Source organism: Clytia hemisphaerica, unplaced genomic scaffold, assembly GCF_902728285.1.
Source record: "Clytia hemisphaerica strain Z4C2 unplaced genomic scaffold, Clytia hemisphaerica genome assembly, whole genome shotgun sequence".
Lineage (NCBI taxonomy): Eukaryota > Metazoa > Cnidaria > Hydrozoa > Leptothecata > Clytiidae > Clytia > Clytia hemisphaerica.
The window spans coordinates 1,395,168-1,513,250 of NW_027103286.1; the positions used below are offsets into that span (position 1 = coordinate 1,395,168).

The window sequence follows — 118,083 nt, forward strand, 5'->3', positions numbered from 1 at the left end:
TATATTAATCCTGTACTGTTTGGTAAATTTTGGTCCAGTTTGAAACAATCATTTTTCTATCTAGAATTTTCATGTATTTTTATTTGTAACAAACTAATTTAAACATTTTCAAGGCATATGTTAGGGTTTTTTAAAAACATCTTAAAAAGAAAAAGTCATTTTCTCTGCTATGCAATGATCTAGCTTATCTTTACTTCCTTCAAAAGATTCATTAAAAATTATTGATGTCATCAAAATGAGACAGTTTTAAGCCAATCATGAGGGACAAATTTTCATGTACATAAAATGATGATCAGGAATTTAAGAATTTCAAATGTATTTCGTTCTGTGTTCATCATGGTTGTGTGATGATATCATTTTTAATGTGATAAGAATTATTGATGAGCATGTAATTGCTATGCTGTTTATGTTTTTATGTTTTAATTGGTATCCCTATATATGAGTTTTTTAGTTTTTATGCGTCTCCTGAGCAGTCCTGAGTCCCCTTCTTTTTAGTGTCTTTTTTATTCCCAAATTGTGTTTAAATGTGTCACTTTTAATTCCTCTAGGGAAATTAGGATATGTTTATCAATTACTGTAAATTTTTACATAGAAATCAGTTCAACACTGAGAGACACGTGAGAGGGTATCTTGTGTGTGAGAGGTGTGTTTTGCGAATGTTTAATTAACTGTCATTGTCGTCTTATTTCGGTTCTTTTTGGTTTTGTAACATTTTAGGTTTGTCTAAGTTCAAGAATTGGTGTTTCCTTTTTACATTTTCTGTTCTCCTTTTTCTGTTTGGTTTCCTCAAGTCAGGTTCTTTTTCTGTCTTTTTTGTCCCCATCAATAAAGCTGAAGATGTTTCATCCAGTCAAATTATTCAAAACATTTTCGTCCTCCACTCACAGGAATAAAATATAAACAAAATAATGACACGAGAAGCTGGGGCACAGTCTCCTGTTGACCCCTCTGTGGATGAACTGAAGACCAAGCGAGGTCGGAAACCTTCGCAAGCAAAACTTGCCATGTTGGAATCTAAGCGTTTATTTGCCGACAAAAGGAGATTTCCAGATGATAATGGTGATGGGGGTAACAAGAAATCCAAAAAGAAGAAAAGCTCAACAAATGATAAAAACAAGAAGAATTCTACCCCTGCAGCATCCACATCGACAACAGCATCAGATTTTAAGAACATCAATTTGAAAAAGAAAAAGAATGGGAAGGTATAAAATGTGCTCTAGTTGGCAATTTTATTGTTTTTGCCCAAATAAGGCCTAGTTTTCTTATAATGCGGATAAGATTTAACCTTAGAAGGACCATTTGACCCCTTCATACAGCCAACAACAAGGACCATATAATTGGAGTATTCCGTATCTGATGTTGGTAGGGAAATTTTTCTTTTTCTATCCCTAGATAGATTATCCCTTTTATCTTTTATGCCTAAACTTTGACTGACCTCTGTTATTCTGTTTTTATTCTCAATTTCAAAATTATTTAGGTTCCCAAACGCACGCCTGTCTGTTGAGCTAGGACGACCTTGAATGAAAATGTCCTTGTGTCATAAATAAGCCCAAGATCGTTGATTTTGAAGCACTTTCGTTTTAGGCTAATTTGTACACTTTAAGACCAAAAATTAATGCCCAAAAGGAACGACTTGAAAGTATCCCTTTAGGGGTAGGGATGAATAATACATCTGAACATCGAATTGGTTTTGAACGTGAACTGGGAATCGAAATTCTTTATTTTAGGGAAAAAATGGAGAGAGCAGTTTGAAAGGTAAATCAGCCAAAAATGACCATGAGGTAATGATTTATTCATCAATTCGTTTATTCATCGATTTGTTTATTCCTTTAAAATGTCCTTCAACTCAATACAGACATATTTACTAAATTCACATGTAGAAAGTTTATTTGCAATTATACTTGTTACAGTATATAAATCTTGTTATATTATTATGGGTTCAACTGTTCAATAAGGAAAAAAAAAGACAATAGATTTTGGTTGGAACAAATTGTTATCGTAAGTTGATCTAATGTTGACATCCCTCTACTTCCGTCACAAAACTTCTTTTTTTTCAATCAGTGATTTCAACCTTCCTTTTAATCCTATCTCTATAAAAAAGTGTCAGAACTACATGAGAGATGTCGACATTAGACAAACTTTCGGTAAAGTCTAATTATAATACAATGAGATTGGACCAGCAATTTTATTTTATTTTAAACAATATATTTCGAATACTTGTGATTCATCTTCAGGTTCTAAAATATAAAATAGTAAAACAGTTAAAACCATTTACAGTATGTGGCCCCCAAAACGGCGATCAAATTTAAAATTTCTCTCAAAGCTAGAGGAAAAGAGGTTTTACAAAAATTTTTCTTGCATGCCAAACTTTAACATCTCTACTTTATTTCCCGACAGCTATTTTTCAAAATTTTCAATTTCAACAATATTTTTCAATCGCTTAAAGATAGGTAGCTTTTTTCTAATGGCCCCCAAAACGGAGGTTTGCAATTTTAACGATTTCTCAAGATATCTTTAAGATATTGATACAAAATCTTGACCATCGTTTTAGAATGTGATTTAGAGGGTTTTGGGCATAAATTTGTTTGATAAAATTTTTACAGTACACCCCTGGTTGTCAAAATGCAGGTTTGGGGCCCCCAAAACGGAGGTGTAGTTAAAATCAAAATATTAAGCCCAGTGGTAATAGGAGGAAAAACTATGAACATATTTGTGTTTACCCTTAAATTTACGACCCGATAGATGTAAAATTTATGATTTTTATGAAATATTTCAAGATTTTCGATATTGCAAAGTCCAAACTGAAAATTTAGAAATTTTCAAAATGACAATTTAGATTTAACAACGTCTTAATCAAGTTTCTGAAAATCAATGTCTTTTGAAAATAGTTCCATTCATGTATGGAAAAAGCTGTGAAAATTTGAGAAGAAAAGCTTAACTGAAACTGAAAATATTAAGCTTTAAAGGTATTTTTCTCCTATATTTTTGCAAAAAAAATGACAGAATTTGCCATTTTTGCTGATTCAGCGAAAATTTTTATATATAATGTTAATTTTTTGTTATAAGCTATTAACTCAACCTGATAGGAATGGAATTCCAAGATCTTTTGATGTTTCTCATATTTAGAATTTTCGGTTTTATCAATGCTGATTCTAGGGTCCCAAAATACTGGTTGGCCTTTAAGATGCTATATCTTTTACCCATCCTCTAAAGTCACAGATGTATCTGCATTTTCTGAACGGCATTAGGTGTAGAAAGTTTCCTATACCCCATTTTCATAACTTATTTTCAATATCCAAGGAGCTAGAGTGAGTTATATGCAATTTTTATCTAATTTGGGTGTTAAAATATCTCCTTCATACGTAAATATGTTATTTTGAATCTGTCTCAAACCATCAAAAACATGCTCATTTTTTAGTATAACCATCATTCTTTCTAAATAAACAAAAATCGTTTAATTCTGATAAATCTACAAGTCAGAATCCTCATTTTAATGAAAACCTCCGTTTTGGGGGCCGTCTCCGTTTTGGGGGCCATATACTGTAGTAAAAATATATATTTTCCATAACACGCATACATACAACCTACTCTGATCAAAGAACTAATGTAACTAAAAAATCAAAATCAAAATTCACTAAATCAAAAGTGAATTCCACTACAAATTCCCCTAAGGCAATAAAATCTATTAAATCTTTATTGTAAGAGTTCTACTTTTGTATTCATCTTTGGTATTCAGTTTTGGTTTTACTTTATTAGTCCACAGTGCCTCAAGGGACATTAGGCATTGTTCAGATTTAATTGTGCGATCTAGAATCATTACATTTTCCATCAAAATTTCGCAATTACAATTTTGAAAATGGCTTCCCACTGGAGTGTTTACGTTGCGGTGCTCTTTGATCCTGGTAATTAAGTGCCTGGCAGTCTGCCCGACATAGCTCGATTCACATCGAGAACATTGAATTTGATACACTACCATGCTCTTGAGCTCCGTTTCAAGTTTTGCTTTTAAAGAAGGAAGAACGTGTTTAGTCATTTTCAGTTTTTTGACTATTTTGCACGGGGCATTAATCTTTTTCAAAGATTTTTCGAACTTGTCAGTAACGTTTTAATTATAATAGCCGCTTCATATCAACCAAAAAACTTTTTTTTTGAGATTTTGTGTTGAAACCTTTTTGTTTTTCTTTGCTAATTCTATACTTAATACTTTTCTACATGCTCTCAGAATGACCGTCGCAAGAAGAGAAAAGCTCCATCCCGATATCGTACTGAATCCACTGATGATGATGCTAATAGCTCAGATGATGAATTCTGGGACGCAAAGAAATCAAGTATTTATTATATATACATACCATTTAATTTTTTTTTCGACCGCGACAATTATTTCCCTTCAGGTAATTTACCTTTTTGATTAGAAAAATATTATTCACAAAAAATGTTTCAATGCACCATAAACCAAAACTATCTGTAAAGACAAACCTTCTTAAAATACAATGTATCCCAAAAAAAGCGGACGAATTTTAATTATATGAAGTAAAATCCTCATAATTTATACCAAATTTTATGACTCGTGTACTTATAATATTTCATCTCAAAAACCTAATCAACTATCTTTTGGGGAACATTCTGTGAATTTTTATGGTCATAGTGGTGTTTTCTAGTTTGATTGTCATTTAACAGGAATCGATTGTTTTGAAATTGAAACGTTCGTAAAACAAAAAACAACACGGTTTACAAGAGTACGGGATGTCCTGGAGTTTTTACAAGATACTTCACTAATTGGTCACTTTAAAAAGTGATAGTGATGACGCGTTCTTTAGAAAAAGTAATAAGATTCTTTTATTACAGGCTAACGACCAACCAAATCAAATAAGAGCTTGTAAAAACTCCAGCTTGTCCCAAGAGTACAGGTCGGTTCTACAACTGGAGACATTTTCATGGAAGATTTAGGTTATTTGTTGACCTACAATGGGTCAAGAATGTCATATCTATGTATTACACCAATTATTAAAGTTTAATTTGCTTTTATTATTATTTTAGGTGGTCGACATAATGATTATTACGACGATCGGGAAGATTTCTTCTTCGATTCTGATTCCGACGATGACCTCGATAACGAACTCCTTCAAAATTCGGATGAAGGTAATGACATTTTATGCAGATAAGAAAAAAGCTCTTCTAGAAAATGTACGTACATGGGGGGGGATGGAGAATATATCGTCCGGAGGGTAGTGAAAAATCTACAAAAGTTGCCTTGTCCGGGGGGTAAGTTTGCTCTGTTTGGGAATGATTTTGAATGTTCGGGTGGTTAACTGATGCTTGTCCGGGGGGTTAGACCTGTTGTCAGGGTGTCAAATGTCACAATGATTGGAAGGGTAAATATTTCAAAAATGTTGTATCCTCCACCCCCAAAATTCAATTTTTTTCTGGAAGACCCCTGTCCCCAATAGTGTAAAAAAATCTCAAGCTAAGTGGTAAATATTGACTAAAAAAGTTTATTAGTTTCAGCACTCCTCAGTTCATTTAACTCACCTTAGTCGATCGCCTCATGTTCTCATAGATTAATTTCCCTCTTGATACAGAGAATGACATTGACTTCAAAGTCCTGAAGGGGCTAGACCCGAAACTATTGGATGGGAAACAAAGCCACTTATTTCCCATCCAAAGCGCATGTGTCGCACCCGTGTCGTTTTTCACACAAATGCCAAATTGAAAATAAGACCAAACGCCAAATTTCGAAAAATATGCCACTTAAAAACTAAGAAAGGGCTAGATTCAATCCTTCGTTCAAAAAGCGGCACAAATATCAAGGCTTCACATCTTTTTTCTTGAAAAAGATTGCAGGTTCGTCTCTAGCCCCTTCGTGGCTTTAATCCAATGAAGTATAAGCCCGAAGGGCTAGAAGTCGATCTCCTTGGTAGGATTTGAAGCCAACAAATCCTACCAAAGTTGCGCGGCCTTGAGCGACTCGTCTGGTTTTTACACAAATGAAGATTGAAACTAAAATTTACCGCTAAATTTCGAAAAAAAAATATCAATCGTAAACAAAGGAATTGCTAGACTCAATCTGTCGTCAAAAATGCAGCGCATTTTTTAAGGCTTCACTTTTTCTTGCCTGAGAAAGGTTAGAGATTGAACTCTAGCCCTTCGGGCTTTAAACTCAATGCTTTAATATCAATGATTATATGATTTAAGAGAAACTGGGGTGGAGTAGGGCGTAATTAGAAAGGAGTATGTATTAATTATTATTCTCTTAGATACAGAAGACGCAAGCGAAACTGATATGGCCACACTGGAAGAAGAAATCTCCGAGATGAAAGAACAGTAAGTGGAATTTCTCTAACCCACTGATCTCTGACTACCTGACTGGATAGAGCTTCCCATATAAAAGAGGAAGCGTGTCCAGTTTAAGAGCTGACCAGTCCGCCATCTTGTTTTCAATTCTGGTCGTCAAAAGCACGATTCAAATGTTTTGAAATTCGAACGTTTGTCGTTCGAAATTTAAGGTAAATTGGAAAACAACATGACGGCTGAACACACTTCCACAAAAAATCCATGGGCAGTTAGCCTATCTAGTGTGTAAAAGATTTTTACTTATAATCCCTAAATTCAATTCTTATACGTGAGAGCCAAAATTAATGGAGAGATTTTGGATAGTCTTTCGACGATTTGTACTGTCAACTTTTGATTCTTTGCGGGGTTCTTACCATGTGGCGTTGTGACTTAAATGAGACAGGGGACCCCTTTCATTACGGCCCTGCCTATCAACTAGCTTGGTTATTTCGAAAATTAACTTAAATGGAATAAGGTAATACTGTATAAGACCCAAATAAAAACCTTCCAGTTGGACTGTTTTCCTATTCTACATCTGAAAGAAATTATTTTATATATTTTTGAATTTACCGTAAAAATATCTTGGATTGCAGCAGAAAACTATTTCCGTAATAATTAGCATGAACACGGTAATATCAGTGAAATTCGTCTTCAGGGGTCTTACTTAGATCCGGTGAACGACGAAGGCTCAAGGCACGAAAAACCTTAAAATTCACCGGTCTAAAAATTAGGTTTCCCGTCTTATGTAAGTACATATTCACGTTAATCAATACACCGGGGGTTTGCTAAGAATTCGCTGGCCTAGAAAAAAGGTAGATAGTTTACTGGTCTAAAATGCTAATTTTAGACTAGATGTAGATGTTACCGGGTTTTCGGACTCTAAACATTCGATTTTTTGACGTCAATTTTAGTTTTCGAAGCTCCTGCAGTAGCGAAAAAATCGAACTTGCGTCAAAGCACTTGAAAGGCTTCTATTTTTCAAAAATCGTCAAAGTGGAACTCACTGGAATGAAAAATCCCTTTTTTTGTTGAGGTGCCCGCTAGTATAAAATAAGGACTAGAATCTAGAATTTCTTGGAGTTAACTTTCATTTGCAAGCCTGTTAAAAACAAAGCAAAACCCCTGTTTTCTTATATTTTGTCTTTATTGAAACTTGACGCTTTTTCGATCTTAGGATGTATCAACAAAAGATAAAGGAATTGAAAGGCAAACTGGAAGAGCTTGAAAAAAGTAAGGTTTGATTATGTATTCATTCGAAGATATCACGATTTCAGTTCCAGCTGACAATTCTAAGTAATATAGTATAAAAGAAAGTCCGAAATGAGTTTTTTTTTCAACAAAATGAGTTGTTTTTTTTTGTTTTTGTTGTTTTTCATATATTGAGAAGTCAAAATGAACCTTTGACTTTTCTTTTACTATAATGTACCATGGTTTTATAAGATTCTATAGGATCTGCATTGGGTGGCATTTATTGCGTACAATAATTGTCCGATGAGAAAACGTCAGTGCTCGCGTAGCCTTTCCTCGACCCTAGGCCACGGGCTATTTCACATTTTGAAAAATCTTACTGCCTGTCATTCTTTTTCGGTTGAAGGATTTTCTCCCAATAAATGCTTGTAAGGAAATTACACTTTGTAAGGAATTACACTTGGTAGTTATGGGTAATCAGAAGGTCTTAATACAAATAGTGGGAAAACATCCTCCACATTGCCCGATGATGAAAGAAGAATCTCTCGAAATGTGTCCAAACGTAAATCTCGTGACCCAAGCCACGATAAACTTACAATACCAATAAATGATGTTAATAATTCCAACACATTTTCCATCGATTTTTTCCACTAGGGACACTTCCGGAATTCAAATCCAAATTTGAAGAACTGAAACGCGAGAAAGAAGACTGGATCCGAACGGCGTACGCGTACAAGTCGTATGAGGTAGCTTTCAAAATATGTTAAGAACTCTATCACAGAGATTAAGACCATGTTCAGACGTTACTGCTCCGTATCGTTCCGAAACGAAACGGTTCTGAAACAAGTGTCAAAAAAGAAGACGTTGCAAAGCAAAACAAATCGAAACGGTTTCACTCCACTAGCGAGATTATGTATCTGGAATTCTCTACGGCTACGGTTAAAGCGGCGAGGGAAATGGCGAGTAAGGCAAGTAATGGCGGGTGACAGCAAGTTCGATATTTGACGTACGGCATTATTTCGACTTTGCTTATACGGTGTTTTGTTGTTTTTCCCGTACAGAGCAAAGTAGACAACGACATGTCGCCTTTGGTGACGACCCGCATGGGCAGCCCCGCAACCGTAGCCGTAGAATATCTCCGATACATAATGTCGCTACTATTTTCATCGTTTTCTTGCTCCAAAACGTTCCGAAACCGATATGAACACTCTCGATCCGTAACTAACACCATACCGGATCGATACGAAACCGCAACGTCTGAATATGGTCTAAAGGTCATTGGTCTTGGCTAGCTACGAACGAGGATATACAATGATTCTACAGTCTCGCTATTTCGAACTTGAGCAGGGAATCCAATTCGTTCGAATAGCAGAGAGATTCGAATTATTGAAAGTATTTTAAAAGGGTTTCTCCTTGGTTGGGCTGGATAATAGATAATAGAAAGAACGGTTTTCAAATGAACTCATTCTCAGAAAGTTTTAGATTTTCACGAGTTTTAGGGGCAGTCTCTCTTGATAACCCTCCAGTTAAAACCCGTTTACCGTACAATGGGATAAAATTTCGTGGGGATTATTTTTCGCGCATGACATCATAGAAATTTGGAAAGGGCTCAAGCGCCAAACGTTTTAAACAAAACTCAAGAAATGTTAAATAAACTACTTTTTTAATGTTTACTGACATCAAAGAAGCGCTAATAATGTGTATTTCAACAACCATCATGCATGATTTGGCGGTAAAAGGCGTGAAAATATTGTCTACTAATAGTGTATTTCGCGAAATTGAGCTCAACCGCGAAATTTAATCTATCTTTATTTTTACAGGAGCGTGAAATAGACCGCGAGTATGAACGAGAAAAGAAACAAGCCAAGGAAGATTTTGAGGTATAATTGAAATTTATCTACTTCGTGAATTCACCCTTGAGGGAGTTAATCTAAAGAATCCTATATTTACTAAAAGTGTATTTCTGAATTTTCAGCAAAAGAAACAAGAACTGAAGGAACACTTAATCGCCGAACTCAACGAAAAGAAGAGATTGATAGAAAACGAAAAGACCACCCTGGAATTGAGCGGTGGTATCGGCCCCATACTTCCTCTTGAAGTCAAGCCGACTGTCACACGGAAATTACGACGCCGGGGGCCAGAACCACTTCCGGTGGCCGAGAAGAAACGCAAGACGAATTCGACGCCGTTGAACCTTTTGTTAAACGAAGAACAGATACTGGCAGACTTGAAGAAGATTGGAAAACACCACAAACCTCATAGTAGTAGTACGAGTGAAGAGAAAACACTGAAACCAAGCAAAAATGCAGGTTAAATAGCTTTTTCACCGTTATTTGAAACACAATTGGCCTTGAAATGGGCCATTCCATACCAGGGGGCGGATGAATATTTCCTGGGGGTCTCAGGAAAGTTTTTTCGCGTTGAAAAAAAAGTTTTTAGAATTTCCAGAGACTAATTTAATTCTCTAAGGGGTCTAAAGTTATTCTGAAACTTCCAGAGGTTAAATCCATCGTCCCTTAAAAGAATGAACAAGAATTTTCCGTAGGGTATTTTTTGCAAATTTTGCGATTTTTCCAGGCATTTTTCCATTTTCATCCACATATTATTAAGGATTTTTTGTTTTGCAAAAATTCATCCACCCCTCTGTATAGATATTAAATAAAAAATAAACCAGCAGACTTTGTGTTTTTTCGAAATCATAATAGTGGGATTGATTTTTGCTTGAGATTTACAGTATCATAGACCGACGTCACTTTCACCCACGATCAGTCATTTTTTCTAAGAAATGCAGAAAGAATATGTACAGGATGATTTAGTAACACCTTGCAGAGCTCCTGCAAGGCTTTGAGTGTTCCTATTTCGACCTGCGCATAGTTTTGTGTTTGATTTTATTTCCTTGGTGAAAATTATGCTAGTTAGGAAGAGGCAGCTTGCTTGAGATTTGGTTGAAGATAGTACCTAACTGTTGGATTTTGTCGAATCAGCCGAAAGATGTCTTTTAGATGCAACTTACATATTTAACATTGTTCTTCTGTTCTTCTTCAGAGGGATTTCCGGGATTTCCGTCTCTAATTTCAACAAAATTCTACGAAATTAATGAATTTTACTTAATTTGTTGTTTAAGTTCATTTCTGTCTGTGAGAAAGGTTTTGTTTTGACCTGACCATTGAACTTGAAATATTCTTAGCACAAAATATGACAGTTACCCAGTGAATACCATATCATGAAGCACACAACACCGTAAACCGTTAAAATTGTCTATAAAAGGATATCATATACTTCAACTTTTGTTTATATCCACGTATCATCACAATTCTTTTTTATCTCTCATTTTCAGACAAATGTGACCCTACAACTTTCCCTGACGGAACGGACGCCAAAATCAAAGATGAAAAACTTTTCTATAATAAAGAATGGTAAGGGTCATGGCGTTCTAAATTTAAGGCCATTCCATTAAATTTTATGTTACTTCTAACCAATAGAATGGTTTCTTTTCTTTTCGTTTCGGAGCGAAACAGAACCGTTACGTTTGAACATGGTCTAAAGCCAAGCAAACCTGAATTGACGCCAGCATCCGAGGGGCCTATTTTTGAAGTTGCTGCATTGTCGGGTAAAGTAAAGAGAAGAGAGGGAAAAAGTAGAATTCTGCTTTTTATTTTGGTATGCTGTGCGACAAACAGGAGCTATCAGAGAGGGAAACTTGTAGATATATAACGCCATTGTAAGGGGACAAGTAATTTATATGGACAAATCATTGTGCTTCGATTTATAGAAAAATTCTTTTGAATTCCTTTCACGTGGAGATTTCTAAGAATGAACTTCTCTCGTTTTTCGATGAGGCGTTATTTTTTAAGATTAATGAAATTTTTAATAAACGGTTGGACCTGATTGTTTTAGGTGTTGAAAACAGTACCTCCGAATAATGTAAATATGGGATAAAATCATAGCGAAATTCAAGAGACTTCTCTTTTGACAGCTGAATAAAATTCGAAGATTGACAAATGCAAATTCGGGTGCTTTTACACCAAGGATTATGTCTTGCGTATCATGTTCAAAGTTTCCTTATCAGTCCATTGATAGATGAACAAAGCAAAGCCCATTGACAACACTGTATTGCGATAAGAGAGGCGCTAGCCACTGTACTACGATACCAGAGGCTTTAGCCACTGCACGAGAATTGCTAGCTGCTTTACTTAGAATCAATTTAAAATTAGAGCTCTTAAAACATAAGCGTTTAAAGGTTTCTCCTTATATTTTTTCATCTTTTATCCACTAGGTACCAAAGTGGTGATCCAGTTTATTTGAATAGTCGAGATGGGGAACGATTTCAGTAAGCATTACTATTTTAAAAACCTAAAATATATTTATATACCCGAGTACACGCTCGATCTAGAAATAGATAGCGGATGCTTTGCTGCAGGACGTAGCAACCTCTATTCTTGATATTCATGACGTAATCTATTATACGGAAACACCCGAAAACACCGGGCGTTTGCCACCAGTTTTGATTTCAAACAATGAAACTGTTGGCAAACGCCCAATCTTTTTTGGGTGTTTCCGTATAAAAGATTACGTCATAGATATCAAGAATTAAAACAAAACGATTTTTAGCAGATTTCTCAACATTTTTGTCAAAATTTCGTTTTCCTCTCCCTCACTTATACTCTATCAGTATACCTTATAGGGAAAAGGATGGGCTTTGAGTTTTTCATGTTCAAGGGACAACAAACGTCTTGATATTATTGGGTTGAAATTCTCACAGATTGATACCATGTAACTCTTCTGAACTTGAACAAAAAGCCACTTTTGTGCAGCTCTCATAAACTGATATTTATTCAATACTTAATATTCCATTAGGACTGCATACTCTTAAAAGCGCATATTACATTTGAGTAGTTGTTAAACCTCTTAAACCTCCTTATAATTTGCTTTTTTAGCGCGCAGATTCATTCAATTACGAGTACTCGAGAGGTAAGTAACATTTTTCAATCTTTCCAGACTGTATCAAACTTTTGTTAGTAATTTCTATAGGAGACTGGTTCGCAGTGTACATGTATGGGACCAATTTCCATTACCTCCATAACCGTCGATACTTTTACCGGATTTAATTCCGCGAAATTTTCTGTACTTATTTTTGCGAATCAGTCGAAAATCAGTTGAAAATGGCCCTGACGGGCCAATTTTTCTCATAAAGAGCAAATTTACAGGGTCTTTTTTAAGCCGAAAGTGTGAGCTTGAAAATTTTGCGTTGGGATTTTTTAATTCATCGGATATTTCGAAGGAGGATTGGCGGCCGCCCACGCTAAAGCTCTAAAGGAGTGGACCAATTTTCTATCGAAGAGAAATCTAAACCTTTCAGATGTTGAAAATTTCCCCGACCTTTAGAGTTAGCGTGTCAGATGAAGATTTCTACATCTGGGTGTCAGATAAGAATTTTATTTTTGCAATCAACATAAAAGGGGTTGCGGAACGACCGTTCCGTTTTCGCAAAGCGAAGAAATTTCGACACTAACAAATTATTATTGATAATGTTTTCCAACTCAACTCTTTCTTTTTTATAAGAATTTTATAAGAACAATACGAGGCTCAAAAATTAAATACACCGGGTTTTGAGCAATTCAAAAACAATTTCAGGCTCAAAGTGCAAAAAAGGACAGCCAAACCTTTAAAAAAATTTACTGGTTCTTAAAAAAAAGAATGCAAGTGACAAAAAAGAACACACATGTTTCTTGTGCAATGGCTGAATGACCAACAACAAAGATATTACATTAGGCTTTAGGCTGGTAGTTTATCTGAATAAATTGAAAGACTTTTATCCCATCTTTTTGTGACTTTTTAAAACAATTACTTAGCTCTCTATAAAACTTTTACAAAGACAAATTTATCAACAATTCAAAAATTATATTATACATTTCCCTTCAAAATTAAAAAAAAAATAGTGCGTAGTTTGAAAGATGATCTTGAGCTTTTCAGTCATTAGAACCTAGTATACAATCTCTCAAAATGTGCTACCTCTTTATGATATCATTCACTTCAAATGTAGTATCAATTTTCCGAAAAGGAATCAGCAGCCTAGCAATAGACCTTTTTTCAAAGAGGGTGGCCCTGTTGAATAATTATGCAGTCCAGCAGAAAAACAATGATAAAACCATGCATAATTATTACAATATGCATGATACAGTAATTATGCATGGCTCTATCATTGTTTTTATGGCTGAACTACACAATTATTCAACAGGACGTCCTCTTTGAAAAAAGGTCTATAATTTCCAGTAACTAATGAGATTTTTTGCGTGATGAAATTTTGTCTTTTTGTGAGTCTATTTTTGCGATATTGGGTGTTCGGCAAAAAGATGTTCCCAATGTTTCATTTATAAAATCAATCCAAACCAGTCCAAACTAATTTTTTCAAGAACCTTGCCTTGCAAAATAAAATTCAAAAACTTCTATAATTCATATATACAGTATAAGTTTAATTTAAAGTAATGCCATTACTATTTATTAGGTGGTAATAATAACAAGCGTTATCTACAATCTCACGCTAGCATCAAAAGTAACATATAGGTACTTTCATCATTTAAGTTGTCTTTTGGGCTAAAGGCATTATTCTATTTGATGATGATCAAGCTCCAATGTTGAACAAAAATCTCTCGAGAGTCAGCAAGCGATAATGGAATCAACAATCAATCCAATCCGCCAAATCAAAATGATTCCATTATCAAATAAATATTGAAGAAATCTTCAATGACGAAAATAGCAACTAGTAATTATCATTTTGATTCTACTTTCCAGTACAGTCTTCTCTTTTGTCTCGTAAACATTGCACGGAATAACATGGAACTCGCACAATTTATATTCAGCAGAAGAGGACCATTTTATTATTCTCCATCAATCACAATCTGTTCATACAGTCATAATATATATATATATTTTGGTTTTATGCTGCTTCTTTGTTGTGCACGTTCACCCACCAAAACTCTGAAACACTGCTGATTCAGCCAGTCGGCCGATCGGTAGTTAAAAGTCACCCATCACATCAATCAAGCTCCTTCACCTGAACCCTGAAGACAGAAGAGATGAAAATAATTATAGTTAGAGTAAAATGAAATAAACACACGACCCATATGAATAAAAATAAGCCTGTGGAAAGAAAACAGGGCCATATGATATCCATGAAGCACATGGCAGAGAAAAAAACATTTTGTTTTGTGCTAGATGAAATCCAATCCAATTTAATACAAAAAAGTCAACACAAAGAAAAAGTACTAATGTAACATTCCAAAGGTAGTTGAAACTATAAAGGGAAAAAAATTAAGATTTACCTTTCAATGGGCCATATAATCAGGTATAATCAGTCCAAAAGTTAATGCATGCACCTCAAAAACCGAAGAGATTCGTTGGTTTTCAGGGCCATCTTTGTTGTTTTGAAAATGAAACGCAGAAAAAAAGACTGGGCCCATGTCTGGAAGAAGCGGGAAAAAAGCAAAGGAGATAAAGTTTTGGTACTATTACTATTATTTGTACAAAAGTTGCAATTTTCATAAAATATCTTACATTATAATACTCAAAACATAGATTATATTCTATTAAAATAAGTAATTTATGAAACAAATACTTCAAATAGTGCTAAACTAATTCAAACCCCATCCAACACGTAGCAAGGTCGATATTTCGCCATCCCACCGGCTCATTTTCAGAAATTTTCGTACATATACAGATTTTTTTACGCCACGCGCAGATCTAGAGAAAGGATGCTACACTCCCTATTCGGGCGCTTCGCGCCCTCAAAACGGTCGTTCCGCAAAAAAGCTAAAAATTCTCACAAAAAATTAATCCGATCAAGTTATCACTTGAATAGAATCGTTTAGATTTCTGAAATCTGTTTTCAATAACTTCATGTTGTGTCTCTTTTTCAAAACAATTATACTTGGGGTCGCTGGGATGAAGTTAGACAATGTCTTTCGTTTCGTTACAGATCTGGATCAAGAAACTAACGGAAGGAACACGATTGAAAATTTACGTCGGTCATTTACAACGCGGTAAATACGCTATCGAACGACGAGAAAAGAAATAAAAACATTTTCTCGATTTTTGTTATTCGCTCCCTTTTTTATGTATATAGCATTTTCTTGAATATAATTTATTTTTTATTTTGTCCCTCTAGGTAATTAACACACTTAAATAAATTAGATATTTAAAAACAGTATTACTGCTTAGTGTCATTTGTCATTTCAATCTCCAAAGATCTCTTAAGAAGTACTTTTCCTATACTGCTTAGCTCTGTCATGTTTTCTTGTATCAAAGGCCTTATCCGTACGTGCTTTGGCTTGGTTTCTTAAAGCTACGCGTTTTTTTTATAAGAACAGACTATATAAGAACATAAGGCTTCGCTGGCCAAAATGTTAAGAACATTTTAAGGCTTTGTGGACTCAAAAACATCGTATTTCTTATGAAAATGATCAAACATATTCACAAATTGACCAAAATAAGAACATGTTGAGAAAATTTTTAGGCTTAAAACTCAAAAAATTAAGAACGTCCGAAGGCTTCATAATAATGTTCTTATTAAAAAAACGTGTATGATCTCCTCTCAAAAGTTAAAGCTCTTTAAACTAGGCTTAAAATGGACAAAAATGGACCTTGTTTGGAGGCCTGTAACTTTTGATGCAAAAAAGATATATAAAAGATCTGAAAACATATTCAAAATCAGCCAAGTTCAAAGTTTCAGAAAAGTATAAATTCAAAATTTCATTTTCTTTATCTTCATTTTGGAAATTTTTCCTTACAATCTCGGTCAAAATATATTGAGAATTTTGATTAATTCCTCGTCTTTAGCAATTTAAAGTTCGGGCGAGAAAGTCGCTTTCGGGCTATTTGTTAAAATCGGATATTTCAATTATCGGGAGAGGTTTATATAGAGTCCTATTGGACAATTCTTAAGAACTTTTGGAACTGCACCTCAGATCCTAAGTCTTAAGTTCAATGATAAAACTCTACCCTTCCAACCTAAGTTAGAGCGCTTCCAAATCTTTTATGGCAAGATTTCGTGGGAATTTCCCTTTTTTTCTCAAATATTATTTATTACCTTCATTGTAAGATTATCTTTTCAACTCTCCTTCGAGTGCAATGTATCAAAACGTGCGGACTGCCAATTTTTTTGAAGAAGACTTTAGCTGGGGCTTTTTCAGGCCCGTCTTCGTGTAGTGCGTCTTTGAAAAATCGGAATAAATTTTACTGTCGGCGGCATGGGGCGTGGCGGGGGACTGGAGGCTACGGTTTTGTTGGCTACTTTTGTCGGTCATAGGTTATGCTAACTACATACTCTGGCCACCTGAAAGGTAAACATATTAATTTAGTTCATTTGTATTCCCTGAATCGTCTTTGAAAAAATATATGAGATTGTCATGGGGGATTTTGTTAATTTGTTAGGCATCTACATCAACGGGATGGACATCAACATAGGGCGGGCTGGTATGGTATGGCGGGAATATTAAAGTACGCCCGACATATCTGCCATTTTTGCGATCGCTGTGCAAAATTTTGGCTGCTGCGCGAAAGAAAAGAAAGCTTGAATCAAACAACGCCAACACAAATCTGACAGCAACTTTTCTGTCAAAACTGTTGTAAAATTGAAAATTTATCATTCCACATTGGAAGCATTTTCGAACTTTTCCTAGATAGAAATGGCTGATAAAGAAGAGAAGGTTTATCTCGCACGTTTGGCTGAGCAAGCTGAGAGATATGAAGGTAAATACATATTATTTTATTTTCACATATTTTTTGACATCTCATCTCTTTGCCTTTTCTTTTTACAGATTTGGTAGGTCTTTCATTTTGCCTTTCAGTTGAGAAAGTTACCTACTCTCAGGTGCCTAATAAACTTGCCCCCACGCTTATTAATTTTTCGAAAAATTTCTTATCAAGTATTTTTTTTAGATAGACTGCTAATAGATAGACTATTCTATTATATTCTATTATGGTTGAGTTACAGGAGGCTCTGGGAGCCCATTCTCGCAACTATAGATGCTTTGAGTAAGCATCCCGTCAGCACCTTGAACTGACTACCCAATTCTCCCACATGGCATGGGTTGACCCGGGCGAAGGCAAGGTTTGTTCACTTGCCAAAGTGAACCGTTGTGAGTGGGAATCGAACCTTGGTCGCCTGTACAGGAATCAAGGTTGATGTCCACTATACCACAAAGACCTTTTCGCCACATTTCGCTAAATGCTCAGAGCGCGACGGCCCATTTCCCTTTCCTATCTTTCACCTTACCTGTTTAATCTTCTTTCTGAGACTTAGTTTCTCATTTCTGACTGAGTTTTTATACCTGTCAATCATTTGTCCATCAATTTCGACCAGACTAATTTTCGCACCGAGTGGGATTCAAACTACCACCAAAGAAAGACCTTCAGTTTCGGAAGCCATTGCGCTATCCGTTGAGCCATTGCCGCACAGCCTAATCACGCAATTCATAACATATTATACCAAACTGGCAAAAGACGGGGGTGATGTTATTATAATATGGGTAAGAGTACCCCTTGTTTAAACCTGACTGAAATTGGAGCCGTTACTAACAACCCTGCGGGGCCCAAGGCGCCGAGTATGCACCCGGCACAGTGACAAGCCGTTACTAGCAACCCTGACCCTACCTCCCAATACCCCCTGAATCACAGAATGACGGATAGGAAAAATTATCGGGGAAAAAAATTGCTCGTCGCGCTCTGAGGAATCAGCGAAATCTTTTTCGCCTTTCCATCCGCCATCTTGAATTGTATGCAAAAATACAGGAACGAAAAAGCCGTGGTTGGATTTAGTTGGAAAATATGCACAACATATGCAAGTTTACACAAAGATTAAAAAGTCAACAAAGCATCTTATAAAGAAATATTATAATCATTAGAACAATAAAAGATGGAATTTCTTAATCCAAAAAGAAATATTTACAGAACAACAAAAGCCTTTTAGAAATTTGTTCTTATAAAGACATAGCATATTCTGTTTTCATGCCATTAAAAAAATCCACGAAGACGGAGTACACACATCAACTTTCAAAACACGCAAACTGAAAGTAGTAATTATGACGTCACACATTCAGCAGGCTCAGATCAATGTTTTGATTTGTTCGTTTGGTGGCTCTATTCCCAGGAAAATAATTTACCGTCAGCCGTATAAGGATTATTTTTGTACCTTCGGTGATTTTTCAGCTTGAGTTTATGTCTAATGTTATGGTTTTTTGAAGTGCTTGTTCTAAGACATATGAGCGAATTTTATTATTTCTAGTTTTCAAAAGAAGCAAATTTAATCTTTCTTCTACAAGTTTACATTTTAATATAATGCCAATTATGCATGTAAGTTTTATATTAATACTTTCTTTTTGCATATGTTTTACATACTTTCTAAGGGAATTTCACCACGGCAATTCGGCCACCATAATTTTTGCATACAATTCAATATGGCGGATGGAAAGGCGAAAAGGTCTATTCATGTAATAGTACAGTACTGTACTTATTTTACAAGAGCTTGTTACAGTTATTTTTGTTCTTTCGTTGCATTTTCATCTTTTACTTGTATTAAAACATTTAGTCTTATTGTTGTGTTAGACGGCAATCACAAATATCTTCATTTTGCGTCCTCGTTGGGTCTAAAAAGTGAGTTAGTCAGTCGGTTGGTTGGTCGTAAAAATTCTGAAGAAGCAGGAAAAAATCTGGAAAAAACAAATTGTTATTTTAGGAGTGGATAACAATCCTTGATATTCAAAAAACTCAACATCCTTACTGTATATACAAAAGTTATCTTTTTGATTGAATCCCAAACATTTGTCTTAAGTGTTCACTTTCTCCACAATATTAATAATTTACATGTAGTACACTTTCGGTCAGTCGGGTTCATATACGCATGGTTTTTTAAACAACAATCAAAACTATCTGGGGGTAAGTGTAACACAGATTATTCTTAAAAGTAAAGAAGTATCTTTTGGCATTGACAATCAAATATAATATATTATATACATTATATATATTTTCTTAATTAAAAAATACAAAAAAACAATTTTGCATTTGTGAAAAATAAAAATAAAGAAATGATGAATTAATACCATCAACGGGTCTTACTTGGGATGATTGGTTGAAACATAGTACCATAGGGTGAAAACACGACTTAGTAAAGCGATGACTTACTACAGCACCGGAAAATTTTTAACCCACATAGAAACAAATGGCTGTTGCTAATGAGCTGGTTCATCCTTTCAATCATGGTTTTTTTTAGTAAACCCATGTTAAGATTAGGCTACAATCTATCACATGCTGCTTTATTTGAAAATCTATAGGCTGTCTGGAATTTCGAATAATAGAAGAAATTGCGATTTTTTGACAAGGTTACAAATTTTTTCCTTGAAATCAGCATACACCATCTGAGGTTTTTAGCTTTCTAGTGCTAAAATTTGTTTTTAGCTACCATTTCCAGCTCATTAGTGATACAGTAAGCCAAAGTTTAACAGTCATTGGGCCGATTTTCAGACCGCGCCAGTGAAACTCTGTTCCGCATTTCATCTGCCATTTTCAGTGCTTTCGAAAAATTATTTCTTGCTGGCACGGGGTAAGCAGACAATTCTTTGCAAAGGGGATTTTTTGTGTTTTGAATATAAAATAACTTTGGAAATACTTAACCAATTTTAAGGACACATAAAAGTACTGACAAAATTTGTAAACAAACCGCATGCCAGCGGGATACAAAATCAAAACAAATGTCACATATCAAAACAAAAAGTAAAAACAAATATGGCTGATTTTGATTGTTCAATTGTTTTTACAAGTTTCTTTTGGACACGTGATTTTAATTGTTCTCTTTAATGACACGTGGTGGTTCAAGCAATGTTTACATTTTACTACTTTTATGTCTCTTTAATAAATGACCCCTCATTTTTCTCACAAAGGTAAGGACTTTCAATTAAAATTAGTTTGGTTTTCAAAAATTAAGTGGAAAATTTTGGCCTGTCCACTCTAAACGTGGGATTGTTGATATCTGGCCTTTATTTTCGCATATTTTTATATCTCTTTGACAACAAATTTGTTTTGATAATTCCACCAAGTTTATCAATCATGCTTTCTGTTATAACATTTCACAATAATTTTCACTGATAGCGCGCCCTTTTTGATTTTTTGTTTTCATTCAAAATGACTGGCTGCCAATTGGAAAATCAGGGAGCGCCTGCCACCTAACTGCCTCCCGCCCGATATGATGAACAAATAACGAGTGTGTAACTTGCTGCGTGAATAACAAGCCTTTAATAAAAGCAGAATTTTCGTGAAATTGGAGTCAGATTTAGATTTTCTGTCCAGATTAACAAAAGCTGGTTGTAACACTGCATATAGCAATATTTTTGATTTTTCTTTTGTTTTCATTTAGAAATGGTTGAATACATGACATCCATAGCAAAGATGGATGTTGGTCTAACCCAAGAAGAACGCAATTTGCTGTCTGTTGCTTTCAAAAATGTGATTGGGGCTCGTCGTGCATCTTGGAGGATAGTTTCGAGTATTGAGGAAAGCCGCAAGGATACTGAGGAGAGTGCATTGGCAACTGATTACCGTAAAAAGATTGAGACTGAATTGCAGCGGATTTGTAATGAGATTCTCGATTTGTTAGAGAAACATTTGATTCCAAGTTCGACAGTGGAAGGAGATAGTACCTCAGCAGCATCAAATACAGAGCAAAAAGAAGCTCATGTCTTCTATTATAAAATGTAAGAAAACCTCCTTCTCCTTCAAAGACCAAACTTTGTTACTTCACTTCTCAGTCTTCTATACTTCAATTTGAATGAAAAACAAAAAAATTTCTAAAGAGGTAAAAGGTAAAAACATTTTAAAATTACGGCCCTCACTAATCAGTAATAATTATGGTTAAAAATTACAATTATTCTCATTCCTTTCAAAATCAGATATAACCATTGACCTTTATATAGACCCCATAGCCAGTTTCCCAATCCCGTCCAAGCAAAATATTTTGATCGGAGTTTTTTTTAAGTGGTACCTGCATCGAGAGCGCTAGGTCTACTTCTCTTGCACAGTTGTGGTATAGCGCCGTTTGTCATTAGGTAAGATTTTAACATACAATGCCTTTTTTGCGAGTACCCCTTAAAAAATCTCCGATCAAAGATGGCGGATATAGCGAATTATATAATGAATAATAGAATTATTTAACCAAGTTTAATTTATTCTCAGGCAAGGTGATTACTTACGATACAAAGCCGAATTCACAGCAGGGAATGACAAGAAAGAAGCGGCCGAAGCATCTCTACTTGCTTACAAAACAGCTTCAGATGCTGCTGCTACCAACCTTCAACCCACGCATCCAATTCGTCTTGGTCTAGCACTCAATTTCTCTGTCTTCTACTATGAGATTTTAAACGCTCCTGATCGCGCGTGCAAACTAGCTAAGAAATCATTTGATGAAGCTGTTGCAGAGTTAGACGGTTTACCAGAAGAGAGTTATAAAGATTCAACACTTATCATGCAGCTGTTGAGGGACAACTTAACTTTGTGGACTTCTGAAATATCAGGTGGTGAAGGTAAGGAAAAATATGACTTTTTGTCCACAATTTAATTCAGCAACCAGCACGTGTATTTTGGCTGGTGATCTGCAATCAGGGACAAAATACTTGGCACAAAAGGGAAATTCACCGTGTTTTGAATGATCTAAAGTAGGTTTGAAGGGTAGATTTTTAACTCTGAGTTTTAACGCTAGACTTAAGACCTTAGGATCTGAGGATCCAAAAGTTCAAAAATGGTCCAGTAGGGCTTGAAATATAGCCTAGAAACCAATAAATCCCTCCCAGATCGAAATATTCGATGAAATCAAGTTGAAGGCCTGAAAATTGACATTCTCGCTCGAACTTCAATTTTCGAAAAATTGTAAATTAGCCAAAAGTGCCAATATATTATGACACTGATTGTGGCATCTAAATATTTAGTTTAACGTGTTAACTTAAAGGATGGAGCTCAGCCACAAAATTTAGTTTCTACTAAGTTTTATGTCATTGAAATAGAATAGATCAGGGCCTTTTATTTTGGAACTTATTTTAAAGAGAACTTAATTACGCTAATCATTACAAAATACTGATTCAAATAGATAAGGACTCAACGTTCACTCAAATTCTTCTTTAGAATTAACTTTCTAAAATTATTTTTCATTTAGATGACAAAGAAGATTCGAATACAAAACTTCAAGATGTCGATGATGACGAATGAGCGGTCGCGCGGACAGAAACATATGATGTAAAAGTAATTGGTAGTAGGAGAGATCTGTTGTTAGGTAATCAAAATGATTATCACTAATGTTTTTTAATCTAGTATATTGTGAGAAAATGATGAAAAGTTTTTATTGTTATTGTTTGCTTATTATTTTATTTATTTAAATTCGAATTATTATTTGTTTGTCCGCCTTTTATTTTCTTTATATATTAGATTTTTGTTTCCTTAGATAATTATGCTTAGATTGATATTGCAACCTTTAGGTGTTCTCATTGACCTTTATATACCCTGGACAAAGTTTCTCAATCCCGGCAAAGCAAAGTCTTTTTGAAAGTAGTACCCTAAAGGTATGATGATGTAGCGCCGTTAGACGTTAATTTTTAACATTGTAATGGCTCCTTTGCGGTTACCACTTTCAAAAAAACTTCCATCAAAGATGGCGGATATAGCTTTGTCCAGGGATATATAAAGGTCAGTAGGTGTTCTGAAGAACATTTGTTTAGTACAATTTCTTCAAATTATTTCAGTTTAAAAATTTGCACTATTTGATTTGAATACTACGGTTGACTCTCTCTAATTCGATCTTCCAGAAAAAATCCGTTCATGGGGGTGGAGGATGAATTGTCCAGGGGTATTGAAAAAAATTACAATGTCCAGGGGGTAAATTCCAATGTCCACGGAGTTGATTTGATGTTTGTCCAGGGGTATAACCCGTATCCAGGGGGTTAAAAATCAAAATGTCCAGGGGTAATTCATGAAAAAAATAATATATCCTCCACCCCCCATGAACGGATTTTTTCTGGAAGAGCCCAATTCGATCTTCAAGCCGGACCAAGAATTTTCTTCGAATTACAGAGACTTATTATATACTACTTTCTAGCTAAGGGGACGGATATTTTAGTTCGAATTACGAAATTAGAGAGAGTTGACTGCGGTTACTTGGCAAAGATCTTTTTGCAAATGCACCAGTAATTTTTCATTAATTTGTTACTAGATGAATTCTACTTCTACTTACTCACTTTAGGAAATAGCACCACGCGTCATCATTACACTTGCCTCCAAAATTAGCATTTTATGAACCAAATTTTACTTAATATCAATATAGATGATAATTAAAAGATAATATATTCATAATAAATATGTTTAGAATTTTTTGAAAGCTAGTTGAGAATATGTTATAGATAGAGATCTCCCATCTCCAGGGAAGGAGTTGATTTCGTAGGTAGACAATTTACGTTTTTCTTAAATATGAAGCTAAGTTTTTCTGAGACTAGGCATGCCATTGAAACAAAGGCAATAGATCTATTCATGATATGCACCACTGCAATGACTTCACGGAATTATGCAACCTTTCTGTTTTTGTTCCACCCAAAAAGTGACGTATTGGGTGGAAAATTCTAAAATTTCTCATAAGACTCTCCAGTGGTGCATATCATGAATTGTTGCGAAGCCTGAACACAGCTTTCTTAAATAAATATAAGAGTTGCGTTTTTTTGCACTTTCTGTGATATTAAAACCTCTCCCGATAACCAGAGATATTAGAATTTTATGCCATAATATTTGACCCTTAGAGTTGAGACAACCAATTTTTTAAACCTAGTCCACGACAGCATTTAGATTTAAATTTTTCTTGATCTCAAAATAAGAGACTCTAATTAAACGTTTGGGATCTATTTATGAACAAAATTTAAAATGCTTGTGATCACTATATGCACGCTGCCTAACTAACAAAAATGTAAATTTTATTTGAAAAACAATTTGAAATAATATAATCAACTAAAAATATTTATTGATTAGTATTCGTTCAACTTTATCTTTGGCCTTCTGCTATTTCTCATCAGATACATTTTCTTAGTTGCATAGACTACAATATTAGACTCGACCAAAAAAGTTTGATGCTTTTGATTATTTTGTGATTAAAGGTTTTATTTTTACATAAGTGTTCCCGTTTCATATCAGACACATATTTCATATCAGGACAGTGTCTGTCTATTGTTATATGCTGATATAAACAAAAATATTTTCTTTTCCGCTTTTTGACCAATCTTGCTCCACATCCGTGTCAATCCAATGCGAAAAAGCTTGTGAATTAAAATTGATGAGTAAGCAAACGATATCACTCTTATTTAAAAACAAAACCTTTAATTATCAAATTTTTCACAAACATGTTTTTCGTTATTTCGAATACAGTGAAAGGGAAGATTAAACTTCAGTTTTTTGTTGGATTTACGTAAAAAATTCTTAGGATTTCTATGTTTCGGTAAATTTTACTGAAAAAAACTGAAAATTATGACATTCCGTACCAACCTGGTTTCAGCATAGTCCGGTCTGGACTGGTCTGGTTTCTTTCCATGTTTCTTACTTGAACTTCCGTTGAGAAGTTTTTTTGCTCACTTTTTGATCATGTGATTAAATCTTAAACCGAACCCAAGAGGAGTACTTACTATTTTCATCTTTTTATACATATTAATTAACAAAGGAAAAAGCTAACAAAAAGTTCAAACAATAGGCTTCCAGAACAGTGTTTTTATAAGGACTATGGTTTTAGAGTTGGTGTTAAAAGAACCCTGAGATCCTCATGCTAGGTTTTGAGCAACCTCGTGCCCGTGTATCCCAGGCTTTATTTACACTACTGATGGACGCCAGAGATAATACCCAGGGCATTATTTAGCGCATATAGTTAAAGCATAACAAAGCTGATAATGCGCAGGGAACGAGGCTGGGTTTTGGGTTGCCACGGCAACCACTTCGGGCTTTTTCATAGACTTAAATGACGCTGATAAGTCGCCTGGGGTGAAATGGCAGTTGATGGTACTATAATTGGTCAGGGGACTTTGGAATATATAGTTATATCGACGTATCCTTTCAATATCGGACAAAAATGGGATTGCTAGGTATTTGGTCGTTTTTCAAAATTTCAAGTTCGCTCGCGAGAATGGTCATGGTCAATGATCATCAGCCCCACCCTTTAATGTTTTATTTGGTGTTTTGATTTGGGAGGGGTTTATTGGCCTGCTTTTCTGCCATCAAAAAATATCGCTTCTGTGTTGCCAGTGTTCACTGAGAGCTTGTAATAGAACCAAGCACTAAGGTAAATCCGGGGGGGGTACTAGGGTTGGCGAATGAGCGGTATTCGGACGGGACCTCCGAATAAACCGACCCTTAGTATAAAGGGACTGATTTTTGCTGAAAAGTTGCTTTTTTTTGGTAAATTTTCTTCAATTTTTCGAGCTGTGTTTCGAGGCCTTCTTTCATCAATGATCGAGGGTTTTTTGCACTTTAAACAATAACAGTAGAAGGCGCTGTGGTATAGTGGTCATTGACCTTGGTTGCTGCACAGGCGACTGAGGTTCGTTTCCCACTTGCAGAGGTTCACTTGGTAAGTGAAAGAATCTTTTCCCGGGCCAAGCAATGCATGTGAGGGGAATTTGGTAGTCAGTTCAAGGTACTGACGGGGCTAATCGAAAGCGCCTATAGTTGCGAAAATGGACCTCTAAGCCTCCTGCGACTCAACCAAATAGAAAAATAGAAACAGTGTCATCTGTGTTATATATATATGACAAAAGTTTTTGATCGACCAAAACTCCACCAAAAACCGCTTGGCAAATTTACTTCTTTATAGCAACCTCTTCTAAAATAAAATCCGAAAAAAAAGAGACACAGTTTCCGTACAAGAAACTTCATATTGCGATTTGAAAAATAGATATGATCTTAGTCCCGAGGGGGGGGGGCTAGGCAACTAGGGTGACCCTTACCTTAGCAAGAGAAACTTTTTAAAAAAAATTTCTGTGATTTTTGAAAAATTCCCTATCCTTTAGAGAGACTTTTTTACAATTTTTTCACCCTTAGAGAGATTAATTAATTTTTTTCTGATTTTTGCAACCCTGCCTTAAAGAGACTTTGCAAGGTGAAAAAACAGACCCCACCCTCGAAAACCAGGGTCACATAGCCCACTGATGCTATTGTGCTGATGGGCGCATTGACGTGGGACATACGTATTTTTCCTCTGTACAGTCCTCGGCTCTCTTGCGTCGTAAATACGTGGCCCCTGGGTCGAGGGTGAATAGACCCTTGTCTGCACATACCAGCACCCATTTTTGCCCTAAGTACTCCCGGGTTTTAAATATGGTCTATCTATTAATCCATTTTCAAGTCATATTTTGTCATATGGCATGGGGCCCCCAGCAGAACCCTTTCCTTTTCTAGAGCTGATTATGCGTGATATGCTTGAAGAAGCAATCAAGACCTGCTTGAAGGATAGAAACCTATCTTCTTTACCGCGGCTAATCAAAAATATTGGGTGTGTTTTTCAAATACCCGCCCGTTGAAGATGGGCGTTTGAAATAGCTTAGAAACTGCTCTCTCTAAATAGCTCCGGTTTGCTGCTCATTTCCAAAAGCTTCAGATTTTAAAAGTGATTTCACAGGCAACAAAATACGAAATAACAAACTGTAGGCATCATCATGGACTTTTTCTTTGATGAAGCTAAACTAGGTCACAGTGTGGATGTAAACCACACTGAAACGACCGCCTTCCATCACGCATCACGTTCGCGAAAGAGCGCGCACACATTATTAACGCCTACATGTCATCTGCAGTACATTTTAGATTATTCATTGAAATCAGATTACAATATAGTCCTTTTTCATGTCTTGATTATTCAATTCCGAATAAAAGACATTCAGGGGAAAAAAAGAGAAACACCTGGGTAATCTAGTTAAAAAAACCGAAAGTAAATGGTAGACAAAGTAATGAGCCAAGGCAAAACGAGATTAGCGTACCACTATGAAAGAAACCGCCTCCGGCGGTCGATGAAATCTTTACTCCTGAAAAACAAGCACCAATCTCATTATTTCTACAAATAATAAAAGAAGAAGAGGGTTGAGAAGGTATACTGCCATTCTTATAATATTATTATTAATAAACATTATATTAAATCATCATGATTCACGTTTTAAAATAGATAGATACCATCCGTGAAGTCCGGTAACACCTGGTAACTTGCAATGTTACATCAGTGGAGGGATACTTGCATAGCCATCAAATGACTGACCAGTCAAAGCAGCAAAATTTCAAAACAAATGAACTGCGCAGTTCTGCTTTATATACCATTTTTGCATCGTTTTGATTTAACTTTGTATTTTAATGACCAGTCAGGTAAGGTCATTAATTTGAAGGCTATGCATGCTAGCCTAAGACCCTGCCAGTACACGGAGATTCTGACATTCTGGTATATTTATTGTCCGGTGCCAAAATAACTGGAAAAATCAGTGTTTGGTGTACTTTACTTGCGAGTGAAAAAATTGCAATGTAGTGTGTATATCATATACTGTCAAGTGCTCTAACTTGGAACGATTGGTCGAAACATGGGACTGTTGATATCTGGCCTGTATTTTCACTTACTGTTAAATCTCTTTGACAACAAATTTGTTTTGATAACTCCACCAAGTTTATCAATCATACTTTCTGTCATAACATGTCACAATAACTTTCACTGATAACGTGCCCTTTTTAACTTACTTTTTTGTTTTCACCAGTGCATCACAAACCGCCATATAAACAAAATTCAACATTCTCACGAAAGTTGTCTTTTTTATTTCCCAAACATTCGTCTTAAGCGTTCACTTCCACAATAATTTATGTAAATTGCAATTTCGGTCAGTCCACAGTCGGCTTCAACATATACACGTGTTTTTATTTACGTGGCCGAAGTGTCTACTAAAACAATCCAGGGTAAGTGGCTTTTCTAGGGCTTCGTTTATCGTGCAATTTTTGCGTCACACAAACTTTTTTGGGCACTCGTAATAATGCTGGTGTTTTGATGCGCTTCTGTGCGATCAAAATATCGCTGTTTGTGACACACTGTTCATTCAAAATAACCGGACGCTGATTGGAGAATTAGAGAACGCCTGCTGCCTAGCCGCCTATCGCCCGATGGGATTAATAAATAACAAGTGTGTATATTGCTGCCGCACAAGTGACGCCAAACGCTCCATCGTTTTGCCACTAATTTGGTCTTCTTCGTTCCAGACATTCGCATGTGGACAGTCCAGTGTAGTCCGGTGCGCTTTTGAAAATAACTTAAAAAATCATCGAACACGGGGAAAATTACACCGGAATGGTTTTGATAAGTATTTTGTAAATTTGTTGCAGAAATTCCAGACTTTCTTGAAAGCAATTTGCTACAGAAATTCCATGTCGTCCATTGGGGGGTATCAGATAAAAACTGGAATGGTCCAAATAACCTTTTTTAACCTACTCATTATTATGATATAAACACTGGTATTCTGGTATAGGACAATTGTGTAGTGATCACAGCATAAGGATTGGGTCTAACAGAACAAACTTTGAAATCAATAGCCGTGGTGGCAGTCAATTTTAGACCGATTTTTGAAAACACAAGTCAAAATAGTCATTTGGGAGAATTTGATGGCCTATAGAATAACAAATTACTCCAGCCCAGACTGTACTAATCAATAAATTCGATTATCAAGTGATCGATAATGATCTGATCAAAGTAATCGAACTCGACTACATATCGATTAACAATTGAATTTCGAGTGAGTATTCAATCACTTTCTTAACAACCCTTCGAAGACTCGATAATCATTCGAGTACTTTGATTGTTATTGATGACTTGCGATAACTTTGATAACCAATTGATTACTTCCATAACCAATTAATTACTTTGATAACCAATTGATTACTTCGATAACCAATTACTATCATATATATTTAAGAAAAACGCCATTTTGTGTGCCTTCGCCCTGGGTTTCCTCAAGTAATTCATATCGTGCATTCTGGTTGGTCGGAGAAAACGAAAGTGGTTTTAGCACGTGAATTGCGTGTTTTATTAATTGGTGAGATAAACTCCATTTCAAATTATTTTGACGCGCTGCTACAGGAATCATATTTTACAAAATCGAAGGTATTTGATACAATCGAGTATTGCTATAATCAAAACAGTTGATTGAATAATAATAGTCAGGTCTGCTTCCTTGGTCTTTTTTTCCTGATCAACACAAACAAACTTTCTGTCTTGCGTTTACTCTTTCTTTCCCAACAAATTTCGCTTTTGGTTGCAAGTAATGAACCTCTTGTACAGGGTGTCTACGAGACCTTGAAAACCTTGAAAACCTTGAAAATCCCCCAAAAAAATCCATAGACACCCTGTTGTAGCTTTATCTAAATAAATCTTGTTGAAACCTTCTGTCAGATTTCATTCTTGTGGCGTTACAGGAAATGACGCTGTTCGTAACTATCTTTGATTGATATTTTTGTTGTTGATGTGTGTGTTCAAACTGTAGAAATAAATAACAAAGGTCTATGAGTATTGTGTTTATAAAAAATAAGTCTAAGTTCAAAAATGAAAATGTCTGAATTCAATGAAAAAGTATAAGTCTGATTGAAAAATGAAAAAGTATAAGTCTGATTGAAAAAGTTCTTAAATGAAAATAAAGGCTTGAATGAAATACTGAACCTATGAATCATGTCAAGGCAAGGCCCTAATGTATCAGTGTGAACTGAAAGAACAAAACAAAATGGCTGCCTGAAAGCAAAAACAAGATGGCTGCCAAAGAACAAGAACAAAAAATGAAACCTACCAGGTAGCCAATATAAAAATGCTGTGAATGAATTGACTATTGATTGACTTGAGTTGAAGTTGAACATTGACACATTGAATTGTAAATTACTTTAAGGTTAGAGCCTTATGAATTATGATGCCATTATGGTCAGTCAGCATGACATGACACAAAATGGTAGCTCTGAGGTGTGACTGAAGTGAGGCCTTAAATAGACTGAGTTCATTCTGTGACATGATACTGAAAATGAGGCCATGGAAACCAGGTGTGCCTAACATACTAAAATATAGCCTAGTCTAGCTAGCCTAGCCTAATGGCACACAAATGAGATAAGTTACAGTAAGTATATGATAAATAAACACTATTTCCAAGGTGCAACAAATTTTTGTTTCATGATTTATAAATTAAATTTTGTACTTTTTATTTTTGTTTTTGAAATATATTTTGATAAAAGTCACTTAACAATTCTGTACGTTTTTTATCCACATGGTGAACTGGTTTCCCCGATTTCCTGATAATTAAAAATTTGAACTTTCCTGTGGATGCGACAAAATATTTACCGTATTTTAACACTATATAATCTAGATATCAAATATCAAATTTGATTCTCTTTTGCTCGTATTTCTAAATTTCAAGATAAAGGGAACTATTTACAAATTATTTGAGTAAAAAATGAACGACGGTAAAACCTTCGTCATTCATCTCAATCCAGACTCAAAATAATGCATTTTTCCGATACTGTAGACCTTTTCACCTTTAACCCACTATATATATTGAATTACATTCAACAACAGTCATGCTTATTCTAAACTGCCCATAGGACTGAAATGATTATAAATTGCCCTAACTAAAACCTTGTGGGACTATCCAATACAAATGATTTGACTGGTTTCAGTCCTGCTGATGGGAGCAGAGCTGTCAAATGTTCAATAAAATAGGCTTAATTTTTTCTAAAATGCTTTTTTCATAATCATAATAGCTGTTGATATACTTCAAAAGGCCCTAATTGGTATATTACATTACAGTACGATTCATTAAAATCTCTATACTGGAGATTTTTATTACAAAAAAGTACACCAAGGGTTTAATATACCGAACTTGTGTTTTCAAGGAAAAGCCTACCTTGTAAGTTTTTATAACTTTATGTACGTTGAGTTTAAGACCCTAGTTGTAACCTTTTTGGAATGTTATAGAAAACTGCTGACCTACCTGTTTTTTATTTCTTATTTTAGGTTCCAATAACCCAGAATTAATTCCAATACATAATGGGTATGTATGCTGTGCTTTTCATTGTTAAATATTTACTTCACATTTACTACTATACTAATTTTAAGAGAACCTTTGGTTTGTTTTTGAGCCCAGTGTTATTAGCAAATTGTGTTACATTGGATCTTTTCAAATTCCAGAGAACGAATTTTGAAGCCTCTTCCCCTTTTTATGGTAGATAAATTAGTTTAATAGTCTTTATTGTTCAACAGGTACATAGAACAACAAACAAACCTAGTTTTTACCTCATTCTCTATTTATTACAGGTGACAGTGAAGCTGCCAAACTACAGAAACATCTCAATTTATTACGCCAAGAATATGTTAAATTACAAAATAAAACGCTTGATCTGGAACAAAAATTAGCAGCGGTGTCAGCTACTTCTGGAAATGTCTCTGAGGACACCTATGCATCACAGCTGTTGAAAACATCAAACGATTTACACGATAAAGAAACCTTCACGTAAATATTCAATTTAGTAGGGTTCCCCCTTAGCTTCTCGCTACATCTTAGGACTAGACCAAACTGATTTGATTCAAAAGTACAATGTATTTAAAACAAGGAGGACCCAAATAAGGCTGGTGAAAATTTTCTTGACAATTTGAGCTAACTGTACGATAAGACAAGGACTAGAAAACAGCTTGAAAATCTGCCCTTATTTTCCCTTACAGTCACTATTAGGTAAAATACATTGTTCAATATTCTTTACTGATTATTAGCATATGTTTTGACTGTCCTTTGCCAATTATGTGTTTGATCCAGTTGTGAGCTTTGCCTATAATGACTCTCCCTTTACAATTTTAAGTCTGTGCAATTTAATCTCTTGAGGGTTATAAAAGAAATCATTTCTAACCTTTCAGAATCAACTCAAACCAATGTAATGAAAAAATATAATAAAATGATGAATGTTCCATCTGGCTCCATGGCTGCCCAAATTTCGGTGCCATGCAAGTTGTACAAACTGGAAAAAATTGTTTGCTCATTCTGCTTTGTTTCTACGTCTGCTTTTATAAGATCAAATAAAATCTTTAAATTTTATTTTTTTATCAATATTTGTAGGGACATTACAGTTTCTTTCTCTGGAAAGAAAGTCAGGGCACATAGAGTGATTCTGGCAGCAAGAAGTAAAAAATGGTGCACTGGAGATTTAGCTGACCAAAATGAAATTGAGCTGGAAGGTATCACTGACCTTTATATAACCCTGGACCAAGCAATATCTGCCATCTTTGATTGGAGTTTTTTTAGAATTGGTACCCAAGGAGAAGCCATTGCAATGCTAAAAATTAACGTCTAACGCCGCTACATCATCAAAATAATTTGAGGATGCAGTTACACCGCTATCGAGTAGTGCCACCATTAGGTTACCAATTTTCAAAAAACTTCGATCAAAGATTTTGCTTGGCTGGGATTGAGAAGCTTTGTCCAGGGATATATAAAGGTCACTCGAAGGTATCCATCATATATCGTTCATATTTGAAATTCATTTGTTTATAGCATACTATCACAAATTTTGCTATGAGGCAGTTATTTAATCTTGCAGTGTTGCCATTTGACATAGATAAAAGCTCTAAATTTATACGTCGCAAACCCTAGTTAATAAAGTGTAATGAGGTGGTAGGGTAAAATTCACATGCAAGGGAAATATCCATACGCAGACACGTGTTTCATCCTTCCAAGGACTCATCAGTGAAGCTCCAGTAAACCAGCATAGAATGCTGTGGTCACCAGAGTGCTCAAAATGCTTGTTGATGGGTGTTGAGCTTTGCATAATCGTTTGGGGATGAGAGATATAAGCATGAGCATGAGCCAGAATTATTATCTTAGTGTATCTTGGGCCAATTCCTAAGCTGAAGTTACATGTATGTCCATTTTTGCTGTTGACATAACTTCCTTTTATTACATAGTCCATTCAATTATGGACATAAGATGAATTTATCTCAAGAGCAAAAATTTATGGACTGGGGAGCCAAAAAATAAAAAAATAAAAAATTTCAAAAATTGGACATAACTCCTTTTTATTCTACAGCGACGAAATGAGACCTCTAATTTATCATTATTGAATTTTATTTTTAACGAGAAAAGTGACGAATCTCAAATAACTTTGAATATTTCAGTAGTACAGTTGCTTTTGAATTTCGAAAAGTAATCTCACTTATTCTGTCTCACTCCTAGAAGCCAGTGTAGAAGTGGGTACAGCGCTCATGAAATGGGTGTACACTGACAAAGCAGATATAAGGACGGATGAGTCTTTCATCATGGATCTGGTGCGCGTGGCAAATAGATACTCTCTCGGTGGACTAAGGAACAGGTATTTATTATTTAAATTGTTCTGGAGTGATCATAAATACATTCTTTACTACAATTTCCATAAATATTATCTCTTTTACAACTTTTATTATATATCTGTTCTATCTAGACGTGAGGGGATCCAAAAATAATTAAAGTCTCTTGTTACACTGTGTACACTTTCTCAGGGTGATCATACTGAAATTTTTACAACCATGAATACCATTTCTTTTAAAACCGTCATGCCTCTGTTGTTTTCAGGTGTAAGAAGATCATAATTTTAGCCTAAGCACCTTTGCCAAACTGACGTAGTCTTTTAGCCTCAGAACTCTTGCTAAATGGATATATTCCTAACAACAGGCTCCATGCAAAACATTTTTCATACCCCTATTGTTTCCAGGTGTGAGATAATCATAATTTTATCCTCAGAACTGGCGTATTCTTAACAACAGGCTCCATGCAAAGCATTGTTATTCTTCATATTGTTTCCAGGTGTGAGAGAATCTTAATGTCATCAGTATCTGTCTCAAATTGTATACGTTTCTATCAAACGGCTGAAGATATTGGAGCTACAGAATTGAAAAAATATTGTGCAGAGATCATCACAAATCATTGGGATGACTTGGAGACTAAAGACTTCGTCGGGATGAGTGCACCACTTTTATACGATATGTTTAAATCGAAATCAAATTTTCCACTTCACTTTGCTGTACGACATCATAGAGAAGATATTGTGTTTCTATACCTTATTGAATTTAATCTACAGGTAATAATTTTGTGTCTTTCTTTCTATTCATGATATGCACCATTGCAATGTCTTCCGTTCCACCCAATAGCTGATTGGTTGAAAGTGACGTATTGACTGATTTTACGTCATTTCCAACCAATGAGCTATTGGTTCTGTGACGTAATGTCAGAAGACATTGCAGTGGTGCATATCATGAATTTACAATCTTCTACAAAATATCACCCTTGCAAATCAACTAAGATTCTCCCCTCCCCTTTAAACAAAATTGTCTTTGAAAACCTCCTAGGGCTGCCTAGGGTTGCCCGCTAACCATCGATCTTTCTATAATTGCTTAACGTTAAACAGAGGCATTACCAGTCAACCCACGATCTTGTATGCACACTACAGTCGAATTGTCTACCTTTACACTACAGTGCGCTTATCTATCTACTGGGTGTACCAGAAAAAAATCCTCCTCTTTGAAGTGAAATTTCTTGAGTTCTATGATTGTTTTAGTAAAAATTCAAAACTTTATTTTTGTAGAACTCTGAGTTTCATGCGTACAATCATCAGCTACAGTACATACAAAATGATCTAATGTGTTGAAAAATTACATCTTGAGGAAAAATCGTAAAGTCGTAAAAGGTCGTAAAAATCGGTGAAATAAATTGAAGTAATAAATAGAACAAAAGGAAATTCTTAAGGGTCCGTCTGTCTTTTGACTTGCAATTAGCCAGCATGAATTTATTCATATGTCGGCATTTAGAAACAATTTCTGAGCGTTTATTGAGAAGTTCGGGCTTATTTTCGTAGCGAAGAATTTCTAACTTTTCTTGCAAGCACAAACGGCAAACTTTCGAAGTGTTAGAATATGATTTTACCCGTTTCATGATAGACCATTTAAGATTTGGCAAGGCATTTTTATCTTTTAAACTCCAGACGTACGTCGAAAGGGTAGTTTTGTTTTTGTATTTGACATTGGTGATGGATAGTTTTATGATTGTTTTATGATGATTTGACACCCTAATTTTCGCTTTTTTTCAACTTTTTTGAAAAGTAATATTTTAGCATTTATGCCATAACTTTTGATGTAGTTAATGAGGCCCCCCAGCGGACCCAAATTTCACGCATTCACGCAAAAAATTTTCACAATTCACGCATTCACGCAAGTTTTTCTCGAAATTCACGCAAACCCAATTTTTTGGGAATTCAGGGAAATTTTCGGAAAAAATCGGGGAAAATGTCAAAAGTAGAGGTCTTGCACATTTCGCTAAGTTACGTAATTTACGTAATTTAACGTATCGCAATAGTAAGTGAAAAGAAATGCGCCGCAGGCGCGCGAATTTTTGTACAAATAAAAGCTTAAACATTATCAAAAGTAGGTCACACAAACTCGAGTATGACACCATGATGCTTAGCTCAGGGATAAGGAGGCGCAACCATGGTTTACGCAGAGAGGAAATTTTTGCATTTCTGTCCACTCGCGTTTGGCTAAAAATGCTCTCTTTAACACCATTGAAAAATAATGTAGTCTAAATTCGTTAGAGGCAAGGTACGATCGCTTGATAGCTTGTAAAATGAGGTAAAAGAATGAACATTTGTTGCGAGCGAAGCGATCAAAAAAAATTAAAAAGAAATGTTTTAATCAGGGCTCACGAATTAATTTCTTAACGTGGAGGGGCTGAAAACATAGTGACTAAGGAGGCGCAACCATGTTTTGCGCCGACAGGAGAAAATTTCTATTTTAACCCTCTGATGTGCTTAAATACGACTCCATTTCAGACTAATTTTGCCAAGAAATCAGGTTATCGAAAGTCTACATCATGGGTACAAATTTATTTTAAGTTTCTTTTTATTTGCAAAAGTGGTGAAGTCATGGCCGCCTCCTGCCCCAGTGGCTCTGGCCCTGGCCCTGGATCACTCATCATGCATAACCATGGTTTTATCTTAAACAAACACTTTCAAGGGGGCAAATTAGAGTTATTTAAGATTCGAGTGCCAATACATGTTTTGCCCGAGCGAAAAAATCTGGAAATTTAAGGTGTCTAGATTGCTAGAAAGCGCATCTAAATCATGAATCGTTTTATAAAATAGAGAATTTGAAAGTTGCTGATTCTTTTGTGCACCTTCACCTGGCATCCCTTGAATTTGGGATAGGTGCGCACCTTAGGGTTTTCTACAAACTGTGAAAAGGAAAAATTCACGCGTTCACGTAAAAAACAGGGCAGATTCACGCATTCACGCAATAGAAATATGGATTTTCACGTTCACGCAAGTTTTTTCAATTCACGCATTCACGCAATTTTTTTTCGATTTTCACGCATTCACGCAACCAAAAATGCCCATTCACGCATTCACGCAAACCGCTGGGGGGCCCCGTTAATCAAATTTGACAAACAACCCCTCAAAATTTAAGTTTATTCTTCCTCTTTCCTCAAAAGGATCGATTCTTCAACAGTTCATAGAATTCAAGAAATATTACTTCAAAGAGGGGGGCTTTTTTCTGGGACACCCGATACAAGTTAAATACTTTTAACCTTGTGAGTGAAGATAGAGAGTTCATCACCATATTTCCCTAACACCCTGCCTGGAAGAGCTTGGGATTCGAACACAGTCCATTGCGGTGAAAGTCTGTGATCGAAACCTTCACACTACCAATCGGCAACCAACTTTTAACCTTGTCTTCATCTTTATTCGACAGCTGCCAGGAAAACTGAACGAAGTAGAACCTGAAACTGGTCTTACTCCTTTACAAATCGCACTGAACGAACGTCAAGAGAGCATAGCAAACACACTGGTACAACATAACTGTGATATCAATTCGCCAAACTCTGAGGGGAAGACACTATTGCACAGGTATGACACTCGTTTGCCTGGATACCAGTAGCGTGGTGGCAGGGGGGAGGCAGAATTTTCGGAAATTGCCTCCCCAGTTTGCCCGACTTTTTTTCGACCCACCACGCTACTACTGAAAACCTCTATTTATTTCCCTTATACCTTCTCTTTGTTTGCTGAACAGAGAGGTAAGGTGGTAAAAAGTTATTTGTAAAAGGATCTTAAGTGAATTGACACTGAGAAAGCCTTCGGCTCAAAAAATCTCTTTCTATCATAAATCCATATCAAAACGCTTAAATCATAGAGCTTCATAAATCATAGTTTCCTATTTCCAAAATACCGTTTTTATCACATACAAATTTCCCTAAGGACATAAAAAAGCCTCGTAATGAAGATAATAAACAATGCTTCCAAGTTGATCATAATGATGATGTAATTAAGAATCTTTTACAGTATTTTTCAATCTTCAGTATGAGTCGGCTAAGGTTTAAACCAAAAATTTACAGCCTTAAGAAAAGGGTCGCCCTAAACTGCGGTAGCAAATTTACTAACTTTATTTATTTCAAACTTCACAGGTCGATAGAGGATGGAGATAGCTATGCTGCCAACTTCTTGATCAAACAAGGAGCAGACGTGAAGGCAATCACTAGCGACAAGAACGAAACAACATTACACTTAGCTGCTTCCTTTCAGTACGGTTCGATTTTTTTACTTGATTAGATGACTGAAGAGAGTATTGAAGGCCTAATATACACTGGCTCATTGAGACAGGGGTGTATTTAGTATTACCTAGTATTACTACTTAGAAAAGGGAAATTGGGATAGGTAACCTTTTACCTAATATACACTCAACCTGCTTATCCTTAGTTAGGGATCGCTTATGATATTGTGTAACCAGCACTCTTCATTGATACACCCCTATATCAGTTCACATCTTCATAAATACACCTATTTTTTGCGATCTCAAATCGAACCCGAGGAAATTTTACATTTTTCATAGTCAACCAGGTGGATTTTAAGACTTCACTGGCTCATTGAGACAGGGGTGTTTTAGTATTACATACCTATTTCTATTCTAAAGTGAGGCGTATACGAAAGAACTATTAGTATTACATACCTTAAAATGAGGCATTAGCAAAAAAGAAAGGAAAAGGTTTTTAAAAGGGAGGGGTAAGGAATTATAATTATAAGAGTTTTTTTTGTTTAAAAGTCTAATTGACCAGTAAACTTTCTGCAAGACTTGTTTGAGCTTCTCAAAGAAGATTATAAGAATTAGGTTTTCTATGAAACTGATGCGGTGAAAAGTGGGTTATAATGTAATCTTAATGGGTCATGAATCTTAATGATTCCTTTTGTTTCACCCAGACCAATTTCAGTGCGTGCAGGTTCAGGCAAGATTGCCAGTGGAGAAGATATGGCTGGCGTTTGTCGATTGTTACTTGATTACGGTGTCAATATCAACAGCGTGGATGTCAGTGGAAAGTAAGTGTGCTTTTATTTACAACAGAATTATATCATACTCCACTGGAACTATTTTATCTCTTTTTCAAAAAGCAACAAAATGAGCAATATTACTTCGGCAATATGACGCCCCAGGACGATTTACTGCTACTGGTCAGTTTTTTTGCGCTTGAATTTGTGGCGTTAGGCTGCAGTGAAATGTCTTTTAATAGCTTTACTTAATAGCCTCATTTACAAAGGCTGGATTAAATTTCATTGGTAAAATGAAGCTAAACACTTCACTTTCTATGTCAAACTTTCCCTTCTCAGTCAGCCCTGCAAAACATTTTGATCCATGTCAATAATCGCCAGTGAAATCACTACTAACTTACTGCCGCCCCTGTATACTATACTCAGCGATTCCATGTATTTGCAGTTGATTGAGGACGGTAGATTAACTGAAGCGATTTGGAATTACCTGAGACGCAAAACTGAGAACGGTAAAAGTGCTAATTTACCGTCGTCCTCAATTGGTCAGGATCTAGTCAATTAGAACCTTGCCGAGTCCGTCTCAGAAAGACACACATACATATTAACTCGGTCTTATCTTTTGTAGAACGGCCATACATAGATCGATCGAATCAAAAACGGAAGACGTATTTTCAGTTCTTTTAGCTGACAACAAGTAAGTACTATATCTTTTCACCTCCGTTTACCTTTAGGTATGTATAGACTGGGAATCCAGTCGTTTATAACGTTTTTGTTGAAAGCGGGAAATTTTTATGTCGGGATATGGTTAAAATAACTATATTGATGCTCCTGTCAAGTTTTCTACTTCCTAATTTTACTGAGTTAAGTCGTCTAGCATGCTAGACTAAGGTATGTATTAATTCTTTTTTTTTTGAAATTCTTAGATAAAAAATGATGACGGGTGGATTAAAATCGTTTCTCTGCTTTGTCTTTTTCCCCGTTTTAAGGGGTAGATTAAAGTATATAAAGTCGGTGTAAAAGGATTTTAGACAATGACAATTGTTAAAAGCACTTTTTTTGGTTACTGCAATCGGGTTCAAATTTATCACTGATCAAATGCATAGATTTATAAAGTCGAACGGGCTAGATATCGTTCTTTTGCTGAAAAGTGTGCCGGGATTAGGTGGGAAATCCTACCTAAGTCACGTGACATTACGATTTAATTTCAGCGCTTTACCAATCAGAATCGAAAACAATAGCAGCAATATTTTTTGCGATATTCACTTTTTTTGCTTAGAAGAGCTTAAGCACGATATCTAGCCTTTCGGGTTTTATAAACCTATGGTCAAATGATGTTGAAATATCATTAATCTGTGTGTGTCAATTCAATGGCCTCACACAGCTGAACTTATATGACTAGAGGCTTATCCCCTTTCATCATATGATCTGGTACAGGCTAGCAGTAGATCCATGTTTCGTTGGTCGTCGAGAACTCACATGATTAGTACAGGCTAGCAGATTGTTCATTGGTTTTCAAGAACAAGCGTTAAAACGATAGAATAGATCGGTGCTGGACTAATTACCCCTTAAAATACGAAGAGAAACCGAAAATAGGTTAGAAAATAAGTTTATTGGGAATAATTTTAGATTTTTATAAATTTATTCAAAGAAAATAATAGTAGTGGATATGACAAGAAAAATTATATACAATATGCAAAGCAATCGTATCAATATGCAAAGAAACAAACAAAGAAACTTTGTTTCGACATTCTAAACTCACTGAGGTACCATCAAAAGACAAAGCCACTAGCAGGGATCAGGCAATATTCATACAATTTGAATCTCATGCTCTTCATATTGGAGGCCACTTAGATATGTCAACAGCAAGGAGGCCAAAACTTTTGAGTTTGGGCGGATAAGATGCTGTTAGTTTCAAAAGTCCTTTCCACCTTTGGCTGATGAGATATTTAATTAGTCATTGCAATGATATGAGCATAAGGTCCAAAGAACATGAATAGTTCTGTTTCCCTGCTAGTTTCTTTTATTTCATTGATGATCTTCAGAGAGAATAGAATATAGAAACAAATTTTTTTCGTTCCTTTCTTCACATTTCGATACAATTGCTTTTGAAAACTTTGATTTTAGTAGAATCTTTCAAAAAAGTCATTCAATAAGGTATACCACATGGTACGACGTGGTTTCTGATTTTGCCGTGCAGATTCGACCGTATCTTTGTTGGATGATGACCCAGACTCGGCATTATGGTCATTAGAGGGAGTATCATTCAAATGGTCAGGTTGGGCCTGGTTAACATCACAAGCTGATGCTACGTGCTCCATGTGGGCAGATTTTGTCTGCTGGACATCACAGACTGGTGATACGTCCTCCATGTGGGCAGATTTTTTCTGCTGGACATTGCTAACTGATGATACGTGCTCCATGTGGGCAGATTTGGTTTGCTCCACATCACAGACTGATGATACGTCCTCCATGTGGGCAGATTTTGTCTGCTGGACATTGCTAACTGATGATACGTCCTCCATGTGGGCAGATTTGGTCTGCTCCACATCACAGAATGGTGCTACGTGCTCCATGTGGGCAGATTTGGTCTGCTGGACATTGCTAACTGATGATACGTCCTCCATGTGGGCAGATTTGGTTTGCTCCACATCACAGACTGATGCTACGTCCTCCATGTGGGCAGATTTGGTCTGCTGGACATTGCTAACTGATGATACGTCCTCCATGTGGGCAGATTTGGTCTGCTGGACATCACTAACTGATGATACGTGCTCCATGTGGGCAGATTTGGTTTGCTCCACATCACAGACTGGTGCTACGTCCTCCATGTGGGCAGATTTGGTCTGCTGGACATTGCTAACTGATGATACGTGCTCCATGTGGGCAGATTTGGTTTCTTCCACATCGCAGACTGGTGCTACGTCCTCCATTTGGGCAGATTTGATCTGCTGAACATTGCTAACTGGTGATACGTCCTCCATGTGGGCAGATTTGGTCTGCTGGACATTGCCAACTGATGATACGTGCTCCATGTGGGCAGATTTGGTTTGCTCCACATCACAGACTGGTGATACGTCCTCCATGTGGGCAGATTTGATCTGCTGAACATTGCTAACTGATGGTACGTCCTCCATGTGGGCAGATTTGGTTTCTTCCACATCGCAGACTGGTGCTACGTGCTCCATGTGGGCAGATTTGGTCTGCTGGACATTGCTAACTGATGATACGTCCTCCATGTGGGCAGATTTGGTCTGCTCCACATCGCAGACTGTTGCTACGTCCTCCAGGTGGGCAGATTTGGTCTGCTGGACATTGCTAACTAATGATACGTCCTCCATGTGGGCAGATTTGGTCTGCTGGACATTGCTAACTGATGATACGTGCTCCATGTGGGCAGATTTGGTTTGCTCCACATCACAGACTGGTGCTACGTCCTCCATGTGGGCAGATTTGGTCTGCTGGACATTGCTAACTGATGATACGTGCTCCATGTGGGCAGATTTGGTTTCTTCCACATCGCAGACTGGTGCTACGTGCTCCATGTGGGCAGATTTGGTTTCCTCCACATCACAGACTGGTGCTACGTGCTCCATGTGGGCAGATTTTGGTCTTCCACATCGCAGACTGGTGCTACGTGCTCCATGTGGGTAGATTTGGTTTCCTCCACATCACAGACTGCACGTGCTCCATGTGGGCAGATTTGTCTGCTGGACATTGCTGCTCTCATGTGGGGCAGATTTGGTTTGCTCCACATCACAGACTGGCTACGTCCTCCATGTGGGCAGATTTGGTCTGCTGGACATTGCTAACTGATGATACGTGCTCCATGTGGGCAGATTTGGTTTCTTCCACATCGCAGACTGGTGCTACGTCCTCCATGTGGGCAGATTTGGTTTCCTCCACATCACAGACTGGTGCTACGTCCTCCATGTGGGCAGATTTGGTCTGCTGGACATTGCCAACTGATGATACGTGCTCCATGTGGGCAGATTTGGTTTGCTCCACATCACAGACTGATGATACGTCCTCCATGTGGGCAGATTTGATCTGCTGAACATTGCTAACTGATGGTACGTCCTCCATGTGGGCAGATTTGGTTTCTTCCACATCGCAGACTGGTGCTACGTGCTCCATGTGGGCAGATTTGGTCTGCTGGACATTGCTAACTGATGATACGTCCTCCATGTGGGCAGATTTGGTCTGCTCCACATCGCAGACTGTGCTACGTCCTCCAGGTGGGCAGATTTGGTCTGCTGGACATTGCTAACTAATGATACGTCCTCCATGTGGGCAGATTTGGTCTGCTGGACATTGCTAACTGATGATACGTGCTCCATGTGGGCAGATTTGGTTTGCTCCACATCACAGACTGGTGCTACGTCCTCCATGTGGGCAGATTTGGTCTGCTGGACATTGCTAACTGATGATACGTGCTCCATGTGGGCAGATTTGGTTTCTTCCACATCGCAGACTGGTGCTACGTGCTCCATGTGGGCAGATTTGGTTTCCTCCACATCACAGACTGGTGCTACGTGCTCCATGTGGGCAGATTTGGTTTCTTCCACATCGCAGACTGGTGCTACGTGCTCCATGTGGGTAGATTTGGTTTCCTCCACATCACAGACTTCTGCTACGTGCTCCATGTGGGCAGATTTGGTCTGCTGGACATTGCTAACTGATGATACGTGCTCCATGTGGGCAGATTTGGTTTGCTCCACATCACAGACTGGTGCTACGTCCTCCATGTGGGCAGATTTGGTCTGCTGGACATTGCTAACTGATGATACGTGCTCCATGTGGGCAGATTTGGTTTCTTCCACATCGCAGACTGGTGCTACGTCCTCCATGTGGGCAGATTTGGTTTCCTCCACATCACAGACTGGTGCTACGTGCTCCATGTGGGCAGATTTGGTCTGCTGGACATCACTAACTGATGATACGTCCTCCATGTGGGCAGATTTGGTCTGCTGGACATTGCTAACTGATGATACGTCCTCCATGTGGGCAGATTGGGTCTGCTGGACATCGCTAACTGATGATACTACGTCTCCATGTGGGCAGATTTGGTCTGCTGGACATTGCTAACTGATGATACGTCCTCCATGTGGGCAGATTTGGTCTGCTGGACATTGCTAACTGATGATACGTCCTCCATGTGGGCAGATTGGGTCTGCTGGACATCACTAACTGATGATACGTCCTCCATGTGGGCAGATTTGGTCTGCTGGACATTGCTAACTGATGATACGTCCTCCATGTGGGTAGATTGTGTTTGCTGGACATCACTAACTGATGATACGTGTTCAACGTGTTCAGGTTGTGTCTGTTGACTAGCGGAGGATGGAAAAGTTCCAAACATCTTGCTACAAAGGAAAAGATAACGAGTCTTGTCATTTAAAACAAAAGATAAACCCACTACTCTACCGGGGAAAAACGTTTGGGTTCTAATTAGTCAGGGAAAAAAATTGACGGGGAAAAATTCGTCCTTTAAAGGTTTTGTTTTGATTTAAAGGTCTGATGATGCTGACGTAGCAAAAACAAGTGCGACAAGATTTGAAATAAAGAAAATACATCGAGTAAAAAAACATTCCTCAAGAAAAGGGACTTTTACTGATACTCTTTCGACTGTTTTTATGTTTATAATAATAGAACGTTTTCTATCTTATAATCAAAACATTCGATTGTAAATTTGCTCGAAATCAACTTTGCTATTTTTTTGTTTACAATAGTACTAGAATGTGAGGTTTGCAGGATATCGTTGCATAAAAAAGTAGTTTTAAATTTATCTGACTTAGCATGAAGACACTCCCTAAAATATGGTCCTTTTATTCCCGTAGAAAACCTTTAATTCTAATTTTGTCGCTTTTCCCAGACCAAAATGTTAAACTCGTCACAATTCGAAAATTTACAATTCAGTCGCTCAATTGGACTAAACCCTACAACAAAAATATTTCACTATCCCGGAAAATAAATCTTCTAATTCGATTTTTAAAATCCCCATTCCGTTGAAGGCGTAAAGAATATAGATGTGAAATTTCAGCTACGGTTTAACAATTTAGTAATAATAAGAAATGGATAATAATCTAAAAAAAAGCTTTGTCGGCTGATGATATATCGGGGAATTTTTTCTACGGGGGAAATTTCGTCACCCTTTTAAAGTTTTCGTTAATTATTTTCCTCGACTTTTTTCCCCTGATGAGGTATTATTTTCTAGATTTTAGTTCGCAAATTTGCAATTTACAATCTAATTTTGAAACTCAACTGAATAGATGCATTTCACAGTCGAAATGAATTGGCAATCAGGACTGGTTACGCTCTAGTAACTACTTACGGTTAGCTAGACGCAATAGAAAATCGTCATTTAAACGCGCAGTGGTCCTGATTACCCATTACGGTTTGCAATTGTGAAATAACCTTGTTTATGTTCGACAAGAATTAATCGAGTCAAAAAAGAATCGCATACCTTTTGACAAGCGCTTTCTCTCTTAACTGGTGTTTAGCTTCCTCCAATAAGAAAATCAATTTCGAACATTCCGTGCTCAACTTATCAATGTGTTGTGATTGTGAGGCGATGGTTAGATTCCTCGCTTCTATCTCAGCCGTAAAGACATTAGACATTGTTGTCTTAAGGCTTATCACTTCGCCAGCCAATAATGCCTTTTCATCCTTGAGTTTCTCGATGTGACATCGATATTCGTCGAACTATAAAAGAATGTAACATAATGCTTGTAGATTCACCACCTATCAAACCTTAGCGGCGCGGTCGGCTTTTTAAGAGGACTGGTAATGAACTTACGAGGAACATTTATTCTCGGCGCGGTTTTCGTCTACAGGCTAGGCACAGTTAGGCTGCAATTAAAATCAAACCAAGCAAATTCCCGCCAAAACTCTAGAGGCATTTTCCCGAGTCTTTGCAGTAGAGTGCAAACTATTTTTAGCATTCGTATAACTTAATAATGTCGAGGTTACTTAATCGCTTCAATGCAAGGGTATCTTAAATTTTTCACAAGAGCACTCCTACACTTGTGATTTCGATACCATCTTTCCGCAGACACGTGTTTATCCTTCCTAGAACATATCAGGCCGCGGTAGGCGAGCATGTTGTCACTAGAGTGCCCTCAAAACCCAAAGAGTTAAAAAATATACCATTAAAACGATTCAACTTGAACTGGGGGCCACTTATAGTTTTTTGATAGACTGGATGGCGCTGATAAGTGGCTCTGTGTATAAATTTGACTGACTCGACTTTTTGGCTTTGCTTGAGGTGGTAACAAATCCATACCACTAGATCCAGTCCCTTTTGGTGAAAAACAAACAAAAAAGGGGAAAAGGGATATATTGTTTTCAAAGTTTGGAGGTGTTTTTGTGTTTTTGTAATCGTTTCATAAACTTTGATGAGATTTTAGAATATATTTTCCTGTTTTTTTTTGTTTTCATATAATTTTTGAAAACGAAAGTGAAAAAAGTTTAATTTCGCGAATTTTAGTATATTCGCAACATTGTCAACAGTGTCAATGTGGAATCGATACCTAGCGCAGTTACCAACAGTTTTCTTGGGTTTCTTTCTATCCAATTCCCCTCACAACACAGCAAGGGTTTATCCAGGGTAAAGTTATTTTCACTCGCCAATTGAGAACCCTGGACTAGACTTATTATCTAATACACATTTTTCTTACAAGCAACCAGGTTGCTAAGGCTCGAGCCCTGAAATTAGCCATTTTTTTTTACTATCTTGAAAAGTAAAAGCTTTTTAGACAATCTAACCTTAGCAAACGCTTTCCCTTGGTCCAATAAGCAAAAATATGGTATAATATCAGGGGCCCGTCCAAGCCCGTTGTTCAGAAAATCAGCTAGAGACGTAGAGTGCCAAGCCACCTTAGGGCTAACCCGCAAATCGGAGTTGCTTATAAACAAGATATGCGTACACTGCTGCGCCATTTACAGGGTATGAAGAAAGCAAGTCCAACAAAAGACTTCCTTGTTCTATCAATGTATTTTAATTTAAGTTGTGAGCTGAGTACAGAAATAACACAGAAACTGAAAATAAGCTTCAAAATCTTCACTAGGCAACGAAGGCTCAATCAAAACGCTGATATTTTTTGGGTCGGCAATAATTGTAATTCTTGATGTGATCTTGTTGAAAATTAAAGGAATCAAAAAATCTTACCATGGTCTCAGCATGTTGTTTAATACGCTGGATTTGTTCGTCTTTCTCCGACACCACTCTTGCGTGTTCTTCAAAGGGAACGCCATTGGGCGCCGAGGGCGGTTCAGCACCGGATGATTTGTTCCCCTCCATCACCACAACGCACAAATGTTTCAAGATGGTGTGCGTGCTATCGACTGAGCGTTTAAGAGAATCGATGTCTTTCCTCATTGCAGGAATGTCCGATCTCTCACCCTGAAGAACTGACAACGACTGTAGAAGTTGGGCAGTTGAAGAATTGTCATAGGTGGATTTAGTTAAATCTTGAGCTAAGCGCTCGATTGATGTCTGTCGGCTGCTGAGTGATCCACATGATGTGATGTGTGGATTTCGAATGTTCCCTTGGGAGCTCTTCTCGAGCTTCTCCAGGTGTCGTAATATGATTTCGTGTTGGTTTGGACTTATGCCGGAATCCATGTTGATGACACTGCGGGAAGCATCAATGATTTTTTGTTTGTTGTTCTTCAGCTCTTGCGCGTGTTGTTCAGTGTTCTCATACTTTCCCGTCGAGCTGGTTTTGTGAGTGGAGGGACCAGACATTTTGTTTGTATTGAAATGTTTAAAAGCGGTCTTATGGTCCGTGCCTCGTTGTTTAAAATGTGTTATATTGAACGCTGGAATTCTTCGATTGAGTTTGAGCGTTTACTGCGAATAAAAATGTTGCGTTAAGACTGACGTCTTGTTTCGTTGAGTTGTTTGTAGAAAAGGAAGTTTTCAAAGCTGTTTTAAAAGTTTTTTTGACGTCAAAGTAGATAAAACTAGTTCAAAGTAGTAAATTGACGTCAAATATACAATGTAACTAATAAGCCGTCAAAAGCTTGTCTTGTTGCTATGATACGTAAAATATATTTATCTAACAAAGATATCATGACTACTGGGCGGTTCAAGGGTGCGAATCACACCCTTCCGCCTACACTGCACAATCCTTTTCCACTGCTACATTCTCAACCTTATCCACATTTCCATTATTTTTTCTTTTTTCTTTTTCTTTTTCATTTTCTTTTTTTTTTTATTTGAGATAAACGGCTGCGATTTAACCAAAAAATACTATTACAAACAGAATGAGCCAAAAAGGGTTTCGTGTTTTAGAAAATTATTTTCCGATTAAAAGTTGTGACTTTTCGTTCGAGAGTTTGACCTCATGTTCCTTGGACATAATTATTTCTTAGTCGAACAAAAGAGGAAACGGATTTCACCATCTCTGGAGCATTTGTCTGTATCCATATATTTGTATCTATTTGTACAGACCCATATATACGGCTACTTTAGGCGTACAAACTTTCGCGAGCAGAAACTTTTGCGATTTTCGCGAATTTTGGCCCTTTTCGCGAAAGTAAATGTCTTTAAAAATTCTACGAAAGACCATTCGCGAAATTTTATGCTCGCGAAAAATTCTTGACAAATAGAAAATCTGTAAAACTTCAAATTTTGAATAAAATGTAACTTTTATGGCACTTTTTATTCTGCTAAAAGACTAATAAGTCAAAGGACAAATCTTTCAAGCCAATCCAAGAAGTATTTGTCCCTCTAAGCCATTTTTCTATGTGAAAATTCTCAATTTATATCTTGATTCGCGAAAGATTATGCTCGCGAAAAATATTTTTCCGTTAAATTCGCGAAAGTAAATGTCGTGAATTTCGCGATTTTTCTTCCTCGCGAAAGTTTGTACGCCTAAAGTAATTTCCAAATTTATTGCCGTAGAGGGTCTGCTGTTGTTATTGTCTTTTCGCATTTGAGTTTTTTTCAAAACGACCGCTGCGATGGAGAGTTGATGAGAGAGGGGAGACATTGAGAGAAGTGTTGCTATTTATAAATCATAGTTCATCGCAGAGGTCTCCGTGTGGGAATTTTTTTATTAAACAGACAATGCGTACAGAGTGTACTACGAAAGGAGAAAAGTGAGATGCACTCTGGTACAGAGTACTGGAGCATGTATTTGATAAAATTATTGTGTCTAATCTGCTTTGTCAGCATATGAAAGGATACGCCTCTTTTCTATATCATCAAAACACTCAATTATATGAATGTAAATGTACCATATTTATTCTTTCAGCATCGGTCTAGAGATACGCTCCCACTGACCTTTATATATCCCTGGACCAAGCTTTAACCGCCATCTTTAATCGGAGTTTTTTTTGGAATTGGTACCCGAGATGAAGCCATTGCAATGTTAGAAATTAACGTTTAACGGCGCTACATCATCAAAAGTATTTGAGGGAAAGTAGACCTAGCGCTCTCGATGCATTTACACCGCTATTGAGTCCCTATTGAGTAGTGCCGCCATTAGGCTACCACTTTTCAAAAAACTCCGATCAAAGATTTTTGGTTGGCCGGGATTGAGTAACTTGTTCCAGGGTTTATAAAGGTCACGCTCCACGTGAGCATAAATTTGATAAAATCTTTATGTCTCTTATGCTTTGTCAGCATAATATGCGTTCCTGCTTTCTTTATCATAAAAAACAATGAAAGTTAAAGTAAGTAAGTATAAACATCGGGAGACTGTCGGTGGAGCCGGGAGTGAGGGAGAGCGCCACACCTACTCCACAGCTCACAGTAGCTTGGATGCTTGAATCAGATTAGCCAATCCAAACTACTCATTCAATGAGTTGGTGGTAACCGGGGATCGAACCCACAATCTTTGTATTATAAGCTGAATGCTCTACCGACTGAGCCACCCGGCCACTAAAAACAAACCACTTGAGTGTAAATGTGCCAACTTTTCTTCTTTCAGTATTGACCTTGAAATACGCGACAACAATGGCCACGTCCCTTTATGGATGGCTATTCTTGCCAGCGGAAACAAAATCGAAGAAGAAGCCTCTGAGAAAACAGGATTCGCTTCAAGGCTAGTCGACCGTGGAAGTAGCGCTGATGCAATCAATCACTTAACAGGTGAAATCCCTTTTTATTAGCCCCTTTCTACACATCGGTTTTTATTGCTATCGAGAGGTGTTAAGTTGATTTAAATCCTGTTCCAAAAATATTGACAGTCCGCACATTGTGAAACATTACCGAGTTTATGTATCGAAGGATATCGAGGGCGACGGTAAGTGAAATCGATACAAAACAAAGTCGATAGTTTATGTACGGCTCTATATCGCCTCTATTCACCTAAACAGACGACGGTATTTTGGTGTTTTCACCGTCATCGAGCAAAGTGGACGGCGATTTCGGCCCCATGTCAGCTTTGCTTTATACCGCCCCCCCTCGATTTTTCTCGAATACATAAACTCGCTATTGCTCTTGAAGAAGAGAAGATATAATTAAGAGTAATGCTGCCTTGAGAAGTTAATCTTAAGCGGAAGATTTTGAACCTTCCAAATCTTTCAAACATTTTGAAAATGAAGATGAAAAATGAATATGAAAAAACGGAGATTTTTTCTCCACCAAAATTTTGAATTTACACTTTTCTGAAATCTTTAGCATCAAGAACCATTTTCACGTCTTTGGTAAGACTCGACCGAGGATTGAACCCAGGACGCTCACCGTAGCCTTTATGTTACGACTGTCACAAATAAACAAAAATGTTAACCACCAAATCATCTTTCATCTTTCATGTTTTAGGGGATTCCTTGCTCCATCAAGCAGCAAATCATCTTTCATCTTTCATGTTTCAGGGGATTCCTTGCTCCATCAAGCAGCAAATCATCTTTCATCTTTCATGTTTCAGGGGATTCCTTGCTCCATCAAGCAGCAAATCATCTTTCATCTTTCATGTTTTAGGGGATTCCTTGCTCCATCAAGCAGCAGCGTCAAACAACCAATCAGCTGGCTTGTTTTTGATCGAACACGGTGCTTCAGTCAATCACGTCAATAAAGCAGGGGAATCACCTCTTCATTCGGCCGCTAGAAATGGTCTTGTCAAACTGGTCGATAAACTCCTCAAAAGGTACATAGAATTTGAACTTGTGGCGGGAATGATTATGAAGAGATGTTTTTACTTCTGTTTCTAGATTTTATCTTCCAAATAGCTATCGATTGAAATCGGCACGGTTACGACCTTCTGGAAAGGCTATCCCAGAAAAAGAATGTCGAGTTTCGAGGGAGCCAATAAGGACTTAAAGAAAAGTAGAAAATCAAGGACGAAAGTCCAGGAGGTTTCTTAAACTAAGCAAAAATCCAGGGGAGTTACCTGAAATTTACACAAAAATTCAATGGGGTTTCTCAGAAATTCCCCAAAAATCCAGGGGAGTTACCTAAAATTTACACAAAAATTCAATGGGGTTCCTCAGAAATTCCCCCAAAAATCCAGGACGTTCTGAAATTTCGATAAAAAATCCAGTGAATCTAATTCTAATCTTCCCAAAATGATCACCTCAACGTTTGGGCAAGATGTTTTTTTTCTGAAATACTCCATTGCAATAAGAGACTTTATGCCAATCTTATTATGCCTTGCTTTTGTATCCTCTCTTCTTCACTGAGATCAACAAAATCTCTTTGAAATCATTCACTGTCTGAACAACTGAAAGAACTGCAACTTTGTGCAGACAGGATCCAAAGTTAGAAAGGACACACTATAAACCTTACCCATCTTATCTTGCAGCGGTTGTAATCCAAATATTCAAACCATCGAAAGTGAAGTCCTCAAAACACAATCGTCCGCTCGCAAAATGGAATTTCAAGAGAAATGCAAAGAGGCGCGTCACAGGATTATTATGCTCGAAAAATCAAAAGCTATGAAACGCGTAAAAGAATTACGAGAATTACGCGAGAAAGAAGAATCGGCTAACAACGATAAAAAGCAACAAAAAACTCAACAACAGACACAACCCGATACTTCCAATCCATTTGAAGATGAAGGTAACCCGTTTTTGGAAACCGGGGAATCGGGATTGAATCCGTTTGATGAGGATGATGATGGTGTTGATGGTGACGGGGATAACGGGATGAATCCGTTTCTACAGGAAGACGATAGTAAGTCTCTTAACACCTTTGTTTTATATTTTGTCCTTTTTAGTTTATATGATATTTCGATGACGAATTGTCGGCAAACTAATGCCCGATAGCGCTTTTTCGGCAAACTACGCCATTTTATAGAGGTTTCTCAAGTTACGTAACTTCCGCCATTATTGAAGCAAATATTCGAATATGTGGAGGAGATCCATTACGCAAGGGCCCCTCTTTTGAAAAATGAAAAACCTCTAAGCTTATTTCTCATTGCAGAGAAATGGTAGTCGCCGTTTGATGCACCGACATGAACGTAAACCCGTAAGCTCTTAAACGTTGAAATATTGACGATATGAACGATTTATTGCGATGGGTCAAAGGATTCTAAAAGATAACCTTGCCTTATTTTTTTAATTTCGCAGGTTCTTCTTCTTTCTACAATGACATGCAAGCAGCTTCTTCCGCTGCAATGGCGCTCACTTCAGGCGCTGTTTTCAACTCGACCACATTAACTACACCAGGTATGCGACCAATATTTCCTTTTTTTTATAGTTCATTTTATAATCTCATGGTTGATTCAAATTCGATTGACGTTTTTGCTTACGTTAATTTGTAATTACTGTAATTACTTGTTGCACTCGGGAAATTTCAAAATTGACCTCGGGAAATTTATCGCGAATTTCCCTCATAACTATGAGATTACTAGTACTAATTTGCAAAAGTTAATTTTGAGCTTATGCCTTTCTTATCAGTTCCTCAGAATTCACAGATGGTCATTTTCTCTAATAGATCATCTATTTTGCACATACCACGCTCTGCTCTAAAGGGAGGGATATGGTGAATGTTGGGATCTGACTTGGTTATTCAGCCAAAACAATCAAAACCGCGTTACCTTTTGTTTGAAAATGAATGCGAAGGTTCTAATGTTTATGATTGACGGTTGTTTTCGGTGCGATTGTTTTCCTTTAGCCAATTACCGCGCTCAAAAGCTAAATTTAAATTCATTCCAAGTCTGGATGGAAAAGATCAAAGCAGTGCGCCGACCTGGACAGATTTTCATACAGAGCCGTGACCCTTTAGAGTGAAGACGTGTCATGCGTTGAGTAATTAGAATCTGCTCGGAGGTTAAGATAAACGTCGACCGCGATCGAAGACCATGACCCTAAGGGTCGCTACTCTGCCATTCTATTGATCCATTGGAGCCGTTTAGTTGTACTCTGTCCAAAAAGAGCGTAACGTTAAAAAGTCTCTAGGCAGTTTTCGGTCACTATGCTTCGTCTTAATTCCTCAAAAGCACTTGTTCTATATATTTCTTTGTTCTCTTGATTTACAGACACTAGATCGAATTGTCTTGCCAGTAGTAAAAGCAACCAGAACGCACACATTACCACCTTCGACGGCCGCATTGACGTCAAAGCCATCCATTCGCCCTCACAAGTAGATGCTTTCGATTTCGACAACATGTATATCAGCTGTCTGGATATCGAGGATGGCTTACAACCAGGTACCTTTTCTCATTCCAAAATCAAAACAGAAACAAAGAAAAACAAAGGAAAAACAAATTCGAATCATGGCGTACGAAATCTAAATGATTCGTATGTTTTTATTTTGCTTTTCTTTGGTTATATACTTAAAAAGGATTAAAGGTTTTGTTTTTAGATAAGAATGATATCGTTTGGTTACTCATCAATTTTAATTTACAAGCTTTTTGGACCTACCCCGGTGGGGTTGAGGTCCTATAAATTAACCCATGTTCGTTCGTTAGTTAGTGTGTTAGTTACCGGCTTTTCTCGAGATTTGCTCATTAGTTTTTTCTGATTTTTGGCACAAAGGTGCATGACCATAAACCCTCGAATGTGACGGAGCCCGATTTTCGAAAAAAAAAATTTGGGGGCAAATTTGGGCCAAAAAACGGCTTAAAGACGGGTTTTTTGGACTTTGTGAAAAATTGGATCATTCATTTTTTCTGATTTTTAGCATGAAAGTAGGGTACAATCATAGTTAAAGCTCGAGCAGATTTTTGCAAAAAAAATTTTTTGGCTCAAAAATCTGTAAGAACCACTTTTAATAAGAATACATCAATGTTCTTAGCCATATTATTATTATTATTTTCATTGGTTTTTTTACGATGAAAACGTCACGGTGGAGGGTAATGATTTGAGTTTTCTGTAAACACTTATTATTTTTTTGGCTGAAAAACGAATCTTTATCTATAAGAATCACTATTTATGAGCATATATCAATGTTATTAGCCAAATTGTTTTTTATTATTATTTTTTCTAACCTTATTTATTAAGCTGTGCATTTTTCTGATAGTGGTTTTTATAAAGAAAAGCGCTTAATAGCTTTTTTATTTCTTTTTCAAAAATCTTTTTCAATAGTGTTGATAGTTTCTCTCAATAGATATGTATGGCGCGCCAAAAGGCTTTTTAATACCAAGTTTTTGGACCTACCGGGAGGTCCTTTAATTTGACCGTTGTCCGTTCGTCTGTTACAAGCTTTTCTCGGGATTGGCTCATTAGTTTTTTTTAATTTTTTGCACAATGATACAAAATGACAATGCCTGAAAAGTGACGGAGCCCGATTTTTGAAAAAAATTTTTGGGTGGCAAATTTGGGCCAAAAACTACCTAAAAATAAGGTTTTTTAGACTTTGTGCAAAATTGCTTCATTAGTTTTTCCTGATTTTTGGCAGAAAGATAGAATGCAAGGTCCCCTAAAATGTGGCTGAAGTATTTTTTCTGGGAAAATTTATTTTCGTCGTCAAATACGGATTTTCGCAGATTTGGGCCAAAAACTACCTAAAAATAAGGTTTTTTGGACTTGGTGCAAAGTTGCTTCATTAGTTTTTCCAGATTTTTGGCAGAAAGATAGAGTGCAAGGTACCTTAAAATATGACTGAAGTAATTTTTCCCAAAATACGACCAAGTTACACAATGATAAAAGAAAATAAATCAGACGTTTTTGCACTGTTCTAAAACTTATTGTGTTTGCCAATAGTAAAATGTAGAACACCTACTTTTATCTGATTTTGATCAACAGGTAGGTCTATTCAGCATGTTGCTTGTTTTTTTTTATACTAACTTTTTTTTTTATACCAACTCTTTTTTTTAATAACAACTCTTTTTTTTTATACCAACTTTTTTTTTTTATACCAACTTTATTTTTTTGATACCAACTTTTTTTATTTTTGATAGCAACTTTTTTTATTTTTGATAGCAACTTTTTTTACAATGCCAATTTATTTTTATAATACCGACATTATATCGACGTAATACCGACGTAGTACCGGCGTAATACCGACGTAATACTAACCTTGTTTTATAACATCAACATTATTGTCTCGTTTACTCCTATTTTCTTTTGTGTGATGTAGATGGGGCTTTAATAATGCGCGCTTGGGACTGGTGAATATTAACACCTTAAGGAAACTATGTGCAAAGTTTGAGCAACATTAGCGAGGTTAAGTATAAAAATCACGACGACGAACGGGTTCTGATCATTGAGTTTCAAGCCCGAAGGGCTAGAGGTCAATCTCTAACCTTTCTCAGGCAAGAAAAATTGAAGCCTTAAAATATGCACCGTATTTTTGATGACGGATTGAATCTAGCACTTCCTTTGTTTTCGAGTGATATATTTTTCAAAATGAAGCGGTAAATTTTAGTTTCAATCTGTCGTTTGTGTAAAAACCAGGCGGGTCGCACAAGACCGCGCAACTTTGGTAGGATTTGTTGGCTTCAAATCCTACCAAAGAGATTGACCTCTAGCCCTTCGGGCTTGAAACTCAATGGTTCTGATCCGCAACCTGCAGTAGATATCCCGTAAATATGTAAAGGACCCAGGCTAGACGGCTCTAGAACGGAAAATCGTGAAAACTTTCGTTCTGTAATTGTAACAAATGAGATGTCATATCTACCTTGCTTGCTACCCTGTAGAAAAAAGCCTGTTCGTCATCGTGATACTCGAATACTCAAACCTCCCTATTATATTCACTTCAGAATCCGGGCTTTTTTTTAGCTAATTCTAATTAAGATTGACAATATCATTAAGAAAATCCCTAATCACGGGTTCTGGACCTATTTTCGATTTTTTTCTGGTGTTGCTAAATCAAAATAAATAACAACACCTAAAGTATACTATTTAAGTGCAAATATTGTTCTTAATTCTGCGATAATATCTTCCTTATTCCAGTATTCCACTTATTCCAGTTATCAGGTTTCGCCCGACTTTATTTCCCCGGAAAAAATTTAAGGGCCCTTCTACACTTGAACAATTAAACATCGAGGCAAAATTTGGTATTGTACAAAACATTGATATCAAAAAAAAGTTGGTAAAAATAAAAAAGTTGGTAAAAATAAAAAAGTTGGTATAAAAAAAAAAAGTTGGTATCAAAAAAAAAAAGTTGGTATCAAAAAAAAAAAAGTTGGTATCAAAAAAAAAAAAGTTAGTACCAAACGAAAAAAAGTTGGTATCAAAAAAAAAAAGTTGGTGCCAAAAAAAAAAGTTGGTACCAAAAAAAAAAGTTGGTATTGAAAAGCCTTTTGGCGCGCCATAGATATGCTTTCATTTTCTTTATTTTTTTGTATTTTGACCAGTTATGTCTTATGTGTTTCATTGTTTCAATGTTCACTGATTAGTTTGATAACCAGGTAGGTCCATAAAAGTATCGCTTGTTCGCATTGGATTGGCCAGAAAGAGGAAAAGAAAAACATTTTTTGCTTATATCATATCAGCATAACATAACAAAAGACAGACACTGTCCCGATATGAAATATGTGTCTGATATGAAACGGGAACACTTATGTAAAAACAAAACCTTTAATGTATTAATTAATTTAATTTATGCAATAATTAAACCCTACGTGTTGGTCGGCGAGTGGATGGGAAGCGAAATTTAAAGTTACGGATAACTTTTTCTCTTTCCGATGATGGTGTCCGCTACTTTGAAGGAGTTAGGAAGTTAAGATTTCTTTCTCAGGGTTATGGGTGAAAGTTAGTTATCAGAAGCGAAAAGAACCTTCTATGTTGAAGAGGTTTGACGTCCAGGAGGGGGGTGTCTGGAGAAAAAAATCCAGGGGGTCTGGTTTTTCGAGTGTAAAAATCCAAGGTGGTCAGTAAAATGAGTTGGAATACCCAGGTTGGTCTAAAAGATGAGAAAATAATCCAAGGGGGTCCTGAAAAGTTTTTAAAAAATCTAGGAGACACCGTTCCCAAAAAATACTCCATCGACATACGGGGTACATGCTAATTTTCCTGATGTATATCTTATAATTATCATGATATTTTTCCTCAGGCGTCATCACGGATTGTTGGGGACGTACTGCACTTCACGTTGCGATCACGCACAAGCAGAGAGATACCATCCGGTGTTTCGTAGATCATGCAGGTATGCAATCAGTATTGCTTTATAAATAGATAGAATCGATATTTTACGTGGATAGCCCGGTAATCTAGAACTTTAAAGGCTTTATTCTTAAATAAGAGTGATATCGTTTGCTTACTCGTCAATTTTAATTCACAAGCTTTTTCACATTGGATTGACACAAATGTGGAGCAAAATTGGTCAGAAAGAGGAAAAATAAACATCTTTTGCTTATATCAGCACGATATAACAATAGGCAGACACTGTCCTGATATGAAACGGGAACACTTATGTAAAAATAAAACCTTTAAGGTAGTATTTTGATTGTTTTCACTAAACTGAACATCGAAAGGGGCGGGCCTTCGAACCGGGGATTCCTGGTTTCAGGCGTTGACGCCTTGACCATTGCGCCATCGCCTCAATTGCTTTATATTTTCTCTGTCTGACGCAGGTTGGACGAAGATAATTCTTAAGTCTATTCAAGAATCTTCCCAAAGTCTTTCAGCTACATGTTTTTTTATAAGAATATTCAGAATTGTTGAAGGCTTCGAATGTTCTTAATTAAAAATGTTCTTAACATGTTCTTGATTTCACCATTTTTTGGAATATTTTTTAGCGAGTTACTAAGATAGACCTTTCCCGAAACCTATCACGTGATCAATCTCAAAATTTAAACTTGTAATTTCAAAATAAAAGTTTAAAAATCATGTTTACATGAAAACGAGGCGGGGTATGGAAAATGATCGGAAGCTTACAAAATAAGAGGAATTTTGTAGAAAGCGAAAGTGAAATATCATTGGGTGTTTTAGAGTAAATATTGTCTTGAAATTGTTCTTAACTTGTTCTTAATATTTTGGCCCTCTTAGCCATTTGTTCCTATATAGTCTGTTCTTATAAAAAAACGTGTACCCTGTAAAAAGAGGCCAGGGGGCTAAGGTAATTTAATATTATATTATAATAACAACTATCAATCTCTTAGGACTGTGTGTATTACCCACCATTCTAGACAAATTTCTAATATGAAATAAAATAATAAAATATCAGGCTAAGATTAGAGTATCACAATAAATTCTTCGGTTTATTCTGTTTCAGAAAATGCATCAAGGGGCGGTTTGAGCGGGCGTTTACCAATCGCTACGGATCTCAATTTAAAAGACAGCGAAAGTCAATCGTTGTTATGGTTAGCCTTAGCAACACAACAAGAAGACGTTGCTAAGCAACTGGTCGACGCAGGCGCATACGTCGACCAGGAGGATGATAGAATGGAAACTTTACTTCATCGCTCAATCATGTACAAAGATTCGGACGCTACGCTATTTTTACTACAAAACGGTGCTAATATCAATAAAAGGTAATTCATTTCTACTTTGTATGATTTGACCCATAGATTTATAAAGCCCGAAGGGTTGGATATCTTGCCTTTTCTGAAAAGTGTGCCGATGTTAGGTAGGAAATCCTACCTAAGTCACGTGACATTACAATAGAATTTTAGTGCTACCAATCAGAAGCTTTGCGGGTTTTCGAAAACGATAGCACCAATATTTTTTGCGATGTTTACTTTTTTTTGCTTGAAAGAGCTTAAAGCACTCTATCTAGCCCTTCGGGCTTTATAAATCGATGGGGTGACCTAAAGCACAATATAGTTGAAATTGGCCCTAGCAAAAGCAGCAAATTTACAGTTTACTTTACGTTATTTTACACGAGTCAGTGATCCTAAACGGTTTTGCGTGATTTATTTTCACGAAAGTGGTAAAAATCATCGGAAACGTGAAATTTAATCTCACGAAAATAGGTCCGATTGAATTAGGTGTGCGGACATTAAAGGGGTTATAAAAAAAGCCCTCGAAGGGTAACATCCTGTGTAAATTCGAGCTAAATTCGATTTCAATTTTTCAAAAAAAAAAATTAAATTTAAAAATATTTAAAATTTTTCCAACGGTGAATAAATCGTTGATGACATAAATGGGTGCTAAGAAATAGGTTGTTTTGAAAAAAAATTAACTAAGACACCACAAAGTTAAATGTACACAAGTCTTATTTTACATGGTGCTAGCTGCAGAAATGGTTTGTCTTAAAAATGTATTTGACCTCCACATTGCCCGACGATGGGAGAAAAATCTCTCGAAACGTAAATCTCGTAATCCAAGCCACGATAAACTTTCAATATGAATATCACTGGGTCGATAAACTCAAACTTATTTAGATTATACTCTACTACAACATCTCTAAAATTTTGTCTTTTAATTTTAACTTCAAGGTCATATCTTCACCATCGCGTAAACCGCAATTGAAAATTTTCAGACGTCTTGTTCGCTTATCCTTATTTCGAATTTTGTCCACGTTAGTCTTTTTTAGGATTCGAATTTGATTTTTTTTCACTTCTCTAACACTCCATTTCCAATTTTATGGCAACCTTGTCATAATTAGTAACTTCTTTTACTAATTCGTGTGCGAAAGTCTCAGTTTTTCCCACTGATTTTCCTATATCAACACCAGTTGGTCGTGTGAAATGGTCTTTACATTTCCCTCCTAGATCCGTACTCATAAGTGTCCTTTTCGCAACTTCTTTATCGTTGATTAGAAGAGTGATTTTGAATGATTTCCAAGGCATTGGCCATCTCAACAAATCGTCATACGGTCCTTTTATATTTTGAAAGGAAACACCTATATGAGTGTTTTTTCAGGACCATTACCATTTAGATAAACAATCAAACGCCCTTCATATCCTTTCTCCGTGAAGAATCCCGGTGAAAGAATTCTGTCATTTGAAATCTTAGCTTTATCAAACTCTGTTTTGAAATTTTCCATCACAAAAGTGTATGGACCTCGCGGTACTGTCAAAGTTTCAGACGCTGATTGCTTTTTATCTGCCAAAATTCTTTTTATAGTTTCTTTCAAGTCCTGAATTTCTCGATCTTTTTCCTTCAATTTTACTTCGTAATTATTCTTTACTTTTTGGATTTCGTGTTCCATTTTCATTGTCAAATGTTTGTACTGTGATTTGGTGTTGTGTTCGTCCAATGACAATTTTGTTCCCTAAAAAGAAATGAAACAGCCTGTATTAGATTTCAACTCTTTGAAGTTTACAAACTTTGATAAATATGCCATAACAAATGGGAAGCGCATAAAGTCCTATAATATATTCGTGCATTAAAATGCACAACTTTAAATCGAAAATCGACAATGCTTCAGTTGTTGACAGGCTCACCACACCAATCATCTCAACTGAAGTTGAGAATTACCCTGTGGAACAATTTTATGATCGAGAAACTTACTAACCTTGAATGTGCAACCATAATCTTTAAATTCACAGCGTAGAACCATTCGACATTCCTCATCCAAATGTTTCTGCATCTAAATATCGAACAAATTTCTGTTATTAAAATGAGTGGAAAATAGTAGCTTGGTTTTTAAACGAAGCTAAGCTTGAAATAGTTTTTTAAGTTAAGGGTCGCCTAAAAAATGTAACAGGGATTTGGTAAAAATGGCAAATAGAGCAGATTATCAAGAATAAAATATCTCATTTTTTTACTTACATTTTTCTGCAAAATATCTTCGCCACATTTCAATTCGCAAGAAACTCTTTGATATCCACAATTCTGCAAATGGTTCTGGAAAGAAATGTTATTAAAAGATTGAATAGAAGTTTATCGTGGCATGAGGGGGGGGGGGGTTGAAAGGTCAAGAGGCTTTAATTTAATTTCCATTCAATTAAGGCGGGAATATGTATGTAACACGTTTTTTATAAGAACCAACTCTATAAGAAGATAAGGCTTCGATGGCCAAATTGTTAAGAACACGAACATTTTAAGGTTATGCGGATTCTAAAACACCTAGGAAAATGGACAAAAATACTCAAAAAATGGCGAAAATAAGAACAGCCTTGGGGATTAAAAAATTTTGTATGTTCTTATAAAAAAAACGTATACTTGTTTGAAAGGATACAGTATACTAAAGGTTTGTTAGATTTATTTTTTACCTCTTCTTCTCTGATCTCGTTCTGCCACTCACATCCTTCTTCGTGATTTTGACAACGAATTTGTAAACTCAAAATCTCTCGCTTCTTGCCAATATCTGGAAAAACCTAAAAATAATATTTTTTTTCAATGTCCGAGTTTTTCACTTGATTTCTACTCATAAATGGAACTTTTCAATGTTCTCGAAGCTAGATTCCCGCTAGGAATTTATTCTAAATTTATTCCTTTGAGACATTCCATTCAAAATCATTTTTTGTGATTTCTTTTGCCAACTAAACATCAAAACATGAGTTTAACTGGATGTTCTGCCTGTATTTTGTCTTGGATTACTTTAGGCCTACAAATCTTCGCGAGCAGAAACTTTTGTGATTTTCGCGAATTTTGGCCCTTTTCGTAAAGGTAAATGTATTTAAAAATTCTAGAATTAGGGCCATTCGCGAAAGTTTATGCTCGCGAAAAATTCTGGACAAAATAGAAAATCTGTAAAACTTCAAACTTTGAATAAAATGTAACTTTTATGGTACTTTTTTGCCTGCTAAAAAGTAAAGACTAATAAGTCAAAGGACAAATGTTTCAAACCAATACAAGAAGTATTTGTCCTTCTAAGCCATTTTTTATGTGAAAATTCTCAATTTTACGTCTTTACTTGATTCGCAAAAGTTTATGCTCGCGAAAAATATTTTCCCGTTAAATTCGCGAAAGTAAATGTCGTGAATTTCGCGATTTTTCGTCCTCGCGAAAGTTTCTGCTCGCGAAAGTTTGTACACCTAAAGTAGCCTTACCTGTCAAGTTTATTTAACAGGAAATCTTTGGACATTAAAGTATGTTCTATATGAACCAAGAAACAATCACAAAAATTATTTTTAAACTTGAAAAAGGCTTCTAAGGTATACCTGAATAGTTTTCCAGTCCATCGGGCATTTTGCTGGACTAGAAAAGAAAAGCTCCAATTAAAATTGACCTCCTCAATACAAAGTTTTATCTGTCACTCTCATGTTATTTATATCTTCATTGGAGATCTGGTTTGATACTTGGAGGCATAAGAGTTAACCCCTTGCTTCATAATGCTGTTTGACTTTCAACGATACATCCTTCGATGTTTTATTTATCAACAACAAGTTTCTTATCGTTAAGAAATTTCGTCACTTGTCGGAGATTTCATCAGTTATTGTTAACGGATATTTTGCCGACGATTTTTTAAACCTATATACTGAGTAACATTGGTTTTCATTATTCTGAAAGTAGCCTAAAAACATTATTTTTATAATTCTTCGGTAATAACGATCGTCGGCATTAATCATTCGTTTAAAAAAATTCGTCGGTATTAAAATTCGTCTCAAAGCGATTTTTGCGTCACTTTTTACCGACGAATCTTCTACCGTTTATTGTAAAGGCTTGGGTACACGAGAAGTTTTTTTTCGCGTTGGTGCAATGCAACATACTCCATCCCACCAACACAAGAAAAAAGTGCGGGTCTCTCATGGTTTTTTTTTTGTTTCATGGGACAAAAAGTGAGGGAAATACCCAAAAGGCTGATTTTATCCCTGGGACAATGGAGCAAAATTGATTCGAATCAATTTTGCTCCATTGTCCCAGGGACAAAAGTGAGACTTCACTTTTATTGATAGAAGGAAAAATGGGGTGGAGGCACGAGAAAGCGTTTCAGGTTGGTGGGTTGGAGCATGTTGCATTGCACCAACGCGAATAAAAATTCTCGTGTCTCCAAGCCTTAAGAACTCACTTGGTTTGATGAAATTGACTGATGCAGTTTTTGCAAAAACGATGACCACAGTCTACTGCTTGAACGGGATCCCTCAAAATCAAATGACAAATTGCGCATGTGATGTCATCCTTATTGATTCCTCCTGCAAACTCCTTTTGATCAGAATTAAGTACAGATGTTTTTTTTCTTCTCCCCAACGAAAGTAACATCGTAACCAAATTGTTTGGGGTTAAAACTTGCCATTTTGTTTTGATTTTGATATCTCTCTTCATACACGTTCCCCTCAATCGTTAAAACGTTTTCTCTCCCTCTCAATGTCCTTACTTTCTCTCATAAAACTCTTAGATCACTACTATCTAAACAAACATTACACACATCTCTAAAGTAAATATTGTGATAGGTGATGTGTATCAGACTCGAAAAAAAACTTCGCTAAGCAAATTTTTGTTTTTGTTTTAACCCTTTTTATTAAATGTTTAACTTTTGTCAACAGAATTTCTAGGCTCTTGTGTATCATTATACCTTCCTGACTTTAAGCTAGTGCGTTGCGACCACTTTTATATTTAGAACTCTGGTCGCAGTGCACTGCCTGCTAGGTAAATGGAAATTAGGCTTTACTTCGTAAAGAAAAAGCTAAACGGATGTGATTTATGAGGTTGATTCGCATTCCTTGTAACAAAGCAAATCAGAGAGGACGCTGGCAGCCTATACTACCCTTGTCTAATACGAACTAATGTAATAGCACCGATAACTTACATATTTTTTATAAGAAAACATTCTATAAAGAATATTCATGATGAAATTGGCCGAAAATTTAAGAATATTTTAAGAATATCAACATCATCCAATTCGGCAACGTAGATAATCTAAGTATGCCATTTTGGGCCGATTTTAACTATAGATTGCTAACTATGCCCAATAAGTCGGTCAAAAAAATGCCGTTTTATGCTTTAGGTATATATCACATGTTAAATTAGTATTGGGTTTGGATCATAACCTAAGAATACTGTAAGAATTTTAGCATGATTTTCCTAAAAAGTTAAAAGAATATCCATGATGAAATGGAAAACACCATTCTTATAAAAAAAGCGTTTAGTTGGGAGAGCGATTCTCCGGCAATGAGAGGTTGTGAGCTCGATGGGCTCTCCCAGAAAATGTCCATCCATGGGGGGTGGAGGATATATATTCCGGGGGGGGGGGGGTAGCGAAAAATCATCAAAATTTGCCATTTCCGGGGGGGGGTAAATTTGCTCTGTCCGGGGGGTAATTTGGGTTGTCCGGGGGGTCAACTGACTGATGCTTGTCCGGGGGGTAAAACCCTTTGTCCGGGGGGCCATAAGTCACTTTGTCCGGGGGGTAAATCACTGAAAATTGTTTTATCCTCCATCCCCATATTCAATCTTTTTCTGGAAAAGCTCAATGCTCACTTGGTTCATTGTTGACTCCACAGATATCGTATTCTTTTACACACTTACTAGATAGGTGAACTACTTATAGATTTCCTGTGGAAGTGTGTCAAGTTTTGATGTCGATTAGCCCGCCATGTTGTTTTCCTTTTTCTGAAAATTCTTGCTCCACATCCGGGTCAATTCAATGTGAAAAAGCTTGTGAATTAAAATTGATGAGTAACCAAACGATATCACTATTATTTCAAAACAAAATTGATTAATTTTGACAAATTGTGTCCCGTTGGAAAAATAACTCAGAGCTCTTTAATTTTTAGGAAAAGATGATTCTGAACTTTGTAAATTCTAAGAAACGATTTTCATTCTTTGATAGCAAGTAGTTGATCCCAGTGTGGACTTTGTAACCATATTTCCATAAAAACGGGTCAAGCTCTTGTGGTCCTCAACAATAGATCGAAAAGAGGGATTTAAATTATTTCATCTTGGGAATAGATGAGAGTTCTTTGACTACTGTTTTTTAAGTTTCTTCGTTTTACTTTCTCGTAGAATAATTGTATGAGGTGTGCATCAAATTTCACTGTTTTTCAATTTCAATCTTTTCTCCTTCAAATCTTTCGCACGAATTTCTTCTTAGGAACCGTGAAAATCTTTCACCATTACAAATGGCTATCCAACTACATTTAATTCCGATCGTTGACGCGCTATGCATGATGGGAGCTGACGTCAACAGTTCGGACGAGCATGGAAACACTGCTCTATTGATCGCCCTCAAAAGCCATCAAACAGATACGGCTTCTACACTGGTAGGTAATTTCCACTTCAGTGATTAAATAGCGTACCTCACTAAAAACCGGGATTTCTCATTCCGTTTCTTAGTGAGTTTCACTTTAAAGATTTTTGAAAAATAGAAGCCTTTCAAGTGTTCTGACGCAAATTCGATTTTTTCGCTACTGCAAGAGCTTCGAAAGTTTAAAGTGACGTCAAAAAATCGAATGTTTGCAGCCCGAAAACCCGGGCTGCAAACATTATTAAAAGTTGCAAAGTGGAATAGACGTTACTGCGTAGATAAAAGCCGTGACGTCTAGTGTAGGCTAGGGATTGAACAAACTTGTAACTTACTTCCACAGTCTTTGATACCGTGAGGTGAAACTTATTTTCATTTAGAGCTTAAGGCATATTTGGAAAACGTTTCCTTAATTAGGACTTCCTAAATAGGACGATTCTAGGGAGTTTCTTACCCTTATGGAGACACCTTTTACACGATACCGTGTTACTTCACCCTTCACTTCAAAGTGCTCAAGCCAAGCTGGTACATTACAAAGTGCTCAACAGTGGCATTCAGCGTTGTTTCAACGTTTATCTAACATTATTTGAACATTAGATATTGTTTGTCAGCTGGGAGGTTTTCGGTAGGCGGAAGCTGTTTTTCTCTATTTCTCCAAGACTTTGGGGCGAATTTTCTGTTTGATATCGATCTTCTGTATAAAACGAAAATTCCTCCCCATGTCGAACACGTTGGGATTTTGCACGGAGCGTAAGCTGTTTTTTTCTAAGTCTAAGTCATTCTGTTTTTTTTTCTATTTCTCGAAGACTTTTGGGCGAATTTTCTGTTTGTTATCAATTTTCTGTATAAAACGAATATTCTACCCTATGTCGAACACGTCGTGATTTACCAATACGCTTGATCGCAGGTCAAACACGGTGCAGACACTACAGCGTGGAATACAGGTGTGAATGGATGCTCTTGGACACTCTTACATCGCGCCATCTTTGAAAGTGACGAAGACACAGCCTGTTTCTTGATCAGAAACAAATGTGATGTTAACAGGTAAGTCTCACTGCTTTAGTTTTGAGTAGGGTTTTCTGCTTTTGAACTTCTGAAGGCTTTTTATACAATCAGCTCAAGTAGATCTTTCTCGACCGAGGACTGAGGACCTTTTGCTACCCTCTACTTGATGGGAAAATAAGAATTTCAATAATGCTTTGTTTTCAAAGGGATTGCTACGTTCGCTAGACATAGCCAGCTGACTGATTCTCTACCTTCGGGCTTTTGGTTTTATAGTGAGAAAAAGCCCTTAAAAACTGTTACTTAAATGTAATGTAGGTGGACACGAGTGTATAGGCGGTTTTAGACCATGCCGAACTTATCAAAAGGAAGAATAATTGTAATTTCTTTGTCTTTAACGAGTGTTCCACTCCTTCTCCGACGTACTTGTTTTATCTTAATTCCGCCAGTGGATTGCACTCGTCTTTCATTTTGTTTGTTTTCAGTGCTCGTAAACCAGGCGCTGATGGTCAGGGCGGTACAGAGGCCTGGGACGGGTTAACGCCCCTCCATTTGTCATGTGGCAGCGGCCAAGATCAAATTGTACAATGTCTTATCGAACACAATGCTGACATCAATGCCCAGGTAGGTCAAATTATTCTTGTTTTTGTCGTTTTAAATCTAAGGCCTATTGCAAACGTGAATTTTTTTGAAGTCGCTGCAGTGATCAAAATTTGGTTGGATCAAGTTTTGGTGGCTTCATGCCTTTTTCATTCTTAAGTAGAAGGGAGATATCGCTTTACAGAGCACTTTTCCAGTGGACTTAAAACTTTAAGGTATTTTTTTAGCCGGGACGATTGTTTGGCCGATTTTTCCGGTCGGCAGTCTGTGATACTTTGCTATTTTTTACAAATTTGCTTCCGCTTAAAAGTGTCATCCAGTCTTTCTAAGGACCCCAAAATTTGTACTCGCCCGGCGTGTTGGAGAGAAAAATTTTGTTTAAAAATTCCGTTTGAGAAAATTATATTAAATGCGTTAGATAATGTCTTAAGTAGCATCGAAATTACAATGGTGGTCAGAATATGTTTGCTAAAATTCGACCGAGAACGACATTTTCAGGCTTTTTGCTTTATCTATCGGATATTTCGATTTAGGAGAGTTATAATGGATTTCAGGCTATTTTCTCAGCATAGTCGGACAATTTACAGGCTTTTGGATCCTCAGATTCTAAGCTTCTAAGTCTCATGTTAAAACTCTACTTTCCAACCCTAAGTCACGTGCGGTTCCTAAAATCTTGCTGGAAAATTCTTTTTGTGTGAAATATTATGGCTAGCATTGTAGTACTCTGATCAATTTAATTTTGAAGGATTCAGAAGGACGAACACCCATTCACATTGCAATTACTACTAAGAATCCCATTATTACACGAATCTTGCTCAGCCACCCGGAGATTAACTTCAATCTCAAAGATCGGTTAGGACAAACACCTTTCGTGGTTGCAATGAGTTGCCGTGACAACGACGTAGCTGCTTCTATACTGACTAGAGAACCATCTGCTGCAGAACAGGTATGTATATTCTTATATATGAATGCGTCTTTCTTTCCTAATCTTCTATCTTTCCTCTTCTACAATCAGTGCCATAACATATTGGCAATTTTAGCTATTTTACCATTTCTCGAAAATTGAAGTTCGAGCGAGAATGTCAATTTCGGGCCTTCAACTTGATTTCATCGACTATTTCGATCTGGGAGGGATTTATTGGTTTCTAGGTTATATTTCAAGCCCTACCGGACTATTTTTGAACTTTTGGATCCTAAGTCTTAAGTCTAGCGTTAAAACTCAAACAATTGCAAATGTACGCCAAAAACAAGTTTACTTGGGAAATGATAATGTTGGTGTAAAATATTTTTCTTGTAAAATAGATTTCTTATAATTTTCACTGCTTCAACCATCATATCATGCTTCTGATTTCGGTTGGTTAAGCTCTCTATTGATGAATAAAAGTATCACATCAACAACAAAAAAAGTTTTGTTATACATATCTATTTTTTAAATGCTGAGATTTAAAAAGCAGTTGACGTAGATAAATAAATAAGATCAGATTTCTCTTAAAGTAATATATCTTCCTTCGAAGAGCTGCGAAATTTTGTTGAAACCTACTCAAAATACACGGGTGAATCTTTGAAAGTAAAGATGTCGAGAAGTGTTGTATAGGTGTTATCATGATACACGATATGAAAAGAATATCAATTTTGGAGAGAAACCCAACCAAAAAATTTGCGGTTTCAAAGCAATACTTTTATTTAAGACACTTCATCTGCTCTTTACTTTAGATATATTTAATTACGTCACTTGTTTTTTTTTAATCTGAACATTTAAAGGAGATAAACAAGCAATTGTGGCTTCAAAATATCACATTTTATTTGTATATCAGTATTCATCACACGAAAAGGAAATGATTTCAAAGTTTGAACCGATTTCTTTAAAAACGTCTTCTACCAAATCTTTCTCCATGCTTGCAATGCTGTCATTATGTTTTCATGGAACTTCTCACATAATGTTTTCTATCACGAAATTTCCGATAATTATAGCTTAAATGACAATTTGGTACGACAGGTTTTCACGCTGCAAAAAAAAAGGTATTCCGCCGTTAGCGTAGGTTTTCGGTCGCTGGAAAACCACAAATTAAAGTTTTGAAGGTCTTCGGTCGCTAGCGTCGATCTTCTGTCGCTGGAAAACCGCAAGTTAAAGTTTTGAAGGTCTTCGGTCGCTAGCGTAGATCTTCGTCCGTTGACGGGAAAAGAATCTGCAGTGTCAACCCCTTTTGGTGCTTTATCCAAAGAGATTTCTAAAAAGGTTGCTTATTCCTGAAAATGTACCACTTCATCGGGAATGGAACTACTATGCTTAGATCAGGAATGTCTATCACATAAACATTCTTCCTCTGCAACAAAAACTGCTGTTTATCTGATATTCCGATGGCGGCGGATTGGCGCCCACGCCCACGCCCACGCTAAAGCTCTAAAGCTCTAAACCAATTTCCCATCGGAGAATAATGATAGTTGGCCTTTGATGTGCCGCATCCCCTGTCGGTTTCAACGGCCCTTGCGCGTAAACCTGGAGATATTTGACTTGGTCCCGACAACCTGCCACAAACAGGGCTGGAAAAATTTCTGACTTTCACAGCTTTACCGTGCCCGAAGAAATATTTACATCAGATGCCGCAGATCAAAAGGTGCGGTCTAGTCTCGGCTAGTGGAACTAGCCTTTTGTAACGAGAAGGTGGGGTCGGACTGCATTTCGCCGCAGTTAAGGCGCTTTGAGACAAAGAATGATAACCAACCCATTGCGGACCACATTTTACATCTAGAGTCCTCAAACGATGTCGTTTGAACAGTTTTGTGTCTTTGTCTACTTGTGGAACTTGATAAGAGAACGTTGGTAAGATAGACTTTCCCATTTCTTGTTTTGATAAAAGAAGACTTTGTTGTTCGTGTCATGTTGGAATTTCGCAACTGCTTGTTTATTTTCTTTAAATGCTTTAAGACTTCAGATATCAGACAATTTTTCTTGCCTGAGAAAGGTTAAAGATTCGCTTCTAGCCCTTTGGGACGACGCAGCGTCAACCCCTGGTGGTGCTTTATCCAAAGGAATTTCTAAAAAGGTTTCTTATTCCTGAAAATATACAACTTCATCGGGAATGGAACTTCTATGCTTAGATCTTCTAACTAGTTGCGAAAGCAACCGACTTTTTTTGGGATATGGTCTGAGCGTATGGTAGAGCTAGAAATCTTGATTTAAACTGGTTACCTAGTTAACCCTAGAAACTTTCAAATACATCTTTCAAGGAGACAAGGGTATTATAATAGAAAAAACGATGTGTTCTTGTTACCTGGCTAACCCTGGAAACATTCAGAACACATCTTTCAAAGAGACAGGGTGTAATAAAAGAGAAAACGATGTGTTCTTGTTAACTAGCTAACCCTGAAAACATTCTAACACATCTTTCAAGGAGACAGGGGTATAATTTCGTGGCTTGGTAACCCAAGAAAAGTTTGGAACACATCTTTCGTTGAGATAATCAAATATTTCACCAGTCTCTGAAGGCAGGAAGTTATTCACACCCCTGTCTCACAATCCCGTTGGAACTTTTTTCCACAATGGGGATAAAAATTCCTATTGAAATCCAAATGGGGACAGAAATTTTATTGTTCAAAGGTTAAAAAAATGCAAGAAAAGGAATTGTTTTGGAATACAATTTTTAGACATTGAATTTCGAATAGAGATGAAATTAAATTAAATTTCCCAGTGGGGCTGGGGTTCCAGCGAGTCTGTGACACCGGGGGTGTTTATTCCTAGTCTTTTTATAAGAACAAACTATATGTGAACACAAGGCTTCGATGGTTAAAATATCAAAGACAAGTTAAAAACATTTTAAGGCTTTGCGGACTCTAAAACACCTAATTTCTTAGGAATGAAAATGGATAAAAATCCTCTAAAAATGTTAAAAATAAGAACATGTTAAGATTTTGGATGTTCTTATAAAAAACGTGTTAATGTAAAGAAACAAACAACACATCACATTTTCTTTTTAAATTTGGTTCTGTAGGTGTGTTATATACGCTTTTTTTATTAGAATGGTGTTTTTCCATTTTATGCTGAATGTTCTTAACTTTTTGGAAAAAATCATCCTAAAATATTTTTAAAGCATTCTTAGGTTAGGATCCTAATTTGACAGTCCAATATTTAGGTTCATGGGGTCCATGCATTACTCTGGCCACCATATAGCTTTAGTCCAGGGGGGGAGTTATTTGTGAAAGCTGAAAATATATCTTTAATGGTATGCATTCGACTGTGAATTTAAACGCACCAAAAAAAGTACCTTAACTTGAAAAATGATTAGATATTTTGATAAAAAGTATAAACCATAAGGGATTTGGTTAGATTTCACATGTGTCGAATGAAGTCAAAATGTAATCGGTCAATGCAACATTTATCCACTTTATGGTGCTTTTACTGCAAGCATTAATTTATCTCCTATCCCCAATAAACAGCTCCTCCGTGTGTCAAATTTCTATTTGAGAGCAATACATTAATTAACTTTTAAAGCGTGTGGAGACTGGACTCGAGTGGAATGTCTATCACGTCAACATTCTTCTTCTGCAACAAAACTAAGTCCTGTTATCTTATATTCCAATGGCGGTGGATTGGCGGATGCCCACGCTAATGCTCTAAAGGAGCGGGCAATCTCCCATCGGAGAGCGATAATGAGTCGGCTATCGGCTATTGATTAGCCCGGGGGCACTTATAGCTTTTTGATAGACCTGGTGTAATTTGGCAGGCTCCAATTTTTGGCTTTGCTTGAGGTGGTAGCAAATCACTAGATCCAGTGGCTTTTTGAAGAAAAACAAACAGAAAACCATGACTAATAGACCATTTTTTTCAAATTTTGGAGGTATTTTCTTGTTTTTATTATAGTTACATAAACTCAGATGGAATTTTATAAAAACATTTTATTGTTTTGAATTTTTCATATAATTTTTGAAAAACGAAAGTGAAAAAATTCAAGATGGTGAAATCCTCTAGTCTACGTCACTGGACTCAGCACCATCAAAATCAGAGAAAGCAAAGTTAAGTCAGAAATAAACTCTAGTCTAGCTATTGATGTGCTGCATCCTGGAATTATGTGACTTGGTCCCGACAATCCCCCAAAAACAGGGTTTGAAAAATTTTCCCGACCTTCACAGCTTTGCCGTGTCTTTTTAAAATATTTATACCGGATGCCAGATCAAAAGGTGCGGTCTAGTCTCGGCTAGTGGTACTAGTCTTTTGTAACGAGAAGGTGGGGTCGGACTGCATTTCGCCGCAGTTAAGGCGCTTTGAGACAAAGAATGATAACCAACCCATTGCGGACCACATTTTACATCTAGAGTCCTCAAACGATGTCGTTTGAACAGTTTTGTGTCTTTGTCTACTTGTGGAACTTGATAAGAGAACATAGGTAAGATAGACTTTCCCGTTTCTTGTTTTGATTTTAAGAAAGCTTTGCTGTGCGTGTCATGTTGGAATTTACAATTGATATCTTTTAAATGCTGAGATTTAAAAAACAGTTCACGTAGATAAAAAGAACTAAATTAAAGATCAGATTTGTCTTAAAGTAATGTTTTGAAGCCACAAATATCCATGCTCTGTTGTATTTTTGAGTCTTGTTAAAATACGGAAATTACCGATTTCCAGTATGCATACATTTATAGAGATGGCAGAGCCTTAGAGAGAACTGACGAACAAACAAACTGCGTGTGTCAGGTTGGAATTCCTTCCACACTTACTGCTTTTTTTATCTCCTTAATATTGAATGTGACGTAAATGAAAAAATCTGAAGTAGTGAGGATGAAATCAGTAAATTGCCTGAAGATAGCACTGCAATCTTTAAAAAAATATACTATGTAATCATACTATGTATCAACTACTATGTAACAAGCATAACTTGATTTACAAGCGGGAATATCTAACCAAACGACGTTTGATAGCTTCAACGGTCAACTTGATTTTCTTTATGATGAATCATATAGATGAACCCATAGTCTGTGGCCGGGTCAGAAAAATTTGTTTTTTTCACCCGGCCGGTTTCCGGAAACACTACATTTTTTTATTTTCGCCTAAGATAAAAAGTTTTATCTTAAACTTTGTCTTTGAAGAATTGTTTATCACCGAAAGTACCGATTTTCCTATATACCTTAAATATATATATATAGGGTCATTGAGGAAAATAAGGTTAAGGCTCGCCATTTTCATTCGACTAAAAGATTCATTGATGATTTGTGTGCTATCAATGACGGTAACTTGTTTCAGTCTGTGTATAGAGATATCTATCCAGATGAGCTTGAACTCAAAATTGAGCACTCGGGTAATCATGCTTCTTTTTTAAACCTGGATATTACCATCAAAGACGGGATATTTATTTATAAGTTGTTTGATAAACGGGATGCATTTCCTTTTTCCATAGTCCGAATGCCACATAAAGATAGCAACTTGCCAGAATCGATTTTTTATTCTTCTTTTGTTGGTGAACTTCTCAGGATTGCTCGTTCTACGTTACTTTTCGAGGACTTGAAAGTTAAAGCCAAAGTTTTTATACAAAGAATGCGATGTCAAGGTGCTGAAAACGCAAAGTTAGATTGCAGTCTTCGACGGGTTATAGTTCGTCATTTTTCAGAATTTTCAAGATTTAAACTCTCTCAAGATTCACTTGTTCGCCAGCTCTTGCGGTGAGCGGTCACGGTGTACGGGGCTTCGAACCGGGTTATAGTCCGATTTTTTAAATTCTCATTCTTTCCCCACTCTTTCCATCTTATTCTTTGAACTGTAAAATGTGTGTGAGAGCCACAGGGTTGGATAGTGGCAATCCAATCCCAGTTCCTTCTCTTCTAGTATGCTTTCTTCAACGTTGTGGCAGAAACGTGTCAAAGGTGTGGCAACTTTGTCTAGTAGAAAGTATACTTCTTTTCTCATTGTAATTTTAGTTTCTTCGGCTGGTTCCGTGTTACGTTTTAGTTTATTTTATATTATTGCGCGCGTTTTATACTTTCAATAAACACATCTTTTTACTATCTTTTATCTGTGGTGGTGTCTAATTAACACTGCTTGGCCTACCTACACAACCCTATTTCCATCATATAGGAGGATATTTTCGTAAAAGGCCGAAATCCTGTGTAGGTCGAAAACTGAGGAACAGATAATGTGTTTTCTTGAAATATTTTTTGACTCATATTGAGTTACTTCATTCCATCTTAACTCATATTGAGTTACTTTCTTCCTTAAAGTCATTTTAGATCACTAGTTTTACGGATTTCTATGTCATCATGTTTTCCTTTTCTACTCCAACCTGATTGATTTTCTGTGAATGTTCATTCTAGATTTTTGTTGTATTTGTATTGTCTTTTTGTTTTGTGGGTTTTTGTCTTTATTGTTTCCATTTTGAATAGTTGAAGGTTTTATACTTCTAGACTATATATATTTCCTTTTCAAAAAGTTCTTTGAAAACCGCTGTCAAACATCTGATTAAAAATTGTTTTTTCAAAGCTGGCAATGTTGTCATGTGTCAGGTCATAGGTATCCCAATGGGCATCGATCCAGCGCCATTTTGGGCTAACTTATTTTTATATCAATACGAACATAGATATATGACCCAGTTGATTGAACAAGATAAAGTGAAGGCTCGTCATTTTCATTCAACCAAACGATTCATTGATGATCTCTGTGCTGTAAACGATGGGAACATGTTCGAATCAGTATATAGAGAAATCTATCCAGATGAACTTGAGCTCAAAGTTGAACACTCAGGATCTCATGCTTCGTTCCTTAACCTTGACATTTCCATCAAAGACGGGGGGGTTTTTGTTTACAAGTTGTTTGACAAACGCGATGCCTTCCCTTTTTCTATTGTTCGTATGCCTCACATTGACAGTAATATGCCAGAATCCATTTTTTATTCTTCGTTTGTTGGTGAGTTTTTGAGAATAGCTCGATCCACTCTTTTATTTGAAGACTTGAGAGACAAATCTCACATATTTATTCAAAGAATGCGTGCCCAAGGCGCTACAGTTGGTAAACTCAATCTTAGTCTGCGTAGAGTCATTACACGTCACAGTTCTGAATTTTCAAGGTTCCAACTCAGTTTAAATGCAGTCGTTCACCAGCTTTTGCGGTGAGCGGCCACGGGGATACGAGGCATCGAACCGGGCTATCACCCAACTTTTCAAAAAATTCTCATGCTTTTTTCCATCCTTTCAATCTTCTTCTCCCTTGTCATAGATGGTGGCAGTCTATTTCAAGTGTTTTTTCTTTACCTTCGAATGTATTATCTGCAACGTTAGTGGCAGAACGGGTCAAAGATGTGGCAACTTTGTCCAGTGGGTAGTACTTCTCTAGCTAGTTTTTGGTATCTTCGGCGGGTCCGTAGGTTTTATGTTTGAGTTTGTTTTTATACTTTTGCGCGCGTTTTAATAATTCAAAGATACACATTTATTTTTACGACCTCATCTGTGGTGATGCCTGATCAACATTGCTAGGCCTACCTACATTACCCTGTTTATATCATTTGGGAGGATATTTTCGAAAATGGCCGAAATCCTATGTAGGTTGAAAACTGAAGAACAGAGTTTGTGTTTTCTTTGAATATATTTAATTGATTCATATTGAGTCACTTTTATTTGTGTTTAATTTTACCTTTTCTCACATTGAGTTGCTTCTTTCCTTTTGGTCGATTTAGATCATGATGTGCATTTTTGCTTTTGAGATACTTCCGAAGAATACACCATTGTCCCATTTCTGTTTTTCTGCTCCATCAGAATTATGTACAAATAGTTTAGATCTTTTGTCATCATTTGATATCACATACCTGGTTTCCATAGAGATACAATCAACATTTGGAAACCTAAAACTAAAGTTTTCAAAACTAGTTCTGTGCTTAAAGATCAAAATGTACAGCAATATCTTGAATCCTTCCATCGTAAATACGTCATAGTGACGATAGATAAAGCTTCCAAAAACTTTGCCTTTATTTGTAAGAAGTTCTATGTCGCCAAACTCATTGCTGAGGTTTCAGGCAATAATACATACTTGCCTAGTGACATAGACTTCAATACCATCATCAATACAAATGAGGAAATGTGTAAGCGCTTTGGTTTAGGATTGATAGAAAAAATGAAAACTCTTCCCATCATGTATTGGATGCCAAAAATGCATAAAAATCCTATTGGTTTCAGATTTATTGTAGCCTCTAAAACTTGTAGCACCAAACCGTTGACCGCAGTTGTTTCAAATGTTTTTAAAGTTCTCTACAAACATGTTGAAAGTTTTCACAGAAAATCAAGATTCTTTTCTGGGTTTAGCAAATTTTGGGTGGTTCAAAATTCTTCACCGGTTATTGAACATCTAAATCGGATAAATGCTAAGAAAAAAGCACAAAGAATTTCTACCTTCGATTTTGCTACACTTTATACCACTCTTCCTCATGAATTACTTGTAAAAACTTTGACAGATATCATTAATTTCGTTTTTGATGGGGCATGTCGCAATAAACTTGGATTTTCTGCAAATTCAGTCTATTGGACAGCAAAAGGAAAAGATAACAGATTTTTTTACCAACATTTCCTTATCAGAGTGTGTTGAATTTTTAATCAAGAATTGCTATTTCAAAGTTGGTAATCATATACTCAGACAAAACATCGGTATCCCGATGGGAATAGATCCAGCTCCATTTTGGGGCTAACCTTTTTCTTTATTATTACGAATCTAAATATGTACAAAATTTGATATCTACTAGTTCTCCTAGAGCATACAATTTTCATTCAGTTGGTAGATTTATTGATGACCTTTGCGCTATTAATGATAGAGATGATTTTTTCTCATGTTATAATGATATATATCCGGAAGAGCTACAGTTGAAAGTTGAACATCATGGAACACATGCAACGTTTTTGGATTTAGATATAAGCATTGAAAATAACATCTTTCGCTACAAATTGTTTGACAAGAGAGACGCCTTTCCCTTTTTCATTGTGAGAATGCCACATAAAGATAGTAATTTACCATCAATCATCTTTTACAGCTCTATATATTCTGAGGTCCTACGCATTGCTAGATGCACTCTTCTTTTTGAAGATGTTCTGCCCAGAATTTCAGAACTTTTCAAGCGCATGCTCAATCAGGGAGCTGAAAGATCTTTCTTGCGAAAACAAATAGTAAAGTGTTTTGATAGATTTCCAGAGACTTTTATGAAATTCGGAGAGAATCTTTAAATGGTTTTTTAGCGCAACTGCATTTTTGAAAAATTGAAACATTTTTTATTTTTTTTTTTTTTTTTATTATGTATTGTATGTTAGTTTTCTCAGTCATTTCTTTTTCGTTTTCTTTCCCGTACAGACGGCTGCACGGACTTTAGGTGTCGAACCGGGTTCTGGGCCTACTTTTTAAAAAATTTGTGTTTTTTGTCGTTTGTCTTGTTCTTGTTCTTGTCTGTTGTTTACCCTTATTTGTTTCTTTGTATTTGTGTGGGAGTTTTTGTTTATTTTTCTATGTTTGTTAGTTTGTTTGGACTGCGGGTCGGTTCAGGGTTATGCAATCTGGGGGAGGCTGAGTGTTGGACGTCCATAAAACATGTTTAAAGCCGCTGCACCTGTCGCAAGTCAGGGACTCCAGATTGCATTGGTTGGGTTTTTGAGTGGGTTTGGTGTTTGTGTTTTTCTGCTTGGCTTTTTAAAACTTTATGTCTATTGGTTTGTTGGTTCTTTTTCGCATAAAATTCTCATTTCTTGACAGGATGTTTTGATTGGTTTGATTTATATTTAGAAAAATTCAAAAAAAAAAATGGAAAAAAAAAAAAACGTATATAATTATAAAAATATTAGTGCATTTTTATGTTACATCTTTATTTTATTTAGTATTTTCAACACTTTCTCTCCTTGAGGTCAGATCTCTGATCTTCACCATATATATAGTCAAGAAGTATAAAACCTTCAACTACTTAAAATGGAAACAATAAAGACAAAACTCACAAAACAAAAAGACAATATAAATACAACAAAAATCTAGAATTAACATTCACAGAAAATCAATCAGGTTGGAATTGAAAAGGAAAAAATGATGACATAGACATCCATCAATGCAAAACTAGTGATCTATATATATATAAATTTTACCAAAATACTATGACTAGTACTATAGGGGTGAGAAGCATCGAGAAATCCGGATCAGCTGATCTGGAATGCAAGATACTTCCCACCGATCATCATATCAGCAAGAACAACTAGAAAAAATATATTAGAAAATCATTTTCTCAACATAGCACTGTTGCAGAGACCATCTGTTGTAAGCGAGTTTTGATCAGTTACTTGATCTAGTAGAGTTTTAAATAGTCTTCCACGTTTCGTATACTTATCATCGTTGAACATCAACAGTTTAATGGAACGTTCGTGGGTCATACGAATAACATGATTAGCATATTCCAGCTGCTGTTTTCCAATGAAATTGGACAAATCTGATGTACCACATATTTCATGGAGTCTTTTATTGGTTATATGATAACGGAAATCGTTGTTAGACTCATTTACTAAACGAAAACCACCTCTAATCATTCGACGTAGGAATCGACGATATGTGACGTTTAGTCGCTCAAGTTGGCTTGAATATAAATTACAATTTTGGCATGAGTAGATTAAGCGACTACGTACATAACTATTTAAGAAGATGATACGAGTTATCAAATGGACATTGAAATTCATTCATTCATCTTCATGAATTCAGAGCCTATGGGAGAGAAAATAATCGAGCATTAGCTTAACACTTAAAATCATATTATTTGGACACTGTTTTTCAGTGCTCAATCGTAGTATACATAGCGTCACCCCCTGGCATCGTTGGTGCTTTTTCCAAAGACATTTTTAAAAAAGGTCCTAGAAAACCCTAGAAATCACACATCGCATCTTTCGAGGAGACAGGGGTATAATAAAAGAGAAAACGATGTGTTCTTGTTACCTAGCTAACCCTAGAAACTTTCAAATACATCTTTCAATGAGACAGGGGTGTAATAAAAGAGAAAACGATGTGTTCTTGTTTACTAGCTAACCCTAAAAACACTCAAATACATCTTTCAAGGAGACAGGGGTATAATAAAAGAGAAAACGATGTGTTCTTGTTACCTAGCTAACCCTAGAAACATTCAGAACACATCTTTCAAGGAGACAGGGGTATAATAAAAGAAAAAACGATGTGTTCTTGTTACCTAGCTAACCCTAGAAACATTCAGAACACATCTTTCAAGGAGACAGGGGTATAATAAGAGAGAAAAACGATGTGTTCTTGTTAACTAGCTAACCCTAGAAACATTCAAAAAACAACTTTCAAGGAGACAGGGGTATAATAAAAGAGAAAACGATGTGTTCTTGTTAACTAGCTAACCCTAGAAACTTTCAAATACATCTTTCAAGGAGACAGGGGTGTAATAAAAGAGAAAACGATGTGTTCTTGTTAACTAGCTAACCCTAAAAACATTCAAATACATCTTTCAAGGAGACTGGGGTATTATAAAAGAGAAAACGATGTGTTCTTGTTACCTAGCTAACCCTAGAAACTTTCAAATACATCTTTCAAGGAGACAGGGGTATAATAAAAGCGAAAACGACGTGTTCTTGTTACCTAGCCAACCCTAGAAACTTTCAAATACATCTTTCAAAGAGACAGGGGTATAATAAAAGAGAAAACGATGTGTTCTTGTTGTCTAGCTAACCCTAGAAACTTTCAAATACATCTTTCAAGGAGACAGGAGTGTAATAAAAGAGAAAACGATGTGTTCTTGTTGTCTAGCTAACCCTAGAAACTTTTAGAACACATCTTTCAAGGAGACAGGGGTATTATAATAGAAAAAACGATGTGCTCTTGTTGTCTAGCTAACCCTAGAAACTTTCAGAACACATCTTTCAAGGAGACAGGGGTATAATAGAAGAGAACGATGTGTTCTTGTTACCTAGCCAACCCTAAAAACATTCAGAACACATTTTTCAAGGAGACAGGGGTATTATAAAAGAGAAAACGATGTGTTCTTGTTACCTAGCCAACCCTAAAAACATTCAGAACACATTTTTCAAGGAGACAGGGGTATTATAAAAGAGAAAACGATGTGTTCTTGTTACCTAGCTAACCCTAGAAACTTTCAAATACATCTTTCAAGGAGACAGGGGTATAATAAAAGCGAAAACGACGTGTTCTTGTTACCTAGCCAACCCTAAAAACATTCAGAACACATCTTTCAAGGAGACAGGGGTATAATAAAAGAGAAAACGATGTGTTCTTGTTACCTAGCTAACCCTAGAAACATTCAAAACACATCTTTCAAGGAGACAGGGGTATTATAATAGAAAAAACGATGTGCTCTTGTTGTCTAGCTAACCCTAGAAACTTTCAGAACACATCTTTCAAGGAGACAGGGGTATAATAGAAGAGAACGATGTGTTCTTGTTACCTAGCCAACCCTAGAAACATTCAGAACACATCTTTCAAGGAGACAGGGGTATAATAAAAGAGAAAGCGACGTGTTCTTGTTACCTAGCTAACCCTAGAAACTTTCAAATACATCTTTCAAGGAGACAGGGGTATAATAAAAGAGAAACCAATGTGTTTTTGATACCTGACTAACCCAAATCTTTCAAGGAGACAGGGGTATAATTTTGTTGTTTGCTAACCCTAGAAAATTATGGTACTCATCTTTCGTTGAAATATTCAAAGACTTCATAGACTTTAGAACATATCCTACCGTAAAGCAGTACACGTATTTTTATAAGAACAACCAACTTTTTGAAGCTATCGGATGTTCTTAACTTTTTGAGTTTTTAGCCTAAAAATGCTCTTATTTTCGCCATTTTGTGAGTATTATTTTCCTGAGAATCGGGTGTTCAAGGGTCCACCACAAAGCCTTAAAATGTTCTTAACTTGCTTTTAACATTTTGGCCATAGCCTTATGTTCTTATATAGTTTGTTCTTATAAAAAACGTGTAATAAGTGTAATGACAACAAACAACACTGATTAACTTGGCGGACAGAACATTAACATTACACCAAACTAAACCTCAGCTTGCCGATAGGTTTTTGATGACGTTTCTGCTGCCATTCTAAATGTTGTACAAATATTTAGAGTAGATTTGTTAGACTTGACATGCTGAAAGAAAGGGTTAGTAAGGTTAGTTAAGAGTCAATCTGTCTTTCTAAACGCGGCGCAAATCTTAAGGCTTTTTCTTTTTCTTGCTTGAGAAAAAGGTTGAGGTTGAAGATACATCTCTAGCTTTTTCGGAGCTCTCCAGCCTCTTCGGGGCTTTAAACTAAATGCTAAAATGCGGTCGAGCCTCAACCGAGAACCTGGGGTCGGACTGCATTTCGCCGCAGTTAAGGCGCTTTGAGACAAAGAATGTGATAACCAACCCCTGTGGACCACGATATACTCCACTAGTCTACAAAGATGTAGCTTGGACAGTTTTGTGTTACACTCCACTTGTGTTTTGTGTTACACTCCACTTGTGGTTTTTATAACTAGGTCTGTTTGATTTCCCCCTTTGTTTGCATTAATAATTTAGACAATGTCTTGTTATGTTGGAAATTCCCACTTTCTAACCTTAATCATAGTATGTATGTTCTGAATTTCAATATTGAATTGATTATATATTGCATGGAGGGAATTCTGAAAAAACTTTTTTTTATAACCATTTTATTATATCCCCTTCCTATATGTGTTATACAGTAATATCGGTATTATGAGATAATACGAGAGCTGTTACGGGATAATATAGTTTCGACATAATATGTATTTGTTATCTTTCAGGATATTTTCATCAGATCGCTTGACTTTAGTCGTGTCGTTGTTTAGAATTTTTTCCGCTAGAGTTTTCAAAGGTTTCAGTTTCTTTTATCGGTAGTAACCAACTCGGCAAGTAGCTTTCATTGAATTAATTTGGCCTATGTGAATCCAACATTTTTCACAACAATTGGTTTTTGACTCAATACAGGTTTTTTTACAAGAACAAAAAAAATTCAAAGTGGTCTTTATTTTATTAAACTTTGAAAGGACCCCAGTATCAAAACGTACGTGGTACGTCTCTCGGCCTGTATATATGACGTACGTGGTACGTCTCTCGGCTGCTAAAGGTTAATTTCGCCATTTATGTTAGTATTTTTGTTCATTTTTCTAAGAAACTGGGTGTTTCAGAGTCCACAAAGCCTGTTCTTAATATTTTTACTTTCGATTCCTTATTTTCTTATATATAGTTTGTTCTTAAGAAAAGAACGGGTACAGTATAGGTTAGCTGGACATTTTAAGCGCTACACGTTTTTTATAAGAACATCCAAATTTTCAAAATCTTCAGATGTTCTTAACTTTTTGATATTCAAGCCTTAAAATGTTAATTTTTCCATTTAATGAGTATTTTTATGCATTTTTTCTAAGAAATTGGGTGGTCTGAGCCCACAAAGCCTTAAAATGCTCTTAACTTTGTTTGTTTTAATAAAAAACGTGTATACGAATTGCGATGTTTGACTCGTTTACCCTTTTCTTACAGTTTGACAACAAAGGACGGAACTACCTTCACATCGCAGTGTCCAACAATGATGTTGATAGTGTCTTATTCTTGATCAGCATCGAAGTCAATGTCAACTCCGTCATCAAAGATGGTTCATCCAGGACGCCCCTTCACTTGGCCATCCCAACGGGAAACGAGATCATCGTTCGCCATTTGGTAAGTGTTTGTCTTTTTAGGTTTAGGAGTAATCAGGCTGCTGGCATCCACTAACGGATTCGTGCTCCTTATATACTACTTGTGGTTTTGTAGAGGTCTGTGATTCAGAATAAGCCAATAACGCAGAAGTGGAGCTGTTTAGAATTTGAACATTATTGCTGAACATAAGAAGAAAGTGCTTATTGAAAATGCAGTTTATAGTATATAGTTTATAGGTCCTACCTTGACTTGATTGACTTGAGTAATCAGATGGTTTGAAATATTTGGCCCGCAGAAACCTTATTACAGAGGTTTAGACCACGCTCACACGCTCACACGCTACGTTCTGTTTCTCTCCGAAACGAAACGGTTCTGGAACAAGCGTGAACAAAATTGGATACGTCAAAAAAGAAGACGCTACGAAGCAAAACAGATCCACTATTTTGATATCGGAACGGAACTGCTCCGTTTTCTTGCTCCGAAACGTTCTGAAATGAGTATGAACACTTCCTATCCGTAACAAATACTACACCAGAGCGATACGAAACCCGTAAACCCGGTCTTGGGTTCTAATTTCCGCCATTATGGAAACCAACGGAGAGATTCCTAACGTCAATCGAACGTTTGCTTCCATAATGGCGGAAGTTCTGCAAATGTTTATTCTTCTTTTTCTCTATTTCTTTTCTAACTTTCTACAGCTACTGGCCGGAGCACAAGTGAACTCTTTAGACAAGCAACGCCAAGCCCCTCTCCACATTGCAACGATCGAGGACAAACCTGCCATTTTGGAAGTGTTGTTACAGAATGGTGCTAATCCAGATCTGGTGGATACCAATCTCAATAATGGTATGAGTTTTTTCAGTATTTTAGAAGGCATCTAAGGTAGGCAGAATCGTATGCCGTTTGCTTCCTTATGAGATTTTCTGTTAAAGGTTTTATTTTTACATAAGTGTTCCCTTTTCATATCAGACACATATTTCATTTCAGGACAGTGCTTGCATATTGTTATATTGTGCTAAATAAACAAAAAAACTGTTTTTCTTTTCCTCTTCCTGGCCAATCTTGCTCCACGCCCGTGTCAATTCAATGTGAAAAAGTTTGTGAATTAAATTGACGAGTAAGCAAACGATATCACTTTTGTTAAAAACAAAACTTTTAACTGGCTTGCCTTTTGCAGTATTTCCCCTTATTTTGTAAAGTGACTTTTTTCTTACTTTATTTGTGACAGGTCTACACATGGCATGCCAGCACGGTAACATGTCCACAGTACGTGTCCTTCTCACTGAATCCAACATCAATGCCGAATCCTACAATGCTAAGTATGTTTGATTGTTCTTCATCTTGAAAGTCTTGTATGGATCCTTGGCTGACTGGTTTAGGGGGTTTGCACAACAAACCAGGGACTCATGTTTAAAATCCCCGCTTCTTCCCAAGTTCGGCTCATAGGTCTCGTATGGATCATGGGCTGACTGGTTTAGGGGGTTTGCACAACAAACCAGGGACTCATGTTTAAAATCCCCGCTTCTTCCCAAGTTCGGCTCATAGGTCTCGTATGGATCATGGGCTGACTGGTTTAAGGCGTTTGCACAACAAGCCAGGGATTCATGGTTCAAACCCCTGCCCCTTCTAACGTTTAGCTCAATTGATAGATAGCCGACCCGGCTTGCCGTAGAAACGATCAAAAGACTGTCTAGGAAAAGTCCTAAATCACTTCGGTTATCCACGTAAAAATATCAATTTTATCTATCTTGATCTTCTGTTGAGCCACATCATAAGAAAACATGATATTTTATATGGTACATGATATTTTCCTATAATTGAGAACCCCGTATCTTGTTTTCTCAAAATTTCACTGTCTCTTAGAAACTTTTTTCATATGTCCCTTGGAAATCAACGAGCGCCCATTCTACTTGTATTTCCTACCCAATGACTTTGTATGAGTTCAATGGTTTCGATTTTAGAGGCCACAACCCACTACACACGCTAGCAGTTTACAGTAAAGAAAACGCGGCTTCCATATTCGAATTATTCCGACAGACGATGCCGAATTATCCGTTCGATGCGCTAGATGCCTCTGAAAGCACAGGTAAGAAATTATTGTTATTATGCTGCACTTAATAATTTTCGGTGTTACTCGCAGCCGTGTAATAGTACGTCAGGTATTGAACGGCACAAGGTGTTGTTAACACAGATATCTTATATAAAACATTAGATAGAACTACAGTTGACGCTCTCTAATTCGATCTTCAAGGGGAATTGGATTTTCATCGAATAATGAAGCTTATCAAATAAGGAAACGTCGTTTATGAGAGTTTCCTAATAACGCTGACTTTAAATTTCATCGAATAAGGGAGCTTATTGAATAGTAGAACGTCGAATTAGAGAGCGTCAACTGTACTCTGTATTTCCAAACAACGGCAGGTGCAGCAAAATAATCCACCATCTTTGCCGAAAGTAGGTCACAGTAAAAACCTTGCGTTTTGACTTTTGAAGTTGTTTGACACTGCAATGACTTCGAAATTTCAAGGATCATGCAAGCTAAATGATGACGTCACTTCGTTCAAGATGGTGGATTATTTTCTCTCAGCTAGGGACGGAGTAGCTCTATCTAGTAGTGTTTTATATAAGATATCTGTTGTTGTTACACGCTGCAATAGAACGACTTTTTGTAATTTTTGACGTCAGTTCTTCGGAAAAGCAAGAGTTTTTTTCATTCATGAGCTTATGGAATAGTAAAATGTCGAATTAGAGAGAGTCAGCTGCATATTCAACTCGTTAGAATTTACCCTTTCTGGAAGGTCGTATAAAATGTTTTGGTCCCTTGAATATCGAATTAGAGAGAGAGTCAACTGTATATTCATCTTTTTTATCTGTTCCTTTCTTTTAGCATTATTCTTGGCATACAGCAATGGTGCTGTTGGTTTGTGTTGTGCTTTGTTGAGATCAGGTGCTCGTATTGGAACCATCAATAAACATGGAATGTCTATATTCAATGCACCAGTCGCTACTAAGAAATTATTATTCAAATTATTAGGTACTTAAATGGTTGAGATGCCTTAGAGTTTTACAAGATGCTTAACTGATTGGTTATTTTTAAACAATAGGGATGACGCGTTCTTTATAAAAAGTAATAAAATCGTTTGTCTCAACATTTAACGACCAACAGAGTCATCGAAGAACTTGTAAAAACTCCAGCTTGTCCCAAATGGTTTGGCCATCATATACTTAGCTCCAATACACAGTGTGTTAAAAGAGTTCATCCGTCTCAGCGAAGTATGCAAAGGGATTTTTCCGTCTCAAAATTCTGCACAATTCACTAAAGTTTCAGGAAAAGTGTGCTAATAGACGATATCGGCTTTCCGAATTCTCCCCGAATGATTACCCATGATGCATTGCGCAAAAAAATTCACGGACGATATTGACTTTCTGTGAATTTTTTGCGCAATGCATTATGGGTAATCATTCGGGGAGAATTCGGAAAGCCGATATCGTCTATTAGCTGTGTATAATCAACTTTCTGTTTCGGACGAAAAACCTTGGCTTTGACCACTGAATAAATGGATATCATAATAAGTCTTCTCGTCATTACCTGTACCACGCCCTAGAGAGTGTGACAAAGGTGATGATCTAACCTGATCTGATCTTGTTTGTTATTTTAAGTTTTCAGACAATCCTCCTAGCTCTCTTTCTCTTTTTGTGTTGTTAACCCTTGTTTTACATAATTTAATACCCCTGGTGACATGACACCAGTTTCTTGTGAGGAAGGGATCATTCGTAGTGTTTGTAGCGTCTTTTGGTTAGTGCGTTTCTGTATTTGTCCCTACTAAAACAAGAAATGATCCAAATGATCTGTCGACTCTTGTAAATAACGCTTTTCATTTTTCCTGGAAGTCAAAGCGACTGGGTTCTAAATAATAATGAAATTCTACGACCGTCTAAATCCTAAGCTTGGTCGGGATGGAACAGTCTCTCCAGCCACACAAGGCCTACTCTATTCCATACCAGACCTTCCTCATTTCTTGCTCATAGCAAGGACATGCATCCACAATCTGATGAGATGTAGAAGCAATGATACCAATATGGGGGGGGGCTAGTCGCATCTTATTGTATCTGTCGTAAACTGTATAGTTTTTATTTTTTGTTTTAGACATGTTAAACACGGAACCAGCGTGGTCAGACGGCCCATCATGCCATCAATGTGGTCAAAATTTCAACATCACCACTCGTAAGCATCATTGGTAAGTGGAATCAACTCATCAATTGAATTTGAATGATCAAATGAACCTAATGCACAATTTAGTCTGTGACCGCAGTCGGAGGCATCGCTATCTATCCGGGGGTGTAGGAGGGTGCCGCTTTCTCTCTAGTCTCGATTTCCAGACCACTATTCTTTTAACACAAAACGTAGGAGCAATCCTGCCTCAAAGTCTAAAACAAGAAAAAAAGCCGTACGGGAAGTTGGAATAGTAATTACTAATTCAAACATTCGAAAAGTAAACAAATTTCTAGGTACGTTTCTTCTACTACTGTAAAAGAAGCTTTTGAGTAAAACTGATGTTAATTAGTAGTCTACCTCTAGACTACTTTCTCCCTGGATTGCTCCACTGTACATAAAGGTTATGTTTTTTGCACATGTCGGTCATGCTACAAGGCTTTGCCGTAATTCAGAGTTGGTTTTTTCGGGTGTTTTAAACTAATGAAGACATAGTATTATGTACAGAGGCCTATCAATACAAACAGGGTATCTTATGTACGCATGTGCATAGCCATCATTACTCTTTGCACCAGCACTTTAGAGAAGAGAGAAGATGAATGATGAGTTAGAACTAAGTCGTGGTCTGCTGAATAATTAGTTGCGAGATTCGAAACCAAGTCTGAGCCGCCTTAACAAACCATAAGCTTAGGTGAATTCCTGTAATGCAGGAGATGAGTTTTAGTTATAAATTGTATGTAATACACCCTCGTCACCCTTACGCACGTAAACAGAGACTTGATGAATCAAAGCACGAGATTTTTTTTTTGGACCCGCGACCTACCCGTGAGATTTTTTTTCTGACCCACAAACTACTCACGAGGGCACAAGGAGCACGCAATTTGCCACACCCTTTTCCAACTTTACTTCAGATGAAGAGAAATAAAATCGGTTTTTCACGGTTCAGAGTCACTTTCATTTTTAGGGCCAAAAGTTTGGGAATTAATTCCGGATAAGTATAGAGATATAGTTGATCTTAGTATTTTTAAGGAAAAGATTAAGCAGTGGAGGCCTATACATCATGCCCGTGCAGAAACTGCCGGACCTATATTGACGGTGTCGGCTTTGTAATCATCTTACAAATTGTAAAGTAGCGTTGACTTTTATTAGCCTATGTTGCTACCTGTTCGTCAACTTGAAATAAACTATTACATACATTCATACATACATTCTCCAACGCACGTTCAAATCAGCTAATACATAAGTCCATCTCTGCATGCACACAGAAAAAGTCAGAAAGATTATTATAAAGAGATAGTATGAAGACAAAGTCACAAGTCAAAGAAATGCATGCCCAAGAACCTCCAAGAACAAGTTTTTGTAATTCGAGGTTTGAAAATTGATTTGTTTTCTCAATCAATTATTAACACTTTGTATCATCGCTACTTCAACGGGGAAAATAACAATAGGGGGCGATAGAATGGCGGCAAGTTTCTAAAATTTTCCAAACTAAAATATTATTTTTCACCGATACACGTTTTTTTATAAGTAACTTGGTTGTTAATGGGCTGTTCCATTAAAATCCATACAGGGGGTGTTCGAACCTTTTTTACGTCTAAGAAAATTCTTTGAAATTTGTTGATACCCCCTGGAAAGTGGTAAAATTTTCTAAAATACCCTTGGAAAAATTCTTTTCCTACCTTTTAAGTGAGGATGGACGAACTAAAATCATTCTGAAACCTCCTGAAAAATTTAAAACAAGTTTTTACCCCCTGGAAAAATGAAAAATCACTCTATTTCACCTTTTCAATTCTTTTCAGAAATGTTCCCCTATATTGATATAAAATAGAATGGCCAAATGCTCGGGGCCTAAAATTAGCTTTTAGGTAATAGTAGGGGGAATTTTGTTAGATTTTTTGGAATCGCTCGAATGTTTTGTTAGAAGCACTTGTTATACATTTTTGGAAAGCTAAGGGGTAGGGGAATCAAAATTACAATGTTTCCAATTTTTTTTCGGACACTTTGGTGTGATTTTCGGACAAATAGGACGGTCTCAGGCAAAAATCATAGTGTTAAAAATTAATGAAAATTTTAGCTCGAGAAAACGACGACCTGTTGTATATTTTTGGAAAGCTCTCAAAAAATTAAGATTAGAGATATATTGCAAGTATAGGTGATTTCTGTACCTAACTCGAGATATTAACCCTTGAAAACCGTGTTTTCAGCCAGAAACAGCTATTTTGTCCAGTCTTTGCGCTTTTTGAAGCTCAATATCTCGAGTTAGGTACTGAAATCACCTATACTTGCAATATATCTCTAATCTTAATTTTTTGAGAGCTTTTCAAAAATTTACAACAGGTCTCCGTTTTCTCGAGCTAAAATTTTCATTAATTTTTAACCCTATGATTTTTGCCTGAGACCGTCATATTTGTCCGAAAATCACACCAAAGTGTCCGAAAAAAAATTGGAAACATTGTAATTTCGATTCCCCTACCCCTTAGCTTTCCAAAAATGTATAACAAGTGCTTTGATCAAAACATTCGAGCGATTTTACAAAATGCCCTCTACTATAATTTAAGCATGGCAAATGATAGCCTTGACCCAATAAGCATAAATGTGGTTTGGTATCAGGGGTTGTCAAAGCAAATTTTTAAGAAAATGAGCTAAAATATTAAGAAACCCAAGGCCCGGCCCGAACATTGGAGTTGCTTATAAAAATATGTGTGTGGTAACTTCTTCTGTTCTGTTCTGTTTTACTTTGAATAAATATTTTCTCGATCTCTTAACCAATCATTCTAATCTTTATTTCTTCAGTCGCCACTGTGGTCGATTACTGTGCAACAAATGTTCCCAACAACAGATGCCAATATTGAAATATGAACTAAGCAAACCTGTTCGTGTTTGTGAGATTTGTTTCGATTTCTTAACCACTGGAAACCTTATTACTTGATGATCATTGGTTGATTGAGCAGTTACATTGCATTCTGATTGGTTCAGATCATTTGTCTAGCTTTGTGATTGGCTGGTCAAATTATGAGGAGTTATTCCATTGGCTGATGGGATTCAGCTAGCCTACTGATTGGAGGATGGTTCGTTAAAATGAGTTATATTGGCCATAACCACTGACCTTTATATATCCCTGGACCAAGCTATATCCGCCATCTTTGATTGGAGTTTTTTTTTGAATTGGTACCCGAGAAGAAGTCATTGCAATGTTAAAAATTAACGTCTAACGGCGCTACATCATCAAAATTATTCGAGAAAAAATAAAAATCTAGCGCTCTCGATACATTTTCACCGCTATTGAGTAGTGCCGCCTTTAGGGTACAAATTTCAAAAAAAACTCCGATCAAAAATTTTGCTTGGCCGGGATTGAGTAACTTGGTCCAGGGTATATAAAGGTCAGTGGCCACAACCGAACTTCCATTCTGATTCATTGTTGATTGCTTGATGATTTCATAGCTAAGTGCTTAATTTATTGCTACTTGATGAACGACTCAATGAAATGGACACAGATTCTCGCAAGATTTCTTCAAAATTGTATTTTAAAGTTGTGCTATTTATCTCCCCCGTATCCTTAAAGGCTTTGTTTTTAAATAAGAGTGATATCGTTTGCTTACTCGTCACTTTTATTGACACAGATGTGGAGCAAGATTGGTCAAAAAAAGGAAAAGAAAAGCACTTATATCAGCATAATATAACAATAGGCAGACACTGTCCTGATATGAAATATGTGTCTGATATGAAACGGGAACACTTATGCAAAAATAAAACCTTTAAATTTGTCACAATAGTCTGCTGGGTGGAAAAATCTGACTCCGTTCACTAAAAATGATTGGAGGAAATTCCTACCCTAGACTAGCAAACTAGTCTGTAAATTAATCATGTCAGAGGGCGGGAACATAAAGGCGGCGGGCGTTTGCTAGAATAGGAGCTGCGTAGGAGAGCGAGCAAAAGTTGGTGAGAGGCTGCTGATATACAGACTAGAACATTATGCCACGGCTTCATTTTGGAGGTTTTGAGAACGGAGGAGTGCTTTCCTAAATTTTGGAGGGAGAAAAGCCGACAGACCACTTTGTTTTGAATTTTGGGTGGTAAAAGGATGAGCCACTTTTGAAGTTTTGAAACTTTTACACATCTTAGTTGTTTTTGTTATTCATACATTCTTAGAAAGGTAAGTATTTGCAATTTAGCTTCAGTTTTCTACAATCATTAAAGTGTACAAGGATTATTCAGTTTTCCCTATGCAGGTTGGTGGCTTTTTGCTAGCCTCTTTCATTCAAGGTAAGAAATATTTTTTCTATTTTGGTTCCACCTAAATACTTTTTGCTTTTTTATTTTAGTACTTACAGACTACTTGTTAAGGAACTTGATTACTCTAGCAGTCTAGTCTCATTGTGGCTAAGTGAACCTCTCCAATACAATGAATACAACAGTAACACTAACCAGGCAGGAACTCTTCTCAAAAGTACCCAGCAATATAACCTTTTTGGAAAAATTTTGACACTATTTTTAGAATAATAACATATCATAATAATCAATAATTCTGACACTTTTAATATCTCACGATAACCTAAATCAGGTTTTCAAGCCGTACCAAAAATTTTAGTCAACATAATATGCAGTTGACTAAAGTTTTTGGTACGGTTTGAAAACAATTTTTAGGTTATCGTGAGAATAAACAGCGTTTCCTGGTTAGTTTAAAGAAACTCTCAATGTCATTACTCCCAGGCTGGCTGCTGTCTGACAGCCCAACCCTCTTCAACAGACTCACTGCTACAAAAAACAACCTGTCCTGACTGTCAGCATGTAACGTACCAGCCAAGCACAGGAAAATTACACGTATATGCGCATAGAAAATTAAATAGATAGACCTTTTGCTAGTTTAAGATGTCATGTTGAAATAATTAAGTATTTCAGTCTGTCAGGAAAAATGTAACATCGACATGCACAAATTTAATTTGTGAAAAATTGAAATTTGCAGAATTTAGTGCTGTGATAAGATAGCTCTGATGGAAAATCCAGAATTTATATATATATATCCATAATTTTAGAAAAATGCAGTATTTTTATCGTGAGAAGAGAATTATGTAAATTCTGACATTTTTCTATAGATTGTGGCTATGTGCTGAAGAATTTTCTTGTCACGTCAAAAATGCTGAAATGTTAACCTTACACTTTAAGATTTATGGCTAATTTTTTAAAGAGTTTTCTTGCCACACTAATGTTACAATTTAATATTATGATTATGTAAATTAAAGTTACCTATTCGAGAAATTTTTGTTATCAAACTGAGAATTTTCACCGTAATATAAATTTTGACAAATTTTCATCTACGTACAACTATAATTTTGGGGAAATCCCACTTGTTCGACAGTTATTAGTTCGAAATCCATTTGCTCAACAACCACTTGTTCGACACTCTTTTCTCAAACAACTGGTCTGTCGAACAACTATATAGGTTGTCAAACATTTTGGTACCCATTTGTTCAACAACCCACTTGTTCGACATCCAATTTGACAAGAATTTGTTGAACAAGTGAGCTGTGGAATTAACTTCACACTTGAAGATTTATGGCTAAATTTTTTTAGAGTCTAATCTGGCAATTTAATAATGTTTTAAGTGATAGTACAGTACATTTGAAAATTTTTGTTGCCAAACTGAGAATTCTTAATTTTCTCCATAAATTCTGCTAAATTTCCCACTACGTATAAGTTAAGTTTTGGAAAAATTACTAGAATTGAGTAAAACATAAGCATGGTGAAAAAATTTAATCATTTTCAAATCTTGTAAGAAGACTTTTAATATTTCATTATTTGAAAGAAAATGTTTTTTGGAGAAATTTGTTGTTTGTCAGTGCTGCTTTACCATAACTTTATTTTTGCTCAAAACTGTAATTTTATCATAAGGGATAACAAAGGGATAACCAGGTAGATATTCACAAAAGTTAGTTGCACGTTTTGTTGCACTTCCAATACGTGCGACATTGTGTCAGTGTCGTGTAGTAGTCTCTGGTAGTGCAACATCCATATATTTTTGATAAAGAACCTTTGACTTGTGAGTCCTGGAAAATTAAAAAGTCTTATGTTTGAATGTCAGTAAATAATTGTTAGGGTACTGTACCTGGGTTATCCCTTTGATTACCACATGTAAACCTAGGAAAAAGAAAGCTGAAATGCAAAAAAAAACACTCACAGTCCATAGTGTTTGCAATCTGAATACTCCATTCCTAAAATTGAATGAGTTATGAATAGGAAAAGATAACAAATCAACAAGTTCTGATAACTGGTTACAAGATTTTCCATCTTCTCTTGCCTCTCAAATCAAAACAAAAGACAACCAAAAATGAGCCAACGAATTTTGCATATGCAGAACCATGAAGAAAAGCCACATATATATACACAAAGAAAAGACTCATCAAATAAGAAACAAGAAACAAAACATCTATTCAAATAAAAATTTCCACTAGAAGTCAGCCATTTTTCTTCCTTCAATCACTCACTCCTCAAAAATCAAAACAACACGATCTGCGACTTTGACGGAAGTTTTCATTTCTGATTTTACGAATTTCTCAAAGTTCATTCATTTCTACAACGCCGAAATCTGGCGTTGTAAGATTGGGGCTTCAGCTTAGCCGTTTTTTCCTTCCTGGGGTTTCGCTCCAGTCGGGCTTTCAGCCCTTGCCGCCGACAAAATTTCTTCCTACGCTCACTTTTCCCGCGTGATACCGTTCCAGCCCGACTGGCGTGCCAGTCTATTCCTACCCATGTTTTTCACGATTTTTCGAGCGCCAGGATTCGATTTCAATTCTAACATTCAACCGATGGCATTTTAAGAGCTACTGTCGAGGATAATATTCCATTTCGGTAATACTGCTTTGAACTCGTAGATTATTTTAAAGTGGCTTTGAACTGTGGTTGACAATTCATGATATTAATGACGTAATGTTTTCTACGGAAAGACCCCCGGTTTTTGCCAGTACTGGCAAATTTCATACATTTTTTGTCCAGTTTAAATTTGCCACTACTGGCTAAAACCGGGGTATTTCCGTAGAAAACATTACGTCATGAATATCTTGAATAGAGGTATTTCATGTTTGGCTTAGTTACGTAATTTCCGCCATTATAGAAACATTCGATTTTGAAGTGGCGATTTCTTATGCAAATCAAACGTTCTCTTCGATACTAGCAGTCCAGCTGGCACACAACGTTGTTTCAATGTTCATCTAGCGTTCACAACGTCCATATAATGTTAGTTGGACGTTGAAACAACGTTGTGTGCCAGCTGGGAGAAATGATGTAATTTTACCAAACTTGAAAGACCTGCACAGTTTCTGGTACCTTTAGAAATATCAAAGGTATCTTTTTATCCTTTTATCCTTTGTATTATTTTATAGGGAATTTTCTTTTGGTTTAACACCCCTGTGTTACGGACTCGGTGGACCCCGCCCTACTCGAAAATTTGGCCAAAGTTTTGTGTGGGAAAAATACATTCAGCCCTACTAGAAAATTGACTTTGATTTCATCCAGAGGAATGTAAAGAGATGGAAAAACAGCTTCTTGAAAACAATGGAAAAACGGCTCGTCATATACCAGGTCTCTTGCCCTTAAGGGAGTTTATGTCGAGTAAATAGGTTTCTTTTGTTGTCGCTATAAAAAATCTGCATAATTAGCGTGTTGTGACAAAATTCTTTTGTTCCAAGCCTCATTATGCGCAAACTTTTAGGGCTTATATTTTGGGCACACCTCTCCTATACGAAAAGGTACCTATATCTTCTTGCTCAGAATTTCCTAGCGATTCTATTGATATAACCGCATTATGACCGCATCATTATATGGAAAGCTAGAGCGCGAGAAAATTATAACTTCATATTGACTTTACTCGACTTCTGACAGTTTTACAAGAACCAATTTAATATCATTGCGTTAACAATTTCTTTTGCTATACATTAGTAAAAATATTGCTCCTTATTCTTAAAAATTGAACTAGTAATCGGCAAAAAAGGAAAAACAAATTTTCATTTTTATCGTCAAATCATGTAGAAACCGTCTGATTTGTATGGCGAGCCGTCTTTTCTGGACTTTCATTTAATGACCTTATCAAAGTTTTTACAATAGAATTTTCAATAGAAGTGATCGTTGAACTTTGAGTAATCAGAAAAGCTGTTTTTCCATCTCTTTACATTCCTCTGTTTCATCCTAATTCAAAATTCAATAGAAAATATTACACTCCTAAACCACCCCAATGCATTTTTTGAGCTTGGATCAATAGAACTTCTAACTCCATTGGGACGTCGATAGAGATTTTCAAGCCATGGAAAGAAATTCAACCACCGCTGTGAGACAGGGGAGTAGTTTATAATGGTTTTTAAAAGAATAACTCCACCTTTAGACCAGGGTTCAAAAGGGCTACTTAGACTACACAATATATTGACGAACAATATTTGACAATATCGTTTTTGGACCGTAATGTACGATGTAAATAACAAGTGCTCTATAAAAAGGAATTTTCTTTTTGTAAACAATCCCCCTATATTGTTGGAAAATTGCAAATCAAGCTGACAATATATTGCGAACATCTTTTCAATATATTGCCGGTACTCAGCAATATATCATCAATATATTGTCTGACAATATATTGTGTAGTGTATGTAGCCCTAAAGTGACGTTCTTCTTAATTTGTTCTTAGGGTTAGGCCAATCTTCCATCTTCGTGAACTTAAGATATAGTGTGTGTATACTTCTTTAAAGGGACATAAAAGTCCTGACGAAATTTGTAAACAAACCGTATGCAGCGGGATACAAAATCAAAACAAATGTCACATGTCAAAATAAAAGATAAAAACAAATATGGCTGATTTTGATTGTTTCAATTGTTTTTACAAGTTTCTTTTTGACACGTGATTTTAATTGTTCTCTTTAATGACACGTGGTTCGCGCAATGTTTACATTTTACTGCTTTTATGTCCCTGTAATCATATAAAAACCGTTGAATAAAATATTGCGCTGGAAATAAATTGCGAGGAGCACGCCTTTCCAATATTAAGAAATTCTAAGTTGTTATATATTTTGTATTACAATATGCTTATATATTATATGCACAAACCTTTTTTTAAATGAAAATTAGAATAATTCTTAAGATTTCTAGGTAATTTCTAGGTCTAATGTTTTTTTGCCTCTTAATATTCTGTTAGGTTTTCCCTTTTTTATAAATATTATTATTGGTTGTTAAAAAATTATATTATTTTTTCAAAATGAGAGTAATTTTTTTAATCAGCCGCCTGATCGACCCTATAACTTAAGTTAATTTCAACATTTATTGTTGAAAAATAAGATTTGTGTCGAGAAGGGTATTTTTCACAAGAGCGCTCCTACACTTGTATTTTCAATACCGTCGTCGGGAAGAATTTCCCTTTTAGTTTTGTTATCTGTCTCCTCCGCGCTGCAAACAAAAAAGATTAACCTTAATTCAGATTGTGATTTTTTCTGCCCTGCCACGATGAGGCTTTATTAAAAGGATGGGACTTTTTTCAATAGACCAATAGAACAATATAGACCTTATCGAAGTTTTTTATTTTTCTGAAAAAGCGATGAATTGTGGGATTGTTTCGAGTGTATTACAATAGAAATCTCTTAGGAATTCCTCTATTGTAATACACCCGAAACAATCCCACAATGCATCGTTTTTTTAGAAAAATCCAAAACTCCGATAAGGTCTATTAGAGTCCAGTCGCTGGACAACCAGGTCAGATTGTAACATTTACCATTTATCCCTTTAAGAGCACGGTGAGGTTAAGAGCAGAATAGATTATCTGTTTTCTCGATGGAATCTCACTCCAATGAAATTGAAAGAGCAGGGTGAGGTTAAGAGCAGAATAGATTATCTGTTTTCTCGATGGAATCTCACTCCAATGAAATTGAAGGAGCTGATACATCAGTATCCCGATTTTGAGAAGATGTAAACTGAAATATTGAAAATTGGGCAGCTCCCATCTCAATGAGAACAGCAGTATAAACACCCATTAGGTTACTATTGAATTTTTGATAGCGCTCGTACCATACACGTTTTTTTATAAGAACATCCAAAAATTTTGAAGCCTTCGGATGTTCTTAAATTTTTGAGTTTTAAAGCCTCAAAATGTTCTTATTTTCACCATTTTTTAGTGTTTTTGCTCATTTCCCAAGAAATTAGGTGTTTTCTAGTCTGCAATACCATAAAATGTTCTTAACTTGTTCTTAACATTTTGGCCATCGAAACCTTATGTTCTTATATAGTTTGTTCTTATAAAAACGTGTACTACTGTATTTGCTATCAAGTAGACGATACCTTTTTAACTGAAAGTAAGAAAAAATAATACCCCTGAAGACGCGTTCTCTTTGTTCTCAACTCTCGTTACATGTTTTTTCTTTTTTAAGCATAACGTTTATAAGCATAATGCAGACTCAGTTTTTGGTACCTAAACAATGGCTCTATTGTTTGAGAACAATAGAATGCTAAGCATAATGTGAGCCTGATATAGGGACAAACAGTTGCTTATATAAAAAAACATGTACTACATTTTTATGCACCCTTTAATTAGGGGTGATTAACTCTAAAACTATTAAATTAATTTCCTTCTTGGCAAGTAATTATGAAGGAAGTAACAAAAACAAAATTTTTATGTAAATCATTTGTTTTGAGATGGTAGCAGTCAAATTAGTTAAATTCGAATTTTATACATTTTCATGAACGTGTCGTTTTCACAACAACAAAACTATTATGCTGAATGTGAAATTCTTTTTTGGGACTTCTTTAATATTCAGTTTTTTGGTCATCTGGAGAATGATGACAAATTTATCACTTAAAGACCAACTGGATGTTTACAGTAAAACTGAACTTTATTTTGTTTCGAATGATAAGTTTATAAGGCGTAAAATATATTCGAACGAAAGGTTGGAACTCAGTCCGAAAAATATTTCTGATTACGGCGACGGAACGTGTAAAGAGAATCCATACGCACCAATAGTACAAAAATTATTTCGGAGTTGGGATGCTTTTACCAAGGAACATGGTATCGTCTATGCTTTACATGATGGCTCATTGTTGGCTGCTTATCGGGATGGTCATTTGATCCCTTACGATTCTGATGCTGATGTTCTCATAAGTTTTGAGGATCTGGAAAAGTTAGAAAGGAAGCTCGGGGATCAACGACGATATTTTTCACGCAAAAATAAAAACATGACTTATTTCATAATACAGAAAGATTGGAGAATGCCTGAAAATGTTCGACGCCGAATAAACTGCGAGTCAGTTCAGGTTTCGAGAATGGAAGATTCTTGTTCTTTTATGGAGCCGATTGGACGTTTTGTGTCACCGGGAGTATTGAAAAATGACGGTCACATGGCCTATGTAGATGTTTTTGCGTACGTTAACCATTATGATACAATGTATTTGCAAGATGATTTTAACGTTCAGGTCCGTGTTAAAGATGTCTTTCCGTTGAAAAAATGTTCGTTCCTTGGAGTCGAGACATGGTGCCCAAGAAATCCTTCTAAGCTCTTGAAGTTAGGTTATAAAGGCAATTTAATACCTATTCAAAAATGTAAACAGGGAAAATGGGTCGATTCAAAAACAAAGAAAACGAAAGAGTAGATTTTTAAAATGTTTTTGTTTTCATTTGAAGAATATCTACATCTACCATCCACTAACCTGAAATTAGATGTGATTGTTTTCTGTCCACAACGCTGAAACTCTAAAAGCATGGGTAAAACCAAACGGTCTGACGAATTCGCTATTTTGACTTTGTAAGGACTGCATTGTTGGGTATGAAAGCTAATTTACGTGATGGTGTTGAAAATAATGCGCCAAGACAAAAATTCAATTTTCGACACCTCGGCGGCGTGAAACCAGATTTTTGTTATAACAAACATTATAAATAAAATTGAATTTGTTATAGAATTTTTTCAGAGGTTCAATTGCCTTCGGAGGTTTACTTTGTGCGTAATAAAATCAAAACCATCAGGTTATTATTCTCTATTTGTGCTCTTCATCCCAAAACACTCTTCCAACTGGCCGATGTTTTCCCCAATTACTACTCTTAGGTGCCAAATAAACGGGGGGTTCGAATAAACGGGGGGTTGGAAAAATGGACTTTTAAAAACCCTAAAAAGGGTCAAAATAGACTAAATTTAGGCTTTTTAGAGTAAAACAAGAAACTTTCCTTTTGGGATCTGGGAACTTTTTCAAAAATTAATAAACGGGGGGGTCCTAATAACGTCCGGGGGGTTGGAAAAAATTGGAAAAATTAACAAGCGGGGGGCCGTTTATTTGGCACCTAAGAGTACATAACAACAGAATGCAGAATTATAATAAGTTTAATGCCTGTCAAAAGATCTTCACTTGTAAATTTTAATGATAGTCACTTGTAAATTTTAATGACAAATTTCCATTTCGTAGGTTTTTTGAAACCTTCATTTTCTAAAGGTTGTTGCCCTATAATATTGATGAACTCATTCAACCATTTTAAGGATTTCCAACCCTTAAGAATTTTCAACCCTTTCCAACCCCAAATTTTCTTCTTTCATTACACCTACTCCTGCGATAAAAAAAAGACACAAAGATTACTTTGATATGTTTTTGTATTTTATGGAAAATAAGGCGTATTCTTTGTCTTTTCAAAGAAAACGAAGCGTATTCTTTGGATTGTTAAAAAAAATGAAAATATAGTATATTCTTTGTATTTTCAAAGATAATTGAAGGATAGTCTTTGTTTTTCAAGGGAAAACTGAATATATATTTTGCATTTTCAAAGATAAATTCAGGGTAATCTTTGTATTTTAAAAGGAAAATCAAGCGTACTTTTGTATTTTTCAAGGAAAAGAAGTATATTGTTTGTCTTTTCAAAGATAATTAAAAGATAGTCTTTGTGTATTTTCAAGGGAAAATTTTGTATTTTTCAAGGAAAAGAAGTATATTTTTTGTATTTTCAAAGATAATTGAAGGATAGTCTTTGTATTTTGCAAGGAAAACAAATTATATTCTTTGTACTTTCAAAGGGAATTGAAGGACAGTCTTTGTGTTTTTCAAGAAAAACGAAGTATATTCTTTGTATTTTCAAGATATATTAAGGATACTCTTTGTATTTTGCAAGGTAAATCAAGCGTACTTTTGTGTTTTTCAAGGAAAACTAAATTATATTCTTTGTATTTTCAAAGGGAATTGAAGGACAGTCTTTGTGTTTTTTCAAGAAAAACGAAGTATATTCTTTGTATTTTCAAGATATATTAAGGATACTCTTTGTATTTTGCAAGGTAAAAATCAGCGTACTTTTGTGTTTTTCAAGGAAAACGAATTGTATTCTTTGTATTTTCAAAGGGAATTGAAGGACAGTCTTTGTGTTTTTCAAGAAAAACGAAGTATATTCTTTGTATTTTCAAGATATATTAAGGATACTCTTTGTATTTTGCAAGGTAAATCAAGGTAAATCAAGCGTACTTTTGTGTTTTTCAAGGAAAACTAAATTATATTCTTTGTATTTTCAAAGGGAATTGAAGGACAGTCTTTGTGTTTTTCAAGAAAAACGAAGTATATTCTTTGTATTTTCAAGATATATTAAGGATACTCTTTGTATTTTGCAAGGTAAATCAAGCGTACTTTTGTGTTTTTCAAGGAAAACGAATTGTATTCTTTGTATTTTCAAAGGGAATTGAAGGACAGTCTTTGTGTTTTTCAAGAAAAACGAAGTATATTCTTTGTATTTTCAAGATATATTAAGGATACTCTTTGTATTTTGCAAGGTAAATCAAGCGTACTTTTGTGTTTTTCAAGGAAAACGAATTGTATTCTTTGTATTTTCAAAGGGAATTGAAGGACAGTCTTTGTGTTTTTCAAGAAAAACGAAGTATATTCTTTGTATTTTCAAGATATATTAAGGATACTCTTTGTATTTTGCAAGGTAAATCAAGGTAAATCAAGCGTACTTTTGTGTTTTTCAAGGAAAACTAAATTATATTCTTTGTATTTTCAAAGGGAATTGAAGGACAGTCTTTGTGTTTTTCAAGAAAAACGAAGTATATTCTTTGTATTTTCAAGATATATTAAGGATACTCTTTGTATTTTGCAAGGTAAATCAAGGTAAATCAAGCGTACTTTTGTGTTTTTCAAGGAAAACTAAATTATATTCTTTGTATTTTCAAAGGGAATTGAAGGACAGTCTTTGTGTTTTCAAAGGTAATTGAAGGATAGTCTTTGTATTTTTCAAGGAAAATGGCGTACTATTTCCAGGCTGACTCGAAACTCAATGGGTTTGACTGATACAGGCTTTTTAATTGTGTGATACAGGCTAGTCAGTTGTGTGTAGATAATTATGAGAAAACAATTAAAAAGCGGAAATTAGTCTAAAAACGTGAAACAAAAAAAAAAGCGAAACTTTTTTTTTCATTTCATTACATTTTGTATGATAGTATTTAATGGATTTGAGATATGTAATTGATCCAAAGAAACAGAGCTATTATCTGATGGTTTTTTTGAAAAAAATTGTTTTCGTTTTTGTTTGGTTGGTTAGTCTGGTGTAGTCGTATATTGGAAATCATTTGCCTTGATTTGGTAAAGAAGTGGTTTAAGATTTTAGTGTGAATTGGTATGGATTTACATTTTAAAATTACAATGTGATATTTCGTTGTGGAATGTCTGTGTTCTTCTTGTATTTTTTCAAAATAATTTTTGAAGCCTTTGGATGTTCTTAACTTTTTAGGTTTTAAGCCTAGAAATGTTCTTAAAATGTTCTTGTTTTCTCCATTTTGTGACTTCTTTTCTAAAAAATCGAGTGTTTAACATGCCTTAACATCTTATCTTGTTCTTAGCATTAACCTTATGTTCTTATATAGTTTGTTCTTATGAAAAAAAACGTTTAGTTCCAAATTAGCACCCTCAAATTGACTAAAATCAATTTCATAAGCTTGGCTACAGACCATTTTAGAAAAGGGAAACGTTATGAGGGGCTGATCATGGTCTAACAGTAAAGGCTGTATACATGGTGGGAGATGAACCTGGATTTCTAGGCAAGGAAAACCACACCTGCTCAAATTTTCTAGCGCTTAGAGTTGTTATCATAAATTTTATCGTTTTCTAACCCTCTTACTCGTTTAAATTAAATATAACCATGATAGACCAAAAGCGAAGAATTCAAATTCAATTGTTTTTTCTACAGGTTCTACACGTTTTTTTATAAGAACATCCCAAATTTCTGAAGCCTTTGGATGTTCTTAACTTTTTTCGTCTTGAGCCTAAAAATGTTCTCAACATGTTCTTATTTTCCCCATTTTATGAGCATTTTTGTCAATTTTCCTATGAAATAGGGTGTTTTAGAGTCCTCAAAACCTTGAATGTTTTTAACTTGTTCTTAACATTTTGGCCATCGAAGCCTTATGTTCTTATAAAAAACGTGTTTCGGAACACGTGACCATAAAAAACTGTAATCAACTAAGTTATGCCATGTTGTTCAGTAAATAAAAAAGCAATAATGCTGTCTTCTTCCTCTTCCTTGTGAAAATTGTACTAACTGTTATTCTGGTTCGCTGACGAGATTCAGTGAGATAGTTCTCCGATGAATGGAACATACCTTATCCAGGACAACATTAACTATCCTAGGATAGGGTAATCACTGCGCTTACCTGACCCTGCCAACTCGTGCTCGCGACACACAGAGCTGATGGTTGTAGTAGATATATCCCAAACAAAATTTCAGAAAAATTGCCAAAATCCGTAAAATCCAAGCAAGAAACAGCCCAAATCAGGAAATACATCGAGCTGCTGGCGTATAGTAACTATACTCGAACGACTCGAGAGGACAGTGTATCCTTGCATGGTCAAACCTGAAAAGTATTTAGCAACCACACCATAAAGCCAGGCATATCTTCCCACACTCATGTATCAGAGCATGGTAAATGAATCACAGCATCGAGTGGGAATCGAACCCTGACCTCCTGCACGGAAGTCAAGACGGTTGAGGTAATTGACCAAACAATCGGCCCGCAAACAAAGTCGTTCTACTACAGAACCATCCCTACGTGGAATAAATTGCCGTCTGAGGTGGTAGCTGCTGTTTCCATAAAAGGCTTCAAAGAAAAATTGAAAGAAGCATGGAAAAGCCATCCAAAGAAATTCGTTACACGAAATTTGTAAATTGAGATCGGTTTAGAGGCCCACTGAGTGCATACAACCTGTATTATTCATTTTAATAATAATAATGATAATAAACTTGTCAGTACTTAGAAAAGTAATTTGAAAAAAGAACGTAACGCGATACTTTTTCGCTCCTCGATGGCGCCCGGTAATTGGTTATTGGGCCACTCAGCCGTCTTGATTGACATTTGCTATTATGGCATGGGCGATTAATGCCGATAGGTTGACGCTTGTGTAGCAAGTGACATATAATACATAAAGCCATGAAGTTTTGAATATTTCCTTCTTTTTTCGATTACAAAATCATTTGATGAAAATAATCTTGACGGAATACAATGATGTCAACCGAATAAGGGCATAAAAGACTCGGTTATCGAGCTCATCGAATCAATACTATACTACGAATAGACCTGTGTTAAAACAGCATCATCCATCCGATAGATGTAACTTCTCCAAAAAAACCCACCATTTGACGTCAAAAAGGTTACATTATTCCTTCCTCTGTCTGTTTCTTCGTTTAAATCATAATTATACGTTTTCCGATCGTTCTGATTTGTCACTCTGTAAACTCTTATTTAGAAATGGAAATTTATGCATACAAAATTTTAATTCTTATTTAATGAGTTTTTCTAATGACCCACTTCCTAAATTCCCATGGTTTTGTTTGTTCCACGCTTCAGGCCGTATGTTTTGATTGATAGATTCCCCCTGGTCGGTTTCTGTTTGATCTCCCAGCATATTCTGATTACTATGCGCTGGTACGTCTTCATTCTAAAGGCCATTCTCCGTAAGAGAATCTGTCCAGGTTGGCGAACCGCTTTTATCTTTTTCATCCAGATTTGGGATAAACATTCAATGAGGTTTTGGTCACGATGATTGACCAAAGCAAAAAAATGGCAATAAAATCAACTGTCAATCATATATCACATTCGCTTTTGCTTTCGTTTTCAAGCAAAAGACAATACTGTTTTGATTGTTTTTGCTGAACAGCGAAGGTCAGATCGTCACATTCACAGTTGTCGGTAGTTGTTGATGTTGTAGATGTTCATTAACAGTTCTTGGGAATCTGTTTGTGGATCTGATGATTCTGGTGAATCTGATATTGGTGATGGTGATTCTGTGAATTTGATGGCAAACTTAGCTATTTTAGTGTAAAGCCCAAAATTAGGTTTTTAAAATCGGACCCTTACAGTGCAGAGAAAATTTAACAAAATTTGAATAAATTTGAACGAAAAATCGAACTTTACAGTGATTGGTCAGATTTTCGAAATTTTACACCCTTAGAGTGCACTTTTTCTCATCTTTGCTGATTTCGACCCTTACAGTACACTTTGGAAAGCTTGAAAATATAACCGCACGTATGGTAGGTCATTCACCTTGAGTACCCCCCGGGTGTAAAAGGCAAGGTAATCGTTGATGTATCTGACAATGGATTCATTAGGTCTGGTGAATTTGCTGGTGAATAACAGTACTGGTGTTTCTGATGATTCCTTATGGTTCTGGTGAATAAGGTACTGCTTCATCTACGATAAAGTATTTTATATACTATTAATGAAAAACAATGAATTCAATATGCTCTGGGAAACGGTCGTAGATTCGTTACTACCCAAATGGTATATCTGTCGTCGTATTTCGACATGGAAGAGATGCTTAACCTGGTGCTCTTTACTGCAATGACCCCGAATTGATCCCAATCGTTTAATCTTGTGCTCAATTACACTTTCTGCTATCGAATTAATAAAAGACTGTTTTTTCAGAAATAGTTTGATCCAGCCAGGCGCCATTGAGGCATTACCGTGATTTCCCATTGTGAGCGGAGAGAATTGTTTTTGATCACTGGTCGAAATCACATTGTAAAAAAGGAACAGAAAAAATAGGAACAAAAATGCAAACAGAAACTTGAGACGAAATGTAAAAATCAACAGAAAATTCTTGAACTTAAAAAGAAACTAAAATGCAAATTCGTATCGTAAATCAAAAGTTTGCTCACTCTCACAACACACAGACTTCTCACAGACTCTCAGTGCTGAACTAGTTTACAATTCAAAAACACAACTTGATAAAGCTTTCGCTAATTTCCCTAGAGGAATTACAAAGTGACGTAAAGTAATATAAAACACGACCCGGGAATACACTAAAGACACTGAACAAAGGAACTGAAAACAAAGAAAGCCTCGCGAAACACTCAAACAAAAGGACACTGAAAGGAAAGGACGCTATGCACAAGGGACTTCTAATTAAAAATATATACATAATTATTGACGTCATCAAATAATGGAAGCTCTCCATTAACATATGGCTCCCCTGAAGATTTCACATCTTCATGGTTCCTCGGTGGGGAATCTCATTTTTCGTATTCTTCCAACAATATAATGTTTGTTATGGGTCTTTCGACCTCACCATTGATTAACTTAACTGTTACTTTTCGACAATGTCCACGTTCGTCGACATTTGCTTTGGTGACACGCCCAATTGGCCATTGATTACGTTTGGCATCACTTTTGACCATTACAATGTCACCAATCCGAAAATTTCGTCGTTTGGATAGCCATCTTGTTCGTTCTTGGAGGTTGGTCAAGTACTCCTTTTTCCATCTTGACCAAAATTCATTGACCACATGTTGCACTCGTTTCCACTGACGTCTTGAATAAGCTGCTGCATCACCAAATGCACCAGGAGGAGGCAGGACGATTCTTGACTTACCAGTCAAAAGCATCATTGGTGTGATGGGTTTCAAACTTAAGGGATCTCCAATGTTCTCCACGCTCAATGGACGAGAATTGATGATGCACTCAGCTTCACAAAGCAATGTTCTCAATGACTCATCGTTGAATGAACTGCTATGAGTTTGCAAAATTCCATCCAACACAGCTCTAATACTTCTAATCTGGCGTTCCCAAACGCCCCCAAAATGACTAGAATAAGGAGGATTTCTTTCCCAAACAACATAGTCAGCATCAAATTCGTCTCTTAAAAAAGCTTTAATTTTGTCATGATCAAGACTTTTAAACAACTCCTTCAGCTCACTCTGAGCACCAACAAAATTTGATCCATTATCACTCCTAAGCATTCGAATAGATCCACGACGACATATAAACCTTCTTAGACACAAGATAAAAGAATCAGTATTCATAGAAACCACAGATTCAATATGTGCACTTCGACTTGACAAACAAGTATAAATAACTCCCCAACGCTTAACCAATGAGCGACGTTCCTTAACTAAAAACGGGCCAAACAAATCTACACCACAAAAACTAAATGGTGGGGCCTCTAAAGTTCTTTCAAAAGGCAGATCAGACATAATTTGAGCACCAAACTTTCCTCTTAACTTTCGACAAAGAAAACAATTCCAAATCACTGACTTAACAAGAGAACAAAGACTAGTTATCCAAATACCATTTTCACGAATCTCATTCATCGTTACATTTCTCCCTGCATGGTGAACCTTATCATGATAGAACCTAACAATGGCCTTTGCTATATCAGACTCTCTAGGAATAATAATAGGATACTTAACACATGGGTCAAGCAGAGATCTACCAAGACGTCCTCCAACACGTAATAAACCATTATCATCTGTAAAAGGATTCAAACTAGAGATCTTAGAATTTGAAGCAGAAGAAAAAAAGTACTTAGATTGAAGAAGCTTAAAGATTTTAACTGAAGCTTTAGTCATAATATCAACAGACAGAAGGTTACTCATTTTAAACTCAGGTTGTGATCTTGTCTTTCTAAAATAAATACGATTTTTCTTACGTAATTTCTCCATATAAAGAAGAACAAAGGAAATGATTTTCTTCATTTTCAAAAAGCTTGAAACACGACTCTCAAGATGAGAAATGATATCTACATAATTAGGCTTTATGACCATCACAGAAGTGGTCTTATCAACCACTACCTCAGGATCACTTTCAGAGACGTTAATGACTTGAGATTTATCATATTTTAGAGGATGTTCCCAAAGAAAGCTGGGACCATTGAACCATTCTGAAACCTTTTTCTCATTCCCTTCAATTTTCAAACCTCTTGATCCATGATCAGCAGGATTATTCTCAGATTCAACATAATTCCATTGAGAAGATTTCGTTGTTTTCGTAATAAGACACACCCTGTTAGCAACAAATTTTCTAAATTTCTTCGTAGTGTTACTAATATAGCCTAAAGCACACGTATTGTCACACCAGAAAAGTTCATAAGCTATTTCATAATCAAATTCCTTTGAGATAAACTTAGCTATTTGAGAAGAAAGAGTAGCAGCAATCAACTCCAAACGAGGCATAGTGTGATTACTTTTAGCTGGGACAACGCGAGATTTACCCATCACCAAAGAACAATGAACATAATTATCAGACGTTACGAATCTTAAGTAATGACAACCACTATAACCATAATCACAAGCATCAGAAAAGTGGTGTAAACTGATTTCAACAATTCGAGTAAAACTTCTTGGCTTAAAGCAACGACTGACACTGAGCACTTGTAAATTTACTAAAGATTCAACCCATTTATCCCATTGAATGAGATACTCGTTAGGAACTGGATCATCCCAACCGATTGAAAGCTGACACACTGTCTGAAAGATAAGTCTTCCCTTAAGAATGAAAGGAGAAATCAAACCCAAAGGATCATAGATTGAATTCAATGCTGATAACATCCCTCTACGAGATCTTGAGAAAACTTTAGAAGGAGCTTTGAACTGGAAAACATCATCTTCTAGGGACCACAAAACACCTAGCACACGTTCAGTGGATTTGCACTCTTTAATTTCTTTTGGAGGAACAGACTCTAACGCCTCTGAAAAATTCGAAGTAAATTTTGTTAAATGAAAACCTCCATAATCACACATACTAGAAACGTCTGAAATAAGAAACTTTGCAGACTCAACACTCTCAGTAGATTTCAGCAAATCATCAACGTAAAAATTTTTTCTTAGTGTGTTGGCAGCCTGAACTCCAAACTCATTTTCACCTGCAGAAGCTGTTTGTTTCAGAGCAAAATTGCTACAACTAGGCGAAGAGGTACTACCTTGGAGATGAGTGTTCATTTCATAGCAAACAGGATCTTTGGAGAAATCACCATCCCTCCACCACAAAAATTGATGAAACCGACGTTGAGACTCAGGGATGTAAATTTGAAAAAACATTGCTTCAATATCTGCAGTAAATGCAACAAACTCTTGACGAAATCTTATAAGCACACCAATCAGATGATTAGTCAGATCAGGACCCTGCATCAATTCTTTATTTCATGCAAACACCTTTATATGAAGAGCTACAATCAAACACTACTCTTATCTTATGTTTTTGTGGGGTGGTAAACTCCATGATGGGGGATGTACCAATTTTGACCATCAGGATAAGGTGATGAAACTTCCTGACACCAACCCTTGTCGATAATGTTGTTCATAAAGGCAACATAGTCAGAGTAAAATTTTGAAGAAGATTCAAACTTTTTCTTCAGCAAACTCAACCTTTTCAGAGCTAGAGGACGATTATCTGGAAAGCTAATATTTTCGTTACGAAAGGGCAGAGGTACATGGTAGTGTCCATCAATGAATTCAGAACGATTTTCAACAATCTCTAGAAAGTGTAAATCATCTTGAGAAAAAGATTCGTACTCAGTAGATAACTTAGTTTCAGGAACACTTTCAATATCAAAAAGATTTTTTAGCATAGATTCAATTCCAGAGTCTTTAACCTGTGTTTCCTCAACAACAAGATGGTTCGATCTACCATGATCATTAACCATGACTCTGCAACAAGAAATAGCATCTGATGACCTTGACGAACTGATAGGTCCGACAACACACCAACCAAGCTTAGTTTTAAAGGCAAAGGGACCATCATCCTGACTTGGTATAACTTTCAAAGGTTCGATAGCTTTCAAACAATTAGCACCAATCAGAATCCCAACCTTTAAAGACGTTGTATTAGGAAGCTCATTTTCAATAGATTTAAGATAATGCCATTCTTTTATAGAGTCAGCTGTCGGAATCTCACTGGAATCAACGGGAATATTAGGTTTACTAAAACACTTTGGCAGAGATAACCAACTACCATCACCAGCATGAAGACCTTTCACTCTTAATCCAGAAGCCACTTGACACTTCTCAGACTTGACAGATGTTATCGTGTTAATGCTCAAATCAGTACTTATAGTTTTCAATGACATCAAAGAAACAATTTCGTCAGAAATAAAGCAAGCTTGAGAACAGGTATCAAGAAGAGCATATGTTACAATATCAGACTTTGAATGATCATGTCGAAGAAGAACTGGTACAACACACATACTGAGATTTTTATTAGCACTGTTATTCAGAACTCCACATTTAACACCTCCTTTAGTACCTTTTGTTTCAGGTTTTGATTTCGAATCATCAAACTTAGCTATATCAGGCCTTGGTCGTGGCACTGGAGGAGAAGGTCTAACATCACAATCTGTTTTCTTAGAATCATCAGCAGGTGGTCTACGCTCAATTCTCAAACCATGAAGAGTTGTAGGATGTCTTTTGTTACAAACAACACAAGTTCTTCGATTTCTACACTGAGCAGATATATGGCCTTTACCAAGACAACCATAACACAATCTCTCTTTCATCAAAAATTTGGACTTTTCTTCAAGAGTTTTGGATCTAAATGTTGGGCAAGCCTCAATATCATGGTTAACATTGCAAGTGACACATAGAAAACTTTTTGGTGATTTATTATCAAAATACTTTCTTGGCTTAAAACTAAAACTGCCAGAAAAACCAGAGCTTTTAGAATCACTTGGAAAACGCTCTTTAAGTGCTTCTTTAGAAAACAAAGGATCACTTGCAACTGTCATTTCCATTTCAACGAACAAAAATAAATCTTTAAAAAGTGGTTCTCTTTTAAAACGATTTCGAATATCAACAACTTTCCTATTCCACTTATCTTGACATACATTTGGAAGCTTGCTGGCAATGATGCAGAGATTGTCAGCAGTATCAAAACTATTCCACAAGTTACCCTCAATAACTGAGCCACACTTAAGCAGAAAGGAATGAAATTTTCCAAATGAAGAGGAATCACCAAGTTTGACATTCTCCCAATTATCCAACTGTTTTTTATAAGCAATCATGATTCGATGGGGGTCTCCATATTTTTTCTTCAAAAGAGCCTTAGCACGTTCATAGCCATTCGTCATATACAGACAGCACTGAATCAGATCATTGGCATCACCGGTAGTAAATTTCAAAAGACGAGCAAGACGACCTTCACTATCTGAAATTCTTTTTTCGACGAGCTCTTCAAAATTTGTCATAAAGAATTTGTAATCCAAAGGATCACCAGTGAAGACACTAAGTTCAACAGATGGAGCACCTTGAAGTTTCACCAAGTCAAAAATTGCATTCGAAAGTACAGAATCTATAGGACTGGAAGCAGCTACAGGAAGACCAAATCTTCTAGCAATACGAGGTCTTGGTCCAGAAGGAGGCACTGGTAAAAAGGTTGTCTTATGACCAGAGGATGCATCGACAGTTTGACTATTCTCAGTAGGAACAAATTCAGAGGTTTCAGCTCTAAGAGGCTCAGGATTTCCTCTAGGAGATTCAACTCTAGTAGATTCAACTTTAGGAGATTCAGAAGGTTCAATAATCGAACCTGAAGTTAAATTTCTCGATGCATTTTCATCAGGTGGCACTCTAGGTTGCCAATTTTCATAAACGTTCAAAAGAGCCTTTTTCTTTGCCAATTTTTCTTCAAGAAGAGTCTTATCCATTTCACTAATCCCTTTTTTATCTGCAAAAGCGAGCTCTACTTCAAGAGTAGCAACATCTGCTGCTGTTTTAAGCATTTTTTGACTTGCAGTCGACATAGAAGAAGAAGTCGATCGAATTGAAGACGAAGCTTTCGAATCACGATAAGAAGCTCCAGAGGGAGCTTGAGACTCACGAGGTTCATTATCTTTCAAATAACGAATAGCAGAATTTTTTATAAGAAAAATGTCCGTATCAATATTTCCTAACCAGTTATCAAATTCAGAGACTTCATACACTAATGGTTTTAATTTTTCACAGACAAAAAGAAGCTCAACAAAAGCTCTATTCAACCCTTCAAGGGCATTTCTTACAAGATCGGTAGAAGACCTATTTTTCAATAAAAGGTCAACATTTTCTAGTCTTTCTGTAATTTCGGTAGTAAGTCTTTCTCTTTGACGCTCAAAAAGCTCAAAATTAAATTCACCTTGGTCAGATTGATTTTTGACCGGACGACGCTTAGTGACATTTCTATCCCAATCAGACATTTTCAAAGGCACAGATATAAATGCCTAGCCTAATTGGATTTTCAACACTTAAGTGATTAACATCCGATATTAATATAAATTATAGTATATATCGTGAATTTCTAACAAATAAGCGACAAGAGAACAATCAAACAAAAGGATTTTCAACACTTAAGTGATTAACATCCAATATTTATATAAATCATAGTATATATCGTGAATTTCTATCAAATTAGCGACAAGAGAGCAATCAAACAAATGGTGGAATACAATACTACGGAACAGAATGCTCAGAAGAGCAGTGCAATGGAATTGAACCAAACAGAAATTTCAATCAAATCTAACGATCAAAAGTCGAACGATTTCAGACAAACAAAAAATTCAAAATCAAAACACTTGGCAGACAGACTAAGCTAGCCAATAAAACTTCAAAATTCATTCACGAGGAATACAGCTCAAACCATGAGCAATTTCTCAAAGAGAAAACAAAATTCTTGTGACTAACAAGAAACTATGTAGCCGGCAAACTAGATAAAACTAGATCAACTTAAGAACGAGAGCTCCAAGCTCTAACGCTCACTCAAACACTCTCAAGCACACGCAAGAGGAGTTCAGCACTTTAGGCCACGAGAAAACAAAAAAGTTAGAACGAAAAGAATCAGAGCAAAAAAAAACCGAACAAAAAAAAGGACTTTTGATTTACTTTGTGAGCGGAGAGAATTGTTTTTGATCACTGGTCGAAATCACATTGTAAAAAAGGAACAGAAAAAATAGGAACAAAAATGCAAACAGAAACTTGAGACGAAATGTAAAAATCAACAGAAAATTCTTGAACTTAAAAAGAAACTAAAATGCAAATTCGTATCGTAAATCAAAAGTTTGCTCACTCTCACAACACACAGACTTCTCACAGACTCTCAGTGCTGAACTAGTTTACAATTCAAAAACACAACTTGATAAAGCTTTCGCTAATTTCCCTAGAGGAATTACAAAGTGACGTAAAGTAATATAAAACACGACCCGGGAATACACTAAAGACACTGAACAAAGGAACTGAAAACAAAGAAAGCCTCGCGAAACACTCAAACAAAAGGACACTGAAAGGAAAGGACGCTATGCACAAGGGACTTCTAATTAAAAATATATACATAATTATTGACGTCATCAAATAATGGAAGCTCTCCATTAACACCCATAAACTAATGATAATTTCCTATCCTTGCCATCCCCTATTAAATTGGTTTTTTACCATTGCCTCATTATTTAATATCTCTTATGGAAATTCTTAATGAATATCTATTATGGAAATTCAAATAAGAATTGCGGTCCTACTTAGGCGCCACTCAAATGGCATATTCTCGTATTTTCCCGAAAATAGTTGAGAAGGAATCCACGTGGTAAATGATCTCAAACCATCTGATTATCCCTTTCAACTAGAAATTACTCATCAATTTATATTGTCTATTTATTCGAAACGATTTCCAATTTGAAATATTCGTTTCGTAAAATGCTATTAGATTTTTTTCTACCCCTTTTTAATAACCAAGGTGTTCTTAACTTTATATTCTACTCGGACCTTCAATTCACGCAATCACGCAGTCTTTTTTATCAATTTCACGCATTCACGCAATTTCTGTTCACGCTAACTTTTTTATACTTTTCACACATTCACGCACGTGAAAAAGCTCATTCACGTAAACCATCGGGGGTCGGGCCCTTCGATCTCACTTGACTTAACAACACTCAATGCACATTATTATGTGTCTTCAATTAACAGTGGTAAGAAAAAAGTGTTGTGATGTCATCGCATCTTTTGGGCCAGTAGCCAAAACAAAGTTTACATTTTTAATAGGCTGATGATTACTGGTCATTCACTAATAAGTGACGTAGTGATCGACTAGCCCGAGGTTAGATGACAAATTACTAACCATAATAAGAGAGAATTCATTATGGTAGCATACTGTTCCATTTCATATAAGAATCATTAATATTGAATAGGGACTAATAATGACTAGACTATTTTCGGCAATCACCAAGAAATCATTGTTTGATTCAACTGACTTTTCTGTCTCTCCCCGTTCTTATATTTAGAACATTCCTTGTCTAGTTCTTTGACCAAACTTATTCTTTAACTTAGTCCTTATTCTCAACATGTTCTTACTACTCGCTTCCATCAAGCTGTTCTTACAAAATCCATAGAATGACGTAACCTTTGATTGAAGGGGAGAGCTAAGGATAAATTTTCTCTCCTTCTCTTAATAGCATGTAAAGGAGAATGCTCGCATAGCATCATAATTGCATCTAATAAAGCTCATAAAGTCATTAAGATGTTCGATTTTCTTTTCAGTTTTGTTTGTTAATTAAGTATGGTTAGACTTCTGATGATTAATGCAGCATTCTTTTGATGGAATGGATTGAGAACTGAGGAACGTTCTTTAATAGTCTCGTTATTAATGAAATGAATGTTTTGATTATTAAAACATTATTTTTTCAGTTTAAGTTTTTTCCTGTTGGTGGTACTACTGCCTTTGTGAAAATCAATGTCTTTGGTGATTTTTTAAATGGTATACTAGAAGTTCATTCACAAAAATTGATTTTTCAGTTTGGGTTTTTCATGTTATTACTACTGTGTTTGATTTCGAGAAAACCTATGTCTTCTTTGCTTTTGTGATTGTTAAAAAGGGTCAAAATTTGTTGACAAAGTTTTTGAATAAAATTATTGTAGTTTTTTATGCTGGTAATGGAGATGGTTGGTTGTTGAATGCAATTACCTTATTTAGTAGTCTAATAATGTCACCTCTATCTATACCAGGATTTAAATTTGCTCCTCATTTGTTTCATCAGACTACTTACCATATATTAATCCGAACTGGCACACCTTGTTGTTGCAACGTCACGTGAATATGTCATGGCCGTTGAATAGACGTTGAAACAACGTTTTATGCCAGCTGGGATAACATTAGGGAACAACCATAATCTTTGACCTTTGTATGAATATTTTTCGATGAAAAAACATTTTTCAAGTTTGTTTTCATTTGAGTATTTAACTCCAAGGTATGCCCGTTGACCTTCCTGTTTTTATTGTTTATAGTTACGTGACTTTGACGTCCTTATGCAAAAATCATTTTTTGACAGCGTCTGACTGAATTTGTTCTTTTCAAAATTTTCAACCTTTTTTTCGATCATTCTGTGAGCAAACCCGGTGTTTTACGCTGTAGGGTCATTCCAAGAAATTGTCAACCACGATTGGAGATTTATTCCCAATTTAACCGTCTCTATGGGTGCTATCAAATGGTGCATAGGTCTCGGCTCGTAGGTCCCTACTGGTGGTCTTGACGTAACGTACCCATACACGTTTAGGGAAATCATTTAAAAGAGCTTTATTCGCTTTTCTCAAATAAGCACATGGTTGATTACCATAGGGAAATATCTACAAGTTTTCTAAGAAATGGGGAATGAATAAAAGGATTTTTTTATATTTTAACTTTTTTGTTCTGCAATTTTTCCGGTTACATCCTTGATATTCTGGGGGCACTTAGGTAAAATTGGATGCTGGGACGTGCCGCTGGTCAAGGTCCTTTTTTGGACTCTAAAGATATCTGACAAGGTCAGTGCCCCCTCCCTTTACTCCCGTAACTTTTATTTTCGAATCGCTAGTGTTTGGGTGTGTGGGTAAACCCATTCTATCTAAGGATTTGAATCTTTTCAAAAGGATATGTATAGTTATACTTAGTTGAAAAATATAAAATAGTATTTAATTCAAATTGAAGAGTTAATATATTGGACTCATCACCGCTTTTTGTTGATTATTATCACGTACAGTTAATTACTGAAGTAGGATAGACTTTAAGTCAAGGAATTAACGCATTTGAATTAGTTGTCACTACTAGCCTCTCTGAAATTGCCGTAGTAAGGAAATCAGATACTAAATCCTCTTTTCAATTTGATGGAAATCTGGTTTGACTTTAAAAGAGGATATTTTTAGGAAATAGCTTTATTTCTCGTGTCAATAGATTGGCTTTGTTTGTTTTTTGTTTGTTTTTGAAGATTTTTATTTGTGCTCTATCTATTGGTGATGGTTGGTGGTGTGTTATGATGCCTGGTAAAGTTCTGGTGATAACTTCCCAAAGTGCACTGCAAGGCTCCTTTTTCCAAACTTCCCAAAATGCACTGTTAAAATGAACAAAGATGAGGAAAACTGTACTCTAACAGTGTAAAATTTGGAAAATCTGACCGTATATTGCCTTAAAATGGTTAAAAATCTTCATCTCAAATCTGGTTTTTACCATTGTATATCGTCTTCTGGTATTTCTAAGCTTATATGTTTCATTTTCTTTCTTTCGTCTTTTTCATCCTTGTGTTGTGTTGACCAAAGACCAATGTATCAAGACATCCCTGTGTCACTTTTCCATTGGAAAATTTGGCAAAAATTTTGTCCCCGGTGAGAAAAATACCCTAGGATTTCAGCCCCACTGAGAAATTGACTTTGATTTCATCCCATTCGAAATTCATTGTTTAGAAATTGCACTCCAAAACCATCCCCACTGGATTTTTTAACCTTGGAACAATAGAATTTCTATCCCCATTGAGATTTCAATCGAAATTTTTATCCCCGCTGAAGGAAAAAGTTTCACCAGGGCTGTGAGACAGGGGTGTATCAAGATATTCAGTAGATACAAAATCATTCAAAGTTGTTTTTTCTCAGTTGCAAAGAGGTTGGAATATACCTACAAAATGGGAGTTGTTGATTAATTGCCAACTGGCTAATAATGATGAGAAAGTCATTTCTATTACAGATGTCTTGTTTTTTTCAATGAATCGAAATGTCTGAGAGTCTGGCTTAATTACACAAAGATGATGAAATGAGGTCATGAATTTTTCTCTTAATTACTTTACTCGATGATAACTCTCTTTTAAATTATTATGTAATGGTGTGTCACCTTAGGAGTGACTATGAATAATCTGATACACATTTTTTATAAAAACAAACTATATAGGAACATAAGGCTTCGATGGTCAAAATATTAAGAACAAGTTAAGAACGTTTTAAAGGACTTCATTGACTCTAAAGCACCCGATTTTTTAGGAAGTACACAAAAATACTCAAAACTTGAAAACGTGAAAATAAGAACATCTTTATGCCCTAAAACTCAGAAATTTACTGACATATGGCTTCAAAAACTTTAGATGCTCTTAAAAAAACGCGTAGTTAGCTAATTTTAGCTGCTAATTTAAAAACATTTTTCAAGGTTTCATTGGAGAACTTTGGAAGATTCTTCAAGAATAAACTAAGAAATATGATAGATGGTAATGTTAGAAAGATCGTAAATTTCTGAGTTTTAGAGCATATAAGAATGTTCTTAAAATGTTCTTATTTTTAGGTTAGAAATGCCCTTGTGTAATACTTTTGCACTCCCGTTAAAAATTCAATCACAGCTCCTAAGTCACGATTATTTAAGCCACATTAGATGAAAACGAAAATCTCATCAATTTGACCTATTCTAACATTGCAATGACGTCATCAGTAAGAATAAAAATATTTAGGGTATTTCCAATATAAACATACAAGCGGTTAAAGTTCGCATGCCTTTGTGTCTTTCTATAACCAACTACAAGGTTTTTTTATAAGAACATCCAAAATTCGGATGTTCTTAACTTTTTGAGTTTTAAGCCTAAAAATGTTCTTAAAATGTTCTTAATTTCTTAATTTCATGAGTATTTTTTTTGCAATTTCGTAAGAAATTGGGTGTTTTAGAGCACAAGAAGCCTTAGAATGTTCTTAACTTGTTTTTTTACATTTTGCCGTGTTTTTATATAATTTGCTCTTATAAAAAACCTGTACGCAATTATGGATAGCTTATAGACACTAGACTAGAGTCTACGCAAAACATATCATCATATACTACCGGGCCACTTAATTGAGCCATCCATTTTATTAAAAGAAGCTTTCAGTGGACCCCGGGCTGTATAGACACTGAATATATACTTTTTATTATTTTTGTTCCTCTTTGAGGATTGTCGAGGGACAATCATGGCTCGCACATACTCGTAGCCCGGGTCTCTTACAGGCATGGTTTTCTGAAACAATTCTAGAACGCCAGGCTCACTGCAAATTCCTATTTTCTTAGGGTATCTGCTATCGCTGCCTTCTCGTTTGTTTTGTAGCAGTGTGTCAAAAAATTTTGTTCTCTCCAATGTTTATCTAAGAGTATTATACAAACTTTATGTGAGTTAGAAGGTTTGTTTTTGAAAACAACAGAGAGATTTCAGTCTCCTTTTGTGCTTTGGGAAAGAGTACAAAATTTCGTCTTTACTGCGGTTGGTGATGATTTTTTTGAAGGTATGTAATGTTGTTAATTCCTTTCGGAAAAGTTTGGTTTGTTTGTTTTGATGGATTTTAGATGGTACTAAAAACAAATTACAATTTTATATGATCATTGAGGCTCAAAAATGCCCTAAAAATAAGATTAATGCTGAGTCTAGACTGGCTAGAATTTAAGCAATGGTCAAATATATATAAAGTTGTAAGAACAACGAGGCTTAAAATCTTCAAAAATGAGAATATTTAAAGAACAACGCTGAGCCTGGCATTGCCGTATTTTAAGCAATATAAAAATTTAGTAAAAATTGAGAAGTGGTTTCCTATAAAAACTATTGTGAGCCTAAGGCTAATTTTATTTGGAATTCTGTCAATTTTTTAATTACTACAGTATAATATAAACCAAAAGAATTTTCTTCTCTCAAAAGCAGCAGCTATTTTTGACGTTTGAAATTAAAGATTTTGACACAAATTAGACCAATTTTCAAAATGTCGATATTTATTGATTTTTTTTTTAAATATGGTAGCAAAAATAAGAAAGAAAATGTCAAGTTTCTTTCAGCTTACTTACAGCGTATGGCATCTCATTTCCGGAAATATCAAATTGGTATTATCTTTGAAGTAGGTATGTCTGATAGTTTCTTATATCCTTTTATAAGAAGATCAAAATATTCAGAAAAA

At 36.0% G+C, this 118,083-nt stretch overlaps 8 protein-coding genes across 9 annotated transcripts; 4 read left to right on the forward strand and 4 right to left on the reverse strand.

The window, feature by feature from the left end:
- The first annotated feature begins 879 nt into the window (after positions 1-879).
- Positions 880-15,721, forward strand: LOC136806339 (sin3 histone deacetylase corepressor complex component SDS3-like). 2 transcript variants are annotated; one of them, XM_067062905.1, is made up of 13 exons: positions 880-1,202; positions 1,728-1,781; positions 4,223-4,328; positions 5,038-5,139; positions 6,255-6,321; positions 7,505-7,560; positions 8,173-8,264; positions 9,339-9,398; positions 9,494-9,827; positions 10,856-10,934; positions 11,795-11,848; positions 12,456-12,489; positions 15,494-15,721. In XM_067062905.1, the coding sequence occupies exons 1-13, from the start codon at positions 909-911 to the stop codon at positions 15,590-15,592; spliced, it is 1,431 nt and encodes a 476-aa protein (XP_066919006.1). In that variant the 5' UTR covers positions 880-908; the 3' UTR covers positions 15,593-15,721. The 2 variants fall into 2 exon arrangements, with proteins under 2 accessions (XP_066919006.1, XP_066919014.1); XM_067062913.1 differs by having other exon boundaries at positions 886-1,202; positions 6,261-6,321.
- Positions 15,722-17,078: 1,357 nt separating this feature from the next.
- Positions 17,079-22,907, forward strand: LOC136806294 (14-3-3 protein epsilon-like). The gene is made up of 4 exons (XM_067062854.1): positions 17,079-17,265; positions 20,924-21,260; positions 21,739-22,085; positions 22,712-22,907. Exons 1-4 carry the CDS (start codon positions 17,202-17,204, stop codon positions 22,762-22,764), a joined length of 801 nt encoding a protein of 266 aa, XP_066918955.1. The 5' UTR covers positions 17,079-17,201; the 3' UTR covers positions 22,765-22,907.
- A 4,510-nt stretch (positions 22,908-27,417) lies between these two features.
- On the forward strand, positions 27,418-92,827 carry LOC136806333 (rabankyrin-5-like). The gene is made up of 28 exons (XM_067062892.1): positions 27,418-27,656; positions 31,583-31,619; positions 31,883-32,078; positions 32,676-32,794; positions 33,789-33,924; positions 34,395-34,668; positions 37,331-37,485; positions 38,040-38,156; positions 38,830-38,946; positions 39,521-39,589; positions 49,833-49,993; positions 50,825-50,990; positions 51,645-52,015; positions 52,411-52,509; positions 53,322-53,492; positions 57,281-57,373; positions 58,442-58,700; positions 65,090-65,258; positions 66,147-66,283; positions 66,727-66,865; positions 67,587-67,787; positions 82,325-82,501; positions 83,179-83,326; positions 83,709-83,799; positions 84,442-84,566; positions 85,368-85,514; positions 86,628-86,718; positions 89,487-92,827. The coding sequence occupies exons 2-28, from the start codon at positions 31,616-31,618 to the stop codon at positions 89,620-89,622; spliced, it is 4,068 nt and encodes a 1,355-aa protein (XP_066918993.1). The 5' UTR covers positions 27,418-27,656; positions 31,583-31,615; the 3' UTR covers positions 89,623-92,827.
- LOC136808049 (cancer-associated gene 1 protein-like) lies at positions 43,937-47,784 on the reverse strand. The gene is made up of 3 exons (XM_067064657.1): positions 47,063-47,784; positions 45,359-45,597; positions 43,937-44,258 (listed from the first exon to the last, which is right to left on the reverse strand). The coding sequence occupies exons 1-3, from the start codon at positions 47,639-47,641 to the stop codon at positions 43,937-43,939; spliced, it is 1,140 nt and encodes a 379-aa protein (XP_066920758.1). The 5' UTR covers positions 47,642-47,784.
- LOC136806305 (TNF receptor-associated factor 5-like) lies at positions 59,516-63,346 on the reverse strand. The gene is made up of 6 exons (XM_067062863.1): positions 63,068-63,346; positions 62,220-62,256; positions 61,329-61,433; positions 60,886-60,960; positions 60,629-60,703; positions 59,516-60,385 (listed from the first exon to the last, which is right to left on the reverse strand). The coding sequence occupies exons 1-6, from the start codon at positions 63,319-63,321 to the stop codon at positions 60,014-60,016; spliced, it is 918 nt and encodes a 305-aa protein (XP_066918964.1). The 5' UTR covers positions 63,322-63,346; the 3' UTR covers positions 59,516-60,013.
- Positions 92,828-97,359: 4,532 nt separating the features above from the next.
- LOC136808246 (uncharacterized) lies at positions 97,360-98,303 on the forward strand. Its single transcript, XM_067064789.1, has one exon. It carries the CDS (start codon positions 97,431-97,433, stop codon positions 98,301-98,303), a length of 873 nt encoding a protein of 290 aa, XP_066920890.1. The 5' UTR covers positions 97,360-97,430.
- A 6,874-nt stretch (positions 98,304-105,177) lies between these two features.
- LOC136808255 (uncharacterized) lies at positions 105,178-107,979 on the reverse strand. Its single transcript, XM_067064801.1, has one exon. It carries the CDS (start codon positions 107,977-107,979, stop codon positions 105,178-105,180), a length of 2,802 nt encoding a protein of 933 aa, XP_066920902.1.
- Positions 107,980-108,131: 152 nt separating this feature from the next.
- Positions 108,132-110,654, reverse strand: LOC136808265 (uncharacterized). Its single transcript, XM_067064812.1, has one exon. It carries the CDS (start codon positions 110,652-110,654, stop codon positions 108,132-108,134), a length of 2,523 nt encoding a protein of 840 aa, XP_066920913.1.
- Positions 110,655-118,083: the final 7,429 nt, after the last annotated feature.

What these genes read in the sequence shown, in the direction of transcription:
- LOC136806339 (XM_067062905.1), top strand. Translation starts at nt 909, where the DNA reads ATGACACGAGAAGCTGGGGCACAGTCTCCTGTTGACCCCTCTGTGGAT. An exon ending in CAGCCAAAAATGACCATGAG is followed by an intron (nt 1,782 to 4,222) that starts GTAATGATTTAT and finishes ACATGCTCTCAG; the next exon opens with AATGACCGTCGCAAGAAGAG. An exon ending in ACTGGAAGAGCTTGAAAAAA is followed by an intron (nt 7,561 to 8,172) that starts GTAAGGTTTGAT and finishes TTTTTCCACTAG; the next exon opens with GGACACTTCCGGAATTCAAA.
- LOC136806294 (XM_067062854.1), top strand. Translation starts at nt 17,202, where the DNA reads ATGGCTGATAAAGAAGAGAAGGTTTATCTCGCACGTTTGGCTGAGCAA. An exon ending in CATGTCTTCTATTATAAAAT is followed by an intron (nt 21,261 to 21,738) that starts GTAAGAAAACCT and finishes ATTTATTCTCAG; the next exon opens with GCAAGGTGATTACTTACGAT. An exon ending in TGAAATATCAGGTGGTGAAG is followed by an intron (nt 22,086 to 22,711) that starts GTAAGGAAAAAT and finishes TTTTTCATTTAG; the next exon opens with ATGACAAAGAAGATTCGAAT.
- LOC136806333 (XM_067062892.1), top strand. An exon ending in AACCATCTGCTGCAGAACAG is followed by an intron (nt 67,788 to 82,324) that starts GTATGTATATTC and finishes CTTTTCTTACAG; the next exon opens with TTTGACAACAAAGGACGGAA. An exon ending in GCCGAATCCTACAATGCTAA is followed by an intron (nt 83,800 to 84,441) that starts GTATGTTTGATT and finishes TTTCGATTTTAG; the next exon opens with AGGCCACAACCCACTACACA.
- LOC136808049 (XM_067064657.1), bottom strand. Translation starts at nt 47,641, where the DNA reads ATGTCTGGTCCCTCCACTCACAAAACCAGCTCGACGGGAAAGTATGAG. An exon ending in AACAACATGCTGAGACCATG is followed by an intron (nt 45,598 to 47,062) that starts GTAAGATTTTTT and finishes ATTCTTTTATAG; the next exon opens with TTCGACGAATATCGATGTCA. An exon ending in GAGAAAGCGCTTGTCAAAAG is followed by an intron (nt 44,259 to 45,358) that starts GTATGCGATTCT and finishes TTTCCTTTGTAG; the next exon opens with CAAGATGTTTGGAACTTTTC.
- LOC136806305 (XM_067062863.1), bottom strand. Translation starts at nt 63,321, where the DNA reads ATGAAGAGAGATATCAAAATCAAAACAAAATGGCAAGTTTTAACCCCA. An exon ending in ACGAGATCAGAGAAGAAGAG is followed by an intron (nt 60,961 to 61,328) that starts GTAAAAAATAAA and finishes ATTTCTTTCCAG; the next exon opens with AACCATTTGCAGAATTGTGG. An exon ending in ATTATGGTTGCACATTCAAG is followed by an intron (nt 60,386 to 60,628) that starts GTTAGTAAGTTT and finishes ATTTCTTTTTAG; the next exon opens with GGAACAAAATTGTCATTGGA.
- LOC136808246 (XM_067064789.1), top strand. Translation starts at nt 97,431, where the DNA reads ATGCTGAATGTGAAATTCTTTTTTGGGACTTCTTTAATATTCAGTTTT.
- LOC136808255 (XM_067064801.1), bottom strand. Translation starts at nt 107,979, where the DNA reads ATGTTTTTTCAAATTTACATCCCTGAGTCTCAACGTCGGTTTCATCAA.
- LOC136808265 (XM_067064812.1), bottom strand. Translation starts at nt 110,654, where the DNA reads ATGCTTAAAACAGCAGCAGATGTTGCTACTCTTGAAGTAGAGCTCGCT.